Source organism: Ursus maritimus, unplaced genomic scaffold, assembly GCF_017311325.1.
Source record: "Ursus maritimus isolate PB19 unplaced genomic scaffold, ASM1731132v1 scaffold_3, whole genome shotgun sequence".
In the NCBI taxonomy this organism is placed as follows: domain Eukaryota; kingdom Metazoa; phylum Chordata; class Mammalia; order Carnivora; family Ursidae; genus Ursus; species Ursus maritimus.
The window spans coordinates 29193605-29337783 of record NW_024425563.1 but is presented as its reverse complement, the minus strand read 5'-3'; the positions used below and the strand labels follow the sequence as shown (position 1 = coordinate 29337783).

Here is a 144179-nt window from a genome sequence, read left to right as displayed (position 1 = left end):
GTGAAACTTGCAAATGTATTGAGGATCTGTGCCTTTTAGGTTACTTTTAAGTAAAGCAAAGATAGGTTTCCTTAAAATTTAATCCATTTCTTAGCTAAATTTGTTTTAAATTTGAAGATAATTATATCTGATAGTGGGATTGTGAAAAACTATTGGATTTTATTGCCATGAAATGTAAAAGGACACCAAGAACTTGAAATTCCTGTTTTTAAAATGCATCCGTGGGCTTCTATTCCCTTTTCCTCCCTGCTTTTTAAGTGGCTAAACCACTTTCTTTGGGTTCCATAATTTGTAAGGGTCACAGAGTATACACGTGCCCGTGGTCTCTGGTCCACGGTAATCATTGCATGTGACACTTCGTGGAGAACTGGGGACACACCAAGGGGAAGGAAGCAAGTCCTTTGATTCAGGGGGGCTGTTAATGCACCCTGAATATTAAACAGTGTTGGTTGCAACTCCAGAAAGTTGTCTTAAGCTCCCTGAATTGGCAGTATAATAATGCCTGCAGCTTAAAATTAAACAAATGTCAAGAGATCTAACGAGAGATTTTTTTTAAAGAAATGATCTTGCATTAAACTTCAGCTATGACAAAAACAGTACTGCAAGGGGGGCACAATGAAGCTCGATCTATGGAGGTCGCCATTCTACTCATTCGCTTTCTGGGTGAGCACATTGTATGTTCCAGGCACTGTGCTGGGTGCTGAGCTAAAGGGATAACAAGGTCCTGCCCTTGTTGGTATTGTAGGGGAGGAAAAATCATTTTCCCTCTACCCTTCTGAGTTCTTGGCTGAGACGCCCTGAGACATGTTCATTCACGTGGATACCTCACATACACATGGGAGATACACAGAGCAAGTGAATAAGCGTCTGAGGTAGCCTAGAATTCGGGATTAGTTACCACGTCAGTAGGGAAAGAGGAAGGATAATGTAGGCCTTTTAGCGGACGACAGTAAATGATATTGAGGAAGGAAGAATAGATAGAAGGTAGGATCATTTGTGATGAAGTTAGTCTGGGTGTGGGAGGCAGATAAGGGGAGTTCAGAAAAGGCTCTTCTGCATTTGCTATTGTTCAAATGCCTGCAGCTCAAAGTCATCGATATACCAAAGTGGCATGCGCTGGGGTTACAAGTCCTGAACTCCTACAGTCAGATTTTGGGGTGGTGGGTTCTGCTACCCTTTAGGATTCATAGTCTACTTGTTGACTTGGACCCCAAACAGGTAGAAATGTAATTAAGCAAACTATGTTCATAGTGAGACGTATTCTAGGAAAAAACATATAGGGTGTTCAGCTCAGCAAAGATGCAGTGTTGGGGGGGGGGGTGAGCAGAGGGAATGGTTACTATGGTGTTCAAGGAAAGGCCCCTAGGAAGAGATGCGTGAGACCTGCGGAAGGAAGAGCCAGCCCATGAGGAGTGCTCCAGGCCTGGGAAGCACACGTAGCTTTGCCATGGGAACATGAAGAACCAATCTGTTCGATTTCAGTGAAATTCATGGGTTTTAATTTTTCCCTTCCATTTCCTGTTATTTCAGGCCTCTGTCTGATTTGGGGCCAAATTTTCCTAGATATTTTAAAGGAATCAACAGTTTATCATTCTTCATTCCTATTTCTTTCCCTTTCACAGTTAAGTGCCAAAACACAGGTCTTTCAGTGAAAATGACAGCTAACAATCAACCTGAGCTGAGCCTTTCACTTCCTTTCAATTCCTCTGTAATAACTTTGGAGCTGGTATGAGGATAACCATTTGCCAAGTGAGGAATCTTAGGTCAAAGGAAGTTAAACTTGCCCATGGCCACAGGACTCCTAAATGATTAAGATGGAATTCAGCCCCAGCTTTGACTGCAAAGCCCATGCATTTCCACCTCTGACAGTCTCCCATTTTGTCAACAGTAGCATTAAATAGTACTAAATCTGAGTATAGCACACAACTCTGGATTTCATCACTTAAATGCAAGAAGTTTAGGAACACCTTGTGACTTGCTTGTATTTCTATTCTTGTGTTTTCCTCACGGAAGTGACAAATATAATCCGTGTCATGGCAGTGTTTGCATCTAGTTGAGAAGACTACCATTAGGCAAATAGACACACGAAGACTGTATCCCTGTGGTAAGTGCCACAACGGGAACTAACGGGGTACTGCAAAAGGGATCACAGAGAGGTCCTCAGTTATGATTCAAAGTTCTGAAAAGTCCTCTGTGAGGAAGTGACATTTAGGGGGGCCCAAAGGAGAAGTGGGGATTACCTAAAAGGAGGAGACACACATTCCTGGAAGCAAAATTGCAATCCACAAGATAGAAAAGCTCTTGTAACATCTGAAAACCTGTGAGGAGGCCCACGCACCTGGGCCTGGTGAGTGAGGGGTGGGGTGGCTGCAGATGTCAGAGACACAGGGCCAGATGTGTTCGAATTCACAGACCCTGAGCACTGTAGTTGCTTTATGCCAAAGAATGGGTTGGGGAAAAGAGGCACGAAAGGAAGCTGGGAGACCAACTAGAAAACCTTTTCAGTAACTCAAGTAAGTGACAAGGTATAGCTGAGGTAGGCACCTGAGAGGAGTGGATGACTTAGGGGACATTTTAGAGTTAAAGTCTGGGAGACTTGGTAATGATCGCGAGCAGCAGGGGGAAACTCTAGGAAAGCTGTCAATTTCTGATTCGAGTCAGTGAGCGGAGGGAAGTGTCATTTGCCGAGATGATCGGGAGCTCTGCTGGAACATGTCCACGCATCGTCCAAGAGGAGGGGGAAAATAGTAACAAAACGAAAAAGCATTAGTAAATATTTATTAAATGCTGACTATATGCCAGACACAGTTTTTAAGTGCTTTAACTGTATTACTTCATTTATCATCGGACCCTATAAAATGTATACTCTGCTTCTCTAGTTTATAAAGAAGTGGAGGCACAGAAATGTTACATCACATACACAGGGTCTTTGAGCAAATAAATCGTAAAATTGGAATTGAACCCTAGGATTGACTCCAAAGCCTGAAAGCTTAACATCCAGGGACCTCTGGCTTTGGTCTCTAAGTAAGCAGTTAGAGGAGGACACAGCACTCTGTCCACAGCACAGTCCCCTGGGTTTCCTTCCCTGAGCCCCTTCCACGCATTCCTATCTCTGATTGTTGTCAGGCTGTGTGAGGAGGAGCAGGGTCTAATTGCAATAACTCTCAGGAAGATACAGATGATGGATGCAACTCCCAGGGTATTTGCAATTGAGAAGAGACCACTTAAACTTAATGAATCTCTGGAGAAATATTCTCATTGAGAGAGAACATATCTGTGGCCCCTGAGTATTCTGAAGGAAGCTGTTTTGCCCAATCTGCTTATCAATCAGGATGGCCCTGCTTACACAGAGACATACCATGACACACACACAAGCCCGCACCCACAGACACACACGTGCGTACACTCAGGTACACACTAACACAATGTACTTTATACACACCCACACAGCATACACACACACACACACACACTCAAAATGCAGATACACATGCACACCCAGTATGTGTTAATATACCCAAGTACTGTGTATTCTTTTGCATGGGATAGACCTGTATTCATAGCACGTATATTACCATCTCTATTTATCAGCCTATCATTCACTAAATTAGAGCTTCCTACTTACTGGTGTGCCTGGCTTATTGATTCCAATCCTCCTCATCAGGTTTGGTTTGGTTTGGTTTTCGGGGGGCTTTTTTGGTAGAACACGCACAAATAGAAAATCTGCTTCACTTTTACAGTGAAACTCCTAACTTCGGGTCTTCTGTTCAATTGTTTCCCATAATTACTACTCTAACTATTCTAACTTTTTGTTACAATTGAAATACGGTTTAAATTCCAGTTAAGCTTCCCCTCCCCAAATTGTGTAATATGTATGTGTGTGAGAGAGAGAGACAGAGTGTGTGTGTGTGTGTGTGTGTGTGTGTGTGTGTGTGTGTGTATGATTAGAATGGCTGGCTAGTGGGCAGGGATAAGGATCTGTACAAAATTCTATATCAGAGCAAAGAGTTTAGGTTTATTATTCTAAGTGAAATAGAAAGCCACAAGGAGTTTTGAACGGAGGAGTAACAGAAACTGATTTCTTTTCCAAAGTGCCACCATGGCTGTCCTATGGTGAATACTTACAAGGACCAGAGAAGAAGTAAAAAACAAAACAGAACAAAGCAACCATTAGGAGGCAACTGTAGCAGTCCAGATGGGAAGACACGTAGCTTGAACTCGAACAATAACAGCAGGGATGAAGAAAGTTTGGTAGATTCAGGAAAGATCACGAAGGAAGTGCTGACAGGACCTGCTGGGGTAGACATAAGACAAGGAAGAGCTTAGACAGCTGGGTGGACTTACTAAGAAAGAGGAAGCCAGGAGAGAAGCAGCGGCTCAGCGTCCTCCTGGCCATGGTCCATCTCCGTGCGTGCGATCTACAGGGAGACGTCGAGGAGCAGCCACGTACTCAAGGCCGGAGTTGCGAGGAGAGGTCAAGGCTGCGGACAAGTCGGAGAACTGTGAGAATAAAGGTGGTGTACAAAGCCCGACACTAGAGGACATCAGCAGGTGAGCCAGTACATAAAGGAGCAGCTGGGAACAGCTGGGGCGCTCCAGCATCTTCAGGCAAACAGAGGAGGCGGGACAGCAAGAAAATAGAAGAAACTCTCACTGAAGGATGAGAAATAGTAAGAGAGTTTTTATCAGTTTTACTAGCATCTGAACCAGCCGAAAAGAAATAAATCTATTTTACGTGCTTTCTCCTGCAAAAGCTAAGAATCAGGGCGAGGCATTGTGGTGATTTTGAAGATAGGTCCGTGAATTCTTTTATATTCCTTCCTCCAAAAAGTGGGGCTGACTTTTCCTCCCCTTGTGTGTGGGCTGCAATTAATGAATCACTTCTAATTAATTGAATCTGGCGACGCAATGCACTATCACTTCAAGATGAGGTTATAGAAAGCCTGCAGCTTTTCTCCCGGATGCTCTCTCTGGCTTGTTCTCACTTTCTCTTGGGTCACCAGCGCTGAGGCCAGCTGGGGGCTATGTGGTGAGGTGATCCATGACAAGAGGACCCGAGAGCCCCGATCCACAGCTGACATCAACTTGCCCGACGTGTGAGTGAACCAAGTAGATCCTTGATCCCCAGTCAAACTCCCAGAAGACTGCAGCCTCACCCCCTGTCTTTACAAGAGACCCTGAACCAGAGCCACCCCGCCAAGCAGCTCTCAGAAACTGTGAGAGAATCGTTGTCTGTTGTTTTAAGCCACCAAGTTTGGGGGTGATATGTGAAGAAGCAATAGGTAACTAATTCGTCAGTATATTGGAGACAACAAATGCTCTGTAACTACGTCTACTAAGGTTCCCCTTTAATATTATTGTTCCTTTACTCCTAAGGCAGAAAAAAATCAAACATGTTAAATGTGTTTGAGAGATAGAGAATTGACATCTTTTCTCCACAAAGAAGTGAGACCTAGTGGCATGGACTCTTGTTTGGCGAACATCTTCCATATTCAGCCATTTTGGTCAAAGAACTGCCTAACTCCATCAGTATTCCTGGTAATGAAACACAATCTCTAGAGGTTAGTGTCAACACACTATGAGTTTTGTGAAGTGTTCCCGAAAAGAATTACTTTAAAGCCTCCCAATCTCCTTGAAATTGGAAGGTCAAGACCAGGAGAACATACAAAGCGTAAGGAGAATGAAGAGTCGGTGAGATATAAACAGAAGCACAGAAGCCCAGGCTCTCCCTGCAACTGTCAGTGAGGACTTGGAAATGTATCCAGCCTTTTTTTTTTTTTTAAAGATCTTATTTATTTATTTGGGAGAGACAGAAAGAGAGAACACGCGTGCATACGAGCAGGGGGGGGGGCAGAAGGAGAAGCAGAAGGCAGACTTCCCACTGAGCAGGAAGCCTCACTCATGGGGGGCTTGATCCCAGGACCCTGGGATCGTGACCCGAGGGGAAGGCAGACGCTCACCCTACTGCGTCACCCAGGCGCCCTGTATCCAGCCTTTTGTGCCTCAATGTCTGTATCTCTAAAATGAAGTTCTGCCCACTTCACAGACGGATGAAAGGGTTAAATAAAATAACACGTGAAAAGCCCTTTTAATGACAAGGTGTTAGGTTGATCACACCAGCCATCCTGCCTACTCCCTCTGCTATTGGTGTATTGATGGGAATAGCTGGATAGAGGTCACTGGTTTGTTTGAGGATAGAATATATTTATACAGGTGACCCTGAATGTTCCTCTTTCCAACTGTTCATATGTTGTACGAGCTCAGCACATTTTACTCCGAAGCACACATTTCTACCTAAGTGTCCCCATATAGCCCTAAACACCTGATTCAGCTATTCTTCTGCTTTACTTTTCTAAGTGATTATTAGGAATTTGTTCCTTCTCCTCTTTGATAATTCTTGATATGAGCTATTTTATCTGTATTAAAGACACAGAAAATCTCAGGGAAGAGCTGTAGATTCCAAGTCAGGTTGGCTAGCAATTTTAGCACCGGGTTCCACTCTCATTTCTCTGAGCTGAAATCATTAAAAGGAACCATACTAATCATGGCAGTCAACTTTAAGCAGATAACCCTATTAAAGTTCATTTACAAATAAAACCCACTCTTCGAAAAATCCTTACAGATGAAATGTGTATAAACAAAATGTATATGCTTTTAGTTGAGTATTATGAGAACTGAAGCAGCATCAGACTTAATTTTTTCTTTCTTTCTTTCTTTTCTTTTCTGTTCTTTTAGCTTTTTCCTTTCCTGACATTTCGTATAAAGGAGAACAGCATTTGTAGGGGAACTGTTGGTCTCCAGGAGTGAAGGAATACAGCCATCCTAATGATAAGACTGATCTGCATAACTCGTCAAACGTGCAGAATTGGCATCTCTTCATGAAACATTTCAAATTAGAACATAAATTTCATCTATTTTTGTCTCTGTCATCTTAGAAGTTAATTTGTTTGTAGTCAATTCTTTTTAAGGGCCTTTATTTTAAGAATCACTTTTCTGAACTTTAGCAAATGTTTTGCAATGTGATCTGTGCTACAAACATATTTGCTCACAACTGTTGGCTTTGTCTCAATTGTTTGAGATGTAAAAATATTTTTAATATCAAATATTTTGAAAATACTGAAAAGCAGGGAAAATAAACACTACATTCTCACCACTAAGATGCAACAAATGTTAATGTTTTGACTTGTTTATTTCAGATATTTCTCTTACTTTTTATGATTATTAATATATTTTTAAATACTTTAAAACAGTACAACAGAACAAAGAGAACATTTTAAAACACAGTAAGACAAGGAGATGCTGGGTGGATTTTTAAGCCAGTAAATTGTACGTAGTGAGTCTTCTCTTTCTTGTATTAACTTATAAGCTGTAGGTCTGAATGAACTTCATACTTACTGCTTGACTAAGTCAAATATTATACATAATCCAAAGTTTCTCCAAACAGCAATGAAACTGGTCAAAACAAAACAAACAAAAAGGTGGACAGGATCAAGATGACCATTCTTCTTGGTTTAACAATACAATTTTTTAACGTTAAGGGGGAGAAAAGAGGGGCACCTGGGCGGCTCAGTCGGCCAAGTGTTGGCCCTTGGTTCAGGCCACGATCCTGGGATTGAGCCCCACGTGCGGTGAGGCCGCTTCTCCCTCTTCCTCCACCCCTCCGCCTGCCCTGCAGCTCTCTCCGTCTCTCTCAAATAAGCAATAATCCACCCTCCCCCAAAGTAAAGTTAAGGGGGTAAAAGGCCACATGCAAACCGTAGCCCCTCGGGAAGGTGGCCTCCTACAGTAGAAAGAGCAGAGTCTTACAGTCTGAGGTCACAGACAGGCCCACCGGCTAGCGGGGCTACAGAGTTCCCGCTAACCTCTCCACATTTCTGTTTCCTCCCCCTGAGAATCCGGGTACCAAATTCTGCATCATCATCGAGGGGAAGAAACAAACTTCGCGTAGGAACTGGAAAAGCAGCACAGCCACAGTGGGCGGCAGAGCGCCCTGGAGAGTGAGCCCCGGAAGCTCGCTCAGACGGTCCGCTGTGAGGTCACAGGTCCCGGGCTCCCTGCAGTGCCGCCTCTAGTCACCTCCCCACCAACAAGTCTTCCTCTTCTCATGACAAAATTAGATAGAATAGTAAAGCACTTGATCCGGTATTCTTGCATTTGTTTATTGTTTTAAGATTTTATTTAGTTGAGAGAGAGAGCATGAGGAGAGAGCACAAGCAAGGGGAAGGAGGGTGGGGGGGAGAAGGAGAAGCAGACTTCCCACTGGACGGGGAGCCCGCCTCAGCCTCAATGCCAGGACCCCCAGATCACCTCCCTACCGGAGGGCAGACCCTCAACCGACACGGAGACACCCAGGAGCCCTTCATTTGTTTATTTTAGCCAGATCTTTTTATTACCATTTACAAGTCAATCCTCTGTAAACTACGATTTTTTTTCTTCCTAATTTCCTCTTGAAATTGTTTCATAGTGCTTAATGAGTGCAGAGTTTCTGTTTGGGTTGATGAAAATGTTAGAAATAGATACTGGTCGTGGTGGCACAACACTGTGAATGTAATTTATGCCACTGACTTGTTAAAACTGCAATATTATATTAGACATATCTTACCACACCTTTTTCTTAAAGTTAAAAAAAATTAAATAGAGGGGCACCTGGCAGGCTTTGTCCATGGAGCATGTGACTCTTGATGTTGGGGTCGTGAATTTAAGCCCGACCTTGGGTGTAGAGATTATTTTTAAGAAATGAAGAATGAAGATAACAGGTGAAACATTCCAGATTCCAATTCCCTTCTTTCTTTTCCGCACACAAACCTTACCTACACTGTTCATTTATGTTTTAATAATTGTTCTATATATGTGAGTATGCGAATTAAATGAAGCCGAGATACCAGAATGTCTTTGGTGTGTTGTAGATGAAGGGATTCAAAGGCTGGGAGACAGGCATTTCCAATGTTTTTATCATATGTGACCCACTCACCCACCCAATAACTCTTCTCAAGGAAGTACCTGGAAAACACTACCTTTACCAATGCATTGAGAAATACACTGGTAAAGAGTGGTCCCACATCCTGAAAAGCTCAGGGTGCTTAAAGCCCATGATGATGTCGAGAGATGCTCCCTCTGAAATGGGCTCCCTGACTCTCAGCCTTACGGGACACCTGAGGTGACGATCAGAATGGTCAGCAGGACTTGAGCAGTAAGCAAACGAGTTTAACCCGCAGAGATCTTCGATAGCAGCTAATTGATTATGGTGTTCCTCGGAAAATATATTTGGACAGTCTACACTCTAAGAAAAAAAATATAATCTTTATTTCTTGTGAACAGTCTTGACTTTAATCAACTCAGGAGTCACGACTTGTCACACAAGCCCCATTTCTGAGCCTGATTGTAAATATGGGCTCTTTCAGTGAAGCAAGGGCCAGATCCCTTCAACGATGTGCCTGCCACACTACCCAAGAAGGTTGTGTAAATCTTTGAGTTGCCCAAAGGCACCTGCAGTCTTTTACAGTGTGAGTGTGTATGGCGGTAAGACAAGTACTTAGACTTCTCAGAGATTACTGGACTGGCTAGGAGCGAACACTAATTCAGGGAATTCTGCAAGCCAGCGTGGCCCAGTAGTCAGAATAAGGACATAAGAAGTCAGTGACCTACACTAAATGGAGTTAAGAAGCCAGATTCTTTATTACAATGCAGAGAAAGGAATACAAAATTGGAATCCATCTCACAGTGGACTCAGTGGGTCTATGAACTCACTTATGCTTAACTCTGTAGTTTCTGAATGCAAATCATACATTCAACAACAAGTATGCCCACTTCAGCTCTTTGGTCTATGGAGTAAGAACAGCAAGGCAGGAAGGATCCAATGAAAGGGGCTGGAATAACCTCTCCCTTCAAAAATAGAAAATCACTGATAATATTTCAGAAATTGGTGCCTCTATCAAATTTCAAAGATAGGGGATAGGTGTTTCTGTCCCCTCTTCCAATTAGTTCACCTATGTAGTCCATGCCAAGGACAGATGGATCTTGTAGAATGATTGTCATAAATGTAATCAGGTAGCATTGCCATTTGCACAGTTGTTCAAATAGTATGCCATCATCAGAGCTGGCAAATGCTTTTCCTCTAGACTAGTTAGTAATGATCAGAGAAGCAATTTGCTTTTATGTTCCAGGGACAGTACTATACATTCCCAGTATTAACCCTGTGCTTTGAACACTCTGTGGCTCTTGTGACAACCACGCGCTAGGGGCCTTGATCATCTCACCGTCCCACCAAACACCGTGTTGGCAGCATAATTCCAACTGACCCTGGAATGAAATGTGTGGGAATACTACTACACTGAGTGTGAATTTCTGCACATCATCCCCCACCTTGGCAGACATTACATCTTTTCCTCAGTGTCTTTGTTTTGTCCTTTCACCGGATTAAAAAAATCACGTCTCAATTTTTCCCTGAAGTGACTTCTCTTACAAGATGTGCTCATTTTTTTCTCGATTTTCTGACCGTTTCTTCTCTGTGTCTTTTTACTGGCTCGGTTTCTTCAGCACACGCACAACTAAAGCTCCATCTAGTCAGTGCCCATAATCTCTTTAACAAAATATGCTTTGTGTCAGGATTCACGGGGAAACAGGGAAATATTGGGAATATATTTCCCGGCTCTAGAGCTGTAGGAAGCAAAAGTAAACCCAGCAGGTGGCCAGAAATCGGGAAGTGATTGCTCCCTGGTGTGAGGCCACCAATGAGAAGCCAGACCACAGCTGCCACAGAAGTGAGGACTGAGCCTCGGAACTTCAGGAAAGTGGCCCTTAATGGAATGATCTACCCTCAAACCACATAAGAAGGAAATGCTGAGGAATGAGTTCCAGACTTTTTTCCTATGAAACATGGGACAACGAGGAACCAGAAGGCTGCTGAGTTGACAGAAGGGAATCCAGTTGTTTTCAAACATCTATCTCAAACCAGAGTTTTCCTTGAGAGACCTGTATTGTCCTGACTCTGTCATGATAATCTCAAACTTGAATCCAAAGCAAAATCTTCTTTACAACATTTCCGCTTTCTAGTTTTCTCTTCTGTCTCTGGGGCTGTATATTGTGAATCTCTCTGATTTATAAATCAGAGAGTCAAATTTTATTTCCTCTTCATAATCTGGGAGCCTCATTGTTTTCTACCTTCCAATGATTGGTTTCTTTCTTCCCAGCCCTGCTGCAACATGGTGCTTCAAGTTGTCATTACCCAGTTCCTTAGGTTGCCACATTCAGTCCTCTCTGCTTGCAAGTGTTTGCTTTGCACTCTCTTCTGCATGCTATGCAAATGTAGACTTCAAAACTACAGCCCTGCTGATAAAAACCCACGTGGGGCTCTCCATGGCCTCAGAATAAAGTCCAAAATTCATATGAGGCCCTCCGCTATCTGACCCTGTCCTACCTTCTCCAGTCAGAACGGGCTCCTTCCTGCTGGGAACACACACGCCGCTAATGCTCGTCTCTTCTGGCTTATTTATAATGACCCTAACCTGAAATATGCTTCTCATTTTTTTTCTCCTTAAAATCTGTCCCACCGTGAGCACAATTTTCCCATGATGTGCCAAAACGTCAGCCTGCTTTGATGTCTTGCTTTCTCTGCAATCCTATATCTGCACCACAGACTTTTGCATTTAGCCTTATACAAATTTTCAGTGTCGTTGATTCATTTCACACATTAATGAGCACCTTCAGCGGCCGGAAACTGTACCGGGCACGGGTTAACTAGTCCATATCCATTTGTCTGATCTCTCCAATTACACCGTGAGTCTCTGGAAGCAAGGATCATAGTTTATTTTTTTTTCTGATCTTCCCAGTGTCCAGCCCAACCTATTCTACATAGCAGATGTTCAGTGAATCTCACTAAATTGAATTGAATTGGTCTCAAACTTGGCAAGAGAAAGTAAGACGAATTCCAAGGAAAACTAGGAAAAGTAGAAGGGAATTAGGAACCATGATTAGAAATCTGATTGTCAGATTGATTCATAATGAACCGTAAGCAGAATAATAGCACATTATACCTTCATCACAGCAATTTTCTTCTCCAATTTTGTCAGAGCCCAGCTTTCCAGAGGGGAATAGATTTTTAAGCTATGCATGTGTGAAGAACTTAACAACACAAGCGCAGTTAAATTCTCACATACTTCATGCATAATATATAAAAGGTAATAGTCCAAGGCTTAGTTTTTAGTTCTGGAAAATACAATTTTTTCCCACTTTAACTGTTCTAGCTTCAGGGTCCTGCCCTTTGACAAGCATTTGAACAATGAATTAGAAAACAAAGGGAACTTTCTCCTGCGCCAGTAGGTAACAGATGCCTTCCATCTTCCTCACTAGAGCAATCGAAGATCATTATTTATTGGCCTACTTTGTTAAAACTTTTAAGAAGAGGAAAAAAGTATGTCCTGAGAGCCCAGTAGAGATGCCCTGGTAGGAGCAGAATGAAATCCCTGAGAAATGAATGAGACGCTGCATCTGATTGCCTCGCTCGCCGAACCATCGCGAGGCTCTGATGGATCAGCTGTAAGAGCAGGCTCGGCATTTGATGTGTTCAGCTCTGTTCAGGTGAGATCTCCTCACACTAAACAGGAGAAATTTAGTCAAGCCCTAATGATGTATTAACTACTAGACACTGAGATTAGGAAGTTGCTCAAATGGTTAATGACGAACTGATACCAGCAAAGCTCAGGCCAGCAAACCTCCCCTTCAAGTAGAAGCAAGGCAAGAGGGGACGAAAGCCCGGACAGGCAAGTAGGGACCTACCCTCGCCTCTACATGGTAAGAGTTTGAGACACATCATCCCCATGATCATTTAATTTTTTCTCCCTCCCTTTCCTTCTTGAGGCAACCACTGATCTGCTTTTGTCACTATCGATTAGTTTGAATTTTCTGGAGTTTTATATAAATGGAATCATGCAATGTGCATTATTTATTGTTTGACTTCTCTCACTCAGCATAATTCTTTCGATTTTTACCCATGTTGTTGTATACATCCATAGGTCATTTCCTGTTGTTGCTGAACTGCTTTCTCTAGGCGTAATTGCTTTGAGACGTATCCATGTAGTTGCGTGTGTCAATAGGCCATTCTTTTTTTTTTTTCTTATGGAGTAATATTCCATTATATGGATTTAATGTAATTTGTCCATTCACCTGTTCATGGACATTTGGCTTGTTTCTAGTTTGGGGCTATTCCTGATAAAGCCTCCAAAAGCATTCATGTATAAGACTTTGTACAGAAATATGCCTTGCTCTTTCTTTAGTAAATAAGTATCTAGGAGAGGAACAGCTGAATCGTAGGCTAGGTGTATGTTTAGCAATATAAGAAACTATCAAACGGTTTTCTAAAGTGATTGGGCCCTTTTTCCGTTTGCACCTGCGGTGTACGAGAGTTCCAGTCCCTTGACATCTTCATCAACACTTAGTATTGTCAAACTTTCTAATTTTAGCCTTTCTAGAAAGTGATACATTGTGATTTTAACTAACATTTTCCTAAGGAATAATGAGATTTAGCATTTTTTTCAAGTGCTTATTCTCCATATGCACATCCTCTTGGTGAATATTTTTACCCATTTTTAAATGGGATTTGTTTTCATAGTATAGAGTTATGAGAGTTTTTATAGATTCAGGATACAAGATCTTTATGAAATATATGTTTTGTAAATATTTTCTCCCAGTCAGTGCTTTGTCTTTTTATTCTGTTAATGGTGTCTTTCAATGAGCAGTGTTTTTAATTTTAATAAAATTCAATTTATTATTTTGTTATTTTATAGATTATGTGCTGGTATCATATCTAAGAAATCTTTGTCTATTCTGAGGTCATGAAGATTTCCTATGTTTCCTTCTAGAAATATTATTGTTTTAGTTCTACATTTAGGCCTGTGACTCATTTTGGATTACACCATTTTATCTTCATGTAATGGTCTCACACCTTTTTTTAGTGGTGCTATGAATGGAACAAATTTTGGGCTTTTATTTTGTTTTGTTGTTTTGGTTTTGTTTATGGATATCTAATTGGTCCAGTACTATTTGTTGAAGGGACTATCCTTTTGCCACTGAATTGCCTTTGCATCTTTGTCAGAAATCTGTTGCCCATATACGTAACGTTTATTTCTGGACTCTTCTGTTTCAGTTCTCTGTTTGTCTATCTTGACATCAGTGCCACACGATCGTGAGATCCAGTAGTATTAGCCCTCCAACTTTGCTCCTCTTTTTCAACTTTTTAAATATACTTTAGGTCTTTGCATTTTCATATATATTTTAGAATAAGCTTGCCAATTTCTACAAAAACACCTGCTGGGATTTTGATTGGAATTTGAACCCAAAGATCAATTTGGGATGAATTGTCATCTTTAGACTATTAGGCCTTCTGCTCCATGAGCATGCTCTAAAACTTCATTTACTTAGGTATCCTTTAAGTTCTCTCAGTCATATTTTATAATTTTCAATGCACATGTCTTGCACATCTTTCTTCCCAGCTACATCCTTAAGTTTAGTATTTTTAATGTAATTGTAAATTGTGCTGTTTAATTTCATTTTCTGATTGTTAGTTGCTAGTGTATAGAAAATAATTTATTTTTTCATATTGACTTTCTATTATTCATTTTTACCAAAAATCACTTACTAGTTCTAGTAGTGCTTTTGTAAATTCTATTGCATTTTCTACATAGACAATAATATGGTCTTCAAATAAAGACAGACTACATGTTTTTTTTTTTAATTTCTTTTGCTTCTCTTGTATGAGAAAAAGAAAGTCTTATATAATACCCATGTGGTAGCCCTTCCATTATCTTTCAACACTTCTTGTAGTATAGTCTGCTGGTGATGAATGCTTTTCAGCTTTGGTATGTCTGAACAATCTTTGTATTACCTTCATTGGAAAGCTATTTTCACCAGATAGAAAATTCTAACTTGACAATTTTTGGTCCCCTTGCCATCTTTCATGCATTGCTTTTTCCAGGAAGTTGGCTGTTACCTTGGTGCTTGTTCCTCTGTATGACAGGACTCTTCTGGCTGCTTTAAAGATTTCCTATGTATCACTGGTTGTGAGCAAAGTGATCATACTGTGCCTTGGTGTAGTTTTCTTCATGTTTTTGTGGTTGAAGTCCTTTTATGTTCCTGAACCTTTTACAATCAAGCTTGGAAAATTTTCTAACATTATTTCTCCTAGTCTTTCTTTTGCTCCTCTCACTTGAGGACTCTGGTTACATGTGTATTAGACCACTTGATGTCATAGCTCAGTGATGCTTTTTCACTGGTTCTAATTTATTTTTCTGTCTCAGGTTTCTTTCATATACTTTATATAGCTATGTCTTGAAACTTGTTAATCTTTTCTTCTGCAATGGCTTATTTGCTCTTAATTATATGCAGTGTATTTTTTATTTTTCATGTCATGCTTTGTCGTTTTTATCTCTAAATGTTTGATTTGATTGTTTTAAAAATATCTTTCCTATCTCCACTTAATTTTTTTAACACATAGAATACCACAATAATTACTCTTTTAATATCTTCATCTGCTAATGTATCTGTGCCAGTTCTGGATGTATTCCAAGTGATGTTTTTTCTCATTATGGTCATATTTTCTTGCTTTGTATGCATGACTGGTAATCTTTGATTGGATGTCAGACATTGTGAATTTTCCCTTGTTAGGGGTTGGTTATTTTTGTATTTCATGCAGTTATATTACATGGAAGGAGTCTTGCTTTTATTATTTGTTTGGGTGCCAGTAGAGCCATATATATTCTAGGGCTGTTATTCCTCACTACTGACGTGGGACTTTCTGTACTCCACGCGCTGACCTATGAATTATGGGGTTTCTAGCCTGGCTGGTGAGAATAGCATTATTTCCAGTCTGCTGTGGGAACTAGGTACCATTTGCTCCAATCCTTTTGAATGTGTTACTCAGTACTCTTCTGAATACTCAAAGGGAATATTTTACGTATCTGTCGAGCTCTTTATCCATGTATTTCTCTTCTCCATTACTCTCAAACTCAACTGCCTTGGTCTCCCTATATTCTGAGATTCATCTCTTCTAAATATTGAATCCAGGATCTACTTAGATTCTCTCTACTTTTACCATATTCTGGAAGTTCTCTCAAGGAAATAAGTTGGGGAAACCACAGGGCTCACTTCCTTCCTTACCAGCTTCTTAAAGATCACTCTCTTTATTGCCTAATGTTCAGTGTCTTAAAAAAAAATCACTGTTTCAAACTGTTGTTATTGTATATTTCAAGCTGAAAGATACATTTGACCTCTATTATTCCTTCTTGGCTGGAAATGGAAGTCCTATTTTTACATTCTTAATGTTGATAATAAACAGATTTTTAAAAAATTTTAACTCATAGAATTAAAAACAGGATGTACACCTTCTAAATTCTCAGACTAAAATGAAATTGAAAATAAATATATTTATAGGACCCTAGCTTGTCTTTGATACAATATCAAAGATAAATGAGTTCACACACAAAATAAATGAATATAACGTTTGAATATATACAAAAAAATCCTAAAGAAATAGGAATTAGCAGAATTCAGCAATATATTAAAATAACATGTCATGACCAAGAAATTGAGAATAATTTGAGAAATCTGATAAAATAGTAGCTCTCTTGTAAAGTAGTTAAGAGCATGGACTTTGAATTTAGACAAACCTGGTTAAAATCACACTTGGTGTGTAATTTTGGGTATGTTCCTTGAGATCTCTGACCCATAAGTACCTTTTCTTTATTCTAAAACTTACCTCATTGGTACTATGAGAAGAGTAAACGAAATACTGTATTGATGCACTCAACACACAAGTTTTGAATGCCACATATTTTTAAAGTTACTTTCTAGAATTGCATGAAAATTGCAAAATTAGTGGTAATCTGCTACAGTCCTTAACTCTCCACAGAGATTTTTTTCCAGTGATGTGAACTCAGCTTTTACTCTGTACATTCCCAGTTTAACAAATGTAGATTCAAAAGTTAAGGGGTTTGGGGTTAGGCATAAAAGTATTTTATAAATCTAAGACACTATTATATTATTAGACCACAAGTACAATCTGATAGTTCACTCAGACATTTATAAGACATGACTGAGCTCTGACTGCATTCTGCAGATCCAATCTATATCCACTTATAGCTAAATCAGTACTTAGCCCATGATACCCCAGTGTCTTCTATCCCAGCCAAGAACAGATGGACTCCTTTAGAGTAGTTTCTTATTGGGATCATTTTGGACAATAGCTTTTGATCCATTTAACTAACTCATAATTCACGCATGTATTAATTCATACACATAGTGAATAGATATGCACCGATACCCAAGAAACACAACCCAGCCCTACGCAAAGTGTTGAGTGGGATAAAAAATAGCATCTTTGTTCTCAAGAAAGACCAAACATACAAAGAGAAAATAATAATATAAATGAAAAATAGGCTCAAACTAGACATCACGACAACTAATAAATGCTGAGCTTGGAGGAGGAAGGTTTGCTGTGGCCGGAGCAGTCAGGAGAAGCTGCACATAGGAAGTGGCCGCTGAGCTGGGATTTAAAGGCTGAGTGTAGGGGAGCCTGCGTGACTCAGTCGGTTAAGGTTAAGCACCTGACTCTTGATTTCGGCTCAGGTCATGATCTCAGGGTCCTAGGTTCCTGGGATGGAGCCCCACGTGGGCTCCACGCTAAGCAGGGATTCTTCTTAAAGATTTTCTTTCCCCCTCTCCCTTTGCCCTTCCCCTGCTTGTGTTCTCTGTCTCTCTCTCTCTCTGAAATAAATAAATAAATCTCTAAAAAAATAAAATAAAAAAGGCTGAGTGCAAGGTGAGCCTGTGGATATGAAGGTATGTCAGAGGAGCACCATGATGTGAGCAAAATCAAGGGGGCCCAAGATGCATTCCCCAATGTTAGAGGCAATGAGTAGACCGTGGTTGGCCCATGTGGCTGGCATATACTAACTTGTGGCAAAGTACGAGGGGATAGGTCTGGAAAAATAAGTTCAAGTGGGAGATTTTATTCTGCAAGCATTGAGGAATGTGGTAGAGTTTGTTCACTGACACCTATAACTACTTCCCCTCCTTTTATGGTCATAGAACTTTCTGATTCAACTGGATACATGGGTTTCTGGAACAAAGACTCTCCCCTCTCCCCCTTAGAGCTGTGAGATGTGAATGGACCCAATGTGTGTTTCTGGGTATGCCCGTAAAGGGAAGAAGCGTGTTTCCTCCCATTCCACTCTCTCCTTTCTTCAGCCTGCGTGTGCAAGTGGAGTGTGCCATGTGGGACCACGTGAGCCAGGGAAATGCCTTAGCACAGCGGAGCAGCAGGAGAGAAGGGCCTGGCTCCTTGGAGATACTGACCGACGACGTTGAGGAGGATTCGGCTTTTCTACCTAAGGCAGCAGCAGAGCTTTACCGCAGGCTGAGGGGGATCCCGTGTCACAAAGGCAGGAGGTAGAGGGGCGCCTGGTGGCTCTGTCATTAAGCCTCTGCCTTCGGCTCAGGGCGTGATCCCAGAGTGCTGGGATCCAGCCCCGCATGGGGCTCCCTGCTCCGCTGGAAGCCTGCTTCTTCCTCTCCCACTCCCCCTGCTTGTGTTCCCTCTCTTGCTGGCTGTCTCTCTCTCTGTCAAATAAATAAATAAAATCTTTTTTAAAAAGGGGGGGAGAGGTAGAGCATTGCCCCTTATGAGTGAAAAGCACCTCCTCAGTCTCTCTGAGTCCCTCTTCTTCATTTGTAAAATGGGGATCACGATGCCTACAGATTGCAAAAAAGTTGTAGGGAGCCCAGAAAGTCTGTGTAATACACCTAGCACCCTGGGGCCTGGCCCCTGGTAGGCACCCATGAACGCGCGAGATGAAGAATGATTGCAATGACGTGTTCTAAGGGAGAATAAAGGAGTTTTCAGGATGGTGTAACAGACCCTCCCATACATGCTTCTAAGAGATGCTTGGAGGTGAGGAAATAAGAACTCAGTTAATAGGAAAGATGAATCTGCTTGTAAATCACAGGAGGATAATAAGAAGTGGGGTTGGATAAGCAACATAGCGCTTGGCAGTATTTTTTTTAAAGGGGCGGCTCCTTTTGCCACGGAAGATTCAGTGGTATATTCATTTCTCTTTTCTTTACCTCACTTGACTCGTTCACAAGAGTGGGAGTTCAGACAAAAGGAAGCTCTCGGAGCATCCTGCTTAAGATTCTCCTCATATTAGATTTGGTTCTCAGCCCATTTTCTGTCAGGCTTCCTGAGATCAGAAAGCAATGCATACAAATTCTCAGGCTCGACAGCGAACTCTCTGGTCTCCAGACTGGAATTTACAGCTGCCTGTAGACATCTCCATCTGCATGTCCTGCGGGCATGTCCAACTCAGTCTGTCCCAAACCAAATTAATTACCCTCCCACACACCCGCTCCCCCTCCAGTCTTCTATCTAGGTTAATGCCATTGCCAATTTACCAGCCACAAAATCTAGAAATTTCGGGTCTTTAACTTCTCATTCCACAATCTGCTGCCAATTTTTGTGGATTCACCCTGTTGTAAACTGTTGCATGCATTCCATTTTTTTTTTTTTTTTACTTCCATTGTCCGGGTGAGGATCCTTCTCTCTCCAGGACCACAGCAACAGCAATCTAGCCAGCCCCCCTCCAGAGTCTGGAGTGTTCTAGAATTCCAGAGTGGCCAGTACATAAACACAGGTAAAGAATGCCCGCCCCATGGGGTTGCATAATAACTGCACCTGTCTCACTGCCGTCAGTTTCTCGTGGTTAAGTTTCTGAAACGCAAATCACTTCTTCTGAAAATACTTCAATGACTCCCCATTTAGCTTATGAAATGAAGTCCCCAAACCTAAATTTCACCCATTTCCTTTCCCAGGGTAGCTCTTCAAGCATCCTGTGCTCTGTCTAACCACATCAAAGGACAAGCTCTGCCCCCCAAATAATACATACTTTCTAACTTCAGTCATGGAATGTTCTCCATGGGTTAGCTAAACACTGCTCTTCCTTCCTGACTCAGCTGGAAGGCCGCCTTTTTGGTGTAGATGCCTTACTTCCCCTCTTCTCAGTCTCCTCTTCCTCACCACGACCCCACTCCCTGTGTCTTCTCCTGTGAATTTTGTCTGTGACCAGCGCAAGGGTCTCGCAACCAGATTTCACAGTGCTTGAGAACAGACACCGTCTCCTAGGGTCATTTCTGAATCTCCAGGGCACTCTGAACGGACTCTTAACTGGCCTGCAAATAATCTTAAGTTTTTACTTCAAAAATGTGGTGATTTTTAGGAAAGAAAGCTTTTGAAAACTCCCAAAGAAATACTTGGCAATTTTGTTTGCAGCATACCCAGTGAACTCCCTCAGCGCTCCCATAATCAATACACTTTCTAAAGTCTCTTGCGGTTTTATTTAATTTTTTATAATTTTATGATTTTTTAAAATATCTGTTATTTATTTGACAGCGAGAGAGAGGGAGAGAGCACAGACAGGAGGAGCAGCAGGCAGAGGGAGAAGCAGGCTCCCCACTGAGCAGGGAACCCGACATAGGGCTGGATCCCACGACCCTGGGATCATGATCTGAGCCGAAGGCAGTTGCCTAACCACCTAACCGACTGAGTGACCCAGGCGCCGCTCTCTTGCAGTTTTATGATTCCAGGCGCAGGGCGCGCGAGAGGCCTGTGTGGACCGCGGCGGGAAAGGCCGTCGGTTCCCGTTAAGCCAGTGCCGGCTCTGGTAGGTGGCGGCCTGAATCTATGCTGGCTGACCTAGAGTACCGAACCAGGCGCTAGAGCAAAATGTCTGAAGTCTAAAAATGTAGAAATTGACTTTTATTCATAATGTGAGGATTTTTTAAACTGCGGTCCATACATGTTTGTTCTTTCTGTGCCTGAGACACGTCAACAAATAACGCAGGCCGCCAAGGGGCGCCGGGGTGGCTGCCTTCAGCTCCCATCGTGATCTCCGGGATCCTGATCTCCGGGGTCCTGGGATCAAGCCCTGCTCAGCGGGGAGCCTGTTTCTCCCCCTCCCTCTGCCTGCCGCTCCCCCTGCTTGTGTTCGCTCACTCTCTGTCAAATAAGTAAATAAAATCTAAAAAAAAAAAAAAAAAGAAGCAGGCATTTGGAGAATTTGACCATTTTCCAAATAATTCAAATACTACTCATGGCTGTCTCAATTTTAGGTGAAGTTATGGGGAAGTGGGTGTTGAGGAAATTATAAAAAGGGATGCTTTTGGTTCTGATTGAGGAAAGGATTTACTCAGTTTTCAATTCAATCTATGGAAGAGATAAAATCTGGCAGTTGATTTCAAATATTGCATTTTTTAGACTCATTTTCTTTTTTTTTTAAAGATTTTATTTATTTATTCGACAGAGATAGAGACAGCCAGCGAGAGAGGGAACACAAGCAGGGGGAGTGGGAGAGGAAGAAGCAGGCTCCCAGTGGAGGAGCCTGACATGGGGCTCGATCCCAGGACTCTGGGATCACACCCTGAGCCGAAGGCAGACGCTTAACGACTGAGCCACCCAGGCGCCCCTCGACTCATTTTCTTCTAAAAATTACTTTAAGAGACTGGGATGTGAAAACATTGAGAAGATAAACTAGCATGAATGTGCATATTTTTATAGTATAGCAAATAGCCGCATTATTTATCATTCAGCTCAAAAACAAACCTGAAAAGTAAATGGGCATCTTTTCGTCTTTTCTCACTGAGGATACATCCTCTTACAGATTAGTTCCAGAGTTTGGAAATCATTATTGTTACTTTACTCGGTCATTTCTTCCCCTTGCTAATCCTGTTGAGTGGTAAAAGTGCTTATAATGTATAAAAATTGGACACAAATTATTACTCTCTAGAAAATATTTATTGACACATTTTAATTTTCTTTCCATTTTCTGAGAAATAAAAGTAATACACAAAATACAGTAAAATGCACTCTCCCCATTTCAAATAAATATATTTTACTCTTGTAAAAAATTTAATAATCTGTGTAATTCACCACAGTATCTTAATCAGTGAAATAGAGCGAAGACTATCTCTGGTTAAATTGTCACTTATTTTAATGATTCTCATGGCATTTTGTTGGAGAAAAGGAACACTATTCTCTGTAGAATTATATTCAGACTTGCGGACTATTGCTCTTGTTTGGAGAAGACAAAGGTAAGCTCATTTTAAAAAGTGTTGAGTGTCAAAAAGAGCCTTAGTTTAGGAGAAAGGTAGCATCCAAGATTTTGCTGAATGAACTACATTATGTGTAAGCTTTCTTGTTAATACTTCCTAGAGACCTGACTGCGTTCTGAATTATAATGATTCCTATGCATCACACAGGCAATTTTTCAAAATTAGTGGTTAAGTATTTAAATTAACAGTTATGTACGTAATATAAGCCCAAGATGGAATTTTAAAGCTCTATTAACAGGAAAGGTTAAAAATAATGGTGCTATACAGGACAAATTTATCCTTTTCACTCACAATTGTTATTCATAACATTATAAGAACTGAAATCTACTGAATTATACAGACTCAACACAGACTGTTATATACACATAGATCCCTGATCAGTTTAAGACAATGTGTTAAACTTGCTCTTGTAAGTAATAAGAATATTTTAGTAACCAGAAAAAAATCACATTTAGGTAGTCACCAGTCTTCAGAGTTTTCTTATGTATAATCTACCCACTCTCAAAAGAATATGTCACCAAGGAACACAGTTCATTAATAGTGCCTAATGTCCTGTGTTCGGAGTTCATTGGTACGTGACACACTAGCAAGCTGATGGAAGGAGATCAAACTTTACTGCGGCTCCAAACCCACCGTAGCAGAACGTGTTTGCATGGATTCAGAGACGCTGGTCAGACTATGCCAAAGCATAAGCCTCAAAGCATAATCATGTTCAGTAAAAATCTTATACAGGCTATAAAGTGGGTATTAGATCTGTCCTCCGCATTATAAAGGGCATCGACCCTTGTCCAGGTGGTGACTTATAAAATGGAACTTTTCCCTCTTTATTTTCAAGGGCAGAAAATTATATGCTTAGTCATTCCTTTATGGCAACATTTTTATTTCTACCCATTTCTGAAACAGATAAGTGTGTGCTCAAAAATTCACAAGTCCAATAAAATAAATTTGTGGTTTCCTCCTTTGACATTCTCTATAATTCCTCCATCTCAAAGTGTGTAGTAAAGCTGTTTGCCATAGACGTGTGTTCAAAGATCCTCGAGAGGCTTGGTTTCAACAGTTCTACTGAGTGACATGACAGGTGCTGCGTCGTGTCATTCTTCAGGGACATCATTTGGTCTGTCCCAGGCTCCCTTCTATCATAATAGAGAGCCCAGAGCAGAGTAATGGTGAGAATCATGGCCAAGATTTGTGTCACTCCAATGGAGATTCCCAGAAACCTTAGCACCTGCAGTTGTTTGGTTCCTCTCAAGAAGGAATACATTTTCTTCCCACAACCCTGGAAAAGAAATAACACAGTATTACTTTGGAGGTGTTACAGAAGGTCAAAATAATGAAAACAAACAATCCATATCAGTTAATGGAACCAAACGATTTGAATCATAAAAGTTGAACACAGTGACTCTCAGCCAGGAACGCCCATGAGGAACTAGAGGGCAGATGGAGGTGAACCCTTTTTGAAAAGCCTGCCCAGGTGATTCTGATGAGCTTTCTCCTTCTTCTGTCTTCCTCACAACCGGAAATTGAGAGCCACTGGCATAAAACACAACTAGAGCAGGGGTTGGTAAACTTTTTTTGTAAAGGGCCAGACAGTCCATCTTTTAGGCTTTGCTGGCCATATGGTCTCAATGGCAACTGCTCATCTCTGCCGTTGTAACCAGAAAGCTGCCATAGACAGACTGATCCAAATTTTCAAAAATAATGTTTCCTTATTTATTATTTGTATTCACTGTGAGATGATAGCTCATTTGGTCAGAGATTTTTCCCCAAGGACCAGGAATGTTTGCCCAGTCTACTGCTGAAATATGCTGGTGGGTGGAAGTCCATCTCTTCCCTTTCCCCAACCCCACATACACACACTTCTGCCCACTGTCTGTAGAAGAAATACACATGGGGGGTTTCTGCCATGACATCAAGTTCTAGTTCCACCAGGTAAGCATTTGAAAGAATCTTTAGCTCCCCTACATGCTAAAGACACCTGACTTTGAATGAAAAGTTAGGTTTTTGTTAGTTTAGTTTTAAGTATAAAAAGCTAAGGAGTGCCTGTGATAGAAGAGAATTCTGAAAGAAGGGGGGGGAGAAGAAAGGAAGAAAAACTATAACCAAGGATCATGGGAGGAGTGGGGCAAAGGGGGGGAGAGAGAATGTGACTAACAGTTGTCGTAAGTCACTTCTCCAGTGAACAAAGCCTGGAGAACATTCCATGTCTCCATTGAATCCACAACAAAGAAATGATAATTCACTCTTCTAAAGGAAAGCTAATTCTAAATGAAGGTGAAAATCTAGGAAAGAATTTTATAATAATAAATTTCAAGAACTTAGAAGATTTTGAGATTTTACTCTATTTGGAAGCAAACAAATTAGCCTGTCACAGTTGCATGGACTTCTGGCAGAAGACAGAGACCAGACGTTATTACTCATAGCAACAGCAATGGCCAGAGTACGAGCCAGCTCCTCGAGATCCAAGGGCAACACGGAGACAGCGGATCATGCCTGCGGATACAGTGGGTTGCATTATGGAAGAGAAACCTCAAGTTTAGGGAACCCTAATCTTTCATAATGGACAGTAAACATACTTGTCTTTGCTTTGGAGAAAGACATTATCTTATTATACTGGACAGTAAATAAACCCATCCTTTCCTCTGGAGGGAGACACTAGCTCTACCTTCAAGGCTGTTTTCTGTGCAAAAACCCTTGAAAAGAGGGGCACCTGAGTGGCTCAGTCAGTTAAGCGTCTCACTCTTGATTTTGGCTCAGGTCATGATCTCAGGGTCATGAGATCAAGATCCCTCTCTGACTCCAAGTTCAGCATGTCCCTCTCCCTCTGCTCCTCCTCCCCCTCGTTCTCTCTCTCTCAAATAAATAAATAAATAAAATCTTTAACAATAAAAAAAAAAAAGCCTTGAAAAGATAGTCCAAAACAAAAGCATCCAGTGCTTCCACTCACAGGGCATGCAGAAATGCAAGAGACCCATGGAAAATGAACTCCCAACAAGAAGAACTTGACTTTTCAACACTTTTCTTCTGAGTTTTTGGTAACAGTGACTCGGTCTGCTTACCCTATTGAGGCAGCTACTTGAATAAAAGGAAATCGATAATTACTTAGGAAATTGCTTCCTTGTTTTCTTCTCCAGATTCCACAAAGAACTCAACTAAATCAAGGAAAGCAAGACTACCGAATCACTTGTTAATATGTGTGTTATATTGGAGGAGAAGAATGAATAATGAATAATACATAATTCTTAGATTTTCAAAGATACTGATCAGTAACTTTACTCCAGTAAGTCATTATTCTCAAGAAACAAAAAATCATGTAAAACTAATCATAGATATATTTAAGAGCTTTTTCTGGTCAACCACGTAATGCTAATTAACAGCAAAAGATTAGCAAAATGTCATTGATTTCACCAAAAGCAAAATTAAAATATTTAAAATGTAATACTAATTAACACTGGTTTAATAAAATCACTTCTCTGGCCATCTGGCTTTTTTAGTACACACACAAATATGCACGTACATGCGTGCATACACATACACGCACACACATATTTTGTGTGTCACAAGGAAAATTCACCGAAGTTCAGATCCTTTTCAAAGAGTTTCACTCAGCTAGTCCATCAGAGCCAACTCACTCTTATGTTTATGTGTAATTCTAACAAGCATCCTTGCATGACACAGGATAGAATAATAGTTAAACCACAGAGCCAGAATTCTGAATTTTAAATCCCTGCTCTCCTACTTATAAGCTATGTGACTTTGGGCAAGTTACTCTCTCTGTGCTTCAGTTTTCCCATCTGAAAAAGATAATAATAGTGCCTACCTACCTGGGATATTGGGAAAATTAAATGAATAAGCACACTTAATACTTAAAGTGGGGTCTAGTACATGGTAAGAGTCCAATGGGTGTCAGTTCTGATCTGATGTGCTGGCCACTGGGCATTGACGCGACAGCCCTTGCTCATAAGAGCCACGGTGGCTGATGTGTGCTTCAGGATAGTGAAGTAACAATCTAAAAGGATTATTTGCTACTGAGACATTGATCACTAGCCTTCTCACGAAGCAGAGAGGTATTTAATATAGTTTGGAAAGGGTCACATTCAAGACAGTGAAATTTAAAAGGTTTAGCTCCAAACATTTGGAAAATTAATCTATATGGATACATTATTTCACCTCATTGCCGGTACCAGATCACCACATCCATCTTTAGAAAAAAGAAATTGATGTAAAATGGCTGTAGATTATGTTTAGTTAATTCCTTACTGATATTCTCAGTACTAAGAATAAAAATGGATGTTTAATAAGTAAATAAATGATCAGTTAGAATGGACATATCAATAATCTGGCAATAATAAAATGAACTTCCGAATTAAATGTAAACCATTCAAGAAATACAAATAGTGATGTTTCAATCCTATGAAATGCTTTAAGTCAATTATCATTTGATTTTTACCTTTTCAGTAGTCACTGCTACTTAAATTTTACCTAGACAGTTCTTCTTCTTCTTTTGTGATACCATATTATGAATGAGGCAGTGTATTCATGATATATAATTCTTCTTATTGGCATAGATCTCCTACCCCTTTTGACTAATTCATTCTAACTTAAAAACATACAGGAAAGGTAATGTTTCTTTTTCAAATCTGTGAGTAAATTCAAGCAGAGACTGATAACTAAACTACAGTCTATAGTGTTTCGTATTTTGGCTTTGGGGAAAGTCAGTTCTAATTATATTTTAAACAACCACATTTATAAAGAAAGGTATAGTAAATTATACCATCCAGGATGGTTTGGGGGATGGGATATACTCACTGACTGTTCTAGAGTGGGAGGGGACTTTGGAAATTAATGAGTTCAACTTTTTAACCTTTAAAAATAAGGCTAAAAAGCACTTCCAGGACATCAGCAAAACTGGCAGAGACAGGACCTCTAATAACCAAAGCTTGTAGCAATCTGAGGAGCATGAATCCAGAAAAGTACCTAAGTCTCCGTCAGAACAGCGCTCTCTGCCACATTTTAATTACCCCTCTCCCATCCCCTCTCCCCAGCTCTGCAGTAGCCTAGAAAATCCCATACAGCCCATAATTACGGTGAAAACCAGTGGCCTGGAAGCCAGAGGCAACAGAATAGGATTGGAGCTCCTTCAAAGCCCCATTCTCAGAGAATCTTCATTATTTGTCCTATCTCGGGGTGCCCTGGAAGACCTCATTTGCAAGGCTGTTTTTCTTTGAACCTGAATTGGACCTCCACCAGCCCAACAGCCTTTTCCCTGAGGGTGTTTGTCAAAAGCAACCAGAGGAACACTGAGGTTGCCTGAGGCAGTGCATAATAATTGCACACAATGAGCTAGTCAAAAAGCTTAAAAAGAAAATCTGGGGGAATGAGAAGTCCACAGGGGCCTTGGCAGAGCTCTGGGATACTTGTGGGGTCTGCCCAGGGCTGGGTACATGCTAGGGAAAGACCCAGGAAGGCACTAAGCGCTTACCTCTGGGTGACTTTGAGGCTCTGTGCCCCCTTGACAGAGACTGCGAGGCTTACTGGTTCCAGGCATCTTAAGGAAATCTCTGTTCATTCATTAACTGACCCCTAAGTTAACTGAGCAGACTTCAGTGGCCACACGTGACAAAGAACACAGAGTTTACAGAATCCGTTCAGGAAAGTTATTAAGGAACAAGCAAGCAATAACCACAGCAAACTTTGGGGAGGGAGGAGAATCTGATTTCCAGGGCTGCCACACTGTATTATTTAAAATGTCTGGTTCTCAACAACAATAACAAAAGTTACAAGATGTGCAAAGAAACAAGAAAGGATGGCTCATAAACACACAAGAAGAGCCTTCAAGGAAAATGCACTTCTAATGAAAGGATTTCCCTGCCTCACTAGACAATCCTGTCCACACTTGAAAACACGAATTCTTCAACTTTTCCTTATTGGAACGTGTCTTCTTAATAAGATGTGTTGGTCCGGGTTCTGCTTTCAGGTGATCTCTTTTCCATAAGGCGGAGAGCGTATCTGAAACCATGAACTATTCTCTTCTCCTAACTAAATATTCCTAATTCCCTCAACTTTTCTAAATATATACACTGCATCAGCCTACTGAGCTCTTTCTGGATTGTGCTGATTTGGTCAATGTTTCTCTGAAAATAACACTGATTTTTAACTTAAAAAAACTAGAAAATGCAGTAAAATATTAAGACAACCAGGGCTGTTCTGAAGGTTTGGATTCCGGCCAAAAAGCTTTTCAGGTTCCCTGGAAGTGTGGACATGCGGTTGTAGCCTGTGACACATAGTCAGGACCTGGCCTCCTTCCGGATCTCGGGAATGATCCCTAAAGTTTATCTCTGCGTTGAGATGGGCAAGGGTTGTTTATTCAAAGCAAAGATCTTAGAATCTTTGTTTTTTATAACAATATGTCAGCCCTATCACTACCTCATTTCGTTTACAAAGTACATAGATAACCCCTCAAACAAGACAGAGTTTTAGGACTTCGGTTTGTCATTAGAATTCATTAAATACAGGGGCGCCTGGGTGGCTCAGTCAGTTAGTGGCTGGCTACCTACCTTAGGCTCGGGTCATGAGCCCAGGGTCCTGGGATGGAGCCCTGCGCAGTGGGGAGCCTGCTTCTCCCTCTCCCTTTGCCCCTCCCCCTGCTCCCGCTCTCTCTCACTCCCGCTTTCTCTCTCTCAAATAGATAAATAAAATCTTAAAAAAAAATGAATTCATTAAATACAAATCTTTCTATACTGCACATAATTTAATATTTTTTGATGCTGACCCAGAAGGCATTGTAGCAACTTGTAACATATCAAGCATCATGCCGAATATCGGTGAATCATTTACACCATTACTTAAAGTTAGGGATTAAGTTTCCAACAGAACATTCCTCTTCTTGAGGGTACTATTTTCCCAGATTCCTGTGTAAGCACTGTATAGAAGCCCTGTCCTCCTCAGCCACTCTCAACTCTTCACAGAAACAGCTCCCGGGCTGAGGGTTCATTCCACAGCATCCTCATTGAAGGAATTCAATCTGAACACAAGTTGGGAGCTTATTTTCAGACAGTCAGATAATCATGCATGAGGTTTACACTTTCCAGCGAAACTTGGAAACTTTTGTTGAAAAACAAGACACCAGGTCTAGAGAAAAAAATACAGATGTGTCTCTATCTACCCTATTGTACTATTCATAGAGACTCGGTTGCATAAACAAACATTTCTGTTGAGTGAGTCAAAGAGGAAACAGAAATGTTAAAGTTCAAAACTGCATTCCATTTCACAATGGGGGTTTTATGCAGAAGTGGAAAGAACTGAATTATACTTATTTGCTTTCTCAAAATAAAGTACTCTAAGTTGATTTATCTTGAATATTTTTCTTCCTAAATAAAGCTATGTTAGTCCTACATTAATAACTTCAGAAAATTCAAAGGTCTGAATAAGCATAATGGCTAACCTAGTTTACTCACTGAAATATTAAAATTCTGGTCAACTATTAACTGTAAATAATAACTACTTTTTTATCAGAGAAAAAAATCACTAATCCCTACATTTCCTAGAATCTATTGGAAGGCATGTCAGGATTCCTCATTTCACTTGAGGAAATGATATACTTGAACTTATGCTCTGATCTATCTCCAAAATGATTTTCTAACATTGGAAGAACCCGTCGGCTTTTCAGTATTCAATATTCACAGACCACATAAAAAAATTAGGCAGACTTCTAATCAGCTTATGAAGATAAAGTATAAATAAAACCTAGGTGCCAATACACGCCAGTATTCATATTTTTCTAATGGATGTTTGGTAATAAACATGACTCTCAAGTTTGAAATGACTGTGTTAATTATCAGGTACAGATATATCATCTTCAGCCTTATTTCTTCTAAAATAAAAAAACCTGAATGCAGTTAATGGGTCCATGAGCTTTACACAGGTTGCATCAAATGTTCTCCACCGATAATCATAAATGCTGCCAGGAAAGAAATGTTTCTTTTAAAAAAACATTAAATAGCAAGTAATAAAATTCACTATAGGACTTTTTGTTCTCTTAAGACTAAGGCTAACCAAACCCATGCATAGGAAATTCAGTAGAAAAAGTCTTCCTATTTCTTTTTTAAAAGATTTTATATTTATTTATTTATTCATTCATTCATTCATTCATTTTTGAGAGAAAGAGACAGCAGAGAGAGAGCAAGAGCAGTGGGGAGGGGCAAAGAGAGAGCGAGAAGCAGATGACGGGCTCGACCCCAGGACCCTGAGATCGTGACCTGAGCCGAAGGCAGACACTTAACTGATAAGCCACCCAGGTGCCCCAAGTCTTCCTATTTCCTAATGACAGTCCCTTATATCTTGTTTAATTCTCACAATATCCCCATCGGAGAGACAGAATCACCAATTTAAAAGACTGCATCTACGGAACATCTTTCATTTTTCAAAAAGATGTGGTTGTAAAGAGACTCTAGAGTCAGAAAACGCAGCCAGTGCTGCTCTGGTGTGTGGGGCGAGCTCCAGCAGTGGGCGCTCCCAGACCCAGGGAGCAGAAGCAAGTTTACAAGCTGCTCCTTCAAACTGTCTCTCATTGGGCCCTTTGGCCACCTAAATTTCGTCTGTAAGAAGCAGGAAGGTGTTAAAACAAGCGAAGTGGGAAACCACGTGAAGTTCCCAAACCTTGACCTAAAAATCTACTTTCAGCCAGCACAAACGTATATAACTAGAAAATGCATACTTTTCCTGTATTGACTCGCAAAACTGGGTGCAATTTGGCTAGTTAAAAATCTAATCATAGATCGTTAATTGTTCTATTTACTTTAATAAATACATTAATATATCACAATTATTGTCATTGCTGTCATCAGCTACCACCATACATTGAAGATTAATGTTGATTATGTGCCAAGTGGTTTGCTAAGTGTTTCTCATTAAGAAGCCCGATGTATCTTTGTACTACTAGAATGAGGTAGGTACTCTTATTATCTCATTACACAAATAAAGACATTGAGGTTCACAAGTGAAAAAGAAGCTGCAAACACTCAGCTTGTTCCTCACCGTGTTATTCCACATCTCAAAATCTTTGTGTCTAAAAATATGGGCTTTGGAATCAAATAGGTCTGAACTCAGTCATTGACAAGCTATTACACGGGGTTAGATCACTTAGCCTCTTTGTGCCTCACTTTTCTTACCTGTAAAATGGAGATAACAATACTGTGCCTTAGTAGAAATAGTTTAGGACTTCAATAAGGTCATGCATGTTTACAGAGCTGTACCAACGTGTATCTTATTTGAAAAATCCAAGGTGTACTTTCCAGTCCCTAATTTACTTTACTTCTCAGCTATGACTCCCCTCCACTCCTGGGATTTACTGTAAACAGGCCCTGTTCTAAGGGCTTTACAGATGTTAACTCACTTTCCAAAGGAGGCTGACAGGGGTAATTTGGTTATACGCATTTTGCAGCTGAGAAAAATGAAACAGAGACGTGAAAACCTTGACCAAGGTCACACAGCTAGTAAGGGGCAGGGCGAAGATTTAACCTCCAGAGTCTGGCTTTGGAGCCTAGTCTTAACCTCTGAACCATGCTTCCTCACTAAGGAAACTCATTCCTAAAGACCTCTCCTTCCTTGACTTCTAGGACACTGCTTTCCATTTCTCCTCTGTCTCCAATAGGTGGGTCTCCCCTCTGTCCTTCCGTGGCGCTGTCCCCTGACTTTGTCCTCTGCCGCAGACATCACACCATCTCTTTGTGTGACCTCGTCTCCCCCCATGCATTCATTGCCTCATCTACACTGACAATACCTGTAAACTGCTAGTCCCCCCACCTGCTCCAGTCTGTTCTCCACTTCTGCACAGTAATCAGTGTTGTCTGTGGGAACACAGCCTCCCAGCCAGAGACCACACTTCCCAGCCTCCCTTGCAGCTAAGCAGGGCCAAGTGAGCCCTTGCTGATGGAATGGGAGCAGAGGTGATGAATGTAGCGCTGAACACGTTGGGTGTTCTTCCTATGCCCTTCTTCTTCCCACTGACTGGAACTGGAGCAAAACAGGGGCAAGTTTGGAAGACTATTAAAAAAAGACGAAGCTGTCTCACTATCCTGGGTCCCTGGAGGAACCCATGCAGCACAGGTGCCCGGCAGCCTGGCCCCTCTACCTCTTCATGAGAGAAAAATAGACTCCCACCTTATTCAAGTCACTGCGTTTGGAACGAGTGCTTTCCCTGTGCAGTCCACACAAAATCCACCTGTCTAACTGAATGAGGTCTACGGAGTGTCGTCTGATGGCTCACATGGCTCACCTGCAGCAGTTTCCCACCCCTGCTCCCTGCCTGGAGACCCAGCCTTCACCTGCGCTCTGCTTCACAATGCCCACATAACGATTTTGAAGCACACACCTGAAACTGTTACTTCGTGCAGGGCTTCTTTCGGGCCAAAATATTGTAATGGCTTTCTTCTGTGTAAAAACTCTAAAGGCAACATTTGCAAGTCTTCCTTAACAGAGGACGAGAAGAGATGTGGAACCGTGAATAGGTAACAGGAAACCTACAATGGAGCGATGTCAGAAAGAGAGGGAAAGAAAAGAATACACTTGTATACCTGCAGCAAAACTGGCAGAACGTTCGGAGCCCGATTAGATCAAGCAAAGCCCGAAGATGAAAGGTATTTTCCCCCTACCAAGCACAAACTGGTCCTGCAGGGCTCTGGGTGATAAAACAGACATCACCCCAGTCAGAGTCGACCCGACCCCCACTGGCAGTTGCTGAGGAGATAATGGAGTCTGCCGAGAGGCAGGAGGGAGTGTCTTTGACTTCATATAAAAGAACCCCGAGAAGGGAACTTCTTGGGGATATTCCATCTAAATAACCACTGAGCCTGAAAGCTGCTGACCGATTACTATCCGGGCAGGAGGCTCTGTGTGCATATCTGAGAACGGAGTTTCATTATGAATAAATCAGAATCCCGCGACTACTCAGTGCTAAGCCTTCCTTTCATAATCATGCCTCAAATTTGTGAACGTGCTTGCCTTTCTGTTTGGAGAACTACTCACAGACGTTAGCATAAAATGCATGCGGTAGCAGGACAGTCAGGCTCTTCCTAACGCAGTGCCTGCCCTGTCCAGCCCCGTCCAGCCCCGTCCAGCCCTGCCAGGAGGCCCTCCTCGCGCCCCCTGCTCCGCTGAGCTTCCAGCTCCAACTTTGCACCACGGCCCTTTTGCTTGCAGTGCCCTTTTCGGCCCCATGCCACCCAAATATTTGCTGCGTGTGTCTACCCCGGTTCATCTCAACGAATGACAAGCCCCTCTAAGTTCCCACATTGCGCATGTCAAACATAAACGCAATGGTAATTAAAGATTGCCTACCTTGTGTCTGGCTCCTTCTTGTGCCCAATTTAGGTTCATCTAATTCCTATCTCTTATGCTAGCCACTGATGTGCAGATCCTTTATGCAGACTTGCCTAACTTTATGTTAATGCAACTGGCCAGCACCTGGCCAGGGGCCTAAACTGTGACCTCTTGAGTCCTGCCCTGCACTTCCCCTTCAACACTCTCCCCTCATTTGTGTGTGTGTGTGTGTGTGTGTGTGTGTGTGTGTGTGTGGTGATTTACTTGGTCATAAGAAGAATCCTACTAGTAATTTAAGAGCCGGGTAACCTGGGAGAAAAATAATCAATCTCTTGGGGCACCTGGGTGGCTCAGTCGTTAAGCGTCACCTTCAGCTCTGGTCATGATCCCATTGTTCGGGGATCGAGCCCCGCATCGGGCTCCCTGCACAGCGGGAAGCCTGCATCTCCCTCTCCCACTCCCCCTGCTTGTGTTCCCTCTCTTGATGCCTCTCTCCCTCTGTCAAATAAATAAATAAATAAAATCTTTGAAAAAAAAAATCAATCTCATCACTATGTAGAACTTGCCAGAAAGCCATACCCCTATCTCCCACCAACTTCTTTTGTATCTACAACCTTCTGTCATGCATCTACCGCAGAGAATTGCTAAGGAAATATTTATGTTTAGGATGTCGTGTGTCAAAATTATAAAAATCAAAGTTGTTTCTATTAGTCGAAACAGATATATAGTATTGACTCAGCTCTCTAACTGTTAACAGGAGAAGAGTGTTAACAGAAAGTGTTGAGGGCTGAGATGTTGCCCAGGAAAAAAAAGGGGCGTAGACTATAAAGCCAGTACCATTTGCCAACAACAGCAGGGTACCAAGGAGATAAGGAGGAACAGACCTCCAACCTGTGAGGGAGGACAGCATGAATTCATGACCCTCAGCTCGCATAGTAGATAACACACAACAGAGAGAACAAAAACTTAAAACGGACCATCCGAGGGGCACCTGCATGGTGCAGTCCGGTAAGCGTCTGACTCTTGGTTTGGGGGGGGGGGGGGGGGGGGGGGGGGGGGGGGGGGGGGGCTCTGCACTCAGTGCAGGGAGTTGGCCTGAGATTCTCTCTCTCTCTCCCTCTGCCCCTTCTGCTTGTGCTCTTGGACGCGCCCGCACAAAAAATGAACCGTCCCACATGGTTCACTGTGAGCTGCCCCACCTCTAACTGGGATGAGGCGGGGGAGCCTCCCTATATGTCCACGTACCTCCTGTGAGCACTGCAGACCTATACATACTTGTCACCATCTGGGTCCCTCCTCCTGTAAACCAAGGCTCAGAGAGATCTCATCCCTTCACTTCCAGCCCCTGCCCTTCCCTATCACGCTGTTTGTAGATGTTTTCTGTTACTCAGAGAAGAAACAAAGAACCACTTTAAAGAGGCAGAAATGGTTTGGGGCAAAATTACTTGTCACCAAGGGAATCCTAAAGACTATTTGCTATTCAAACCCAACACCACATGGAACCTATAAAGACTAAGGGTCTGAAAGGAAAGTGTTCCGAAGGCACTCAGCTGTGTGGAAACCGTCTCTCTGTCCAGCCCTCGTATGAACTGCTGTGACTACTACCTTTCTGAAGGAGCAGTCAATATCTTTTCATAGCAGTCTTTCTTCTAACTACAAAACAAAGAAATTTGTCTATGGGGGTACACTTTACTATACTCTCTGTTCCTCTTTGTTTTACATTTTGACTTGGTCTATTTGAAGTAGGGCCTGTCGTGCACCTGTTTACTTCCATGTACTTTCCTTGAAGTGGCATACAGAGGAGGAAAATGGCATTTCAGTCCCTCTGAGGAGATGTTTATGCTTCATTTCATACCTGGGGTAGCAAACACTCAACTATCTCTACAACTGTGGTTCTTCACACTTTTAGGTATGAAACCCCCAGAAAAGCTGATGAAAGCTATGGACGCTAGTCACGGAAAAAAACGCATATAAAATATTGAAAACAATTTCAGCAATATCACCTTTCCCTTGAAGCCCGTCCCACAAGAGCATAGGTCCACGGGCAAGAGACTGGGAGTCCCTCTCTGCAAAGCCTTTTTCTCTGCTAGCCTTTCTTTATTTTTCTGTCTCTCTGTTTTGTTTTGTTTTGTTTCTCCAGATCAGGTCTAGACAGAGAACTTTAGTAACGATATGGTAGAAAACTCAGCAAGTGAGAGAAGAAAGAGACGCATCCCAGTCCTGTATTCTACCAACTTCAACTTGGAGTCTGATGTTTTGCTGAGGTCAGGTCATGCACCTAGTATTTCGAGAGTGTCGTTACACAAACAATCCCAAAGAACTAGGTAGTAAGCAGTCAGTAATCACTGGTCTCGACTAGCCCTGGGTGGGTTGTGGACTTATAGTTTCTTAGGGTAAAAAAAAAAGTCTTCAGCGGATCTTTGCATGGCTGCATCCTTCCCATCAATCGCTCTCAGTTCAAATGTCACTTCCTCAAAGAGTGGGTTCCTAACCACTCCTAACCATCCTAAGTAGCTCCCTCGCCAATAAAGCCATTCTCCAGCACACGACCCTATTTAGAGTCTTCAAAATGCTTTTACCACTTCCTGGAATTATTCTTTATTGCGGCTTTTATCTTGCTAAATGTCTATAGTCCTAACTAGAATATAAGTTATACAGGAGAGATTTTTGCCGGCAACATTCTCTGCTATATGCTCAGCATTAACGAAAGCACCCAGAGCCCAGGAGGCACTCACATCACATTTTGACTTAATAAATGTGATGGAACCAAACTGATGATCAGCAATACTTTCATCTGTGATTCTTACATCTATGCTTTATCCAAGTGTGTAGTTCATTACAGGCACTGGAGAACATGTGTACCACATCCGACAGTACCTCTGATGGGAAGGTTTCTAAAATGTGCAATTGTCGCTATATTTTTGCTCTGTCATTTTTCACAGGTTTCAAGTGTGTCATAAAATATTATTGGGTCAGGGACCATGCAGGCCACCAGATGGTTGCGAATGATTTATTTCCTTGATTTCAGACTACTGAAGAAAGATTGCAGGAAGAAAGCCAGTTCTTATCTCTGAGCTTACAGAATATGAAAGATAGAAGGGACCTTGGAGTTCATCTAGTCCAGATCCACTCTTAATTTAAAAACCCATCCTACCCGCCAATGACATGGTTATCTGACCTTGACTTTCATATTTTTAGTGATGAGACACTCATTATTTTACAAGAGAACCTGTGTCACAATTGGACGGATTTTGATGAGCAAGGTCTTCCTTGTATTGATTCAAAATTTCCTTCCTGTAATGTCTGGCCCTTGGAGCAACAATGAGTAAGTCTAGTTCCTGTTCTGAATGAGGAACTTTGAAATATTTGAAGACATCTAAAATTTCTCCCCTTAGTATTTGCTACTTCGGAACAAGCAAAGTAAATACCTTCTGCTGTCCCTCTCTTGTTCCTCCCTGTTAGACCCCTCATCTTCCAGGTGCATGGTGTCTGCTGTCCCTCTCTTGGGGACCCTGTTAGACCCCTCATCTTCCAGGTGCATGGTGTGTGGGCACTCTTCAATTAGGAAACATATGTTCTCCAGGGCAAAGTGGAACTAAGTCCTATTTTTAATGATGGATTTAATTGTACTTGTGCCATAAAGCTACTAAGTGATCCACTTTTGTAAGTCAACTATGCATATAATTATGCACTATATCATTACCAATACCAGCATCTGTTATTAATTATAAAATGTAAGAGCAGATTTAGTCTGATATAATGAACCTCTATCTCTGCAGGAAGTCTGTCTAAAGAACATCTCGTAACTGACAATGCCAGCTTGCTACTGAAAGTCTTTTGATGAAAATATGAAAAAGCCTTTCAAGTAATCTGGTTCCTCAACTTGCACTTGCACAATCGTGTGGCTACTTTCAATCTCAAAATTCATGCAACAAGATTTTATAGACAGCCTGAAAGTAAGGCATTCCATGATAAATACTACTAGTGGAAATAATCTAAGACAAACTAGTAAAAATGGATTGCATTTTTACAGCAAGAAAATTTTATCAAATGTTCAACTGAACGCTTTTCAACTAAACAAAGTTCAATTGAAGTGACTCTGCCCATATTCAGACTTTATGGGAAGATCTGATAAATGGATTCATGTTTTGCCATTCTTATGATCAATGTTGGTTATAATCATATTAACAGTATTAATCGCTAAAGAAGGTAGAGATTATTATATATGGTGGTGTAGCCCAGTGATTTCCCATATTGACTTGCCACTCCTAAAAACTAACAGAAGTTCGCACTAGGAAAGTTGGAAAGGTTTCAATTCACGTCTATACTTACATCTATGCCGTAATCATCTGTGTCTTTAAAACCTAGTAGTGAGTTATAATGTATTTGAAAATCCACAATTATGTTTGCATTTAATGATATCTTGGAAATGTTCGGTACTGTTTTCTGTTTTATGGAATGAACAGCTTTAACTGTTAAACTTGTTAGTTAACCATCCTTACTTCAAACTTTCACCCAGAAAGAAAGATGTAGCATAATCACGGAGAGTTCCGAGACATTGACCCAATAATTCTTTGATTATCTTTTCAAATAAACAACCTGAGTAATTGAGTTGTTTCAACAATTTTTGTTGAGTTGTGTTCCCTCCAAATGTATGTCCTCCAAATGTCCTAATCCCCAGAACCTCAAAATGTGATCTTATTTGAAAATAGACTCATTGCAGATATAATTGGTTAAGATGAAGTCGTCCTGAAGAAGGGTGGGTCCCTAAAGCACTTTGGTGTCCTTATGAACAAGGTGAAATCTGGAGATACACACGAACAGGGAGAATTCCATGTGAAGATGAGGCAGAGATTGGGTGATGCTTCTCCAACCAAGGAACACCCAAGATTGCCATGAAGCCACGAGAAGCGGAGAGATGGGCTCAGAGTCTCCCTCACCCCCCTCAGAAGGAGCCAAGCTTGCTGACACCTTGATCTCAAGCCTTTGAGCCTTCAGAACCATGAAGCAATAAATACCTGCTGTTTAAGTCACTCACTCTGTGGTACTTTGTTACAGCAGAGCCCTAGGAAAGTAATACAGCTCTGAGTCTCAAAAAAAATCCTTGGCGCACTTCTCTGTGGCATGTCTGCAGAGCCCAAAGCACTTTATTTTGGATCTGCTTCATGTGGCATAGTCTTGTCCTCTGAGATGAATTTTTTAACAGCCAAAATCTACTCATATCTAAGATATAAAGATGATGGATCATTCGTGTACGTAATCTACCATCTTTTCCCAATAGTTCACACCATAAATTAATGAACCTGATTTTTGTGCATCTCTATAACTGACTTTGGCAGCCTAAAAGATGTTTTGAACAATAATAGTATTTCTAGGGAAAAATGTATAACCTTCTAAGGTAACCATCTTGAAATATATATATATAAATGTGTGTTTTATAAATCATGACATTCTGTTTTAAAGTTTCACTCCTTATAGAGCTGTATTATGTACGTGTGTGTGTGTACGCACACGTATGAATGATATATTATGAATAATATGAGTCGCTACTTTATGGTAAGCCAGAGGTTTTCAATAGCGTTGTCGGATACCCAGATGCTTGACTAGATGTTTCTGGGAAATGATCCCAGCCCCTCAGCCCGAGCAGCTCCCCCTCCATCTGATTTACATTTTGAGCTTCCATTCTAGATCAAGACTGCAATAAAATTTTCTGCAATGTGGAAATGTCTTATATCTGCATTGTCTAATACAGAAGCTGCTAGTCTCAAGTGGCCTTTAAGCGTCTGAAATGTAGCTATTTCAACTAAGGAAATGACATTTTAATTTTAATTTTAATAGCCACATGTAGCTATTGGCCACTCTACTGGATGGTGTAGTTCTAGATTTTAATTTGAATTAAGATTCCGCTGCTAACAAAGTTCGAAAACCACCACCAAAAATGAAGGAATAGGAAAACTTCTGCTAATAAAGGAATAACTGATGATTCGGATAAATTCTCCCAGAAAACACAGACATGCAACTTTCTTGGGCATGTGATGATTGATTTTAAACCCAGTGAGCATTCAACTCCATTAAACCTGCCAACTAAAACTAACATCGCTGATCATTAGCCAGTAGGGGGAACTGAAGAGTAGAGGACAGCGTTTTCCCTGGAGAGTGGGATTTATTATTTTTTTTCCTACATATGTTTTAGTCTACGTGGAGGCCCTAAAATACATATCCTGTTTGGGAACTCCAAACCCTGTCTTCCCGAATATCCAGAGTTCTTTCCACACCCTGGGTGGATCTGTTTTTAAAGGATCCCTAGGACGCAACAGAAATTGGTTCTAGACGATACGGTTTAAAAGCCAACTGATTCTAAACCTAGTCTTTCCCAATTTGCTTTGTTAACATGTGATAAGGGTCAGATTTTTATATTGATTTTTAGCTTTCTCCTGTTTCTCCACATACCAGAGAAAAACTTTAAGGGCCTTTATATTTAGAAGAGGAAAATTTCATTGCCAAGTTGTTGATTCTTTACTTAAAAGTCATTATAAGAAAACTCGTATGCATGATACGTTCACCACGTATGGCCATACCTCTTGATAAAGGTCGCTGAGATCTTCCTGGTGGGCCTGTTTGGAACATCCTGGGAATTCCCTAACACAACAGGAATCCGGGGGCCAGTCCATCTCTGTCATTTCCAGCCAGTCAGTGAAGTACACCACTCCACAGCACTTAAACTGCAAAAGAATGACTGGTCAGGCTCAGAAACTACACAAATATTTTCTTAACTTACAGAAGATTAAGCGTTAGATTTCTTAAATTTTTGTACCCAGAGCTAAACTCACTTCTGTCATCACCTAACGATACGTGTACATTCTATATTGACAAAGAAATGCAGTGAAGGACTCCATCACGGAACAATTCTGAACAATAATGCTCATAACCCGAGAAACCGGATGAGGCATGACCAAGTCTCTCCCCAACTGTGCAGTCCTCTACAAGTGATCAGATAGCAACAGACTCAATATGCACAGTAACGAAACAATTAACTAGAAGACTATAGTTATCATTAAACTTCTAGCCACGAAAGAATAGTTGACCAATCTATTTGTGTATCATCTCATTACCAATTTAGCTGCTTAAAAAATTCAAAAATTAAATGAAAAGTTTTAGTAATCTCTGGAGAAAGAGTTGTTGACCAAAAGCACACATCACAAAAATTACCCAACTTGACTTCATTAACCAGTAAATTTTCAAAAAATGTTTGAGATATAGGGGCGCCTGGGTGGCTCAGTCGTTAAGCGTCTGTCTTCGGCTCAGGGAGTGATCCCAGAGTGCTGGGATCGAGCCCCACATCGGGCTCCTCCACTGGGAGCCTGCTTCTTCCTCTCCCACTCCCCCTGCGTGTGTTCCCTCTCTCGCTGGCTGTCTCTCTCTATCAAATAAATAAATAAAAATCTTTTTTAAAAATGTTTGAGATATAAACACAGGTTTGGCCAACACATTTTTATTTAGTTGAATGGGAGTCTTGAAATAAAGTATCATATTCTCTCACCACAATCTCAGAAGAAATGATGTGCCTTTAGCTTGAATAAAATTGGATTTAAGAAAAACTATGCTGTCTTTTCTTGTTTTTGTTTTTTTTTTGTCTCATTCCACCAAGTTTTAGCAAAAACTTTCTCTGGTCAAAGTTTAGAAACACTGCTTAAGGACATATGTAGATTAGATTCAGAATAATTAACTATGATAATTTTCTGCGCTTGGGTAGAGGGAGTTACTCTTCCATATAGTCAAAAACAAGGACTCTGGGCAATCACCGAGAAGAACTTTGCCAAGAGTGACTGGCTCTGCAAATTATGTAGCCCAACAGACCAATCTGTGTCCAGGATTAACACCGTATCATAAAATATCACAATCCACCATTTCAAAATCCAACTAAAATCAACTACGGAGCATTCTGAACTTCTCGTGTAAAATGAAACAAAGAAAATACTAAAAATGATTTTACATTTGTCATTTCCCTAAATATCTAATTTTTAAAAAGAAAAACCCATCTTAAGAGTATTATAAATGATGAATTACTGATGTTATGAGTAATACTAAAATTTTCGGAGAAACATTTTTTGTATTTTTAGTATTTTCCTTTTGTAAACTTGTTCTAAAAGCTACAGATATGCCATAAACATCACACATTAACTCACATATAATTTGACATCATGCATTTTACATAAGTCATTGAATATCCATAGAAAACATATGTAGTAAAAAAGACTTCACTTTCTAAAAATCATAAACTACTACATTTCCAAACCAGGCTTTTCAAGTCCTTGCACTCAGAGAAAACCTACTTCTCTCATTTCCTAAGGACATGTGTTTTTCTATGTTGATGACAAAAGTACAGTTCTTGGAACTCAAACTTCATCCACAATAGAACAGCCCATTTATCTGGCCTTGTCAGGAAATGAGGTGCTCCACAGAAATGACTTTTCCAAATAACTTAAGCATACCATGTTCAGTGCCAAATATTTTTTTTATTTTAATAAGTCGCTGAACTATTTCTCTCTTTTTACATAGTTGTTTTTCTTTGTCAACAGAAGATACTAGATTGGTAGTGAAATTTTCCCTAAAACTCCCCTACACGAACCCACCATTATGCCTCACACATAACTGTGGTCTAGACCTCCTTGCAGGTTTCCCACCTCCTTTAAAATCACATTATGAGATAAAGCCACTCTTGCTAGCGTCGTGTGAAATTGGAAAATACCACCACCATTTTACCTACAAAGCAAGTGAAGTTTTCACAGGTCAAATAACTTGTGGAGCCCATAGACTAGCGTGTGGCACGGCCTATTTATTCCAAAGCTTGTTCTCCAACTGTGAAGTTAAAATAAGTAAGGAAATACATTTTTAAAAATCAGTTTTTTAAAAAGATATTAAAGAAAGATCCCTAGGGCTTATGTGAGAGTCCTCTACACTGAGGTTCGTGCCCAGAACTACACTGAAGGAGTCGTCAGGACAACGGGGGCCTGATGATGTCACTTTTAGCTCTACAATTTATTTTGGGAGCAGGGTGTTGTGGGATGAACTCTGTTTTCGCCCTCCCAAAATGCATGTTGAAATTCTAACCCCCAGAATGTGACCATGTTTGGAGATAGGATCTTTACAGAGGTAATTAAATTAAAACAAGGTCGCAAGGGCGGGCTCTAATTCCATATGACGGATGTCCTTATAAAAAGAAAAAATTTGAACATAGACACATATAAAAGGAAGACGATGTGAAGACACAGGGAGAAGACTGCTGTCTATAAGCCAGGAGAAAGGCCTCTGAAGAAACCAACCCTGCACACCTTGATCTCAGACGTCTAGCTTCCCAAATTGTGAGCCGATGTTTTGTTTCAGCCACCCAGTTTGTAGTTTATTATGGCCACAGCCCTGACAAACTAACACAGGGGGCTTTTAAAAACTCTTTCAGGTGCCCAGAGGTCTTCCCCCTCCTTGTGTAATGAAATAGGCTTATGATATGGAGGAGGGAACTTACCATGCAATAAAGCTAAAAACATATGTACTACCATCTGCAACGCTATACATTGTCTATCAAGATGGAGCCCCTCGAAAAATTTGCTTTGTTTTTTTAACGTGGATTATCATGGTCTACTACAGAAATCCCAGAAAATAAAGAGGCAGCTTCCACCCAGGACAGTAGCTGACCACAGCTTACTATAAATTCCCTAACATCTCACCTATTTTCCCTTCATGTTGTTTTTAGTACAAATGAACAGTAAACAAACAAAGCCAGGAAGCATTTAAATAAATAGGAAATCTGTGTCACAATGATAATTTTCACCATCTCAACAACTGTAACACAAAGAGCCAGATTTGGAGATTATCTTCTGCCCATATCCCAGACAGAGTCACTGAGCAGAGGGGCGGATATCCATCCCGTAAGACACCGGCTCTCACAGGCCTTGTGGCCCAGCTCAAAACAAAAGGAAAGGAAATAGGTATACTTGGTCACCCAGGAATCTCCACTCACAAGGAAACTGCTTGGGAGAGGAGCTTGATTTGAAGCAAGACCAGAGGTGAACTGTAAGTCACCAGATCTTAAACATCTACATAGAGTCCGTGTTTGAGAAGATGAGTGGGCTATATGCAAGTTAGGTAAGAAAATCAAAAAGCACCTACGCTTTAGAACGCTACAGTCAATAACCACAAGCTAGATGAGATCAAACTCATGGTCCCATTTAATCTTCTCAACAACCCGAGGAGGCAAGTACTTGCATTATCCCTGTTTTACAGATGAGCAGACTGAGGCTGAAGGAAGCTAAGTAAATTATAGAAGCTCGTGGAATAGTAAGCAGCAGAGCCAGGATTTGAACCAAGATCTTTCTGACTAGAAAGCTCATACTTTTAATGATAGACTGATGTTTAATTCCCAAACAAGAGCCAGTATTAAAAAAAAATGTTTTAACTGTTTAAAATAAAGACAGCTCTAAAAGTCACGAAAAATTATCTATTCAAATAAAACTTGGATATTTATCAAGAAACACTCATAAAAAAGGAAATTTCATAGGAGTTGAGCAAAATGGCTTTTAAGAAATTCTTCAAATGTACGTGAACCACGTGAGATGAGGGGGAAATGGTGTACACAGGAAGACAAGCAGGGCACGGAGTCACCTAAGGAATTTCTCCATAAAGAATTATACCAGCGGTAACCGAAACACAGGCTTAACTTTTCAGCACAGAGAGAATGACCAAAGGCAAAGCTTTGAACATTTGTTTTGAAAGTGTGCCATTTATTCCATACCCTCTACCTCAGAAATTGTAGCACTTACCTCTCTCTGGAAAAAATTCCAAGCGTGAGTAAGCCATCGGTATCTAGGTAAGCCATAATTTGTCATTCTGGCTTTCAAAGTGACCATGTCTGACCACTGAACTGGGACCTGGAGATAACAAACAAAATATCAACAACTGGAACATACAAACACACACATTCAGACACACACACATTCCCACATTCTCAATATAATCACTCACACTCGCACGCATAGTTGGAATGTATTGCCATTAACAAGCACTGTTTTAAATTTATATTTGTTTGCGGCCTAAATTAAGCTCAAGGTTATTAGCTACTCATTGAACAATCTCCATATGTAGATGTTTGCAGTAAACGAGGAAGTTCTTTACATTAAGCAAAGAAAAAAGATTAGATCATTAAATGCCAATGTCAAGCTGAAGGAAATCACACAACAAGCAGTTTACTGTCTATCCTACAGGCCCAGCTGAAGAGCTCCTCCTAACAAATGATCCCTGCCCAGAAATGCCCTTGGAGTTGATTTCCTAATGCTATGGAGTCAGTCTTTGAAGGGACTGCAGGGGCGCCTGGGGGGCTCAGTCAGTTAAGCGTCTGCCTTTGGCTCAGGTCATGATCCTGGGGTCCTGGGATGGTCCTGGCATGGTCCAGGGATGGTCCGGGATCGAGCCCTACATCAGGCTCCCTGCTCAGGGGGGAGTCTGCTTCTCCCTCTCCCTTTGCCTCTCTCCCTGCTTGTGCTCTCTCTCTCTCTCAAATAAATAAATGAAATCTTTCTATAAAAATGAAGTGACTGCAGATTGTAGTACCAAAATAAAGGGAAAAGAATTAAGAAGGGAAAGAATTCAGTTCAAGTCATGCCTCACTCTGGAATAAGTGTGTAAACATCTTTCCAAAAACTGGATTTTGGACACATGCTAGAGATTTAGGAAGAATGCCTCTCAAATTAAAGCACTTTTTGTGCTTCTAGTCTCAAGTCACCTAGCACCGTGTCGTGTCCCTTAATAGAGTGTTTAATCATGACAGACCTTAAGGTATACAACACAGCGGCCCGCTGGAAATCTCGTCAGCCCATCACGCAGTGCTTTATCTGCAGCGCCCCGGGGGGAAATGGACACATACGCATCCTAGTCTCACCACACATGTGCTATTATGTTTAGAATACGTAACTGGGAAACGGGACAGATATCCATATCTGATGTGTGTAGTAATACAGACGAGGCTTAGCCAAGCAAGCTTCACACTAACTCAAGATTAGGACTATTTTGCAATCTTATTTTAAAAATAGCAGTATCAATAGAAGTAGTTTAAAAATTCCTGACCACTAAAGTTCTTTGTTGTTTTCCTTTGTTAATTTTCTTTTTTATTACTTGGAAATGTACATACAAAAGAAAATATACCAACACCTGGGCACACAACTTTTTCCCCCAAAAATGGTCTGACTGAGTGTACTTCACATGGTTTCAACAAAGTTCAGGGAACTAAACCAAAATTCAAGCTACTCACTATCAGTTATTATTTCATATCCCTTTGAGTATGAAATAAATGGAAATGAAGTAAATCTCTAGAAATTTATAATCTGAAACAGTTAATATTATTGACAGATTTTTCTGAAGAAGGAATAATGAATAGGAGGTGGCCATGCATAAACAACAGAAATAACGGGGAAACAGACTGATTTCAAATCTCTTGATTTGGTTATTAGAACAGTCTTATTTTAAATTTTATTTTACAAAATAAATATAAGTCGTTTCCCTCTTGTAAACCACAATCGATGTGAGACCAAATATGGCAAGAAACAGAGGAGATCATTGAGGTTCTGGCACAAAATACTGTGATTTGGCCATAAAGGAAAACACACACTTAACTGGCTTCTTGCAAGGAACAGCTAAGAGCACAAAGCCCATTCTATGCAAAGGCTGGGTTCTGCAAAATTTACCAGCTAATAAACTTTAATGGCACTTTTCATTCACACTGCTATTAGTGCAAAAGCAATAAAAAAATTCTGACAAACTTTTTTTCCAAAGGACTATTTTCCACATTTCACTTCAAAACAGCCCCAACAGCCCTTGCTTTATCCTGGTGACTTAATGGGGAAGGTTTACATAAGCTAACAGTGATGTATGCATTCAACTGAAATGGCAGCATGTACCCATTTAGTACCGCTATGATACCCGGAAGATATTTGCAGATGGCCCCCAACAAAAGAGAAGAAAGTATCTTCTAGAATTAGATTATATTAGAATCAAAACATTTCCTTTCAAATCCCTTCAATTAATTCATTTCATATTTGTTATAAGTTGGGAGATTTATCATATAGTAGTACATATAACATAAAAGCGATTCAAACTGTTTCAAAATCCATAGAAAGTAAACTCATTTCTAAAACCCTTTTAATGGTCAAAAAGAACATAATCAAAAGCTGTGGTGAAGGGATCAGGGATTAATTCTACGACTACTGTCTATTGCTTGAATGTCAAGGAGATACATGTACTTTCTGAAAACAAAAAATTTGAAGCGACCATCTTTTTATCAATAAAATCCAGAAACTGAGTCTGGAACCAACTACTCTTTCACTCTCCGAAATACGCGAAGTTTCTAGGGATGGCGTGAAAATACGATTCTCAAAGACAGCAAGAACATTCCTATTTTAACAGGAGATTTCATTTTGAAGAGAGTTTTTAACCTGTATTAAACAAGTCAGAATCTGCCCTGACTTTTCAATTTTTAATAGAGAAGAACCCATAAATTCTCTCTTCTTACTAAGAGCTGTCAGACATGGGAAGCATGAGTGTTTTCAGCCAGGTTCAGATGTGTGGCAGCACCAAAGCATCGTTTACATGCAAATTAGAGTATGCAAAGCACCCATTAGTCTGTAATTACTGCTTAGTATTCAAAACAGTCTCACAGTACAGTAACACATTCCCCACAGAATCTTTAATAACTGTATCGGTACCGAAAGGACTTCACTTTTAGCACACAACTGCTAAAATGCCTCTGAAACAAATACAAAAGAATCTCCCTCTCTTCTTCAAAGTTCCTACACATTAAAATGTCAAAGGGTTACGTGGGGAACTTGTCTCAAATGCGAGTGCCCCGTCTCTACCCCTTCTTCCTCTGCCTTTCCCTCTATTCTGATTTAGCAGATCTGGCCTCTATTGTGCCTTTTTAAGAACTGCCCTGGGTGACTCCTCCTGTAGACAGTCCAAGGACTACTTGTTGAAAAACATCATCTTCCCGAAACAGAATTTCTCTATGATGCCTGGAGTGGAAAAATCTGGCCGGCCATCATGAGAGCAGCCAGCAACCAGACATGTAAAGGGGCTCAGCGTCACCGGTGATAAATGCACCAACTGTCACCAATGAAGTGGACAAACATTAAGAAAGTAATAACGCCCTGTGTGAGCAAGGCTGAAGCTTGACAAACCCAATATGACTGGTAAAATCTTCAGACTGAGAAACCCTTATCCGTGTTCATTCTCACATAGCTCTAAAAGTTGATTTCAACTGATAAAATGAAAGAGAAAAAATGCTTAAGAGCTGTTTTCATGTAGCCAAGTTTCAAACAGTGTTTCTAGGCTGAAATGAACACACAGCAACTCTTCAAATATACTTCTTAAAGAAAGATGGCTCAGCCTGTTGGGAACCGAAGATTCCTGCTTCCTCGTCATCAGGGTACAGCTGAGGTGGGCATTTTATGAGGCTTACATGCAGATTTCCAAGCTTTCCCAGATCTTGTTGTAAATGCGAATTTTTCCTATTATACATTCAGAAGTTGGCAAAATTATTTTTTGGACGCATATTATTTCTAGTCTATTATATCCATGTTTAAGCAACCTGTGGAATTCAAGACATATAGTACAGCAAATAAAATATTACAAATTATGATTTGGAACTATGCTTTAGACACAGACAAGAAAATGTTAATTTTCAGAAGTATTGGGACCATCATTGTTATCATACAGTATAAACATTCAAATCAGGGGAGCTGGGTGGCTCAGTGGATTGAGCCTCTGACTTGTGATCTAGGCTCAGGACTTGATCTCATGGTCATGAATTCGAGCCTCACATCGGGTTCCACGCTGGGCGTGGAACCTACTTAAACAAACAAACAAAAAACATTCAAAATCATAACCATGTGCCTAAACAACTCCAAAGTATATGGTTCAGAAGGCTGAACTGGATATTGTTCCAGATCATGACTATTTCCCACTTTGGACTCACCATAATTTCCTGCTCATATGTCCAAACACCACAAGCCAGTTCTACACAGAAAATGACAAGCAAACTTCCAAAGTACTGTAGAAGAACAAAAAATTAATGCTGTTAGGATAGAATACAAAAAAATATGGTCATCAGAGACAAGCTAAATATTATTCAGCATCGTTCACTCAATGGACAAGAAAACAGAGGCACATATTTAATAAGCTCCCTTGGGAGGTGTTGAGAAAAGTGTCCACAAATTTAGAAAAATGTACAGACAACATTCGATACTCACCTAAATGGGCCATTTGACTAGTGCTCTATTTATCAAGCACTTTCCTAATTCACTCACTCAAGGATCTTGTGAAAGGGATAGGACTACCTCATTTTACAAATGACAAAACTAATGCAAAAAGTAGACAATGTGAGCTGCTCAAAAATGTGCATAGTAAATTTGGGGGGGCTAGAGCCTTGCGGCTGTGTTCCTTGTGTCGCACCTCCACACCCCTCCAGCTGTGGGGGTACCTTTGCAGAAATAAACAGTAAAAGCGGAAGAAAGAATGGGCTCCCTGAAAGTTCTCTTCACTAATTCCGGCAGAAATAATGGCGTCATGGATCTTCCACTCCTTCTGTGTCACTAGGTCAGGGTGGGGGTACCTGGTAGTGATGATTATTGACTAACCCCCTGTACTGGAATGACATCTCCCTTGAGGGCAGGAACTTTATTGTGACAAAGTGGGTGCTAAGTAAATATTTGTTACATGAAAGGATAAATGAAAACAAAGCAGAGCGATATCCTAGTAGAAGACTGGGAGCTGCCTTGGGCTGGGTGATCTTTACGAAGGTAATTTTTAAGATGAGTCAGTAATGACAAGGAGAAGGCAATGCTGGTAAGATTTGTGGAAAAGCAATCCAGGAACAGGAAATACCAAATGCAAGGCCACGTTTTGGGTCAAGCCAGTTAGTTAAGAACTCAAGGTAACTGGAGCACAGGAGGGGGCGGGGTGGGCACAACCAGTGTAAGTAGATGACGATGAGAAGATAAAGAGCCAGATCTCCAAGGGCAGTAGAAAGGATTTTGGCTTTTATTCTAAGTGTAATCAAAATCCAGCAGCATGTGACGGTCTGACATACATTATAAAAAACATAATTCTGGCTGTTTTGTAAAGAAACAACCTGTAGGAAAGCAAAGATGTGGTCAGGGCAACTAAATAAAAAATTGCTGAACTAGGATGGTAGCAGGGAAATGGGGGGGGGGTGGAAGGATAATAGGATTGTGAGCCGTCAAAATGTGAACGCTGAGTTTCTTTGCTCATGATTTTTGCCAAAAAAGGGGAGGAGGAAATAAAAGATCTAGAAAATTGAGCTTATTTGCTACTACTTTTAGGATATATCCCTATGATTTAAAAATATAAATCACTGCTATTAGTTTTAATTTGCTTCTTTCATATAAAGACATAAATTATATATATATATATATGGCTGCATAATATCTTAGATAAGAACACAGTTTGAAAATCAAAATTGGTTCAAAAGATAAAGTAATATTTCCTTAAGGGTATCCCATTCTAGAAGCACTTTTATTTTCAGTATATGCAGTACTCTTGGTCAGCTTCCATCTACTCAAATCTCATTGCCTTACTTTAAAGATTTTAGCCTTAAAATGATGATTAGAAGAAATTTTGTGAACACAAGTACTCTCAAGTCAGTTTTCCTCCAAACTATCATGGTTTATGTAAGAGATTTTTAAACATGAACAATACCACATGTGCACCTTATGTTACAAAGAGACCAAATATTCAATAACTGTACGCTAGATCCATTTTTTCTACCTTTGATAAGACCCTACAAGACAGTAAGACTTCAGAGAAAAATTACACCATGGGATATTTTTGTTTTCCCAAATCCCTACCCTATTTTTTTTTCAAAATTGATGTTTGCTTATGATGAAAACCAAAGCAGCCCTGAAAAGGCAACACATCCCTAAAATAAAACATGAACATGGCCGCTAGTGCTGGTCAGGAGATAACTTTACCGTGCCTTGGGGATCACCATGCAGATTTCTGCATTGATTTTATACCCTTTTAGGTCCCTCTTGAGTCACTTCTCTTGTTTCTCGCCTCCTGGAGTCACCGGCCAGTTTACGACCTCTGTGCTGTAGGAGCAGAAGGGCCCCGAGCACAGAAGCGAGGGCAAAGTGCCCGGATGTAAGCAATACTCGCAATACCTGAGTAACTCTACCAGGCCTTCGGATCCAAACCGTGTAGTAACCACGTGCACGACAGCACCTCCGATTTCTTACAGCGAGCTTTGCCATGGGTTAGCAACACCGTAACTTAAGCGTCCCCAGGCATGCATAAAGTATATATAACAAAACAATCTCTCATTAAAAACTCAAAACGAGGGGTGCCTGGATGGCGCAGTCGGGCTCCACGCTCAGGGCAGAGTCTGTTTGAGATTCTCTCTTCCTCTTTCCCTCCCCTCGTGCACTCACGCGTGTGCGGGCTCTCTCTTGCTCTCTCTCTCTCTCTTTCAAATAAATAAATAAGTCTGAAAACAAAAACAAAAACAAAAAACCAAAAACTCAAAACTGAAATTACCCTTCATGGGGAGGAGGGTGTCTCCATAAGCTGGAAACTCCTTTAACTCTGGGAAAACTCCAAAATGATTTTATCTTTCAGATTTCCAATGATGTCATTTGATGCAAGCTCTTCCGTATGAAACAGTTCTCCTGTCTTTAGTCTACTTATACGCAGGAGCACAGATTATTTGATCTTCAGATTGAAAATACAAGTTCCAACCACGCTGTAAAACTTTCTTGGACCAAATTAAATCTAAACTTTAATTCAAATCATATATATGAATATGAATATATATTATTTTGCAAACGATGCTACAGCTTCACGGTCAGCTGCCCTTGCTCTGCTGTCATTGTGTTGGCCTCACACATCCAGTCTTCTAATTCCAAGGAAAACATTACCCCAACTTTTTCTTTTCCAGTGAGCTCCGAGGCCTCGATGGTCATCCTCCTATTGACTAGCCCAGAGAATCACTCTGCCACGATTTCGTTTAGGGCTGGATCTGAGTGAGGCATTGATTAATCCGTAGTTTGAACAGAACAAAGCTAGCAAAGAACAAAGCAACAGCTCCCGCTGCCCTCTGCTATGGTACCACGCGCACATCCATATCGTGTTCCATGGCGAAGCCATCCGTCGTCCTCGGCAGTACTGGGAACATGGACGTGTCTGCCCTGACAGTGTCAGCCTGTGTCTCTGGCGCTGCTCCTTTCCCCGTGCACACGCCTGGGTGAGATGGTCTGTGCCAATCTGGTGTGCAGACCAATCTGCCCCTTTCACCTCCTTGGGTGCTGTCCTTCCTGAGTGGTGGGAAGAGCTCAGAATTTGGAGTCGGAAGACTGAAGTTCAAACCCAGCTCTAAACACGCTCTGTGACCTCTGGCAAATCATTCAGCTGGCCTGGCTTCAGTTTGCCCGTCTGTGTCACAAAGATAAAAATAAAGCCCTCTTCGCTATTATGATCAAAGCTGATGTGAAACATGGGAAAGTGGTTTGAAATTTTTTTAATTTTAAATTTGTAAAACATATACAAATGCTGTCCTGAACCATTCTGTGCAATCCAATCCAATATCGACTTGTCCTCTCTGCTCGTACAGACAGGGCCTGCATTCCCCACAAAGCGACGCGGTTTCTTCCTCATCATCGTTCTCCAGCGATTGCCCTCTCGTTCTTTACCACTTGATTTTTCTCCATCCCTCTGTGTATAGCAGGGCTCCCCTGCCTGCTGTGCACCAGGCCTCAGAGGCTTTGGCTTTTAAACCAGTTGGCTGCCTCACACACAGGCCACAGAGCTCACTTAACTGCCAGACCATCGGTTCTGGCTGGCAGGGCTCTTGTTCTTAAGCACTATTTTATCCCCAGTAAGTACCTATCTCTAAGCAGCACCTGTCACACAGCAAGTCGTCAATAAATGTTTGGTGGAAATAATGATTAGTTTACCAACTAAAAAGATTTCCTTGAGATTCTCTAATTTGAACGGAGTTTCCTGCAAACATTTGATTCCCTTTGACCTCTGCTTACACATTTAACGAAGTTTTAAATATTGCCTTTTCTGTTTTACTGTTGTCCTCCTGGCGGATTATTCTATGACAATCCAGTGTGCCTTTAAACATTTGGGACAATTTAATGAAGCTAAAGAAAAGGGGCCGTGTGCGGACTCCCCTGTCTTTCCTCAGCTACTAAGGACTAAACATTTCAAACAAATGAAGGATGAGAAACTGGTGTTTATACAAGGAAATTAGAATGCGATCATTTGCATGACAAACTATTTTATTTGCTTGAAAAATTATTCAATACAGAGTTCCTTAAAATAGCTAAGTTCCTCTACTGTAATTAAACTAAAATTTGTGTTCAACGAGTAAGTTTTTTCTTTAACTATTTGTTCATGAAAATAAAACTGCATCAAATGAGGCAAGCAGACAATAGGACATACCCCCCAAATGATGCAATTAATTAGTGATTTTTTCCCCCACCAAATCTCTCACGCTGAGACTAATTACCTTCAGTTAAAAAATGAGAACCCTCTAGAGGCACCTGGGCGGCTCAGTTGGTTAAGTGGCTGCCTGCAGCTCTGGTTATGATCCCAAGGTCTTGGGATGGAGCGCCCCCCCCCCCACACACACACGGGACTCCCTGCTCAGCGGGGAGCCTGCTTCTGCCCCTCCCTTCTGCTCCTGCACCCGGCAGGTGTGCTCTCTCACTCTCAATCTCTCTCTTAAATAAATAAAATCTTTAAAAAAAAATGAGAGCTCTCACTGTGTTGGATAAAAGAAGATCAAATAAAACATTGTCTGTGAAATTGCTTTGTTGACTCTTTTTAAACTAGACAGATGAGAAGAACATGGGCTCTGACATAAAATAGACTTGGCTTTAGATTCTGGCTCCTGTACATATCAGTTGGATGAACTCAGGCAAACCACTAAGCCTCAGTTTCCTGATTTGTAAGATGAGAACACTAAGAATTACCTTGCGGTGTGGTGCTAAGGATTCAGTCGGGTAGAGTGCTGTTGCGTGGTAAGCACTCCCTAAATAGTAGCTCTTATAACCACATCACAGCATCTGTTAGAATACAAACTCAATGAGGACAAGAGGTACCATTTTGGCTTAAATACGTAGCATGCTGACTGGCGTAGAGCAGGTCCTCGAGGCCCGATCTTGAATCGGTGCGCTGTGATCAGCGGGTGGTGCTAACACTGTTTATCTCCTTTGACCAGGATCAGTGACACTCCCGCTAAGGGACATTTAATCCCACAAGCTATTTGACAAAATCTTTACAAAAATCCCTATCCAGTGAGAATATAGCTGGCATTTTTCCAAACATCTTTATTAGGAAGCCAAGCAGGAAGTGGTGGGTGGGGAGCCTAACTTCTTTTTATAAAGGACTGAAACCAATTTGTATTTTTAAACTAAGACTGGCCAAGAAATGATAAGAAAGGCACAGGTTAACCACTCCGTTTGTCCACTGGAAGTATTTGAGGAGGAAGAGAAGGACATGAAATCCCACCTTCCTCTTTAAGCCCTTGGTGACTTGCAGGTAAATGCATCCCCAATAGAAACAGAGAGGATTTATTCCTCACTATTAAAGGTTATTTCGTCTGATTATATGTATACAGACAAAACAGTAAAATCTCAAGAGGTCCTTTCTTAAATAAACATTTACTTATAAAAATGATTTGGTTCCCTGATACCACCCACCCCAGGATTTCCTCCTAAAGAAAGCAGATTAATAAACATATGCCCCTATTCCTTCACCCTCCTGAAATTTCGATAAAATTAAAATAAAGGATCTTTTTTTTTTAAGGCATAAGCCCAGGGATAAAGGAAAAGGAGACAGCAAGTATAGTTTGGAACGTGCAGATTTCTCAGCAGTCCCCCAAAAGCTGAAGGCTTAACCCGTAGTGCGGAAAGTTGAAAACAACAGAATCCCGCAAATGCTCAGACATTGGCAGCTAGGATACCTCTGGACGTGGACGAAGGTGGGGCTAAAAATAGAATGACTTGTTGCAAACCTTTTCAGGAAGAAATTAGACCCCAGGTCCCTTTCCCCACATGAGGTAGCTGGGTGACTACCCAGACCCATCAGTACAGAAGGTGAGGGTATTTATTCTGTGGAGACAGGAAAACACAGTCGCAGGACGGGGGACCCTAGATACAGTGGAGGGTAAAGCATAGAACTGGAAAAGAGAATTGAAGTTCAAATTTACATACCTTTTCCACAAAGGTTCAAAACTCCAATCAAACCAAAATATGCATTGGATTTCTAGTAGAATACTAGAAGTGAAAGGGCAATGGAGGAACGGCTTCAACATTCTGAGGGAAAAAAACTGATTTCTAACCTATAATTCCATCGCAATTAAAATTATCATGAGAAAGCAAACAAAACCATTTTTAGCCATATAGGCTTTTAAAAATTTATCTCCTCTGCGTGCTTCGTTAGGAAACTACTGGAAGATGTGCTCCCTAAAATGTGAGACTGAACAGAAGAGGACAATGACTTGGAATCTAAAAAACAAGGAATCTAAACCGAGAGACAAGCAAAGGAAATCCCAGAATGGTAGTAATGGGATAGCCCATGATGGCAAGGGTTTCAGCAGGCCTAGACTGGAGCAGGTCTAGAATGTTCTGAGACAGATTTCTTTAAAAAAAAAAAATCAATATATATTCGAATATGTAAAGAGAACAGTTACACCAGCGTGAGTTCAGAGTTGAATTACACAGAAATACACAGAAAATAGAGTTATGCTAATTCCAAGAAAAACAAAGTATTATTCCAGAAAGAAAAATTAAACGCAGTACTTTCCTTGGCCCAGCTGAGAATAGCATTTACATAGTTATAATCTTAAAGACTGATCTATCCAGAGTTATAACATATCTGTGTTGAGGTGTGATAGGAAGTTTGCACGAGAAGTTGGGGCACGGGGGCAGGAAAGGGTGCCAGATCTCCATCTTAAGAAGTTCTTCATCGTAAGAAGTCAATGGGTAGTGCTTAAAGCTAAACGCTCAAAGAATGAGAAGAATTACATAAATATGAGATTTAGAGATGGGGAAGTAAATTCTAAGGGCATCTGCTAAAACAAAATTGAACGTGGCTGCCTCTTGGAGTGGAAAATCGGAGGGTGGAAGACTACTATTTCTCATAATAAGGCTTTGAGAATTAAATTAACTGTAAATGATGAAGCACTTCGGTAAAAGTAAAAGCAAAATTAGAACAAACAATAGTCCCCCTGAAGCCTTGACACCAAAGAGAAGGAGGTTGGAGGCGGAAGGATTATCTGTGTTTTACACAGAAAAAGTTATTCAAAAGGCTGAGAATGATAAGCGGCGCAATTATACTTCATGGTTACTGGAACTAAAGGGGGTGGGTGGCAACTGGAAACTCTATGCTCAGGCGCTGTCATCCTTTCGCTAAATGTACCTTCCGTAGCTCAAAATAGGAGTGCTGTAATAAAATACAAAAAGTGTATACTTAAATGTGACTTGGAGACCCAACCCGGCGGTATCTCTCGTTCACTCGACCCTCTTTGGCAGTTTGGATCTCTCCTGCAATACTGCTCATTGAAACCACACATGCGGTCTGCTTAAATCAGTGTGGGTTGGATTATTTTCCACGACAGTTCATTTCAGTCACAAAATGATGAAGCTTAGAACTCTATGTTATGGACAATTTCATTCGATGAAGGAGGCCTGGATTTAGTTCATTTTCTGGAAAGAGATATATATGTTCGTATATTCAAGTATGGTGATTATAGAGCAGTAAAAGTATATAAAGTGTATTGAAAGTATGTGAAAATATACTTCTATAACTATATGCTTGAATCTACTATATGTGCAAATATGTGTGAGTGCACAGATGCACATACATGCATGCACAAATAATTTATTGTGCCACAGATTTACATGCACTATATAATGTACTCCTTAAAAAATGTTACAAAAACATCATTATCTCTATTTTTTAGAAAGAGAAAATGGAGTTATAGGCACATTCATCCACAACGGAGAGGCAACAGACCACTAAGTCTTTCAGAGCACAGGCTCTGAAGTCGAGCATCCTAGATTCAGATCCCAGCTTTACCTCTTAATAGTTGGGCAGACCACTTAACTTTTCTGCGTTTCAATGTCCTTATCTGTAAAATGGGGATAACAATAGTGCCAAGCCCACAGTCTGGTTAGCAGAATTTAATGAGCCAATACATGTAAAACGCACAACAGTGGCGGGCCCATTGCACGTGTTCTGTTAGGGATGGGGGGGGTAGCAATACCTCATGAGCCACCATCTCTAGACCCCCAACTTCTGAATATGTTCACGCGTGTTTATACAAAACCTCTCTTACCTTTGAACTAATGGGGAATGACTTAAAACCTTATGTTCCCATCTTTGATCTCTCCTAGTTGGAAAAAAAAAAAAAGAATGCCAATAATATCACAATTTTAAGGATAGCAAAAAAATCTCCTTTTTCTTTCCACCTCTGATGACTAGTTAAAGGCACAAATGCTGCTTTAATTGCTATGTAAAATCCTTGACAAGTTATATCAAAAATTCCATCTTTTCTTTTTATGTTTTGAACTTATATTAAGTCAGTCAGACCAGCTTCTTCCCCGTAGTAAAATTAATTTTTCTTCTTATTCACATTTTACAATTTTATAATAAAGTCTGGAGCTATGTAGCCAATGAGGGCTTAACTGTTCATTAAATGGAACTTTCATAAAAGTTCTAATAAATGAAAGTGATTTATTTTCTTTTTACACCTTTAATTCTTCACTGTTAATAACCAATAATGATAAAATTTCTAAGAAAGTAATATTTATTTTGTATAAAATATCAAATAATTTTCACTTTTGGGAAAATAGATTAATTTTTAAATTTTCATTTGTAACTCTTCTCAGTCTAATAAAAACATTTAAAAGCAATCTGTCCTAACAAACAAAGCCAATCAATGTTTGAGTGCTGAAATTCGGAGAGTATTAAATTTTATAAGCAGTTGAGAAATATAGGAAAAATATTTTTGATTACTAAGAGCATTTGTATAAAAAATACATTCTATTAATACAAAACTTCTATATTCATTCTATGCAGCTTTATTGAGAGTGAAAGCATAAAAAACCCCTATATCCAACCTACCACAAATAGACCAGGCACTTATTTTCCAAACTGCTTTTCTATGTAAATGCCAAGTGGAAATTAATTTTTGCACTAAAACAAAATTGTCATGTTTTCCTTGAATACGTTTACCTAAGTCTCTCTGTGCAAGCAAGCAGATAATCAACCAAGCATCGCAGATTACCTTCAGTGAGAACATGTTTCCCTGAGAAAAAAGTAAAAATTATAAACACTGTGGAAGTTATTTTAACCTGCTACTTTATTAATTTATAAGTAAAAACTCAGGTCATTTTATCTTAAATAACATTCAAAACAATTTGAAACCAGAAAGTCAGATTTGCTTATCTTGGAAAATTAGTACAACCTGAGATTCACCTCCCTCCAAATAAAAACGATTTCAAAATATAACGTCCTTTACTGGACATTTTAATATTTTTAAAACACGGTGCCTTTTGACTCCTATCTACATGCCACATACTCAGCACTTTTAATAAACAAAAAGCTTGATTAAAAGCCTGCTTCATGAAATGATAAATGATAAATTCCAGTCTCTACCCTGTCAAATAGTAAACTCTGCAAGCCTTCAGGGCTAAGTACCTCTATGTCAGTTGTTTATTTTTCCTTTCCTGGTGATTGGAGGTTTAAAAATATTATATTACTTATAGTTAGTAAATAAGAGAATTCCAGTGCCAAATATTTGTACAAGATAATGGAACAGCCGACATTCTGTTAAGAATCCGCTGGGACAAAACTACTAACAGTCCAAGAGTACTTGCTGCTTAAAATATACACCCACACAAAGCCTCTGTTTAAGCCTGGTCTCAAAACGATGTCATAGGCTTGGTACTTTCTGACGGCCAATTAATTATTCACCGTGTCCTATGCCTTTCTACAAATTCTTCAAAGAAAAGGCAACATTAAATATTCTTTCTTCTCAGAATCATAAATAGACTGAGAGCAGTCTAACTTAGGAAAAAGCCAGAACTATAAACCCATTTTTGAAGAAACACAGTCTTGTAACTCCTGAGCCCATACAGAAATTCAAGGTAAGGTATAAAAATACGGGCATGCTATGGTTCTTTTTCCTCCTTAGGATTGAATAAATATAGAAGAATATTTCTAATAACACCTTAGTTTATGCTCCCTTTCAATTTCATTTACACTGGTAATTGCTGATCTAATTTCTTTATCAAGGATGTTGCTGAAGTTCAAATTAGTACGTGTTTGTCTCATGCACTATTCAAACTAATTGAGAAAAATGTGTTATACCGCAGTCTGAGGGACTTAGCCAAGGGCTACGAGCTCCCAGGGTCAATGACCTGTATCATGGGAGGTAAAGCCTGAAGGGTGAGGCAGTAAAGGAGTTGGGTATGATGGACAGGTTACCATGTACACAGTTTCTATTGCTTCGTAAGCTAGGTCAGCTCAAGTGCGCATGCTCAGCCCTCACTCCAAAGACTTACAGGGTGTTACTGGTCTCTGAAGTCAGGGCTCTCTTAACATAGTAAGGGGCCATTCCTCAGAATTTGAGACAGGACTTCCCATCACCAGACCCTGGGCAGGAAAGTGCAAACGGGAAGGAGCTTTAGAAATATCCTGATCAACAATTGCCAAATGAACACCAGACTTAATTCTTATCCAGACTGTGCTTCTCACTCAGACGGGTCCAAATGTGGCTAGACCCCTCCCCAAAACAAGAGAGGCAGGAGCTCCTCATCGCAGGCACCTTTGGGACAATACCTTTTACAAGACAACAGGTTAGGAAATTTGCAATTTTAAAAGATGATGTTTTATTGGGCAGAAAGAGAGTTTATACTTTAATATCAGCCAGTAACTTTTGAACCTATCTGTAATTCTATGTCTGTGAAAGTATCTTCTTCTAAATCACAGTCTTTTAATTATTTGACCTTTATTTTCAGACAAGATAGGTACTTTAACTTATTTTTGTATATTCTCCAGAATAACCACAAACCCTATTTGTTAAAAAGGGTATTAAAATAAAATGTTCCCTTTAAATTGTACAAATCCATGTATATAAATATTTATTATAAGTACAGAGGTTTGCTTGTTTCTTGTTTTGATAAATCTATTCAAGTAAAAATACTTTCTTCCTAAACCAAAAATATATTTTCTTCCTTAAAAGAAGAAAGTATATGAGCATAACTCAATTCACAATCATGCTTAATGTTCGGGGAAAGACCATGTGTGAATAATGATAAAATCTTTAAACTCTCATCAAAGTTGTTCAAACATCAATAATTCAGTCTAATTGATAGAAGGAATAGTTGAAGTTAAATTGCATGAATTACAGAACGATTTTAAAGAAATGCACCCTTGTCACAACAAATATTTGAGCTATACCAATGTTGAAAAGTAGAGACCCTCCAAGACCTGCTTTTATAAACAGACCAACGATTATTTGAAGGGAGCGTATCCATTATCTGTGGGTAAATGATTCACACGCTTGAGAAGTTTGTTCTCGAACAAGTGAAGCAGTTCTACAACAATCCTCTGATATCAGTCAGTTGTTTATGTAACTTTTTCCCCCCGAGGCTGGCAAATTGCTGCAGCCCTCCAAAGAACTCCTGTTCTAACCCTTCCCCAGGAGTCCTTGAACCTGGCTTGTCTCCCTAAGGGCATCTTAACCCAGCACCCAGTTTCCTGGTATTTACTTCAGCTTGATAACCATATTTTTGCTATGACCCCTGAACTAAACACATCTAGATTAACATAACTTTTTTAATAACATATATCTGAAAAAAAATTCTAAGACCATAAGATAGACTTCCCCACCTGAGTACCTTTATTTCTTCATCAGTAAAGGCACACTGTTAGAATAAAGCATGTCTTCCATTCTCTCTCCTATCGTTAAAAAAAGGTTTCCTAAGGGGTGTCTGGGTGGCTCAGTTGGTTCAGCATCTGACTCTTGATTTCAGCTCAGAGTCCTGAGATCGAGCCCCATGGTGGGCTCTGCGCTCAGCACAGGGTCCAGCTCGAGATTCTTTGTCTCCATCTGCCCCTCCTCTCCCCTCACCGTGCGCACGTAGGTGCTCTCTCTAAATAAATAAATAAATAAATTTTTAAAACAAACAAACAAAAAAGTTCTCTAAATGCGAAGCTCCTTTAGCCCAGAGTGACAAAACCATGCAGCTATTTTCTCCCAGGTAGATGAGCAGAAGGCTCAGAAACAAGCAAGAACAGACGCTGTTACCAGCATTAAGTAGCCAAAGATAGATCACAGGACTCTTAGGCTCACGGAACTTTCAACTGCAGAGTAGGAATGCGTGACATTCAACACTCTCCATAATTTGGCCCAAGCTCACATAGCCAACTCTCTGCCTCGCATATCTGGCACACATTTACCATATGACTGACAGATGCCTTCTCCAAACACATCAGGAGCTCCCAAGTCTTACCACAATTGCTCTCTCCACCAGCCTTTCAGTTCTTCCAAAGTATCTTCTCCCCCCGCAGGGACCCTTTGTAAACCACTGCCCGCCTCTGCCCCCCAATTCACCCATCATCCGCCCCCCTGAAGAAAATTCAGGGATGACCACTTATTTTAGAATAACTCAAATGCATTGCTCCACAAGTACTAAGTGACACAGTGTTTATACATTTCAAATACATTTCAAATAAAATTTAAATCCGTGTTTCTGTCCTGTGAGCTGAGAAGCTCCATTTTAATCTGAGCACCTGACCAGGGCCTGGTATCTGGTTATAAGGGATATTTTATCTGATAAAAGGGGAAAACATGTGGATCACAATCCTGGAAAAGTGTTTTAAATTTACGAAATTTCATGAAAAAAAACCTTAACTTTAATTCATAAGCTATTATGTCGTCGACTTCATGAGACACTGCATAGAAAGTAAATATTAAACATCATTTTTCTAAGAAGTGTATCTGAAAGCTACTTTCCTCATTGGTTGAAACGACACTTCTCTCACCTTTTACCTGCATTCATCTGCCCTCTTGTTTTAGCTCTGTACTTTTCGAGAACCGTCTCCTGACTCATCTCAACCCATAGGATTTAAATGAATGTCCACTGTTTTACATTTGCCAAAGGAGGTCAACCGACTGACAACGTGGAGGCAGATGACAAAGCAAACCCACGGCTGAATTTGCCTCCGAGGTTCGGTTTGCGGCGCCCGCGCTCACAGCGCTCACAGCTAGGACGGACCGTTGAGCGGCCTGTGTTGCCACAGAGACACCTGCCCTGAAGCGCTGTGCAGACTGAAGCCATTCACCAAATTAACGCATGTACACGTACGTGGCTTATACGTAACGGAGGCTATCTCAAATGTATATCTTAAGCAACAACAAAATGTTTACCACGACAGAGTATGCCTACATCATGCCCGGGTCAGAGATATAAAAGCTTGAACCCCGGGGCACCTGGGTGGCACAGCGGTTAAGCATCTGCCTTCGGCTCAGGGCGTGATCCCGGCGTTATGGGATCGAGCCCCACATCAGGCTCCTCTGCTATGAGCCTGCTTCTTCCTCTCCCACTCCCCCTGCTTGTGTTCCCTCTCTCGCTGGCTGTCTCTCTCTCTGTCAAATAAATAAATAAAATCTTTAAAAAAAAAGGGGGGGAGCTTTAAAAAAAAAAAAGCTTGAACCCCAAAGTAAGCAAAGACTCCAACAAGCACTCAAAATCCTGTCACAAAGACCCAATGCCAAGGGCATGAGTATCACACAGTTGTCCAGGGTCCCCATCTCAGACACATGACTCATTTACTTTTAAAGACATCTGCTTCTGTGCTTTTCTGGGGCATAATTAGAGGCAGTCAAACCAACATGACTGAAGAAACCCAAGAGGTCGCGGAACACTGGGCTGGGGTTCTGTGCATACAGAAGCAAGTTGTGAAAACAGAAAGGCCTGCATCATCTTCAGTTTCCTCTGCCTGAGACCTCTTGTGAGTTTAACAACTAAATTGGAAAACTATAGCTTTTAAAGAATTCTGGTTGAAATGTCACAATAATCTGCATGTGCTGAAGAGATGTGTTTTGATCATATGAAAAGCACCTACGCGTGGAGTAATACCATCATTTCCTGATGCCAAGTAATACAAGTATTACTAGCACGTGCAATTAAATGTATCCGAAATTCTAGTTCAGCAGGGGCTACTGGATTCAGCCACCTTCCATCCAGTCCCCAACATCTTAGTTCAGACCCCAGCCATGGCTTTGAAGACTACTGTGTAACCACTAACAGGGCTTCTCTGGGTCTCCAGCCCTAAATGCTAGAAAAACCCATCGGCTCTTCATTGCCCAAGGGACAACATCAGACTCTCTCCCACGAAGATCTTCACAACTGGACTACTCATGTGCTTCTCGCCACGCACTGACACTATAGCCACTCGGAATCTCTAAGTTTTGCCTAAACTTGCCATGTTCCTTTATTCCTCTGTGGCCTGCACACTCTTCGTGTTGTTCTAAAGTCCCTTGCCTCCCCCTCTCCGCCAGAAACCTCTGACACACTTTCAGTATCTTTTCAAAGTAGTTCAAATAAAGACCTTCCTTCAAAACCTGCCAGAAGTCTCCAATCCCTCCTTAATCTGTGTTCCCACACTGACTTATTTATAACTTTAATACTGTATTTCGCTTTGTTATTATTATTTTTTTGTATTCTCCCCTTTGACCTTCTATCTCCAGTGTTGACCGCAGACTGGGTACTTGATATCTGTTTAAGGAGGGAAAAGGAAAGGGATGGGGATGAAGAGGGAAGAAGGGGAGAGAGGAAAGGAGAAACGGTTGGATCCTTTGATAAAAGAAGAAGGAACTCTGGCAGAATTTTTAGAGTTCCTTTTATGATAAGGACATTAAAAGATTATATTTTTAAAGGTTAATTGACTACTGAATGCCTTGGAATTATAAATGAAGCATATTTAAGTCTTACAGAAATAATGCTGTTAATTAATTAAATGCATTGTAACAGTAGCTGGTGGAGAGAAACAGGCATGGGCTCCTAGCAAGGGGGCTGTATTTGAATGCTAATGATGGCAACTAGCGGCTGTGTATCTTTGGGCATCCTTCTTTCCCTCCTCTGCAAAATAAGTCTAACCATATAAAGTTGCTGTATTTTCTGAGAAAATAGGGTAAAACACTGAGCAAATGCTAACTATGCAGTCAATAATATGATGGACCTTGACCGAGGAACATAGTTGCTAGGTTATCAACCAAAATCATAAACAGAAAATAATAAAGATATTGAACTTAATAGTTTAATTTTAACTTAATTGCATATGACTAGCTATATAATTATAAAATGTATAACTACTTGTAAGAAGGCCTTAAACAGAGAATCTGTAGAAAATTACTATTTCAAGATATTCCAGTTTTACATTATGATTTCAACCAACAAAAGAATTTAGGATGGTTAATTTCCTCAGGGCCATTAAAAATTTACTTGATTTCCATTAAGAGAATCATTTCAAATCTGATTCAGTCACTGTATATTTTAAGAAAGCTTTACAAGTGCTTCCATATAATCACTAGCCATATGCGAATGTTCTGGAATAATAACTGGGGAAAAAAAACACCTTCCCTTTGAAACACAAGGTCCTTGGTCTTAAACCTATGAGGTGCTTCCAAGGTTAAGTTCTGACCAGCGCTTGACTAACTGTGGTTTGCTGGACGTGGAACGTATATCAGCATCACACCCTGACAAGTGACGATCTCCTGATGGGGACATTCAGCTGTTGTCGATATTGTAAACATGTCTGCTCAATCTGTTTACATTCCCCTGAGCTGGCACTGCTTTCCTAATGCCTACGTTAATAGCAAGGTAGGACTGCAGTAACAAATGAATTTCATTTAGTCTCCAGCTAAAAGCCTTGGGAGTACCCAACTAAGGCTTAAAACCAATTTCCATTTAGCTTCAATTTCTCTTTTAAAAAGAGAAGGAATTTCTGCTACGAAAATCACTTTGAAAGTCATGGCATATTCAGGTTTATTTTCTTAGTCATGTTTGGCTTGTTTTCCTAATGTAATTAGAATTTAATTACTCTTACAAATACAAAAAATATATTCTTACAAATACATAAAAGTTTCTCTTCTATGACAATTTCATATTCATTAAGAACAAATGTAGTTAGAGTAGGGTTGCCAGATTTAGCAAACAAAATTCCTGGATGCCCATTTAAATCTGAGTTTCAGATAAGCAATATATAATGTTTTGTAGATGTTTATCCCAAATAGTGCCTGGAACATGCTTCTGCTAAAATATTATTTGTTGTTTATCTGAATTCCAAATTTAATTGGATGTCCTGCTTCCAATATGGGTACCTTATATGGGAATCTTGAATTAAGATATTTTAACAACTTGCATCTATAATTCAATAGAAGGGTCAAAGTTCATGACCAAAGTTCACCAGAAATGTTTTCCTACAGGTGGCCTCTTAGCCTGTCCAGTTGTTGGTATTTTGGGGAGTGGTGTGAGGGGAGGGCAGGTTGGTTATAAAGACCTGTTTTGAGAGTCTCCCACTTTGTCTTGATCAGCCAGTGAATAATGTTGTTCTGACTGTTGCATGAGCAGCGCCATGGCCCAACTGCCAGCTCTTTTTTTGGTAATCATTCAAAAGATATGGCAACCCTCAGTGATACCGGTTGTCTTTTTGTTTTGTCTTGTTTTGTTTTGTTTTGTTTGTTTTGTTTTGTTTTGTTTTGTTTTGTTTTGTTTGAGATACTGGTTGTATTAAACAAAACAAAACAAAACAAAAAGCTTCTTCCCACTAGTCTTATTTACACGTCTTAAAAGTGAAACAAGACTTAGAATACAGGAAAATGAATGAGTTGGAATGAATGCATCGGATTTCTTTAAATATTAATTAGAATAATAAGCTAAAGGGCACAAAGGAAGAAAACATAAGAGTTGCCTTGCAAATATTTGCCAAAGACCTAACATCCTGTCGTATTTTGCATTAATGCCCCTCTGCTCCTTTAAGAAGCCATTTCCCTTTAAGGATAGAGAACAAACTGAGGGTAAATGGAGAGAGGTGGCCGGGGGAGGGGCTAAATGGATGGTGGGGATTAAGGAGGGCACTTTTTATGATGAGCACTGGGTGTTATACATAATGAATCACTAAATTCTATTCCCGACACCAATATTACACTATATGTTAACTAACTAGAATTTAAATAAAAATTTGGGGAAAAAAAATAAAGAAGTCATTCCCCTTGAAGTGGAGCCCTATCTAAGTGTCAGGCTCATCCTTTATTTCATTTTATTTTATTATTTTATTCTATTTTATTTCTTTTAAAGATGATCATTTCCTATGGGGTTTTAACAATTACACTATAAAGTCAATCAACCCTGGTGTTCAAATAACATCCAAAGATAAGGTGACGAGGCAGCAGTTTATTTCTTGCACTAAAATGAAGATCTGCTTCGATTCCAGTGTAATTCCAGTCTAGTGGGTCAGTCTCCTCCTTGCAAATCTCAGTCTGTTCATGCCTTCCTAGCTCCATCTTCCCTCTGAGATGCTGGCTGCTCCTACTCGCACGGTTCTAATGTCTTGTCCATTATTCAAATTGATAAACATTTATTAAAGCTACAGGCAAAGTGGATAGTTCATATTATCAAGTTGTTTGTAGTCCGATAGTTTGAGCTGGTTATAAAAAATATTTATAACTAGGGAAATGCACAGGGCTTCAAAGGTTGAGAAGAAGCATCTACTAGAGACAGCAGTAAAGGCCCAGTGAAAACGGGCTTGACAATTAGAAACATTGAGGTTTGAATCAAAGCTCCACCCATTATTGCTGAGTGACTTTGGACAAATTACTGAACCTCTCTGAACCTCATTTATAATTATCTACCTTAGATGATTGTTGTCAGGTTGAAGAAATGAAAGATCACAGGGAAAATGTTTTATATAATGTGAGAAACATTTACAAGCACTTAGGAAAAGGCAGCAGCTGTAAAGTAAAATAGCGAAGCTGTTAAAAATAGATTGTACTGGACTGCCATGGTTTGAATAGCACATTCTCCATTTACTAGCTAACTCAGACAGCTCAGCCAATCTGTGCCTCATTTCCTCATCTATATTATGGGAATAACAATACCTATCTCATTAGAATTGTGGAGGAGACAAGACTGATTAATTCATATAAAACTCTTCATATAAACTACTTTATCATCATCATCTGTGTCATTATTATGGTTTCAGTCCCCATGTCACCTTTGCAACATCAGGTTCTTTCCAGCCTCACAAACTAGACTCTCATCACAGGTATCTATGACTCTTCCTGCCTCAAGCAGAGACCAAATTACTTGGTTCTTCATCAACTTGCTTTACTAGCATTCAAGCAGCCTAACGGAATGCATAAATGGTCCTCAAAATGTGTTCTTAAAAGTCTTTGAGGTTCCATGAAATATGCTATCCCACCCCACCCAAACCCACAGTCCAGGGGCCATCCAGAATCGCACAAGTTGGAGACAGGAAAAGACGAGTTATTCTTAAATTGTTGTGTAAATGGGACAGCATTTTAAGATTGTAGGTGTTGTTGTTGTTTTTTAAGATTTTATTTATTTATGTGACAGAGAGAGAGAGGACACAAGTAGGTGCAGTGGCAGGCAGAGGGAGAACTTAAAGCAGGCTCCCCACTGAGCAGAGAGCCCGATGCAGGGCTCCATCCCAGGACCCTGGGATCGTGACCTAAACTGAAGGCAGACACTTAACTGACTGAGCCACACAGGCGCCCCTATGATGGTGGTTTTAAGAATGGGTTCTGAGAGTGGGGCGTCTGGGTGGCTCAGTCAGTTGAGCATCTTGGCTCTGGCTCAAACTGTGATCTCGGGGTCATGGGATCAAACCCCAAGCGAGGCTCCATGCTGAGTAGAGTCTGCTGGGATTCTTTCCCTCTCCCTCTGCCCCTTCTGCTCTCTCAATCTCTCTCTCTCTCTAAAATAAATATATAAATAAAATCTCAAGGGAAAAAAAAGGATTCTGAGATTTTTTTTTAAGTTCAAAATACCTTCTCTGTCCTTTAAACTACAAGTTTCATATAAAGTAAGTCCTTGAGTTTATGTTTAAATTATTGTGCAAACATATTAAACGGCAAAATAAGGTTCCAAACCCTTCTGCCATTCTCCTCACTGTATAACGAAGTGGAGAGAAGTAAGGTCACGGGCATGCTCCCCTTCTCTGAGTGTGGTTTCTTTTCTGCAGCACTTTCTGTTTCCCACTCATGGACTTGAAGAGACCACGAAGCCAAGACTTATCCTCCAAAAAGCCAACTAATACATTCACACAGGTTGTTCCTGTGAAAGTCAAAGCTTTAGTTCAGCTTCACACTAAGATTCGGTTTTAATTGGCTGGGGGTGGGAGCCAGTCAAGCGCTGGTGTGCAGGAGCGGACTCCTGAGAGCCAATTTGTGCGCCTCTCTCCCCAGCTCTGCGTTCAGGGATACCACTTCGGGAGCCGGAAATCGACCATGCTGCAAGTATTTGCCCCACGGAAATCTCCAAATGCTACAAATCAGGATTTTTTTCTGCTCAGATATCCAGCATATTAGCACCCCATTAAAATGTGTTTTTATGTTCCCTACAAGAAATTCATGCACAGCTAGCATTGAGAACTACTGCAAAGAAAGGAATATATCCAATGAATTAATTCTTCCAGAATCTGAGATGTCTGCTATTACATGGTAGCAGCCTCACTGTCTCGTGCCACTAACAGGCAATGTTTTATACACTCAGTGTGCATCAGAAAAAAAAAAATATATATATATATATACGCACACAGACACATATATATACATATGCATATATATGTGTGTGTATATATATGTATATATAAGCTGTAATTTAAATGGACTTAAATGCTTAATGTTAAAAAGATTTTACTAATTTTTGAAATAGAAGTCAAATCATAGATTTTAGAATCATAGAATTTGAGTGCTGAAAGGAACTTAAGAAGCAATTTGGTCCAACTCTTTCAGAATCAAAACAAAACACAAGAAAAACCACTAAGATTATGGAAACCAAGACTCACTTTTACCCACTAACCTATGTAAAGGCAGTGCTGGGATTTTAACACCTATCTCTCCTTCACCACCTGAATTTCCACATAGATTTTATGGCAGGTTTGTTAAAAAAGAAGAGAGAGAGAAAACACGAGTGCTGTTGTAACTTCTTTGTTCTAGTCCCGAGGGGCCCATCTGGGTGGTAATAAGGCCCATGACACAAGGAAACAACTCATACTTTCAAATGAAAATGTCAACACGTAGCCTGAGTGAAATAATTAAATAGCGTACATATTTCCATACCTCATCGTTCGAGTACAACAAATACTTGTACTGAAATCATCTCTCATGGAAAGAACGCTTCCCTTCTCACAGGATGTTGAACAATTGCCACAGATTAGAGACCTGCCATCACGGTTCCCTAAGCACGTAATCCTGTGCACTGATGAAAAAATAATACAGTACTGGTTGATCTTTTCACCCATAATAAAGAGAAGATGTAAACACCATACCCATGCAAGAAGCAACAGATTTCTTTTCACTGTTCCACAGTATCCTAACATCCCCACAATGATAAGGAAACAGCAAACAGCAATCATGACTGGATGAACGACGGGAAAATAAGTCAAGATGACAGCCTCCTCTACCCTGAAAGAAGAACAATGATGTCATATTATACATAAAATATAACCAAAATGCACCGAAGACACAGTACAAGACATAACTGAGATTCGTGTTCATAATCCTTTAAATCATCATGCCTCAAAGCTGACGACTGCGTAGCTATTTTCAAAATCACTGATTTGCTTGCTTATTTTTGTTTTGTTTACTTTTTTATACAAGTGGTAGCATTTCTACCTCAACTCATTTAAAATCTCTTACAAGATAGGGGTCCCCAATAAGAAGCCCATCTACGATTAGCTCTGAAACCCTAGCCTGAGGGAAAGTAACAGGCCCCGCTGTGTCCCAGCTGAGAAGAGTCTCCCTCCTCTTCTCTGACCCGGCCAGCGCCTTTTCTGCACTCTGACCGATCCTGCCCCAAAATGCAAAAGACTGCTGTGTAAAAGGAAATCGGTCTCTATTAAAAGAAAGAGGAAGGGAGGTGATTTCTGCTGGAAAACTATGAAAAAATCATTAACTAGAACCATACTAGTAAGAGTAATAACAAAAATGAGCCATTACTGTTTACTAAGCTCCACCGTGTTAAGAACTTTACAAACATGTTCCTCGTTCATTCTCCAGACATTTTAGAGAGATAGATGTGGGGTCCCCATTCAGAGATGAAGAAATGGAGGCTGGGAGCAGTTAAGTAATTTGCCCCTTGTGATATTAGTGGGCCAACCTTCTGACATTTGAGAAGAATATGGCAATGTTGAGTTTGGTCTTCCTTAGCTGAGGGATATGAAGGGAAGAAGGCTGGCAGTAATTTTCTTATAGAAAAGTAGCTATGCTGTCCTTTACGCATACATATGACACGGCTGACACACTGTCCAGAGGACAGTGGACTACGGACAACTGGTGTTACCATACCCAGGAATGTTCGCTAGGACAAGTGGCATACCTTAAAGAGAGGGATAGCAAATGCAAATGTCTGTCACAAAGTTATCGATTGTGGAGAAGCACTACCATCTCAACAGCCCAGGGCAAAGCTACGTAGAAACTAGGGTCTAAGGAAACCTGATGAAAGAAAGCAATCGTTAATTATAGAGCCTACCTTGTTTCTGCAGTTAAAGTCAGAACATTATTTAGGTAATCCCTCATCCAAGCAGAAACGGCCAACACACTGATGGACATTAACTGCAATGGAAAAAGATGCAAATGGTGATCAAGGATTTATGCAACATTCTCTGCACGATTAATCATTAAAGCAATTAAGGATTTTTTTTGTTACATAATCATTATGCCTTTTCCCAATTACCATTTAGAAATTCACTATTACTATAAATAGCTGTCTTTCATTTCGTAATCCTGTCATAGCCACTAACCAGAATGTCATCAAATAGGACACAGGTAGCTAAACTGTTAAATGACTGATTCCAGGTTCAAGACAGGAATTGCACAAGACGAAGAGGCCACAGAATGGCTAAATTATCAGATGTACAAGATGAGCCTAAAACATGTCATATACAGTAGCAAGGAAGCAATCAAATCCATACTACTGATGTTGCCAAGAAAGTCACAGGAGAACTTGAAAAGGCTTCCATTGGCTAACGGTCAAACAGTTTGAACATCAAAATAATAATAATAATAATAATAATAATAATAATAATAATAATAAAGCAATTATTTGAAATATCAAATATGCTAAAATCTATGAATGCATAATACTTAAAACTCTCTTGTCACCTTTGTAGGATGGTGGATACTCAACTCATTATTCAGAAAACTGGTAAGAATCCAATTTTTATCCTACCTTTCCTATACAAACTAAAGAAAAAGCCAAATACTTTATAAACGTTTTTATAGAATTTCTGCTAATGCATGCAGAAAACATAAAAGAGTATCACTATTTAACAGCCCCTACTGAAATAATGGATCTCTAGGCAAAGATCCTCAACGATCCTCAACGACTACCCAAACTATGAGGTCAGTAGTTCTTAGTCCTGCCTGTGCATCAAAATCACCTAGGACTCCTTAAAAAAAAAAAAAAAAAAAAAAAACAACCCAGAACCACTCTGGATGAGCCTAGAACCACCCTGGATGAATTCTTGAAAGTAGGACTGACGCATGAGAAATGAGTAAAGGCTCCGCAGATGTTCTAAAATGTAGTCAGGGCTGAGAACCGCATAACGTGCAAGGCTAACTTCTAGAATGGAGAGATCAGGCTGAAGTAAAAGCCCAGCCCCCACTGATGCGTTTTAGTATCACAAGAAGAGACAGTGTGTCTCCCAACGGGCTGCAATCAGAAGTACACAGAGATACCTTTGAAGCATTTTTACCAAACAGTCCAACCTGGATCTAACCAAGCCCCCGCTCTAATGATCTGTTTATAGGAGATACAGGGAATAGATCTGAACTTGTTAGATGCCACCATGGGGACGCGATCAGCAAAATCGAGAATATGAAAAATATCACAGGACAAACGATCTGGTTTCCTTAATTAAAAAAACTGGCCAAGTGGAAAAACAGAGGGAAGGAGAAACTATTATAAATTAAAAGAAATTTAAAAGATTACCCAAATGCAATATATTGACCTTGTTTGGATCCTGATTCAAACAAAACAGCCACAGGGAGACCTTTATGAGATGACAGGGGATATTTTCACATGACTGGAAACTTGAAAATGTTAAGAAGTTACTGTTTTAGATATGACAATAGTATGAAGATTTTTTTAAAGGATCCTTATGTATATGTTTTAAATTGTCCATAGTTATTTAAAAAAAAAAAAACACCTTTTTTTAAAGCAACAGCGTAAAACATGTTCAAATAAGTCTTCCTGGGAAGCTTTTCCAAAAGTTGAAGGTTAACCCCTAAGTTCTGAAGGTCTTTCCTATTTAGATGGAAATTTTTCTAAAGTGTGCCTTATACTTATCTTAAGAACTTAATTTGAATTTAATTTGATTTTTAATAACTTCTGGCATCTTAATGAACATCAATTACCATTATATATTATAGATTTAGCTTTAAATACTGAAATAACGAATATACAAGGTAGGAATTGGTCTATACTAACTCAAGCAGTGCTCATGAAAATGCCTTTTTTTTTAAAGATTCTATTCATTTATTTGACAGAGAGAAAGACAGCCAGCGAGAGAGGGAACACAAGCAGGGGGAGTGGGAGAGGAAGAAGCAGGCTCCCAGCGGAGCAGGGAGCCTGATGTGGGGCTCGATCCCAGAACTCTGGGATCACGCCCTGAGCCGAAGGCAGACAATTAACGACTGAGCCACCCATGCGCCCCATGAAAATACTTTCTGGATAAAGGCTTTCTGGATAAAGGCTCCAAGGCAAAGAGAACAGGCAGATCTCTGTGACCTCTTGTACAGTGAAATATGACTACCTGCTTGGAAAACCAGGTAGTGAATTCGCTCATTCTTCATTGAGATGCAAAAAGGTATTCGATACCTGCTATCTGTCTCATACTGTGGTACTAGATTTGGAGACCCAACAATGAACACGGGATGCTAGATCTCAGCCTTGGTGAAGCTTCTTGTGGGACACAAGGAATAAATAGATAAGGCAGATAAGTACGGACCATAAAAAGTACCATGAAGCACCGAAAAGTGAAATAATCTGTTCAGGTTTTATAGACTCTAAATGGCAGAGTGGAGATTCAAATCCAAGCCTTTTGTCCTTGGAGCTTTAGGCTTAGTCACTAACTACCTTCCAAGTTCAGAAATGAGCAGATTAATTTCCACAGGGAAGAGACTAGCCTGCACAGCATGCAGGGTTCTTTTTTCTAAAAGGGGAGGATGGGGGGTGGTCAGTAGTGTCCAGGCAAAGTCTGAATGTCTTAACTATATTCTTTGGTGAACAGAGTCTCAGAGGTCAATGGCCTAAAACAAGTTGGTTTGTTTTTTTAACAGCTTTCTGAACCACAGTTCAGAGAAGAGTAAGACCAATTATTCCTATCCTCATTGCTGGTGGGAATAAAAACAGATTGTAAACCTAATACAAGTTACCCAGTGGGTCAGCCAGTTTGTGAATCATGCTTCTAGCTCCTGTGCATTGACGCTCTAACATCTGTTCTGCATGTTCCAGCTGGACACACCTTGGTTTGAACAAACTGATAATGTGCCTGAGCCACCTTGCCTTGGCCACCTGCCCTCTACCACCCTTGGGAGGAGTCCTTCTCCCAGGTTCACACTTTTCATTTTCAAATACAAACCAATCATTCCAGACCCCACATCCGAACCACCTCTTTTATTACTCGCTCTCACTCTGGGCCCTTCTACACCTGCCATAATCACCCCAAGGTCCAGGTGCCAGACAACCAAGGATAACCCCTGTACTCCAGAGGCTGCTGAACTCATTTAAACTAGCCAATCCAAAACCTACTTACTTTGGCCTGTTCCTTGTTGATGTAGCCACAATAAAATTACATGCCCAGTCCCTTTCTTTCTGCCTTGAGATGGACCCCAGTGCTTCCCCTCTTGGTGATGAGACATGTACTCTCTCTCTCTTGCGATCTGTGATTGGAATAAACTATCTTTTCAATGGCAGTCCGATCTGTTGGCTTCTCCATACCCAAATAATAATAGAACCTATTAAAACACACAGGGTTAGCAGGGGACCCTGGACCACATGATTAAATCTGAGCCTACATGTTCTCCCTCTGCTTGGCTGTATGTGGACCTTTAAATACCTTGCGGATCTCATGGGGGGACAGGAAAGTCTATTAATGTGACATTTTATTTACCTCAAATTCTTGTGCAATTACAAATAATTCTCTCCTTTCTTTATCATTCTTTAAAGTAATAACTGATCTTGGTTTCTCTATCCTCTAATTTCTTAACAGGCTGATTTTCAATATCATTGCTCTGAGACAGGTATCGGTAAATTATCAGACTCTTCATTTTGGTATCGTCTATTATCAGTGGTCATTATACACTGTTCTTTCATTTATAACAAAAAATGTGGAATTCTTTTAAGTGGTATACTCCAAAACATTTCTAGTAGCATAGAATCGTTAAGTGCATGGGTTTTGAAGTAATTCTTTCATTCAAGAAATATATACTGATCAACTGCTCTTGGCCAGGTCCTTTGTGATGTGCTGGAGATACACGGGTAACAGTATGACAGTAACAAGCACCATCTCAAGTCTGTGGTGAAATTGACTAAGAGGACACACATTAATCAAGCCATCAGTTACATAAACGTGTAACCGCAAACTGTAGTGAGCACTGGGAAGGAATAATACATGTTGCTCTAAGCCTCCTTTTTGTGGTGCCTGACCTATTCCATGGAGTCAAAGGGACTTCTCTCAGAGAGGAAGATCTGAAGGATAATTATCAAGTTCATTAGGGAAAGGGCGGTTGAAAAAGTACATTCCAGTCAGAAAGAAAAGCAAAAATCCCAGGATGGAAGCAACATGACATGTTCAAGGAAGGGAGACTGGCACGTGGTGAGAATGAAAAGCCAAGCAGGGACCAGATAACACAGTCCTGGAGGCCATTTAAGGCAAATGGGTTGGCCATAATGACTGTAAGAAACCACCAAATCCAAAAGCCTTGATTGGAATTCCACCTCTGCCCCTTTTAGCTATGTGACTTTGGGTATCACTGAATCTGTCCTAAGCCTGTTTCCTCACATCCAAACTGTTCTGATAATAAGCCTGACTTCACAGAGGATTTATGTGATGAAAAGACAGAGCGGGATTCTTCTATATATTACCTACTACTACCTCCAGTCACTTTTGACCTCAGGGCTTTCTCTTAATCTTTCTCAGTCAGCTTAAGAGACAAGATGACTCCTAAATCAGTTCAGAAATGGAATCTTCAGATATTTGAAGGTCTAGCAAATGGATAAGGGATAAAGCTCTGTGATACAGCTGCCTATTGGACTTGCATGGCCATTCTCAATTTTGACATCTCTGGAGCTGAACTCATTTCCATTCCTCTCAAAACCTGTGTGTCCCTCCCACTGTGTTTCCTATCTCAGTAAATGGTATAATCAACGCTTCAATCGCAGAAACTGGCAACTTGGCAGACAGCCTGAACCTCTCCCTCTTCCTCAGTCCTACGTCTAATTACTTTCAAGTTCTACAGACTGTTCCCGCACCATGGCTGGTGAAGGCCTCCCCGCTTCCTGCCGCTTCTGGCTAGTTCAGGCCCTCAATCTCTTGCCAGGTAATTACAATCACCTTCTGATGAACTCCCTGGCTCACAGATTCCACCTCAAATTCACTCTTCAGTAGCTTTCAGAAACGCAGATGGCGTTCTTCTGCTCACACAGCTCCCACAGCTGCCCCAAGGGCACCTTCCCGGCTCTCACTTCCAGTACCCTCAACACTTGCCTAGATACTCAAGTTTAAACATTTCAGCAGGGCACAGAGGCCCTCTTCAATCAACTTGAAACTGTCTCTTCAATCTGTTCCCTGCCGGCTCCTTCCCACATGCATCCGGTACTCAGATGACAAAGAGCTACTTGCACTTCTCCAACACGCACCATGCAGATCCCCGCAGGCCTCTGTGTCTCTCCCCATGCCGTTCCCTCTGCCTGGAATGCATCCTGCCCCCGCCTCTCCATCTTCAGCAGCAGAGCAGAGCAACCTTACCCTCTGAGACCAGCTCAGATAGCTAGCACGGATAGATCTTCTCCCATCTCCCTCCTTACCTACAGCCCATGTTCTCGGACAGACTTCACAGAGCAATTATCGATTTCTATTTTCACCAACCCATCTCACTCCACAGACCACTGCTTACAGCCCCATCACATAGCAGAGTACCAGGCCCAACAGTGAGGCCCGCGAGATATTCAATGAACAAATGAGAAAATAATTAAATTAAAGGGCAATGATTTCAACTTGCTAGAAGAGCTCTAGAAGAACATTAACAAAATTAGGAGATGCTTTCAGAAGAGCTAAGGTTTGTACCACTGGAAGTTTTCCAGGAGAGAGGTGCTTGCTGAATTACAAGATCAAAGATTTATAGATCGGGTCAGAAGCTGGTTTAAGTGTTCTCCAGTGTCCTTTAAACTACAAACTTCTACTGGACTCTACTGTTCTTTTGCACGGTAGTCACCCAAGCATTGTAGCCGTGCCCGGAACATTAGTCCAAATAAAGAACGTCAACCCAAAGCCTTATCTTATGGCGAACAAGCAACTCTGAGACTAAACTGTTTTTTATTATGACATTATTTCCAGCTGCATTAAATGAGAACAGTTTCATTCTCAAGGAGTGATGTTACTCACTGGGGTTGAGAAAATCAGAGCAGTAACAACATACAGACTGCAGGCCACAGCAAGAAACTAAGCTAACATGAGATGAGGTCACTTCAATACTAACCTTGAAGTTATTAAATCTAGAAGCACAAATTATGCAAGCCATTCCGGACTCCTTACTAGTAATGGTATTTCTTACTAATTTCCAAATTAAAGTAAAATAACTCTTCAACTGTCATTCATCGTGATTAAATAATCAGGAACACTGGGCTACTATATGTAACTAGGCATATAACTCCTTATTATGTTTTCTCCAGTATTGCAAAATATTGTTTGTAGTTCAAGAAAATGCTTCGAAAATAACACAAATGTTACTTTAGAGAAATATATTTAATATACTGCTTAGCGGGACATTTGCCACATTCTGTTTTGCAAAACATTTAGAAAATGTTCAACAAATATTTATACATATGAAATTTGCCATGTTGGAGACATATTCTGGTTTTGCTCAAATCTAATTATGTAAAAATAAGGATTGAATCAAGTTGTTTTCTAAATAAGAATTTTATGTGTGTGCACATTCCCTAAACTTATTATGAAATGTATGCTATGCCTATAGTTTCCACCAAATAGCAAGGGCTTAGTCACAAAACAGACTTTTAAGTCCTTCAACTGTCTCCCATCCATAATATATAGTCTTATATAAGGTAACAGTGACACCAACAATTTCTATTCAAGGCTGACTGATGTTTAAAACCACCTACCTGAACTTTCCTTTTTATGTCCAATCTGGTAGCAAAGAGCAGAATGCAGAAGAGAGATGGGGAACTTAGTTACAGTTCTATCTCTACGGAGACTGTGGACAAGTAATTCAAACTTCTGGAACCTCTGCTCATCCTGAAAATGGAGAATTGGACTAGATGCTTTTAAAATTCCTTTTTGTCTTAAAAAAAAAGGATTCAAATTGTAATTTATTGAAATATAAAGGTAAATCAGTTCTTAATTATTTGGAGGCTGGCAGCCCAATGCTGGTACTGCTCAGGTCTGCAGCAGGGATGTGTGCAGAAGAACCCCCTGTGCCCTTCTCCGAAGGCTGGTCCTTATGAGCCACGTGATGGCTCATCTTTGCTCAGCTGGGGCCACATTGTATACAAAGCACATATCAGCTTTGCCCCTGAGACTCAAGTTTATTTAAAGTTTATTTTTAAAAAGCACTAACATTTGGGGCACCTGGGTGGTGCCGTAGGTTGAGCACCTGACTCTTGCTTTCAGCTCAGGCCGTGATCTCAGAGTTGTGGGATGGAGCCGTGTTGGGCTCTCTGCTCAGCGTAGAGTCTGCTTGAGATTCTCTCTCCTTCTCCCTCTGCCCCTCCTGCTCCTGCACACACTCTCTCTCTCGATAAAATAAATAAATCTCAAAAAAAAAAAAAAAGCAGTAACATTTGTGGGAAGGCTCTCCCCTATTGCTTAGAATTAAAGAAAACTTCAATGACTTTCAGGGTATAAAGTTAAGGGCATCAATTTAAAAAGTTGTATTTTTAATGACTAAATAAATGCCACGTGAACACAAACGTCCACTTGCCAAGATCTCCTCAGGGTCTGCCATGAGTCAAACAGCTAAGGTTCACTACCTATGGCCAAGGAAAAAGAAACAGAACATTGACTTTCTGCTGTTTCATTTGCCCCGCATTTATACCAAAGTGTGAACTAGATTCCCTGTCCACTTCTTAGGTTTCCCTCTATACGTTTCTTTTTCTAGCTCATTGAGAAGTTTATCTCTATTGCTACTATCCTTAGTAATGGTAGGTGAAAAGCAATGGCTCTTATTGGACTTAAAAACTAAAGATGGGATATTATATTTTTAGAAAATAGTAAGCAAACATATTTGGTAAATGTTAAGTGTTCATCCACTGCAGGAACTTCCAAAAACAACCATATTTATCCATATTTGTACTAGCAGAACATTACCATCTATGAATGGCAAGGATTCGTATCAGAAAGCCACAGAAGCTGTCTCTCAAATGGAGGAAAGCTTTTATTTACTTAAAATATGCCATTTAAACTGTAAAAATGGGATGCATCTGAAGTAAAAATAACTCATTTCCTTGCTTCTTTGTGGCCAGAATGTGAATCATGGTTTCAAAAGCATTCTCGGGGCGGTTTACTCACGTGCAGCATGTCCCCAGTGACTTCTCCCGTGACAAACCCACAACAGTCATGAGAAACCTAGAAGGTCCAGTATCTGTGTGCCAACTCCCAGTTCAGCTGTACTGGGATTATGCTTCTTCAAAACATGGGAAAGCCACTCAACAGAGGGCAAATCAAGCTGACCGGAACCATGGCAATAGAGAGAAAGCAGTGCATTTGTGATCTGCTTGCGTCCTCTTAGACGGGTCTATGCCTCATATTTAAAAACATACTCAAAAAACAAAACAACACCCACTCTGTTTAATTTTCAGCTCTCAGAACAGCAAAACAAAACTGTATAGGTCCTCAGTTAAGATTTAATTTTCTTTTCCCTAACATTCTTTTGGGTAGAGAAGGGGAGATGGTAGCAATACAGTAGAAAATAGACAGGGAAAAAAGAATTTCAAAAAGCCGAGTGAAGAGTAAAAGCCTACAGCTTTTGATCCCATGTTATGAGGGCAGGTTTCTCAGTCTTGCAAAACTAGAGGCAAGAACAATCCCTCTCCACACTCCGAATGTGGTCTATTTACGTAGTTGGGCTTATACGTTATACTGGTTTATTCTGCCTCTGATTCCAGGGAGAGCTCATAGCAAGGACCGCAGCCTTGTTCTTCAACACGTGGCACTCAGACCCACAATATCACAGAGGAGCTTTTTAGAAAAGCGGAACTCCAGGCCCTACTCCCGAGGTCCTGAATCAGAATCTGCCTTCTAACCAGATGCCCAGGTGATTGGTTGGAGAAGCACTGCTCTAGCGGACTTGGAATGAGGAGGTGGACAGCTAACCTTCCACGGAGGGTGTCTGCCTCTCCGCTGCGAGTACATTCACCACCGTGTCCAGCAGGACAACTTCTATCAAAACTTGGAGAAAAAAATTGAACCTTGAGTCCCTGTTCTGCCACTTACTAGCAAGTTACTGAACTTGCTGAGTAACCTCTCTTTACCCAAAAAACGAAGAAACAATTTTCCAGGACTGTTGTGAGAATTAGATGCGTGAGTAGTGTAAGAACGCCCAGGAATGCGCCTGGCACAAGGTTGAAAACTACATCTGACTCAGTAAGGAAATACAGCATCAGCAAACACTGTCTTTACACTGAAAGAATAATGCCAATTCCCCCAAAGTTAGATATATAGTTCATACAATTCCAGTAAAAATCCCAGAAACATTTTTAATTATATAAAATAAGCTTAAAGTCCACAGGGAAAAAGAAACCCTAATGAAAACAAGAAAGGTGGGTGCCTTGAAAGAACAGAGAGTATGAAAGAATATTTAAAATCCTAGAGAAAAATTCTATTAAAAACAGCAAAATTTGTTTAACTACTGTATAGTAACAGCATAAATGAAATCAACAGGCAAACAATAAGGCAAACCTATATGGTAAATAGGAAATATTTAGTGAACATGAATTATGAAATGAAAGAATATATATGAAATATATATAGGGCTAAAGAAAATTATGCTTATGCTCAACTGGGAGGGGAGGAAAAAAAATAAGCAACAGTGAAATAATACTTTAAACCTTTCCAACTGACAAAAATTAAAAGGTGCCGTAACACCAACGAGGTGGCAACAAACATTTGTGCGCATATAATGGGGTGTATTTGTGTTCTTTCTAGGGAATAGATTCCCAAGACCGGATTTCTGGGTCAAAGAAATGTAGCAGTGGCAGGGGTATTAATCACAACAGTAGCAATTGCTGCTATTACGAACACAGGGGCTCCTTTGAGCAATCCACCTCCTGATGATCTCCTTGAGGGTCTTTACTGTCGTAAGAGTGGTCGCGAATACTCCTACCTACCGTTACTACTGCCACAGAGCGACCACCATTACCTGCAACTGTTCCAAGCACTTTGCAGACAGTAACTCTCATCCGCACAACAACTCTAATAAGGAGGAACTTTCATCCCTGTTACACAGACTAGGAAGCTGAAGCACTAACTGTGCCCGGCCAGCGTAAGAAGAACTATATAAAGATGAGCTATTTTGCTATTGTCGCTATCACCTATCCTCCAATGTAGCAATCCCACTCCTGTGACTACATGAAAAAAAAAATTTAACAAAAAAATATTGTGAATGTACATATAAATGCCCATGAATGGGTATATGTGGACAGGTATGAGTAAATACATCTTTGTATGAAATAAAGAAAAATACAGAGGGATCCACATGAGGCGGTTAACGTGGATTATTCTGTTGGAGGGGGAGTTGGTAGAAGAGGGCTGGAGAAAGGGGGAAGGGATCTTAACAAATAAATATGTCAGAACATGCACACAGAAAGTACAGGATAACAACAAAGACATAACATTTTACATTCTTTGGGGATAGAACGAGCCCTGAAGGAATTTAAGGAATAAGTTTTTTAAAGCAAATTCATTACTCAGAAGGGCAATATTTTTTGTTAAATGATCGGGGTTTCCCCCACACACACACATAATACAGATTATTAAGAAAATCCAAATCATTATTCTTTGGACAGCAACAAAAATCCTAGGAATTCCAAGATTGAGAACTCAGTAATTATCCACGTAAAGGCATTATCTAGGAGCAAGAAAACTGAGTGGGGCTCTTGATTCTGTCACCATTGGGCCATTTAACCTCTGGCCAGTCACTAACCTGCACTTAGTTTTCTCATTCACAAAGTAAAGAAGTTCAACCAGGTCATCTTTAAATCCCCTTTTAGTTATAAAAATGTGATGATTCTAGAATTAAAAAGCATAAAGTCAAAAAGTGAAATACTAGTAAACAGAAGTGATATTATACATTTAAAAAAATTCAAAATCTTAACCTTATAGCTAAGCAGGTGATTTAATGACCCATTGAAAAAGGTACGTATTTAGAATCAAAAACTGCAACAAGATCGGTTAGTGATTTTACATTTCCAAGTGGTGAATTTAACTATTCGATGCTTTTTAATTTTCATGTAGAGAAAAAAGTGTTGCCGGTTTAGGCATCTTTCAGATTACTCGCTGAAGTAAGGCTTAATTTGTCACTTTAAAATGGAACCACCCATAGACCCTAGTTCAAACCAAAATGTCATCCTCTAGAGACCACATGTACCCACCTTACGAAAAGAGGCTGGCAAATGCCAGCCAGTCAGCCAGATAAATAAATCACACATTAAAATTTCTAATAGAAAATGATGAATATAAGTATTAACAGAATACAAAATTTGCAAAAAAAATGATCCTCTTAAGCATGACAGTTTCTTGAAGCAACAGTTTGAATTTTTATATTTCCTCGTAAGTTTTATAAATAATAATGTGATTATAAATAACACTTAAAGAAAATTTATGTCTGGGTGCAAAGCATAGAAAGTCACTAGCTCATACAGCATACAGATTTCCATGAGCTTGTTAAATTTTATGTATTTTATTTCCTTAAATGGTTACGGGATTTTCCAAAAGCATACACAAAATTCCTTAAAACTTCGCCAACTTAGAAATAGTTACATGAAAACCACCTTTTCAGGCTGTATGGAATCTCATAGAAAAATTTACCCAGTCTTTTGATAGGATATCTGTGTATGAATTCCTACAAAAACACAGTAAGACTGCTTGCCCCAACCCGATTTTATAGGCTAGTATGAGGTAAGGAAACAATTTATGGCTTGGACGGTTATCTGAAATTCCTGAAAACAAGCAGTTCCCTAAGTAGCATGTCATAATTTTCTTATCTACAAGCACAAGCACGTGCATTTATTTATATCCCTAGATTAACTTCAAGTCTAATTTTACTGCCACCGGTATCCAGGCGTCGATTTCTTTTTTTCTAATTACGAATGGCACTTGAGCTAGATCAAAGGCATTTTAAGGTCAAAATTTACTTCTCTGAAAAATACAGGGTGCGATCTTATGTAATTAATTAATGCTTAGCCATGCCCTTTGGCGCATTAAGTGGTGGCTGTAGGAAACCGAGTCCAGCCGTCCCCACCTGTTGGTGCAGTGGAACTGTTCGACTTACCCAAAAGAGCAGATTGAGGGCGTAGAGAAGGCAGCGCAGGCACTTCACGGAATCCTCTCTGGCCATTGTGAGCCCCGAAAGGGAAAAGCCCCATCCTTTCACCACATCCTACTCCCGCCGGCAAAGTAGCAACGATCTGCAGGGGCAGAGAGAACAGGGGACTTATCACCGCTCTCCGCACCCCCAGCCCATCCCTCCCTCCTCTGCCGGCCCTCAGCTGGGTCTCGGGTCTGGTCCGAAGCCTAGGTCATTCGAGACATCGATTCATCCAAGATCATTTGTTAAAGTTGTCATTGTAACCTCAACTCCCCTAAAGTTCCAGACCGGCTTCAGATAACACCTGCTGAGAAGAGAAAAGATTGACTCCCGGATGAATGAAGGCACACAGTAAACTCCCGTTCTCAGGGGACGTGCGGCGGTGTCCTCTGCATTCTGATGAGACGCTCTTTAAAACCTCCCTCAGTCCACGCCCCTCCTCGGGGTCAGCTCAGCTCGGAACTGTCCCGAAGGTTGGAAACCACACTACCCCCGGGAGACGTCACAGGCGCCGCCGGCGAGTCCGCGGGTGCAAGTGTCCCTCTCATTAGGACAGCTCCTGGGCCCCCCTACTCCGCATCCCCCACCCCATTCGCTGTTCGAGTGTGAACACGGGGCACTGGGGGGCGCGGCGCTGAGCTGGGATTCCGCCCGGCGACTAGGGTTTCTTTGGGAGAACGTGAGAAATGGTGCTTCGGCCCGGAATGATGGATTAGCCCGGGGCGGGGGCGGGGAGGGGCGCAGGGGAATTAGGGCCGGTGCAGCTGTGCAGACGCCGGGTTAGTTACTCACATCCCCCTCCCCCGGCCCCGGCCGCTGCCGCGACCCCGCGCTCCCGGCCGCCGGAGCAGCACAAAGCCGAGCGCGGTCCCCCGCCCCACCACCGCGGCCGCGCGCCCCCGGCAGGGCGCGGGGGGAAGCGCCGGCGGCGGGGAGCCCCACCGCCAGCCTCTAAGTAGTTTAGCACACAGCGCCGAGGACAGCCGCCGGCGGGCTGGCGGGACAGCTGGCTGGAAAGACAGGAGACGTGCGGCCACTCACCGTCGGCGCTGGGCTCCGTGCCCCACTCCCGCCGGGGGACGGCCGGGGACGCACTGCGGGGGCTCATCAGGGCAGGGACGCTCCTCCCGGAGAGCCGATCGGCTGCATGGGCTCGAGCAGGAGACGTTTCCTTCTCTTCCTCTCCCCCCGCCGCCGCCGCCGTCGTCGCCGCCTCCTGGGAAAAAGAAAAAAAAAAAAAAAAAAGAGTCCTGGGCAGCAGTTGCTGGAAAGTCTCTGCTAAGCCACCTCCCAGCGCCGCTGTCCCTCCCAAGTTCTCGCCAAGTCCGGACGAGGCAGCGGCGGCAGCCAGGGCCAGCTGCACAAACTCTCAGCGCATGCTCCGGCCGCTGGCTGCCCGGGTTGGATCCGAGTGGGTGTTTCTTGTCCCTTCACCCGGCGTGAGCCCCCGAAGGGACGCCTCACCTCTGCAAGACACGGTCCAGAAAGAGAGAACGCCTGTGGACTTTGGGAAGGTCCGCGCAGTAAACCCCTTTAAAATGGTGGTGTCCGAGGAGGGGAGGCTGGGTTATAACCATAGGGAAACAGGCTTTTATTATATGAAAATATTTGTGTTTGAGAAGGGGGGGTGAAGGAGTGGCCCAACCCAATTCCTGCAATGAGAAACTAGTTTTCACAACCTTTCTGGAACCACCTCCTGTGATTTGTCACTAACATGGTGCCCTATGATCCTTCTTACTGCTTTGTTGCCCTCCTGACTTAAAAAAACAAAAACAGTTCTTTCCCACTTCTATGGTGCACTGATAGAATTTATGTAAACACCAGACTAAACGTGTCTGGGTCTGATATCCAGAATAGAAAGAAAGAACGTTTTTTCACTCTTTCACAAGTAACCCAAAGTTTCCAAAATTTTCTCCCAATAAGGTTGTCTGAGTTTTAACTGGATGACTTAACTTGAATTGTGTACAGAGTAATGGGTCTTTGAATTTGTTTTTACACCGGAAATTCAGGAAGCACTAAAGTAATAATAGAAGACTACCCTTCCAAAAATACCTTCCCTTTTGGAAGGAAGAAGTTTCACACTTTAAAAAAATCACTCAATCATAGTCCTCATAAAAAATTTTGATGTTCTATGCCTCATGATAGTCCACATTTCTATGATTACTTCTGTGCACGATGTGTGGCAAATAGAACTATACTAACAAATACAAATTCCATGAAATACAAGCAACATCTTTGAGAAAACCTAATAATGGGAGGCCTCCCTAAATTTCTTAAGGGGAAAAAAGAAAACTGGAGTTCTGTATCCTTCATCGCCTGAATGGAGTCGGTTGTTGCATGACCAGAGTGGCAGTGAGACACACACTCTCATTTGGGTAGAAGTAAAATCAAGACTAAAAGAGAACCTGAGAGTTCTGGGTTAGGGTTAGGAAAAATCTTGGTAAGCAAGTCCCTAAGCTGAGTGTAAGGCAGCAAGCCCAAAAGAACACAAGATAGACATCCACACAGAAGACCAAGAAAAACCTGCAGTAATTCATCAGATGACTCTAACTCTGGCAATAAAGTATCTTCTGGAATCATGGAGAAGAGTAAAGAAACCCATTTTTTGTCCTCTATCAGTGTGTGCTCAAATTAGGCTGTACACCAGCTCTCAGCAGAGGACTGCTGGGAAACCTGCCGTCTGAACACTGTTGGTGCGACACGTTCCTCTGAGAGGTAGAACCATGCCCCTTTGAGGGGAGTCTATGACTGCCATTAGAACTGACCAAAAGAGTGCAAAGAATTCCCACGTCACTGAACAGAGATCGTCCTCTACTTTGAGAAAGTAGTCAAGTTGCCTTTTCATAATTCATTAACATTAAAAAATATATTTCATTTATTTATTTGAGAGAAAGAGTGCGACTGGGGAGGAGGGCAAAGGGAGAAGGGGGAGAATCTCAAGCAGACTAGGTCCTGAGCTCAGAGCTCGATCCCGTGACCCTGAGATTATGACCTGAGCCGAAATTAAGAGTTGGTCACTCAACCGACTGAGCCACCAGGTGCCTCATAATTCATAAACTTTTAAGGGCCCCAGAATAATAAAATTTTGGAGGACAGTGCTTTAGAAATATGTATATCCTACCTCCTTTTAATAAATAAGAAATATGGAGCCAAGAGAAAGAAGGGAAAGAAGTTGCTCAATGTTACATCTCTGGTTAAATCAGATTCCAAACTAAAATCCAGAGTCCTAATTCTCTACTATGCTAGTGCAGTGATTCTCAACGTTTCTGTACATTCGAATCACTTGGAGAGCTTTGAAAAAATCCTAATACATAAGCCATACCCCATACCAATTAAATCAAAATCTCTGCAGATGTGGCCTAGGTATCTAGATTTTTCCAAGTTCCCAAGTTAATTTTACTCTGCTGTGAAGTTTGGAGACCATTGAGTTTTACAGATGATGGAAAACCAGCACAGGAGTCTGCTCAGGCTTGGCTGGATCAAATCCTTCCCCTCTGAGCTGATAAATTGGGATTAATATCTCCATTTTACAAGTTCAGAAGAACAAAGCTGCTATAATATTCCTGCTACATGGTCATCAGAGTTCATGTCCACACTCCTATAGAGGAGTCCTCCCCACATTGGAGGCATTGCCCTCCTGGGCAGTTCTGATTGTTCAAACCTGACCACGCCTCCTCCGCTTATCTTCTCCCCTTCAACTCTAGCTCTGCCTTTTGGAGTCCACAGCATGAGCAATCGTCCCATCTGACAGCCCTTCAACTCCTTAAGGGCAGCTGCTATTCCCTCCTTCTCCAATTCTTTTCTTCACCAGGATTATAAAAGCAAGGTAAGATTCTCTGTGAGAATAACTTCTTTTGTGCACAAAGGGAAGATAGAAAAAATACCAAAAGGGGCATGACAATCTGAATATAGAGGAACACATTAGAAAGATTGCACGGTCTATGCATTGCCCATGAGGTAGGAGCCCAATCTGCTGGTCCTGTATGCTTCGTTATGTATGTTTTGAGTGTGTGGCACTACTGTGCCCCATGCTGGAGATCCTAGGGAAGAGATGGGTCTCTATCCTCCAGGAAAAGGAAAAACTGTTCTTTTCAGTTAAAGTACTACTAACAGCTACTGTTTACGAGCAATCTCATATGTGCCAATCCCAGAGTTAGGAGTAAAACTCAGCTATGCAAATAAATACATACATACGTAAATGAAAAAGAAAAAAGAGTAAAACTCAGCTATGCAGTAGGGTGATACAAGGTTCTCACCCCACAAAGCAACTCATTTGTCCACATCTATCACGCTCACTCTGCTCACGTTGTGCAGAGGGAAGGAGCAGCATAGGTACTTGGTAGGAAGCATGAACTTCTAGTATCAGATTCTTCCAAGTGCAGCTCAGAGAGCTCTTTACAATCAATACAAGAGGGAGACTTAATGCGTTTTAAGTAATATGTGCCTGACATAAATGGGGCTTCTCAAAATGTATCTTATTAATTCTTCATAACTACATAGTGAGATACTGAGACTCAGATGGTTGATTTCTCCAGCCCCATACAGGGAGTAAGTAAAGAAACTGAGATTTTAGGATCTGATTCTTTCCTCAGTTAATCTGCATTTCAGTAATATTTCAAATTGGGGTAAGGATTCATTGACAAGTCTCATGAAGAAAAAGATTTTAGACATTCTGTTAGCTCTTGAGAATATGAGGTTGAATTCTATAAATATGTATGCTCAAACTATAATTGGTAACTCTACTTTCACCTCTAAAAGAATGTACCCAAATGGACTGAGAAAAGCCTTTCGTTACTGAATTAAGTAAATTCACTATTAGGTAAATTGTTCTCAACTACAAGCCTAATGTTGGCAAATAAAATACAAGGTGCCCAGTGAGACTAGAATTTCAGAGAGACAACAAAGAATGTTTTGGTGTAAGGGTGTCCCAAATACTGCATGGGACAAATACCGCACTGAGCATACATATACTAAAAAACTATTCATTGTTTATCTGAAATTCAAATTTAGCTGTGCATCCTACATTTTTATTTGCTAACTCTGGCAGCCCTATGCAAACTAGAGAATTCAGCTGAAAGTGCCGCAGCAGTAAGGATGTAAGTAAATATATTACTCCACATAACAGGAAGTCCGAAAAGAGCAACTCATCCACTTGATAATGACATCAAGGAATCAGTTCTTTTTCTACCTTACTCTTCTGATATACACAAGGTATAAACTAGCGTCCTTGGGCTTCCTCTTCTCATGACTGCAAGATGGCGGTGCAATTCCAGACGTTGCATTGAGTTATTACTTCTTCTAGAGGAGGAGGAAACTGTTCCCTTCTATGGGTCTCCCTTGGGATCAAAGAAACCTTCCCAAAGTTTTGTAGCAGGTCATCCCTTGTGATTCATTAGCTAGAGCCCTGTCTCATACTCATGAATGCGTCAATTATTGGCAAAGAGTGTGAGCCTGCCGTGACTGATTTAAAACAATCAGAATGCATTCTCCGTGTCTCGGGTAACACTTCTCTGGAGCACATGGCCAGACAGAGGAGGAGAGATAACTGAACAGAGGCAGAATTCTGGTTGAACTTCAGAGTGGAGAAAAGAATGGATGCTGCCATCTTCTTTCCTATTCACTGCTGAAACAACCCAGCTCTCAGCCAACTATTTCTTGGCAGTACTCAGCAAAGGCCTTTAGTTACTGAGAGAACCACTGAAGCAGGAACTTACTGGCAACAGCACAAGATCCTAAGAGAACCCCATCACATCATTTCCATCTTATGACATATGCCTGCATCTCGCACCTGTATTTGCCTTTGTACACCATACTATTGATTAAAGGATTGCCCAAATCAGCACCCTCATAAAAGCCCCTGGAAGACTTTCCTCTTGAAGTTTATCCAAACCCAACATCTGTACAAAGTTCAGAGATTTGGACTAATTTCATCAGTTGACATTGGTACAAATAAGCTCGTCTTATTTGATAAATATTTATTGAATTGTTACTACAAACTCAGAATTGTGGTAGGAGATACCAAAACTTCTTACATAGTTTTGACTGTCAAAGAATTTATAACTTCATTAGCATACCTCTCTTCAGAAAGCAAAATTTGTAGAATGTGAGAACTCTTTCCCTTTGTAAGAAGTCTTAATTTACAGTTCTTTGAAACAAACTGTACGGGTTGCATTTACAAACAGCTGCTAAAGCCTACCTTTCTGACAAAGGTCCCTCAGGAATTATTCCATTATCCCACCACATCAAGTTCTTGTCATGCCCATAACAACGAGGACGAAGCTAGCAACCATGGATATTAGACAGTTGTCTTCATCTGCTGTCCCTTCCAATCCACTGGCTGTGCTTTAAAGCCGTCCAGTGTCTCCAAAGGTGCATTAATTAAACATTTAGTTATTTACGCTAGATTAAAATATTTAATTTTAGAACCTATTTTCAGTTAGCTAATTGAAACTCACTAGTGTCCTCACCCTACCATGTACAAACCAACCATTTTCTATGACAAAAACAATTGTGGGGGTGCCTGGGGGGCTCAGTCCCTTAAGTGTCTGCCTTAGGCTCAGGTCATGATCCCAGGATTCTGGGATCCAGCCCCTGCATTGGAGTCCTTGCTCAGCGGGGAGCCTGCTTCTCCCTCTCCCTCTGTGCTCTCTTTCTCCCTCTGCCTGCCACTCCCACTGCTTGTACACGCTCTCTCTCTCTCTGTCAAGTACATAAATACATTTTTTTTTAAATTGTGATTTTATGCTGATAATTCAGCTTTTACAAAAGTTTTACCATTGCAACTTGGACTTTCTGTTCTTATGTTATTATTCGTATGCATGTGTATTCGCTACAGCAGGATATGGCAAGCTAGAGGTGTAGTAAATTCTCATTTCATATTTCATAGTATGAACGAAGAAATGACCAATGAATAAGAAAAAAAGCTAGTGTCTCTGCTTTCTTTGATGACGATCCATTTTGTTCTTTGTAAAGAATTAACAACGGCCATTATGTTTTACTGTATTTGTATTGTCAGTATTCTTTCTTAGAAGGCAGCATTAAATGACTACTATTCATGGTAATAAAGGAAGAGATACCATGTCAGGGACATAAAATATCCATATATAACGTATACAAGTTTTAAAAACTTACAAACATTTCTATCATTTTAGTGCCTTTCCTAGCTTTGTCATTGCTGTAACTGACTAGAAAAAAGACTTGGAAGGTAATAGGTTTGATTTAGAAAACTTACACACATTTTCCCAAATGACTAGTAGAAATTAAATTATATGTTTTTTGGTGTGAGTTTCATACTGATGGTGTTTCATGAACCCCTTGTTGCATTAGCACTGGGTCACAGAGGGATCTCTCCGACCTGCCAATGTGAAGATGAGTTGGTTCTCTCTTCGGGGAAGGTGGTCTAAAATGTAACGGCAGCCAACATGGGCTGCAAGGCTGACCATATGTTAACTTAACTAACTAAGTCCCGACAGCCATTCCTCGGATCAGACGTAAAAGCTGAGCCTGTAGCAGCCAAAACCTTACGTTACTTAGGTGTACTCTGTTTCTCGATCTTTTCTTCCTTTTACTGTTCCCAACTTGCACATAGACTGAGAGCATGACAAATCATGTCCCCTCTTCCCTCCCTTCCACAACCTCCCTTTCAGGCTAGTGTTGCCAACTATCCCATGAACTCACCACGTTTGCTACACATGCAAAGTTTCACAAACGTGCCTCATTCGGTTATGGGAGTGGGCAGGGATGGCCAGAACCTAGAAACTAGACCAATCGATTAGGGTGTGACTGGAACGTGAGTGAAGACCCATCAAAAGGCGATGTAAATTCAAGCAGCCGAGCGGAACTAAGTATGAGGGGAATGTGTTGGCAAGCGGGAGGTGGGAATCTAGCAGGAAGACAGATGGCGGCATCGGAGAGGCCCAGCAAATGGGAACAGGCAGGCGCCCTGGCAGACTAGCAGAAGTCAGGGGCACAGGAGGTGGGCAGCAGAAAACAGGAAAAGGTTCACGAAATCAAGGAAAGCTGCCCACCTTCATCAAGGTGATTCAGTCCTTCTCTGCCAAGACGCAGTCGGGAAGGCTGGTCCAGGCAGATGCATACAGGTCCTTAGAAAGGCAGGATTCGAGAACAAGAACCCCGGTCCCGGAGCAATTCCTCTAGTCCCTAGTTTGAAGAGTTATAATATTAAGATTAGAAAAGTTTGTGGTGTCCAGATTGAGGAAGATCTTAAATTCTGGGCCAAGGAGTTTGCACCTCATTCAGAAGCAATGACAGCCACAAAAGGGTTTTCACACGAGCAGAAGGATAACAGAAGAAATCTATCTGCTGGGTTTTGAAGTCGACCTGGGTTTGAATGCTGGCTTCACCGACTTGCTAGTAACGTGATAATGAGCAAATGACCTTACCTCCATAAGCCTCACTTTCCTTATCTGTATACTTCCCTCTTAAGTGGTCACGAGTATTACCTAAGGCGTGAGCGGCCTAAATTTAGCTGGGGTCACACTGTCCTTTGAGGTTTGAATAGAATAGGTGGAACCTCTTTCCGGCAAGCAGTGGGCAAAGTCGTTCTGTTCTCCCCCTTGCAATCCCTCTGGGTATCATTTCGATGAAAAATAAGGGGAAACCCTTCTCCTAGAGTTCTGAATCAGTCCATGGATCATCCTGTCATCCCACACGGGCTATTCTTTCCTCTGAAAGGTGACAGCCCTCAAGGAAAGATTCCTTCCCTCTCAGAGCATGGCCAGCACAAGCCTACATTCGTAGCTGCCTTCAGCTGAAATCTCAGAGACCCCGAAGGGATTTCCGTAGCAGCACTACAGACAACTCGAAAACGAGTATCAGAAATTCTCTGGCTACTCCGGCACCACTTACTGCTTCCTTGTCGCCTTTCTCTGAAGTTTCTACGTTGACTGACCCTCCTCGTCTCACTGCTTATACTCCAACGTCAAATTCCTGGTAACTTCTCATGCGGACGACTAGCTATCTATTTTGTTTTATGGCCAACGTTGAAACTACGCCCCAGGGGTCTCGGCTTTCACACAATTCTCTCCCCAAGCGACATTCTGGTGCAAGGCAAGTGAGAAGAGATCCACGGATCTAATGAAGATAGAGTCTAGACAATAGACAGCTAGTTTTCGGAAAAGAGCCTCGGATTAAGACAGTTTGGGGGAGTCATTCTGGAATCGAAACAAAGAGCAAACACGGACCCCAGAAGCTATTCCTTTCAAGAAAAGGCATTTCGATGGGATGACTTTGTAGAGGAACAGAAGCCCAGGGGCATGGTTGGAAACAATACCAAAACTGGTAGGCAATTAGTGGAATCGACCAGCTGGCTGCGGTCAGGGGAAGAGAGGGCGCCAGCCCTACCAGGACCACGGTCACCCCAGCGTGGCTGCGGTACACCCCCCGCTGAGCCTCCTGAGGGGCAACAGCAGACACTTACCACCAAGAAGGGGGGAAACGCACGTCACTAAAATAATCCAGCCAATCGCTAAACAAATAAACGAGCAAATAACAATAACAAGCCCCAAAGTGGGAGGGAGCAGCCAGGACCTAGAGTTGCTATAATGTATTATCTAAAATGTCTGGTTCCCAACGAAAAAAATTTGAGGCCTGAAAAGAAACAGGAAAGTATGACTCATCCACCAGAAAAATAAGCAGACAACAGAAACTGCCTGTGACAGTGACCTGATGGCAGATCTAACAGAAAAAGATTCCAAAGTAGCCATTTTAAATATGTTCACAGTACAAAAGGAAGTGTGGCTGAAGAAGGAAAGGAAGGTGTGATGGCAACGTCACATCACACAGAGAATATCAGTAAAAAGCTAACAATTATTGAAAAATAACAAAAATAACCAAATGTGGCTGTATGTTCTAGACCCAATAGCACACTTTATAAGAACATTTTATATAAACAACTATGTGTGTGTGTATGTGTGTGTATCAATACATTATATATAGTTACACATGTGTGTGTATGAAATGTGTTGTTAAGCCTAGAACACATAGAAATATAATATAATTGTAATACACTTGCCAGTAACAGCACAAAGGATGTGGGGGGTAGGAGCAAAGCTGTAATGGTCTTAGGAAATGACTGTGATAAAAAGGTGATAAAGCAATAATTACATAAAATAGATAAAGACGAAAAGAAGGAAGGAAGGAAAGAAGGAAGGAGGGAAGGAAGGAGGGAGGGAGGGAAGGGGAGAGGAAAGGGAAGGGAAGGGAAGGGAAGGGAAGGGAAGGGAAGGGAAGGGAAGGGAAGGGAAGGGAAGGAGGAAAAGAGAGAGAATTCCTCCATCTGCCTCTTCCAAGATAAAGATACGAACCCCTATCTTCCTTAGCACTTGCTGGCTAAATTGCCGCTGGCCTTCTTCGGCTTGCTCACCCCCACTCCGATGCTGAAACAAGCCCGATGTTGCAATGCAGATGCTATAACAGGAAAGGCAAGCTTATTTGCTGCCAGGGCTTCCGAGAATGCCTTTGTCCTCCAGTTGCAGCCTATCCTTATTGGCCCCATTGGTCCGGTACTAATTATGGGCTCTTGCTTCTGCTTTTCCTACCTGACATTCCAATTTAGAATTATATTTAGAATCAGAAATGCTTCCCCAAACCCCTTCTTGGTTAGGCCTCAGTACTAATCTTAATCTCTCCCTCCAGAGGCTAGATCTTGTTCCCTATGTTTCACCTGCTTTCTTACTTTTCTGAGACCTAATGGGATTAGACCCTTAAACCATCACAATGTTACCGCCTGCTTAACTTGGAGTTTTCTTGATGTTGTGTACCATAAGCCCCACCCCCACCCCCACCAACAGCACTCCACACACACACACACACACACACACACACACACACACGTGCACACACAGTGTTGGACCTCCTTAATTACGAAAACCAGCACAGCACGAAGCAAGTCTAGGTCTGCCTGACCCTTCCAACGTGTCCCTCAAGCCCTTGGGACAGTGTCCAGCCCTTTTCTACACTGACCTGTAGGGATTGTTATGGTTTTTGTGTCTTTGTATTGGTTTTGCCTAAACATGGTCAAGTTTTAACAGTGAATGCACCAGCAGTGTGATCTCACAGCTTTGGGAAGTAAGCATGTTGTTAGCTTTTCTACTGGGTTTGTAATATTACTTTCTGTCTCCTCACTGTCAGGCTGGTCTTTGCTGGCTTGTTTGTTATTTTTGCTGGTCAAAGTGCGCCTGCAACAAGCTACACAGCTCTCCCCTTCCCTGTTTCCTGCTCTCCTATCAAAAGCAAAGGAACACATTTTCTAATTTACTTTCCGGGAGAAACAAGATGATGGAACAGAACTCAAAATCATGGAATTATACTCTAATGAAAGTCTAGAAAAGTCCCTGAGCTTTAGTGTAAGGATTTTGTGATGTCTGTTTTTTCATAAGGATTTAATGTAAGGATCGTCTGTATAGGTGTGTATGTTTATGTGTTTTTTACTCATCTGTGTTCTGTGCATTTAAGGTTCTAAGATCGGAGGCCTCTGGTCATGAAAGTATTACTACATTAATCTTTTGAAAAAAAGACTCTGAGAAAATATTTGAAGGTAATTTTACTTGTCACAGATCATAACAATATTACCAAGTCTAATTTTGTATCCGAGCTACTTCAGACCTATGTAGTGAGTGAAATGACCACTGAACTGGGAAGCAGAAGACTGAGGCTCTAATCCGGATTTTTCCTGAGCCAGGAAACCTAGAGTTGTTTAATGGCTTTCCATCTGGAGGGATAAGAAAGAATTTAACTTAGGGGTGCTTGGGTGGCTCAGTCGGTTAAGCAGCTGCCTTAGGCTCAGGTCATGGACCTAGGGTCCTGGGCTCAGGTCATGATCCCAGGGTCCTGGGATCGAGCCCCGCATGGAGAAGCCAAACCTGGCTTCTCCCTGCCACTCTGCCTACTTGTGCTCTCTCTCCATCCCTCTGTCAAATAAATAAATAAAATATTTTTTAAAAAGAATTTAACTTAGTTAATTTTAATAACATAGTTCCAACTTTGAACAATTCAATCACATTTAAAATTCTGTCCTTCATAGTTCTAACAAAAGTTACTACCCATAGTAATTTTTTTAGAGGCAAAACATTCATGACTTCACATCCTTTTCTTAAATCTAAATACTACATGCTGATAAGGGGTGGGGGGGGATGTCCTTCAATTTTATTGATAACAATAGTTCAGTGATTTGATATTATTATGACAGATCACATCCCAATTGTTAAGGTTCAAAGTTTGGTTTACAATATTAGTTTATATATTGTCTCTAATTTAAAAAGGAAAAACAATCTCCTGTTTCTAAAAGAGCTTTAGAAATGGTCCTTGTGTTATATAAACCAAATACTCATCTCCCTTCTAGGCGTACTTAGGCATTATAGATGTTAGATCCGCTTTCTTTCTTATTCTTCTTTTGTGTTTCAACTTGGAAGATGGCTGTGATTGAAACATACAGTTGTATTATGCACCTACATTCATACTTAGTCCTGTAATTTTTTTGTTCATTGGACGGTCATGGTAGGCATAATTGTACTTTATAAATCTGTGCTAATTGGTAGTTACTAATTTCCTCTGTTAATTCAGATTCAAGACCATAAATCATGATGCGTTTAACCTACTATTCTTTCATTTACAGGATAAAAATGACAATGTGATATGATTTTTATGACTTGACAGTCATCACAAAATAATTAGTATGTTAGTAATCAGTAATAGCTCAGTATAAGTACGTTTGAGATTCTCAATTGAATAGAATGGGGGAAGGTGGTTTTCAAAAGACATGTTTTCGGCTGAAACTAACAGTACTGCCAAATGTTTTAGAAATTTTTGCAATGCAGATAATAAAACTGCAGTGAATTGGACTAGAAATATCAAACTCATTTCAAACAACTGGCTCATTCCTCAGCCAGACCCCCCACTTTGCACTAAGCGCCCTCTACATGAATACTGACGAAGAAACACTTAACTCGCCCTGATGAATGCAACAATTATAACACAAAAGAAATCATTAATGCATCAGAACAGAAGAGTATGGCCTGTTAGCATCTAATTAGGCTCCTGCTGTAATTATCCTCCATTTGAGAAATTTTCTTAATGTAAAAATGATAAAACAAATCATAAGTATTCACTTAGTTTAATTAGCAGCTCTAAGGCACATTTTTAAAATCTGTATCCTTTTTCCATATTTTGTTGTAATGATCTCAACTATAGAAAAGCTGAATATTTTACCACTTTAAACTTTTGACAATACCCACATCATAAGCTCTTTCTTACACACTCTTGTCTCCCCCACAAAACTTACTAGACAAATGTCCAACAGTGCGCCTGGTTATTTGTGCTGAGGTGCTAAAGGAGGAGGGAAAGGGTAAGGAAGCATTGTGTGGCTTGAGTTCCAGCAGAAAGGGAATGAGGGAGGGAAGGAACAGGAAAGGGAAGGGACGAGGGCAGGGGAGACATATTGAGAGAGGGAGGACGAGAAGGAGAAGGGAGGGAAGGAGAAGACTGAAATAAAGAAGGAAGGATGAACCAAAAAAGGAAGCGTTAAACAAGCTGGCTGAGATAGAAGCAAGAACACAAAGACTGCGTTCATGTTTCATTGGTGATCCAACTGTGATTTGAAAAATTATCTGTTTAGGGGTGTCTGGGTGGCTCAGTCGATTGAACATCCAGCTCTTGATTTCAGCCCAGGTTATGATCTCAGGGTCCTGGGATTGAACCCCATGTGGCGTTCCTCGCTCAGCACTGAGTCTGCTTGAGATTCTCTCCTTCTCCCTCTCCCCTGCTCCTGCTCTCTCTCTCCTCCTAAAATAAATAAATAAATAAAATCTTTAAAAAAGGATAAAAAAAATGTTTATCTTTTTTTTAAGATTTTATTTTTAAGTAATCTCTATACTCAATGTGGGGCTCAAACCCATAAACTGAGATCAAGAGTTGCATACTTTACCAACTGAGCCAGCCAGAGGCCCCTGCTTATCCCCCCCCCCCATCTATCATCTTTCTCTATCTATTATCTATGTACTTGGCAATGGTTTTTTTTTAAGTTATCCTTCTTTCTCTGGGAAAAAGCACATGAAGAGAAGACTAAATTCTGCCTATGATTCTCAAAAAAAAAAAAATCTCCAACTTCCCCAATAACGTTTTTTCCATTTCTTCCATAACTAAGAAAACTTTTAGCCACCCAGCTGGACCAAGTCAGTCTTGATTCTTGGGATCACAAGTTCTTACTGTCTCCTGGAAAATACGGCCCTTGGTCAACAAACAGAGGGCTCTTAAGAGGGTAGGAACAAATTTCATCTCAGCACCGGAAAGTCACTTAAGGCGCATGCTCTATTTTGGATAGGCAGGACAACAGTCCATCTAGACATGCTGGCTGAATTGAGCTGTAGCCAAGTCAGTTTTGTCCCCTGTTTGTATCAGTGGAAGAAAAAAAAAATCAATCTTTCCTACTAGTAATTTTTTTTTATAATTATGATCAGCAAAGTTTATTTGCTATTCTGATTACATTTTTAAAAACCATGCTTGGAAAGGCTGTGCTAAATGAGTTCTTCCCAAATCTTTATGTGTAATGGTCCTGAGATATTTCAAATGCATATATACATTAAAAGATTTCAATACATGAATGAAATCTTAATTTGAACATATCAAAGCCATTTGATAATAATTCAATTTTGATTATAGAGCTGAGGTATAAAGAAAGTTTCAAAATAAGGAGTTCTAAAATTCTTTCTATCATCAAAATTAATGTCTAGTAAAATAAATACTTGATGAATAATCAAGGAAGCATGCTCAGACTCATTGATTAAAGGAAAACATAAAAAATATGCTGCACACCATTGATTCAAGTTTGTAAGACGGAAGAAGCATTTGAGAGCTGTTATTTAACTTCGTCAGTTGATATTCATCTGGCAAGCATTGATACTGGTCATTAAAATACTAAATGCTCTGAACTACTTGGTCAATAGTGGCTGCTCTGAGCCCTTGACTCCCAGCCACTCAGTTCACTCTCCCATTATCTTTGCACCATCTAGAAAATAAAGCATTAAGATTGGGACAGCATGTGCTCTCCAGAATCTGTCCCAAGGCTTTGGAACATTCATGCTAACTTGTTGCCATCTGAACCACAATGGTATTAGATGTTTTAAATATAACCTCTGAATGGGATTTGTGCCACCAGCTTTCACCTCATGAGAGAATATGTTTGTGGGGGGAAGGAGTGATATAATTACCATAGTTTTTTGTTTGTTTTTAAACTGCAAGCTGTGTACCCTTCTTTCCTTTAAAATGGTCCAGCCTCTTTCATCGAGTGTCTGGATATCATTAGAATTTTGTTGTACAGACACAGGTGCCATTATAGTGCCATTATAGTGACTCAACTTCCGTGGCCACTCTTGAGCTCCGTTTCAGTACCCTGTTGCTCCTGGTCCTGGGCGCAGTCATGGCAGGACCACCTTGCGATTGTGCCTCCTTTCTTCCCACCGTCTTTTCCACTCTTCCCTTGGGTGAAGAGGGAGAGGATATGTATGTGGAGGAGTGAGCTGATCCTTCTCCCACCAGCATACTAGTTCTTTTAATAGGTTCATGATCAGAGTGGTTTGGGGCCCCAGTATTTTCCTGTATAAATTGTTTAACATGAGTTCTTGATTTATCTTCCCCGGGGCAAGCTTCCTTTGGAGGTGGGTTAGAGGTGCCACAGCCAATGGAAATCAACCCTTCTCACTAATAATTACATTCTCAGGTCTCAAATGAAACACCTTTACTTTCTCCTTTTCAAATTGAGCTCCCCGGGACTAGGACCACTGTGGAGAGAAATCCATCTCTGCTCCGGAGGCTCATCCCCAAAGCCTGTTTTCAGCTCTGGCATGTCCAGACATCACATCTCCTCCAGGTGGTAAATAAAACCTTCGGGGCGCCATCTAGGTGTGAGATGATGCTTGCGAGATAAAACGCCATCTGGATCTCCACTCCGTGACATAGACACAATGCAGTGGGCTACAAGAATGTACTTCCTCTCTCCATCTTCCTTACTACATTTAGCATCTTCTTTTTAGCTCCTGTCCTTAATATTCCATCCTAGTCACAGAGATGTCCAAAATAATTGGGGGGGCTTCTATTTCACATGAAACGCGACAGAGGCACTGAATAAAATAACACCATCTCTTCTTTCCGCATTTGGTGAGAAGAAAATATTTTGCTGATGTAAACTCTCCTCATTTCAGTTTCATTATTTTGTTTTCTCCCTTTTCTCTGAGTTAAAAGGGCCTCAGGTGAGAAGTGATCGAACGTTGATGTGTCACATGAAACTTTCTCTTTTCCACTCAGCACTAATGAAAATATTTGCCTTCTACTTAACTAACAGGCCTTTTCTTTAAAACTTGCTAAACTTGTTTTTTAACTAGGTAACTTCAGCACAGACCATGAGAGGGATGCTTTAGATTTTCATCTCTTTCTTCCCTCAGGAAAAGAAAAAGAAAGGGGGGGGGGGAGTCCCGAATTTTACAAGCTGAATAAGAAAAACAAAGAAAAGCTTCTTAGTCTTTAAAATAGTAATTTTAAACTCTCATTGGCTTATTAAATTATTGCTTTCCATTAAATACCAACCAAAAATCACTTACTATCCCCAGCATAATATATGTAAATTGTCGATGTACTTTAATTGTATATAATAACAATGTGGAAAGCACAAATAGAAATGAGCATTCATCATTAACAGGTATATATAGTGCTTTAGAATTTTAACAGTGATGTTTGTTCATTGAGCTAACTCAGACTTAACATATGGCATAACTGTTTTACACCTTAAAAACATCTCCATTCTACCTAGAAATGTCCTTCTGTAAGTCCGCCCATGCAATAAAGGTATATACAATCAGCATAAGAATATTTTAAACTGTTTTATCTACTCAACAAAATTATTCCACTAAAGCTAAATAAATAGTCATCAAATTACTACCCAGAAGACTCAGCAGCTGCTTCTATTTAAGGCTTTCATATATGTCTTTACTGTCCCCTCCCTACTCAGCCAAATTAACCAGAGAAAGAGACAGTCGGATTAATTTCAAGAGCTCTTTCTCCCTGCAGGGCACTGGAGATGATGGAATGGGGAGCAGCTGCATTTCCTGAGCCATTTTGTCCCTTCTAGTTATTTTTCTTCCTTTTCTTGCCCAGCACAGTCTCTCCCTTCCCTTATACAATCTCAATGAGTTCTCAAGCTTTAAATTACATTTCTATTTTGATGACAACTGTAAGTCCTCTGGCCCAGGCTCCCTCTACTGGGAACTCCAGATTCTAGTATTCAACCAACTACAGAATATCTCAAACTTCATGTGTGCAAAATGGGGCCCGCGGAGAGGGAACACCACACCACTTCTCGATTAGTAAGTGGAATCACCGTTCATTCATTTTTCAACCAGAAATACAAATTTTATCCTTGATTCAAATTTCTCTCTTATACCTGTTCTTAATTCACTCTGATGGAAAGTTCTATTAATTCTACTGCGAAATACACCCCAAATCCAGTTCGTTCTCTGTCTCCATTGCCAACAAACTATGCAAGAAAATGGCAATCTCTCAATTGGACTCCTTTGTCAGCTTTTGTCACATCAATATTTGCTCTTCTCAATTCATTCTCCATAAAAAAAATAAGAATTATTTTCCTCTTGTTACAAATAAGAAAACTGAGGACCCTAACGGTAAATGAATTAGCCCAAGTTTACATGGCAGTAAAGGGTAGCACTAGAATTTTAAGCCAGGTGAACCAGCTCAAGGTTCAACAAATTATTCAATTTCATGCAACTATAAAATGGATCTAGCTAGTTCCAATTTTGAGTTCTTTTTACGAAGCTATAATGATCCTCTATATGTAATAGAGTAGTGACCAGAGGAATACTTTTTATGTCTCTCAAATTAAAATGGACCAGGAAACTCACGTGTGTGTGTGTGTATGTGTGTGTGTGTGTGTGTGTATACATATATTGTAGAAAATGTCAAAATGCTAAGAGACATTAAGAAGGGAGTAAGAGAGAGGTCCAATTATGATTAATTTATTTTCTGCTTCATAATTTTCTATTTCTGTATTTTCCTGAATTTTCTACTAATAACATATACCAGTTATAATCAGAAAATCACAATGAAGTTTAATATAGGTCTGGATATAACTAAAATATATATTTTAAGTAAACTAAATTAAACTGAAACACTTGACATTTTATATTGACTTTAGGACCAAATTTTCATTACTTTCATAATTTTTATGACAATTTTTATTAATTTTATAAATTGTGTTATAGGGATTAGTCAAAATGTTCTTTGCAAGTGAGATTAGAAATAATAATTTCTTAAGACTTTGCTTCCTTTCTGTATTTTCCTGACCAAATCTATCATCAAAAATCTTTGTTAATTCTTAAGCCACTCTAAATAATACCTATGCTTGAATGGCATTTTCACGTGCGCTTGAAGGTAATCATAAGGAATAGCATAGCATTTACATATGAGTGACAAATGCTTCTTAGAGGCCTTTGGCTTTTTCATGATTGTAAATAGTCCCTAGAGTTCCATCTAGAACCTTTGCTTGCTCCAAAATTGCAACACCACCCTTCCAGCTTCTATTGACAACTTGCTCGCATTTTCAACACAGTACACCCAAAGCTGAACACTTTGACAGCCCCAGGCTGAATTAAGTGTCCCTCATTGACGATCCCATAACACCCTATGTAACCTCTTACATAACACCCTATGTAACACACAAATTGTGTGTCATAATTACCTGTTACTTTACATTCTCCACTAGATTGTAACCTGCTTAAGAGCAGTTTCGATCATTCATTCCCTCAGTGTCTAAAACTCATCTATAGGGATGCTGTAAACCTGTTTTTCAAATTAAAAACTTAACTTCTCTAAAATAGTGTAATAAAAATAGTTCTACTCAACCGAAATCTACATCATGACAAGAAGCACAATGAGCTCTTGAAGGCAATTTAAAGTTAGTCAATCAACATATATTTCAGTGCCTAAAAGATTCAGTTTCCTCTAGGGCAGACTGGGAAGGGTTTAAGGAAACGTTTTATCTGCTGGAAAATTTTGGCTTTTGGCATACTAAGGAGAAGATAACAACAAACTGTATTTGGGACGATGGGAACGTATTTGATTTCAATGTTCTTTAGTTCACGGAATTGGTCCTCAGTTTTCCTCTCTATTTCATTAGATCCCATCTCTGTGATTCCATTTAGGTGTCTGTAGATTTACAAAGACTTCATTGAAGAATAATGAATTTCAGTAAGGCTGTAATAGAGGGGATTGTTTCCCTTTCATACAGCTCTCTACAAAGCCTCGTTTTTCTCTTTTTGTTATCCAAATATTGCCAACATCTTTGCAAGCTCTCTCTCTCTCTCTGAATTCTAGGTCATTGTATTCTATTCTTTTAATGTTGTTTGGCATTAGCCCCTGATATAAAATCCCACTTTCAGAATTTCATCAACCACAACTGTGTATAGAAGCCAACCATTTTTTACAGTTTCTACAAGAGTTTCAAAGTCTTATATTTTACATCAAATAATAATTTTTTTTTTTTTATGAAAAAGGACCCAAGCATCCACTGGCTATCCGAACAAAACTAACACCAGGGCATTTGGCTGGTGAATGAAGGAGATCTTAAGGAATTAAGTAGGCAGCCCCAAATCTAGTATCTGGTAATTGTTGGGCCTAGAGATTCTTCTCACTCCGATGAATATAGGATATGTGATCTCTGGGAAATTGTATGAGGCCAGAGTTTCAACCCCATGAAGTCTGAAGTTAGAGTTCTTGCAGGGTATCATTTACACTATGCAGATCATTGCCTAACATTGTACAAGGGTCTTTGGAGCCTCTGTTTGGCAGCCAGCCATGATTCACTGCTGCAGCATATTGTCCAAGCAGCTGGTCCTCTGTGTGTACACACACACACACACACACACACACACACACACACACATGACCCACTGCAGAAATTAACCCTTTCTCACCTAACAACACATTCATACCCTTGACTTCACACTGCCCACAAGAATCATATCTTACTCATTGAGGGCCAGTCGTGTACCAACTCTTTTCATATGATTCCTCTAAGCTTTACAACCCTATAAGGTAGGTATTACTGTCCCCAGCGTACAGATGAGAAACTCAGAGGTTGAATATCTGCGCAAGTTTTCGGAACTAGTATAAGGCTTAAGTTATTTCAAGCCAAGATCTGTCTGGTTCCCAAACTCTCTTTCCATTGAAAACTAGTGATCTATTCCTATGTCACAACCAGACCTAGAGAAGGGGCAAAAGCTTTTTTGAAGTGCCAACTCATGAAAAGCCATTAGGAAGGTAGGTAAATTCTATTATTAAACTTACACGCCTACCTTCATTATTATCAGAGCTGACTTGCTTGAGAACCGTAAGAAACTATGATTACTTAAAGTGTGTGCTTTAATCTTAATGATATGTTGTATTTTAAATACTAAAGAAATAACTAATTTTAATAAAGCCCTGAAAAAGTTGTAGAAGTTCCAAAAAAGGAAGGGACTTGCCAATAATGTGGTCAGAATGCAGTATGGTAAAAGTCATTGACCGTCTCCCAAAGGGCCATCAGAGGTTGGCATTCTCTAGTGAATTTCCCATGGCCTAACTGAGGCACTAGCTTCAACTTTATGCTATCAGGAGCTTGATTTGTGTCTGATACTAAAAGTTATTTCTATTAAATAAGATTTTGTTTCCTCCAGACTGGTTTTTATGTGGGGGGGAAAATCATTAATAGGCTGTTAGTTTTTTAAATATTCAATTTATTATAGTTACAAGGAAAAAAGGATTAGTTCTTCTTTACTGTTGTCAGTTCGTTTTATAAACCTTATTATCCCATGTAGAAAGCTAGCAAATTTTCACACTTTAAAGGAAGCCTTTAATTACTATCTAAAATGAGTTATAAACCTTGTTAATTAAACTACTTTTAACATTTTAAACTGCATTAATACATTTAACATACTCAATTTCTTCCAATACATAAATAAATCATCTAACAAACTTTCTCAAGTATTTAAGCAATACTTATAAAATTAACAAATGAAACTTTAAAAATGGTTTCCTGTAAGTTTTCTTAAATGTTCAAGTACTGCATATAAAATTAATTATATTCTATATTCGGTCTAGATGTGCAATTATAAATCAGTTTTTAATCAGCCATTTTTAAATGGTGTACAGGTTAAAGTCTCATACATTACAATATTTAATATCACAAGTATGCACACTTTAATTAATGTGAAAATAATAATCTTAGGTTTGGATCTTTAAAACATTTCTACAATTAATTCTAAATCTTCCTAGATATGTACCATTCTTTTCCACGAAGGAAACATACCATCTCACAAAATTTTAGGGGTTAAATCCCCACATAACTTTTGGAGCTGCCTTCTCGCCATCTCAATGAACTGAGGCTAGTCCTGTGATAAGACTGGATCCTGTCTGGGACAGGGATGGAACATAATGAACCCTGTAGAATATAGCAGACTATAATAAGGACTTTAAAAGTGAAAGAAGAAAACATCCTGTGGTTCATAACCATTAGAAGTGAATCACATCATTATCTAATTTTCAAGTCAGGTTAGAGTCTATAAGTCCCACCCAGGTGGCCATGCCTCTTAATTGGATTTCGCTTTCCTTGGTTCTTAAGACAAGTAAAATGTGTTCACATCTAGGTGTAAAGAGATTTGAATGTAAGGCATTCCTGCATTTTCTCACGTTAATCAAACCACCCAACTCTTCCTGGTATTAAAACCATATTGGATCGAATCCTGAAATGTCTTGGAGCTTTCTTCGTCTGACTATTTTGCTCGCAATATCCAAGGTCGTTCTATTGACAGACTCATCTCTTAAGGGCAGACGCGCAGTAACTGGGCTCACAAAAGTGAAGCAGCAAAACAACATGCCAGTGTATCAATTTACAAGGAGAAGTAGGACTGGCCAGGAAGCCAGACACTTAAAATCCTCTGGGGTACACATTATCTTCCTTTAATCAGGCCTCACAAAGAGGTGAGTTATTACCTGAAAGTTGCCTGGTGAGTATGAATCAGAACAAGAGAAATTAAATATATGATTTGGATGATTAATGACATCAGCATGAGAAAATCTCATCTACCTGCCAGGGTTTAGAGGAGCCTAATAGATAACATCCCTTCTTACCCCAAAAGTTTGGTACCAATTATAAGGCAAATATGGAGTCAAACAGATGGAGTTCAAAACGCAAACTTTATTACTGATGAAGGCTAGAGACACGGCTTTAGCTATGCAACTAAGTGCATTTGGTGATATTTCTTCATTGAATTAGACCCGCTAGCCCTGTCATTAGTCCCACTGCTTGATCCCTGTTACCCCCATAGCCAGGCCCCTGACTACAGGGAAGTAGAGAGACCAAAATGCATGCATCCTGTGGGAAGGCTGGTTTCCAAAGAGGGAAGAGATTGAGAGAGAGAGAGAGAGAGAGAGAGAGAGAAAGGCAGTGTACCATTTCTCTCTTTCACATTCCATTTACTAGATAAGATGTTTCTTCTGCTGGAAGGGGTGGGTACACAGGGGAAAGAAGAGCCAGGAGTGCTCCTCTTAGGGAATCCTTCCACAGAAAGATTGGGGAATAAACGCTCCCCAAGCCTTGGTGACATCCATCTCCCCAGGAAGGAGTGATCTGAAATGCCACAGGACCAGGAAAGGATTGTTTGTATACATGGACCAGGACTACTTCTGCCCCTGATGGAGTCAGGCTAAGCACTGCGAGCACATACCTCTGGGATTCTCATCTTCCCATGCTTCTATTGCAGATCAGTCCCTTTTCGCATTTGCAGGTGGTTGGGTTTTATTTTGTTTTTGTTTTTTATTTTTCCTGTTAATATATTAAATCAGGTTGATGTCAAGTTCCATGGGGCCTGGAAGTTATTCTGCCTTTCTAAACGCTCTTTGCATGTCTCTGCTGTGATCCATTATAACTCGATCTTAATCCTCTCAATTCCAAATTCATGAAGGGTGACCTAGTCCCCAGGAAAATCATAATAGATTCTGTGGAGCTAAAACTGCTCTGTGAGATGGAGAGCTTCTTCTCTGTTTATATCCTCCTGGGAACTTTCATTTAATGGCAGTAATTGCTTTCTTTTTACAGATACATCTGCTTTGCTGCTCAGTTTTTCAAAACTGAAAAATAATTGCTTAGGAATAAAGACATAGGTGCTGAATCTATTTTTTTAAGCGAAGGAAGATTTGTATAAAAGTAAAAGAAATGTGGTTACTAATGGGAGAAGAGGAAGGGAAATGCAATTGGGAAGGGGCACAGGGGACTTTCTAAATACTGTGAACGTTCGATTCCTTAATCTGAGTGGTGGGTACGCAGATGTTTATTATTGTCATGTATACATGAGTTATGTGTCTTAATATTTTTGTATATGACCATACATTTCAAAGAAAAGGTCACTTATGCATGATAAAAGTGGCAAGCGTATGATTCTATTTATGTAAAATTTTATGTGCGTGCATATATGTATAAAAGGAGAGATGTGTGAAATGACAATCATTAAAACGTTAATGGAGGATTTCTTGAGATAATGAGATTTCACACGGTTTTTGGTTTGTTTGTGTTTTTTTTTTCTGAGTTAATGTTCTTAGGTTATGAATATAATTGGAAAAGTCAATAAAGCTATTTTCATTGAGAGCCAAAAAGAAACAGAACTGCTGCTCGCAAAAAGTTATTGAATGAAGTTTTGTATGTAGCTGTGTGTTTTGGATTCAATTATTTAATTGCATTTCTAGGCACGTGTTTTTCTCTAATTAATGAAAAGGTGATACTTGGTATACTGTGCGCTGCATGGGTTCAAGCCTTGCTCCTGGTACCCAAATCTGCATGATTTTCCCATTGTTGCTGTCACAAGTTACCGCAAACGAAGTGGCTTAAAACGGCAGCGATTTATTACAGCCCTGGAGCTCAGAAGTCCAACACGGTCTCACCAGATGCTTGAAATCCAGATGCTTGCAGGACTGCATTCCTTTCTGGAGGCTCTGAAGATGGCGTATTTCTTTATCTTTCGTTGCTTCTAGAGACCATCCATACTTGCTTATGGCCCCCTTCTTCCGTCTCTCTCCCCATTCTTCCCTCTGGTTCTCTCTTCAGCCTGCAAAGTCCTTGTAAGGACTCAAGTAATCAGGTTGCGCCCACCTATATAATCCAGGATAATTTCCCCATTTCAAGGTCTTTAAGATTAATCATATCTTCAAAGTCTCCTTATTCATGTCAGGTAATATAGTCAGAGGTTCTAGGAATTAGAACCAAAACATCTTTGGGTGGCTATTATTCTGTCTACCATATCTGTCTTACAGATACAGAAATATAATTCTGTGTTTATCTTTATATAATTTTTCTCTAATTAAAACATCGAGAGAGAAATTTATTTTAATATTCAAGAAACATATCATCAAATATGGACATAATTTATTTATTCAAAATAACTTCTAAACAAAAAATGGAAAACATTGCTTATGGTAATGACTCAGTTGAAAAGTAGATACATTTTTAAATTATCAAATAAAAATGCAGTCATGTAAATACTGAAAGCCCAAACCTTATAAATAATTTAGGGTTGCAAAAAAATAAGGTTTCTTCAACAAACTTTTAAGAAGACTATAAAATCAGACTGCCGCAAAACAGGAGTAGGAATTATCATACATATTATGTATATCCCTCATCCAGGGTCATCTTCCCACACATGTGGTAAGACTGCCAGTGGGAGGGGCACCTGGCTGGCTCAGTCTGTACGGTGCGTGACTCTTGATCTACAGGTTGTGAGTTCGAGCCTGACATGGGGTGTAGAGATCACTTAAGGGGAAAAAAAAAAAAAAGAATGCTGGTGGGAGCCACTTGCTGCGCACGATCCAGGCCTCTTTTGCACCTCATCTATTGCCTGTATTGAAAATTCTTCCAATAAGGATTTATTCCTTCAGGCTCAAATCCTCTATTATAATGCCAGCTCTCAGAATATAAGCTAAATATTGGCAAAAACCTTGGCCTGAATTTGTTAAAAACTAGGATAAAACTTGACATTTGAGGAAGGAAGTGCACCAGAAATCTACCTGAAGCTAGGAACGGGTCATTGAAATGGAAAATACAACAATCTAACTTTCCCTATTTTCTATTTTTTAAATGCACCATCCTGTACCAATAATGACAAGTCATATCAGCCAGCCAGGGACGATAAAATATAAGAATATAGAGGCATTTTGATTAAATTTAAAAAATTTGATGCCCTGCCCAGGGAGGACAGTGACATGGGATTCTTGATGAAATAATATGAAAGGTATATGTAATTTTCAAGAAATGGAAACAGATAGAAACAGCCTATCATAAATCACTGATCATATTTATGCCTAATATTTTATAACATTTTCCTTGCAGTGCCCATTGTTGATTCATATTAATCAAAAATAACCTGAAATTAATGCCGAATGCCCGAGGAAAATATTGCAAAGAAAGGATATCACTTACAAGATTACTTCTGCTTCTGCTCAAAAGAGTTTGAAAGCTTTATATCACTCGGTGGCATATTTCATTTTAAGCAGGCTTGTCTACTTTCATCTCTGTGCTATGTATAGCATGCTGAACTATCTTCATAAGATCAAAGGGAAACTCAGTGTACTTTATTTACAAAGGCAAATTTAATGGGTAACCAAGGTACTTATTTCACTAAACTGACTAGTCCCTTTGAACTAATATCTTCACTGATCCATAGACCATGTTCAAATGTGGAGAAGGCTTCCTTGAATATGGAAAATGTTCTTAGCCTAATTGGTGCACTTTCTTTGAACTGCATGCCATGGATTTCACTATGCTGTAAGTGCACGAGAGAGGTTTCTTCTGGACACCTGAGGGCGAAAACCCTCTGGAAAACAAAAAACAAAGCAACAAAAAAATGCACCGACACTGCAAAGTTGAAAATATTTTATTTCATTATCAACGGGTAAAAATACCTCCCTCCAAAATACATGAGGATGTTATTAGGAGTTGTTATAATAATGATTGCTGTTATTTGCATGTGGCCAGCTCTGGAATAGCTTACAATGCTGCATTGATTTAAGTGGAGAATGTGTTCTGTGTGTCACATTAATGTAAATATGAAAGGGAATGTATGTGAGGTAAAGTCATGCGACGGAGAGAGTAGAGATTGAGGAGTCTGACATTCCAATACCACCATTCTAAGAACACAGTGGTTTTGCCAAAGTTGTTAATATCGCTGATTCTCAAATTCCTCATCTTCAAAATAAGAAGCCCTCTTTCTTGATAGACATCAACGCTCTGCACCAGAACTTCTGGGTCTTGTGCTTTGGGGCACAGAAGAGAATTGCATTCTCTTGCCTGTTGAGGTGATGCAGGGTGTTGTAACTTGCTTTGGCCAAAGAAATATGAGGAGAAGTAACATGTCATTTCTGGGAAGAAGTATTAATTGGCATTGTGAAACTTTACAGAAGAATATTTCTTTTCTGGGGCCATCTTGGAAACATGTATTGAGAGGATATGGGGTCCCAAGTCTGAGCCACCACAGGGAGAGGAGCTGCCTTTGAGAATTACGTGGATCTAAAATCTTGCTGTTTTAAGCCACTGAGTTGTTACCCCAGGAAAACTCACCCTATTCTGGGATTAATGAAAGGATTAAGTAAAATCATATAAATAAGGCACCTCGCTGAGTGCTTAGCACATAGTAGTTGATTCATAAATGCTGGTTCTTTTTTTTCCCCCCTTTTCCCTAATTTTGTCTACTTTTTTAAACAAGTGAGCCTGCTGTCACAAGCTTACAATAATATAGAGTGAATCAAGTTTCCCCCTCACCCTTTCCATCCTTTCTTATTATCTCTTCACTACTCCTGCCTCTTTTCCTGGCTCATAGCAACCAGCTTCTACAGGCAGAAGTGAAAACAAAAACAAGAACAAACACAAAACAACAACTTTATAACCATTTCCACACTTCTCATAGTGGCAATCTCGAAAAAGAGACTTTAGAGATTGGTTAAAATCACCTGAAATTACTGTTTTTGTCCTGCGAAGGTAATCTTCTCTGGATTACCTTCCTCTGATGCTATCACCTTTGCCTACTTTCCAAGCACCATGGAAGTTCTGGAGAATATTTTCCATTACATTTCCTTTAATATCACAGTTTCCCTTGGTCTAATTGGTTTGGAAACTAGCTGTATTTCTGTTTAGCTTATCCTGGTCTTACGTTGAGTGTTTTGTTTTGTTTTTTTAATTTACTGCAGGACCTGGAAAATGGAAGCACACTGAAGTCCATCAAAACAAATTTTCTAGTTCAGTGAATGCAAGAAATGGCCCAGAACCTAATATCATCAAGGGCTAACATATATAGACCACTTTGCTAAGCACTTAAAGGCAACCCTTTATGCAATGCTCATGGCCCTACGAAGTAGGCACTGCCATCGCGAATGATAAAACTGAGTTTAGAGAAACTAAATCACCACCATCCCTAGCTACTAAAGAGCAGAACAGGACAGGTGTCCAAGTGGTTTGACAGCAAAGTTCATACCCTTAACCAATTCCCAGTACCCGTATCATAATATCGGTGTTGCCCATAAGGTCATTCTGTAATTTACTAAGTCATGTGGTTATAGAGGTATATAAGCAGATCATTCTAAATTGATTTCTTACGTACCAAGCGCCATCCTTCAATCCCCCGAAAACTGACCACATCCCACATTCCTCCACAATAAATGCATTGCCTGCATATACATACAAGAATATCACATAGAGACTGTATGTATCTGTAAATTTTCTGGAAATCAGAGGACAAAGAGGGGAATACTTTTATTTTCTCTTTGTCATCCAGAGCTCAAGTAGTAACTATTTGTTTATTACACTCTTCGATTATTTACAGAAGACATTCATAAGGAGATATTTTAACCCATATTTATCTAATTATTGAATATGGTAGTCTAGAAGACCCCATACTAGGAATATTTATGAACTACAGAGATCTGATTCTTGCCTCCCCGAGCTCAGTTTTGGAAGAGGAAATGGTTGAAAGTTTCACTAGATTTTGTTGTTGTGCAGCTGTGGTCCCTTGGTGTAATGGGGAAGAAAATAACACAGCTCTAGGTTTCTTTGTATAATTTTTTAATTTTGTTCCATATTTAAGTTAATTAAAACTGTTATGGAAAATTACCTCTAGTGCCTTCTGTTCTCACTCCTTTCTGAGAGGAAAGAAAGAGAAAGCATTCATTACTTTACCCGCTAATTTCCTCAATGTTAATTTTTTAGTATAAGGAAGCTGCTTAGAATCCTTTAGAAGTTCTGAGGTAGAAAGGAAATATTACATATAATATAACAACTGAAAGAATAGAGGGATAAAATCAAGGAGCAATTGAATAGTTAAAAATATGGTTTGCTAGATTAGCAAACAATACTGCTTTAAAACGGTAACTAGCTGCAATATTTTCTCACATCATCTTTATTTCTATCTCAATTTGCACATATATGTTCCGACTATCTGTACATACATGTAGGAAGAATGAAGGATTCTCAATTTGTGCATATATATTAATTAATGAGAGCTTTCTAATTGAAACTTCCTGAAAGTCTGTCATTCACTTGACTCCATTGTAAATTTCTAATTCTACAGAGACAGAGTTATATGGGAGAACAATATTTGGGGCCAAAATGTGTCATGTAGTTTCATATAATTTAATGTGGATGAGTAAATATATGAATATACGTGTATGCGCAGAGACAAAAAGAATGTGAGAGGACATCTAGTTCATACCATGCATCTAAGTAGAGGAGTCCTTACATTATCAAAGGCAGACAGCTATTAAAAACTTTGCTTGATCAACCATGAATTTGCTACAGGGAGAAGAGCTACAGATGGAGGGATAAGTAAGCTGACACTTCCTCAGACAGCAATTTAAAATCTTAATTTTTATAAATGCCTATAAATTATAACACTAACATATGCTAATTATAGCACCTGAATGAAGCAAAAGGTACACAAAGATAAAGGAAGATTCCCGACCCCATGCTTTAAATACCCTTCCGCCCGCCTAACAGAAATAACTGCATTTCCACGTGGTGGTGCAAACCAGTGCACACACACGCTCACCCTCTCTCCATCTTTCCTCTCTCTCTCTCTCACATGCACACCCTCACTGGTTTTATCTATCATTTTACAAAAATGAAGTAATATGTTCATCAACATATATGCAATCTGTTTTTCCCTCTAAAAATACATCATATGCATCCTTTTGGGTCAATAGAGTTCATACTTTTGAATAGCTGCATATGGAAATATATGAAATTTATTTACCTATCCTTCTATTAATAACATTCAAACCTTTTGTAGTTTTTAATCATGAAGAAAGTTTCAGTAGAGGTGCTTGGGTAGCTCAGTTAATCGTCTGCATTCCGCTGGGCTCATGATTTCAGGGTCCTGGAATCAAGCCCCACATCCCAGTCCATGGGCTTCCTGCTTGCCAGGGACCCTGCTTCTCCCTCTCTTTCTCTGCCACTCACCCCCCCCCCCGCGCTTGTGCTTGCTCGCTCTCTTACTCTCTCTCTCTTTGCCAAATAAATAAATAAAATATTTTTTAAAAGTTTCAATAAATATTCTGATGCGCAAATACTTACAAAGTGATTATTTTATATTTATTTATTTCTATATAATACGTTCCTTGAGGTGATTTCAGCTTAATAACAATTTTGTGTAATAAATACTCCCAGTATTAGTCGCAGCTCTGTGGACCATGGCTCTCTAAATAGTTCACCTAATGCTAGCTTACCTGTAAGTATTTCCCTTAATGATCAATTTGTCTGAAAGTCAGAATGAGGCACATGGTTTACCATGTAAGCTCATCATTTGTTTCCCCTTCTTTAAATATTTGTTCAATATTAACTTCGTGGGAGAAAATAATTGTCAGTTAATGAAAGTTAAATGCCAACTTTAGGATCAAAAGAAAGATTTAGTGTACATCTTACATATCACAAAGCATCCTAATTTTTTGTAAATGTCTTTCATTTCCAAATTCCTTTCCCATTATTCTTTTAATTGTATTTTTCTTTCACTGTGAATGAATTTCTCCAAAATAATCAACTTCCCAGGAGGTATTGTAAAGGTTTTTAAGCTTACATAATAAAATAAATCACGTGTTCCTGGGCATATGATGTGTCTGAAGAATTAGGGCATGGAGAATTAAAATGGAAAGAAGATAGAAAAATATTTAGTAAGTAAGAATGTGTGACTTATTAATGTGGGAAATGAAGCATAATATGGTACACTGATGTTTCTTTCTTGGGCTCTTGCTGTATATATCTATCTATCTATATCTATATATATACACATATATGCATATTGATGCATTATTTTTTTATTTTATTTTTCATCAGATAAGTGTATGATGTATCATTTTTTTAAAAAACTGTTTATTGAAACCATTATTCATGGCGCACTATTCTACATGACATCAAGTGCATGTAGCTTAAAAGATACAGACGCAGTCTCACATTACTCATCTGGGCAAAACTCTCTGCATTGCCTCACATAATGCTAACTTATTTTCATCTTGGTCAGCTGTTCTTGGAAAAAGAATATACTAGCCTTCTTTTATGTGTCTCTGATCACTTTACCCTTAAATGCTATTTCTCTTAGGTAAGGGTCCTCTGATTCCTATCATTTTGTTTGACTGTTTTTAAAGAGCAAGCATGGAATTATTTTAATAGTTTATATTCATGATATGTAATCTGAGGACAACTGCGTCCCAAATGGGTGAGGATTACACTCTAGGCCTAACCCACAATAGTGGAGAATTCCTAGATGACAAAGATACCAGACAAGAAATACTTACCTATACCTTGATCATAGGTGATATATTACTTTTTCAGGAAAATACCGCCAAAAAACTGTATTGTAATGCTTTGATAGGAGGGAATTGTTACAACCATTCCCATCCTCACTTTATTATTTTTTTTAAGATTTTATTTATTTATTTGACAGAGAGAGAGACAGCCAGCGAGAGAGGGAACACAAGCAGGGGGAGTGGGAGAGGAAGAAGCAGGCTCCCAGCAAAGGAGCCTGACGTGGGGCTCGATTCCAGAACACTGGGATCACGCCCTGAGCCGAAGGCAGACACTTAACGACTGAGCCACCCAGGCGCCCCCCATCCTCACTTTAAATGGGGATTTAAGAATACAGTAAGAATAAACTAAATGCTTACAGCAGTTTTATCTACTTGTCAACAATTGGAAACAAGCTACATGACCTTCAGATGTACATCTGTCAATGGAATACTACTTAGTCGTTCAAGGGAATACATTTCTGATACACGCAGAAACATGGGGGAATCTCAAATGCATTATGCTAAGTAAGAAGAGGTTGCTTAGTTGTCTCAAAGAGTTACATAGTATCTGATTCTGTTTATATGACTTTCTGAAAGCGGCAAACTGTAAGAATGGAAAACAATTCAGTGAAGAGTTTTGTACACCAGCCACTGAGTATGGGGAGTAAGGATAATGACAAAAGGGACATAAATGAACTTCGGAGAAGGATGGAACTGTATTATATCTTGACTGTGGTGCGTCTTTCAAAATGCAAAACTAATGACTTGCCTTTGATGTAAATTATACCTCAATAAAAAACAAATACCACCACCACCAAAAAGGAACATATTTTCTCTTAACTACAAAATGTACTATGGTTAAGTGAACATATAATCTAATGAAACCGGATGTATTAATTTTTATGGATTTCCCGAATGTGAAAGAGGTAACCATAGTTTGGGACGGAACTTTTTTCGGCATTTAATTCACAAATGCCTATGTGTACGTGATATAAAGCTCATATGTCTGCTTCTTTAAAATGTGTGTTTTGTGTGGCTTCAGCAGGAAGTTGATGGCTTTGCAGCTGTTGGTGCTTGTTCGGTTGTCCTTACTTGATGCACGTGGGAAATCAATCTATTCTTTTGTCAGAAGTTGCAAAGTTTCCAGTTTTATTAAATAATTAGTTTAAATAATATTTTTCAAACTGGAAAGACCAAGAAAAGTTGTGTCATGGTTTTTAAAATAAGGGAATTGATTAAACATTGTTTTTAAACGAAGCATGCATGTACATGTACGTTTTGGTGACATAAAAATTGAATCTTTCAGGACAAATTATTATAAAATGCAAATAATTGCTACAAGATACAAAAGATAGAGACATAAAAGGCCGTCATTTGAGAAATTTATTAGGAAAGTAGAAGGATCACTTTAGAAAGATGAGATAATGTGGAACGAGGCTATCAAGAGTAGACATTCATGGGGAGCCTGGGTGGCTCAGTCGGTTAAGTGTCTGACTCTTGATTTTGGCTCAGGTCATGATCTCAGAGTCCTGAGATCGAGCCCCGATTGGGCTCTGCGCTCAGCGGGGAGTCTGCTTGAGATTCACTTTCTTCCTCTCCCTCTGCCTCCTACCCCCTGCGCTTGTGGGCTCTCTCTCTCTCTAAAATAAAGAAATACATCTTTAACAATTAAAAAGAAATCATCAGATTTCTGGAATTTCTGACCCCTTTCTCTCCTTCTTGAACTGATTGTGTGATCCATTGTTAGCCAGAGCCTCAATCCATACAAATACAGAGCAGTGAATATCGAATTCTATCCTGCGTAATTTTTTCTAGCAAAGCACCCTTAAGAATACTTTAATGACTTCTCACAGTGATATTCAGAATTATACCTAGGCATGCATTTATCTTTTTTTTCTTTTCTGAGTATGTTCTTAAGAAATTTATCAATGAATTAACTTGCTTAAATGAAATAAAATATTGCTAGCATGTAGCTTCATTTATTATTTATTTCTGATTGTGATTTTCAAAAATTTTATAATCCATTTCAAATAAATATAGATCAAGTAAATTATTATGAATCTGTCCATTAGCAAGTTGATTCCAAGGGAACTGCACCAAATCCCAAAGTATGTGATAAATGAAATTTCTTATGTAAATTGAGCTCATTCATTAGATTTTCAATTTCTTTAAAAATAAATTCATAAAGAATGTTAATTCTCATTTTATGACTTCTTAAGCCTACATTTAGTTATCTTTGTTTGGTAATAATCTTTTCAGAAAAGAGAGGATGGTATATAAAATATAAGGAAATGATTCTTAAGGAGACAGTGGAGAGAACGTGGTGATCCAGATAGCCTTTTCTGTGCAACTGTTTTAAATTTAACAACATAGTGAAAACAGGATATATGTAAGTGACTCAGCAATGCCACGTTAATCACAGAAAAGATGGTTAGTCAGTGGTTACTCAGTGGTGACTGAAATTTAGACCTGAGTAATTCATGGTTCACTTAAGGAGGGAGAATCTGTGGAATGTCTCAGTCTCTCAGTGTTTGCAAGTCCTAATACAGCAGAGAAAGTCTGAAGGTCTGCACACAGGAGGTGCAGGGAAGGTGCCCATCGGCAGATTTGGCCCCACTCCACTTAAGTAGAATGCATGGTCTCAGATCCTTGTACCAGTTGGAAAATACTGATGTCGGCCAGCAAAATTCAGTGTAAGATAACACTATGAACTTCTGAGTGGCATGGCTCCCTTCTGGATAGAGGTATGGAAGCCATAGTTAAATATCATGGTGGCATTTACTTTTCTTCCCCGAAATATCACATACACAAGGAAATGAGAAATGGGGGGAAATGAGAAGGCTGAGGGAAAGGTAAGGTGGCCTTGGGAAGCAAAGCTAGACACACACACATTCATTAGAAGACTGACCAAAGAATCAGAGATTATGCTTCTAGGACAAAGGTGCCCACAATCCAACAAGTGTTTTTTGGGAGAAACAAAAGCCTCTGGGGTTTGAACTGCATACTCTCAGGAGGGAAGGGGAGAATCATTTGTGATACTATATCTCTCCCTCATCAAAGGTTTCAAAGCTGCGCCAGTGCTAGAGTGGTCCTTTAAGCGCAATACAGGGGTCAGTCCCATGCTTCTGTCCAAGGCTGAGAAAAAACAACTAGAACCCTATCTAAAGCTATTCCACTAGTCCCGAATTCTCAAGATAGAATATCATCTGCCTGAAAGTGACTTTTAATTACAATTAAGGCTGAGGCAAAAGATTGTATTCTTGAGGGTGTGTGATGAGTAAAACTGATCTGAGCTTGTAGAGTTTCCTCAAGGAGGTTCTGATAGAGGCCACTATGGGACTTCCCAGGGACAGGTAGGAATTTCAGTGTAAAGAAAGGCACTTGCCAGGGGGAGTAAAGAGTTAATCTTGGTTAACTAGTTTTCACTTGTGGCAAAGCAAAAACTCCAGGGAATAGGTCTTCCTGGGACTTCTCACAGTGCAGATCAATGAGTCTCACTATCTTCAGGAAGTTTCCATTGCCTTAGAGGATTGAAAAAAGCAAGGATTTCCAACAGCAAATTCTATGTTCATAAAATACACTAGAGATGGAAATTCAGTTAAGTTTTATATCTATTATCAAAAGCTAAAAATAAAAACTTTATCAAGGTTGACATCATGTTTGGGACTAATGGAGAGGGCAAGCTCTGAAGCTGCCCTTGATATTGACCCCTTTTGAACCACATCCTTGAGTCACAGAATATGGATGCAGATACAGATGACTCATCCAGTCTCTACTGACAAGGATTCTGTCCACGTCTAAACTTGAATCAGACTCTTCTGAGCCCTTTTTCAACTAAACCTTGACTTTGGGGTTTCTGGGTTCATCTCTGCTTTGTCCAATTTTAGCAACATTCTTGTTAAGTTGGTTTAGCCAGAATCACCTCCCCCCATCCCTGATATCTGATCACCCTCAGTATCTAATCAGGCTCCTCATCCTCCCCGACCCCCCCAGGTGATGTCTGATCACCCTGGCCTGCCATCCCCAAGAGTCCTGCTAGGTCAGTTTAGCCAGAATTCCCTCTTACTCCTGCTCTTTCCCCTTAGTAATTTTCCTTCCACCAAACCCCAGCCCGCTCCTTGGGTAAAAATTCCCACTTTCTCTTGTTATCTTCAGAATTGAGCCCAGTTCTGTACTGAGGTCCCTTTCCCCTATTGCAATAGTTTTTCTGAATAAAATCTGTTTTTGCTGCTCTATGTACTGTCCAGCTCTGGTTTTTCTTCAACAATACGACCTCTGATAAGACCACCTAGTTCATGAGAAGGCTGCTCTACGCTAGGTGTTGTTATTGTGGAACAGACCTTGTTAATAACTCCGGGTTGAACCTGATCAGGCGCCTCCAAATGGTTGCCTCTCTGGTAGGGCTCAGCCAATGCCAGCTCAATGCTGAGATTCCCCTGCAACATTTTATGGCGTGCAGAGTCTTTATAGATTTGAGATCCAAGTAGCCACAAATAGAGCCTCCGGAAGCTAGGCTCTTTAGCTATAGCTAGGTCTCTTACCAAGTTTACTCAACTCAGATTGCAACAATATTCAGGTCGGTTCTTGCCAGGACATCTAGGCCTTTACTAATTATATTTTAAACCACAGGATCCTTTTTATAATTGCTAAAACCATGAGGCTCACAGAACTGCTATCAATTATTTGACTTTGGCCAAAGGACATGCATTATTAATCTGTCTTATTGCCACCTTTTTAGCTGTGCCAATAAATAAGTAAAGTGTGTGTGTGTGTGTGTGTGTGTGTGTGTGTAGGAGAGAGTTACAGAGAGGGAGAGAGAAAAGGAGAGACTGGGGTGTAAAGGCATATCTGTATATATGTCTATTTGTATGTTGATGGTGTGTCTGAAATTTATGTGTGGAAGGAGAGACAAAACTGTATGGTTGGGGCAAGCAATAACATTTATGGAAAATAAAAGTTTTGCAACTCTAATAGTAGTTCCCTAATTGTAGACGTTACGTCTTTGAAAATTCCTGTGTAGGATTATTTAGTTGAGAAAAATAGACTAGAGTAACTGAAGCCAGGAATTAACCGATTAAAGTTGTTACACTTTTATGTTCATTACACAAAACAGAAAATAAACTCTTACCGCTAAGGATAAGATCAATAACGATTAATGAAAGCAAATTACAATTTGTTCTCTACTATTATTTTTGATTTACCACCTAAATCACTACCAAGTCTCCTCTTCATTGCACCTTCAACAAGATATATGCACAGCTGTTCGACGTTTATGGAATCATAGCCCATGAAGTCCAGGCTCAGATCAGCAATGCAGTCAGAATGCAACCAAAGAGATAATTTTAAAATAATTTAAGCCTTTCACATGTATTTCTTAAACTCCACGAAGGAGGCATAATTCTAATGCAATATTTAAAATTCCTCCCTCACTCATCAGCTCCTCTCTCATATTCTGTGCTACTATTCAAAATTCCTCTGAAAAACTTCTGTGAGAGTTTTAATCCTCAAACCAGTTTATACTCAAATTCAGCCCACATTCCTTCTTCTCATAGTTCATCATGAAAACCCCAAAGACAAGTGGAATAAGACAGGACCTTTTTTGGAGATCAGTGGGGGTGGGGAAGCGAGGAAGTGACTAGTTGAAGCCAGAATTTATTTTAGTAGATAGGGGGAGGAGAAAAGCCAGCATCATTCATTGTTTAATAAATTTGCCATCTCACACAGAGAAGACTGTTCCTAGACCCTTCTGATTGGATGACTTAGAGATGCGGACATCTATGTGCCAGCCCCTCCCCCAGCTTCCCTGCCCCCAGAGCCCCAGTACATCCCCACCAGCTTTATTTTGTATGTGACCCAGCTCACACAGGCCTCCTCTCAGAACTAAGTTTTCTTCCTTTTCACAGTCTTTCTCTTTTCCAAGGCTTAACCGCAAAAAAAAACCCTTCTCCCCTTTGCATGATTTACCTCCTTTTCCTACTCCTAACTCTAGTTCTTTCTTCTTTAATCAGCAAGAGTGATTTGAAAAATCACATCCGCGAAAATCCTGAGTTGGGTACTTGACACAAATGTATACATACATAAATTAACAAATTTTCTAATTTCACCAAGGAGAAACTTTGACTGAGAAATGGCTACTGTATTTCCAGGTCTGCTTTGGCTTACTCAGTCAATTGTTACCCAAGAAGATTATGTTTTGTTCAAGGCATTATTGCACGACTTGAACTTGGTTTGTACAATTTGCTGTGTGTTTCTTCTGTTCAACGATGGCAAAGACCCCCTTGCAGCCACCGTAACAGCTGCTTCAACATCCTGTTCACAGCGGTGTTGGGTTGCATGGCGGATCCCTGAAATGCCAGGGGACTGGCTGTGGTCCAGAGTCTTGGTAGTGGTGATATTATCTCATTGCGATGATATTATCTGGTCATTTTAGATAAACTATGGCTTCCATTGATGGTGACAAAATAAAATAAATAAGATAAAGTAATTATGACAGATGAGATCCCACAAATATGCAATAGGCCACAGTCGGCCACTGTTCTTTACGCCTTTAGTTGGATCAGGAGTCTGAAGCCAGTACCCTAGACGACCCTGCCTTTCAGCCCAGCAGATTGTGATTGACTATTTCAGTTAGCGCATTATTTCACAATGTGTGCTTAGGCATGTACGTAGTGATAGCCTTAATTTTCATGGGCTAATACAGATGTTCAATGCATGTAATGTATCTGTGTATCCAATGCATGCTACACTAACCCTTCGAAGTGGTTGGTTAGCATTCAATGATATTGCATGTGTCACATGCCTGAGGACACCTGGCCAAAGCCTAGTGGATGGTGAATAGATCATTGCCTGACCCAGAGAAGACCTGCCCAGCAACTTCTAAGAGCTCTGCTAATTAGAGAAGCTGTGATTTGGATAGGGACCAACTATGATTATATGACTCCCTCTTTGGAAATCTGAATGCAATGAAGAGGCTGCCGTAAGTAAAAAAAACAGTAAGAGCAGACATGTATGTAGTAGAAGTAATGGAGACATGAAACCATACAGCCAAGTTCAAAGAAAGACCTTGCGGTTTACTAAGACTGCAAGTAGGGAGGAATAAGGGGGCAGCCACGAATTGATGTTCCTTGACTGGCTTTCCCAGGGATTAAGATTTATATCCATCAAAAAGATACCGGATTTTATGTCACAAAGCATGTTGATCATGGCACCATCTATGATGTTGACATATGAAAAGTTTTTTCCAAAAATATAAAAAACTTCAGAAAACCTCTAAAGCTTTTTAAAATGAAATATTTATATGTTAATTATACATTTTTGTAGTAAATATACATAACCTAAAATCTGCTATTTTAACCACTTTTTTTTTTTTTTTTTAGACAAGGAGAGAAAGAAAGAGAAAGAGAGAAGAGAGGGGAGAGGTAGGGGCAAGGAGAGAAGGAAAGAGAGAGAATCTTAAGCAGGCTCTGCCCCTGGCACAGAGCCCAGTGGGGCTCCATCTCAAGACCCTGAGATCATGACCTGAGCCGAAATCAAGAGTTAGATCCTTAACCAACTGACCCACCCAGGTGCCCCACCATTTTCACCATTTTTAAGTGTACAGTTCAGGAGTATTAAGTGCATTCAAAATGTTGTGTAAAATGAAGAGGAGCAGGAGTGAGAGGTGTAAGGTTGGTTTGAGTAACCTCCAGCCCATAACTTTTATTGTTTTGTATCCAGAGCTTTTGCTATTAAGCAAGATTTGAAACTGCCACCTTTAAAAAAATACTTGTGTTAATTAAGCTACTTATTTATTATTTAGCCTGTGGCCTGTTTTTATCAAACCAAAAATTAAATTTATTTTTGAAGAAAGACTGTGCTGGAAGTTTTGATCAAAACTGTTTAATTCATATATATTTTAACTACATATAAATATATCCATATAGTCATTAAGGAGAAATAATTCAGACTCAAGTTTTTATGTTTTTACCAGTAGATGTTTCTTTTTTTTTTTTTTTAAGATTTATTTATTTATTTGAGAGAGAGAGTGAACGTGAAACTGAGGCGGGGGGGTAATGGGGAAGAGGGAGAAGCAGACTCCCCACTGAGCAGAGCCCAACTTGGGGCTGGATCCTAGAACCCTGAGATCAGGACCTGAGCTGATGGCAATGCTTCACAGACTGAGCCACTCTGGTGTCTCAGTAGGTGTTTCATTTTTAAAAATCAAGGGCTTTTTAATTGATTGGAGAATGCCTTTTCAAACAATTAATTACAATTAGAGAACTTGAGATTCCTGAACATTTTAATTTTAAAAACTATATTTTTATAAATCATAGTGCTAGAGGGCTCTTTTGAGACACCAAGGCCTGCGTCTATAAAATAAAGAGAGCTTCACATTAAAACAGAATGGCTAACATTTATACATATTCAAATTTCAGTGTCTGTTCAATATCCCTTAGACTAGTTGGGGTGGCACATACAGTTTGGAGGCCCCCTTTAAGAAAAATAACAGAAATATTAAATTCAACACAAAAATCAGTATTTATATAAAGTATGTAACTTCACACACTTACACTAATTGCTCACAGTATTACTAAAATTGGGTGCCCTAAACACAGGAATTCTGATAAGGAAAACTTAGCTTAATTTCCATATTGAACAAATATACATTGTGCATTTATAATTCTATCTGTTGTATTATTAGGTATATTCTGGATAAGAGAAAACAACAACTTCTTCTTCTTCTTCTTCTTCTTCATCTTCTTCTTCTTCTTTTTGACGAGGCATTGATGAGAACTAAATCTTTTGCTCATTGTTTCATACACCAAATAATTGGAAGAAGTTTCCACATATTAACTTCTTGTTTCACAAATTTAAGCCCTCACCTCTTTTATTTGACTTATATGCTTTCAGTGCTGGTTGCTGTCAGACACATTCATGTCATGGTATCCTTATGACCCTGCAACTTTGTATCCTGGCACTGTGCGAGTCACTCTGGTGGGCACAGAAGGATTTCTGCAAGCCATCCCTACACCTGGATGCCAGCAATAACTTAGCTGTACTTACAAGTGACTACAAATACATACATATATCCTTCTAGATACACATTAAACATTTGTCCAGCTCAAATTCCCATCAGATCCTCAAATTGCTTACAACTCCAAAGCCACCTAACACAAGAAAAAGTATGACAAAGGAAACATTGAAGTGGAAAGAGACATAAGCCTCAAACAAATGCATTTGAAACATCTTTTTTTGCAAATTTTGCAAAAACGTACAACCATATGTAGTGGCGCCCAAAAGATACAGCCATGTTCTAACCCCCAAACTTGTGAATATGACCTCATCTGGGGAAAAGAGTCTTTGCAGATGTAATTAAGTTAAAGCTCTTGAGATGAGATCATCCTAGATTCCCCAGGTGGGCCCTAAAACAAATGACAAGCATCCTTATCAGGAAGGGGAGACAGAGACACAGAGAAGAAGCCCATGTGAGGACAGAGGCAGAGACTGGAATGATGGAGCCACAAAAGATGCTGACAGCCACCAGAAGCCAGAGAGGCAAGGAAGGATTCTCCCCTAGAGGCTCCAGAGGGAGCGTTGTCCTGCCAACACCTAGATTTCAGACTTCTGGCCTCCAGAACTGCGAGACAATAAATTTCTCTTGTTTCAAGCCACCAAGATTTTGGTAATTTGTTATGGCACACCATTTCATCACTAGAGTCCTTTCTGCGGCCTTATAAGAGGTCCCATAAGACAAGAGATTTCCTCTGCCTTGAAAAAAAATAGGACAGCTGAACTTCTTGTGTATAACTATTTTGAAGTTTATCCTTCACTCAGATTCCCCAATTGTTAGTATCTGATGACATTTTACCATATATGTGTGTGTGTGTATATATATATATACTTGTGTGTATATATATAAATCTATATATTATATATATATATATATATATATATATATATATATATTTGAACAATTTAAGAGTAGCTATAGACATGAATCCCTCTGCCCCGAACACTTCAGCATGTACTTATTTCCTGAGAAAAAAAATCACTCTTACATGCCTATGGTACAATTATGAAAATCAGAAAATTAACAATGATTCAGTATCATTATATCAAGATCTTTTTCACTTTTCCCAATTCTCCTCGTAACATCTTAATTAAGGAAAAAATCCAGTGCAGACGTAATCAAAGATCATACGTGGCATGTAGCTCTCATGTATTAGTCTCTTTTAATCTGGAACAGTTCCTCTGCCATTTTTCTTTTGTCTGGCATGACCTTGACAATCGTTGAAGGCTATAAGCCAGTTATTTTGTAGAATATTCTTAATCTGGACTTGTCTGATATCCCCCGTGATTAGATTCGGGTTCTACATTTTTGGCAAGAATACTACAAAAGCAATTTTGGGTTCTTCCAAAGCATCATGTCAGGAGACACATGATACTGGTTTGCCTCATTTCTGTTGATATTAACATTAATCATGTGTGTTTAGGTAATGTCTGCAAGATTTCTCCATTGTAAAATTATATATTCCCCTTTTAACTAATAAGTACTTTGGGAGAGATTCTTTGAGACTACTTAAATATCTTAGTTCTCATCACACTCGTACCCACTTATTCCAGCATCCATTGATGATTGTTGCCTGAACTGATTGTTGTCGAATGGTTACTTTCAAACTCCATCATTACTTCAACATTTAATAGTTGACAGTTACTCAAGAGTCCTTCCTCCTCTGTCATGTATCTTCCCCAGCTTTGGCTAGGAATCTTTAAATTAGTTCCTAAAGAGACTTTAAACTTTTTATGGTGTCTAGTAGGAAAGATATGAGATAGGTAGGTGTGGCATAATAAAAAATACATTTGGTCTTTGTCCCTGGTTCCTGATCCAGAGCTCCTAAAACTCTTGGATTTCCTGAATGATAGGAGATTCTTTTGTTATTCATAACAAACTCCTTTTAACAATACCTGACTTTTACTAATGAGATGACTTGGCAGGCCCCTAGTCAGCTTCAGGATGAGGCTGATTACAAGAAAAATCAACCAGGTAATTAGAGGGTTAGAACTTTTAGCATCACGCCTCAACCCCTGGGCAGGGGAGAGAAGCTGGAGATTAAGTTCAATCACCAAGGCCAATGATTTAATCACTCAAATCTATGTAATGAAATCTCAATTTTAAAACAACTACAAAAAGCTAAACAATAAGGCAATCAAGGTGCTGGGAGGGCGATGTGCCCTGAGAAAGTACGGAAGCTCCCTGCTACCCCCAACACTTGTATCTTGACCCACGGATCACTACCATGTGGATGTCCTTGAGTTGTATCCCCTATAATAAACTTGTGAATGTAAGTAAAGGGTTTTCCTTTTAATTCTAGTGAATTCTTGAGGTGAGGTGGGTTGGGGAGTTGTGGGAATCCCATAATTTCTAACCAAGTCAGACAGAAGTGCAGCTAGCCCAGGGACTTGGGATTTGAGACTGGCCTCGGAAGTGAAGGGCAGTTTTGTGGGACTGAACCCTTAAATCTGTGGAGTCCGACGCTCACTTTGAGTAGTTAGTATGAGAATAAGATTACATTATAAGATGCTCAGTTGGTGTCAGAGATTGTAGAATTGCTTGGTGTCAGAAAGACCTCAGAGAGGAATTATCCAGTCTCCCAGGAGTTGGACACAGAATTAGTTTATAACTTTTTGCTAAAACAATGCCTTTGAATAAAAAACAGATCTAGGGTGAAAACAGCCTCAACAACCTAGGAGAGTAGAGGGGAAGCTAGGAGATTGAAAACAGCGGGGAGTTCTACCTTTCATAGCCAATCCTCAACCAGGTGTTCCCTCTGCTCTTTTCAGGACCTGACGATCCTCCCAAGTCTTCACCAAATGGTCGCGGAAAATAAGCTGACAGGCTCAAATTTTACAGCTGGATGTTGTCAACTACAAGGATGCCAGAATGGAGGAGATGCACACGATGCAACGTGACTGTCCACAAACCTCGGTTGCTGAGTTGGGCTTGCTGATGTGCAGCTTATACTCCAAAAAGAATCAAGGGATTTTCTTTAGGTACAGTAAGTCATAAAGCAAATTGATCATGGCATTTATGCTAACTTATGACGGTGTGGCCAACTTGGAGAGTTATCGAAAAGAGTGCTGATGAGGGCTGACTGTGCATTGAAAAGAGGCCACAGTATGCTTATCCAGGGAAAGTCACACACACGGATCTTATCAGTTCACTGAGCTCGTAACTACGTACATGCCTATGCAGTTTGTACCATTACAGAGATTGAATTCTTCCTCTAGAGAAGAGAAGAAAGGAGGCTGAGTCCCAGAATGAAGAAGCCATTACACAAAACAGAGCAACTTTTAAGGGTAAAATTACTGTGGTGGTTATTAAGACATAATGTCCGCTAGGGAAAGTGTCCTGGAATGATGTGGACAAGAGTTTTCCTGATAATCCCCGAGTCGCCTGCTTCCAGAGTCACAGCCACTAATTTTACCAAAGGAGAACTTTTGTTTAATTTGTTTAATTCTCTCAATTAAAGGGTTAATAATTTATTGTTAGTAATAAATTTATTAGTGTTACTAACAATAAATTACTAAAATAATGTATTCTCTAAATAAAAGGCTTAATTCTCTAAATTAAACCGACCTTTGTTTGGTTATAGGTTTATAACAAACTATTGGGTTAGCATAAGATTACATGATGCCACTTTGGTTGATCAATTTAAAGATATTTTATTGGTTGATGTAGCCTCCTTTTTTTCCACTCTATTCCATTCATACCAGGCTACTTGCTGTTTCTATAGCCTCCTTCGGGGCTTTTTACTATTTGTCTCCTCTGCCTAAAATATTCTTCCTTGACAGATCTGCCTACATCCGTCAGTTCAGGCTGTTATAACAAAAATACCACAGACTGGGGTCTTAAACAATAGGCTTTTATTTCTCACAGTTTTGGGGCCTGGCAAGTCCAAGATCAGGTGCTGACAGATTCGGTATCTGGTGAGAGCTCTGTTCTTAATATGCAGATGGCCACCTTCTAGCCGAGTCCTCATGTGCTGGAGAGAGAGAAGGCTCTGGTCCTATCATGGAGTCACCCTCTCATTACTTCATCTAATCTAAGTAACTCCCCAAAGCCCCACCTCCAAGTACGATCACATTGGGGAATAAAATGTCGACATATGAACTCTGAGGGGACACAAACTTTCAGTCCACAGCACAACTTCTGAACAGGTGCTAATTGCTCCAGGTGAGCCTCTTGCCTCCCCTTCTTCACTTCCGTTTCTTGTTTACCTCTTCATGTGATTTTGTTGTTGTTGTTTTCCCTTCCTAACTGTACAGGGCAAATGGTAAAAGACCAGCAGGATGCAGACCGAAAACTTAGGACTAGTGGAAGCGAAGGGAAAAGTATTTCAGTTCCTTTCCCCCAGCATTTTCAATTTCTAATTCTATGAGCTTCAAGAATATTTTCTAGAAATTACCAAAAGTTAACTCATAGAGCTTGCTCAGTGAGCTGTTTCAGGAATTTTTAATGGGAAATGCTATCTCCTGTGAATTTCACTGAGTCACTGATCTATAGTTTAATAATATCTCCTAAGGACACCAACTTTAAAGCAAGGACCTGCTTCTTAAAGAAATGTGTTTTGCTATGTTTTAATGTGTATTAATGGCTTTTAGTTGAAATTCCAGTAAATGAAATTAATTATAAGAATCAATTAATTTAGAATAGCTATCATACATTTATTCTAAAATATACATTTAGAAAAATTTTAGGCCATTAATTACTGCTTGGCCAGGTTTTAAAATTTAATGTCTGCTCAATAAATCTACAAATCTAAATCCAACATAATTAATTTACAGAACCTGCCTTGCGTTGTAATTTTTGCTTTTGAGAATTAAGCAAAACAAAACAAAATGAAGTGATGTTTTGTTTAAAGGTAGTGTAGGAGTTACCACTCTCTTTACTTATAGAATTCTATGCTTATAGGGGCGCCTGGGTGGCGCAGTCCTTAAGCATCTGCCTTTGGCTCAGGGCGTGATCCCAGTGTTCTGGGATCGAGCCCCACATCAGGTTTCTCCACTAGGAGCCTGCTTCTTCCTCTCCCACTCCTCCTGCTTGTGTTCCCTCTGTCACTGGCTGCCTCTCTCTGTCAAATAAATAAATAAAATCTTAAAAAAAAAAAAGAATTCTATGCTTATAGAATTCTATGTTAACAATGACACTCCTTGGTTAAATCAGTCATAGAATTATCAGTTTGCCACATTCTTGTATAAGTACCCTGCCTTATAGAGCTATGTGCCATTAATTGTTCCACAGTTAGGTAAAATTGCTTCTTATCAAGGGAAACTTACACTTGAATCAATGAGTACCAAAAAACTTAAATTTAGCAAAAGCAAACAATAATTTCCTCCATGAAAGGCTTGTTCTCTCAAGTAAACCTGAGATAGAGAGTCAAAACCTGTAACCCAAACAAATAATTTTAAGGAAAACAAGTGCAGGATTACAGTTTGGAAAAACAAAACGTTCCATATTTATGGCTAACCAGACAATATACATTTCAATGAAGTTAATACTCTTTCTCCGGTTTCCATACGTACTTTATCCAAGAGAAGGGAATTGTGTGAAACCCCAGATGACCAGAAAAAAAAAAAAAGGCTTACCCTGACTGGTGTAATGTTATGAAGCCTGAGAAGGGAACAAGATATCCAAAGCTTATTGGCTAATGATTCACTGGGAGTCACAATGGTTACTAATTCCTGGATAATTTCACTGAGAAGTGTATATCTAGTAGGACGTGGATTTCTTCGGTCCTACTTAAGTTGAATCGTGAAGACAGAAGTTAGGTAAAAGGCCCTGTGTTTCTGCGTGGCTCTCCTGGATTGCTTGTGCTGAGGGAAGCCAGCCCCTCTGCAGTGTGGACACTCGAGCAGCCCTATGGAAAGATCTATGTGGAGAGGAACGGAGGTTTGCTGCTAAAAGCTGCCACCAACTTACCAACGTTATGAAAGAGCCACCTGGGAAGCAGATATTCCAGTCCCACTCAGGCCTTCAGATGACTTGTCCTGGCGGGCATTTTGACTGCGACCTCTTGAGAGACCCTGAGCCACAATTGCTGCCCAGCCGTGCAGCTCCCTAATTTTGACACAGAAACCATGAGGGTTATACATGTTTCTCGGTGTTTTAAGTCACTGAGTTTTAATTTGTTGTGACACAATAGATAAGGAATGCCTACTGCAATCATTATGAAGACAATAAAGAGGCATGCAGTACAACAATAAATCAGGAGCATTCAATATTCAGAACACAAGGGTTACCACAACAATGACTCAGACCTGACAGGGGCAGAGTTCAATTAACAGCAAGAACTTGGAGAAAGAAATGCCTGAACATATCTTATATAAAATGTGCTACAACTAAGGCATTAGAGGGGAGGGAGCACACAGTTGAGAGGCTAGTGGGCCAATTTGTAGAAAGAGGTCTAATGCTCTGCATCAGTCTTAATACATCTAATATGTGCATAGTATAAATATAAATACAAATTATTCTTGCTTTTTCAGATGGAATGCTAATGTGATTTCTGTGAGTCATATTTGTACTGACCTCTAGTCCTGAATTTGGGCTTTTTTTTCCAGAGGTTATTTTTAACCATTGTAAAACAGGAACTATTTTAAAGTAATGATTTCTTGATCTATAAATTAACAAAAATTTACAATAATTCTAAGAGTGTGTTTACTGATTCCTTGCTGTGTATACAAAATATGAATTTTACAAAACTAACAATTTTATCTTGTATTTTAAGTTTAAAAAAAATTACATCTAACAGTCTTCAAAGGTTGTTGCTTTCTGAGCTTCCTAGGGCCTGCGAAACAGATCACACCCTCCAGGAAATCAGCTGGATTTTTAAAATACGCTTCATCATGTACCCCAGTCAAACTTTATTCTATAGTGCCCTACTCCTCACTTAGCTCTTAAGAGCTAATAACTAAGCCAATTCACAAAACAGACTCCTTTCTGACAACTCCCAAGGAATAGGCATATTTATAAAGAAGAGTATTTTCGATGGTGGTTTATCTGTGAAGAAGCTACTCTAGGGAAGTTGAGCCTCCCCACACAGACATTTGCCAATCCTGCAAGAACTCAGGATCAGCATGGAATTTGTATGTGGATAACTGAGGACAGACTAAACAGGCTTTGGACTACGAAATGAGAGACACAGATTTATGTTAACTTGAGTCAAAGGGATTTTCATTACTGTCTGCCTCCAAAGACTGGGACTTAAGGGAGTAATATACTTTATACACCTAAAAATACCATGGAATATAAGCTCCTTCCTTCCTTCCTTCCTTCCTTCCTTCCTTCCTTCCTTCCCCCTCCCTTCCTCCCTTCTCTCTTCCCTCCCTCCTTCTTTTCTTTCTTTCTTTCTCTTTCTTTCTTTCTTTCTTTCTTTCTTTCTTTCTTTCTTTCTTTCTTTCTCTTTCTTTCTTCCTTTCTTTCCTTTCTTTCCTTCTTCCTTTCTTTCCTTCTTTCTTTCTTCCTCTCTTCCTCCTTCCTGTCCCCTTTCTTTCTTTTTGTTGTTTTTGGCATCTCTTTACCTTACCATTAAAAGTTGCTCTTTGGTTTCTGTCAAAAAAAATATATTGAAGACTCGGGACACTGGAGTCCAACTCTTGGTTTTGGCCCAAGTCATGATGTCATGGGTCATGGGGTTAGGCTCCACGCTCAGTAGGGAGTCTGCCCCTCCCCCCTCAAATAAATAAATAAATAAATAAATAAATAAATAAATAAATCTTTTTAAACATATTTAGAAGATTTCTAAAACATATTGGGAGTTTCTGGGCCATTAATTGAGTTCTTATTGCATGGTAGGTATCATGTGAAGGTTTTCTTCTCATATGGCAAGATGTGTTATTTACCCTCACTTAACAGGGAAGAGTCAAGCTTGAAGGAGAGAACAGATAAATGCACCGCTAGTGCTACGCTGACATGTGGTCGAACTGGGATTGGTCCCCACGTTTTCCCAGTTCGGGTGTCCATGATTTGAATCACTACACTATATATTGGGGGAAAAATACAGCTAACATAATTGTGGCGCTTATAAATGTCAGGTCTTCCTTTAAGAACTTTATGTGTATCCACTCTTTCAATATTTACAACAGCCCTGTGAAGTAGGAACTGTTATTATCCCCATTTTACAGATAAGTAAACTGAGTAAGGAGAGTTTAAGTAACAGCCAGTGAGTTATGAAGAAGGCATTAATTCCACACTGTCCAACTCCCAAGCACATGCTACTAATCAATATACCAGCCATTTATTTTTGAAAAGCACAGTATATTTTGAAAACAGTGCAATATAAAAAATTTTAAGAAAAATTAAAGTCAAAATGTATTTCTAATATCGCCATAGCATTAAGAGCAATAAACCATTTCTAATCAACAACTTTGAAGAAGAGTCCGTCTTTGGAGATATTTCACTATTTTAATGATGTAAAAGCAAACTTTTAAAATTACGGTAGATCCTAACTCATATAAAACAATTGTAAAGATGGGTCTTCAGAACTTGTAGTTTTTACTGCGCACACACACAAAATGTTAAGTTAAAGATTTTTTTTCTAACTTTCATTTGTCTAAGAATTAATCACTTATTTATTTATTATTTATTTATTAAAGATTTTATTTATTTTTTAAAGATTTTATTTATTTATTTGACAGAGAGAGCTCCAGCCAGCGAGAGAGGGAACACAAGCAGGGGGAGTGGGAGAGGAAGAAGCAGGCTCCCAGCAGAGGAGCCTGATGTGGGGCTCGATCGCAGAACGCCAGGATCAGGCCCCAAGCCGAAGGCAGAGGCTTAACGACTGAGCCACCTAGGCGCCGCTAAGAATTAATCACTTTTAAAGATGTGAGATCTTTGTGCTAACAGGAGTAGATCGTGAGGACGTCAGTTAGTGCAAACAAATTCTTGATAAAATGGAAATAAAATGGTTAATAGCTGCTGATGTTTTTGCAGACTGTGAGGAAACTATGACTAATTCAGCCGTAAATGAAATGAACTAAAAAGAGAAGGTGTGTATTTGTCCAAATCTGGGCTAAAAGTCAAGTTTGAAGATACACGGAAATTCCATTTTCCTGTTGATGAATCAAGTAATTAATCATCTTGATCTGAAATAGATAAGTTACCACCCCAAATTTATTTTTTCAGTTGAAAATATACACATGGTTTAAAGTAAATTTTTTTTCTTAAAAAGTGAGATGTTCGCGGCAAAGCACTATTTATTCACTATTTATCATCATCAAATTGCATTTAGTGACACTGCTATCTCTAAGAGTTTACAATGAACATGGATAACACTCGTGCTTACTACTGAGAAAAGAATGCATGATTGCATAATCCTAAAACCAAGTTGTGTATGAGTGTGTGTTTATAATGTAGACTGGAAAGGGAATGTGGGAGGAGAAAAAAGAGTCACAGTCCCTATTAGAGGTAAGTTTATGAAAGTGGTAAGATTTAAGAGAAGTGAAGATTTTCCTAAATAATTCAATAAACCTTGACTTTAAAGCTCTGAGTGTTAAAAGAAAGGGAGGAAAGATCCATTTGAGCAAATAACTCTTTAAAAAACCTAGAAATATATAGCTCTAAAAACTTAGGGACACACATGGATCATCATGAACTCCTTTTCTAGCAAACTGCACTACGTGGTTTTAAAGTAGAAAATACTGCAAGTGAGAGAGAAAAGAAAGCAGTTTCTTCCCTGCAGGAAAGTTAGTTGGGAACACTCACAAGGAACATTATGCCTTACATGTGATATGTCAGCAGAAAAATACCTAAAATGCCTACTCAAAAGCTAGAGCTGGGAAGCCAGGAAGATTGTACATGACTGGGGATTTGACACTAAGAAAGACTCATGGTTACTGTCTTCCTTAATGTAGAAGAGAAAGCCAGAGTTAAGCAGTGATCATTGCAACTGATGGCTAGGGACAGAACGATTTTTCAATATTTCCATCTTTTAAATTATGTTCTAAATCATTCTTTCTTGGTAAATCATAGAAAACAAAGGAAACAATAAAAACAAAACAATATGCAATTAGAACTAGATCCCCGTATATTTGTCATATCGTAAGTGTAATAGAAAACATTAATCTGTTAGATTGGCTGTAAAATAATAACCAACCAGATGTGAGAGACTTATTTAAAATAAAGTGAGGCTGAAAGCAAAAGAGCAAACAAATACTAATCATGTTGGAAAAAGCAGGATTTGCAATATTAGTATTAGGTAATTATTAAGGCAAAGCAAAAGGCATTAAAAAATTGAACACTTTTAAACAACAAAGGATGCAATTCATAGTAAGTATCACTCAAGGATTTTTATGCATCAAATAACAGCTTCGAAATCCAAAAAACCAAAGCTGCAGAAACACACAAGTAGACATAGAAAGACAATAAGAGTACCTAGCTCAGCACATGATAGATCAAGTACATAGAAAACCAACTAAGGCTATAAAGGCCCTAAATAACTATACCGTAGAACACATAGGCAGATATTGAACTCAACATCCTCAAAACAAGAACAACTTTTCAAAAATCCCCTTTAAGCATTTACAAAAATTTATCGTGTATCAAGCCACAAAAATTCAATAAATTCTAAAATATAGAAACAACACAGAACACATTATCTGATCACAAGGCAGTCAAGTAAGAAGTCAACAAAAATACAAAACGACGACATAAAAAAAGTCAGAGAGTTTGAGATAAGCCATTTTTTTTATATTATCCTTCCCCTTGGTAATAATAACACTTACACTATTATTATCCTATTGATAATAATAACAAAACTCATAACAAGTAAGCTAGGCAACGACAGCTCTAAACATCGTGGACACGCGTAGAGCATCGTGAATCTTTCTACCAGATGACACTACGTGGCTGTGTAGAAAGTATTGTGAATGGGAGAGGAAATCCCCAGAACCACCTAGAACGCAGTTTCTTCCATGCAGAAAAGCTAGTTGGGAGCACTCACAGGGAACAGTATGTCTCATATTTGATATGTCAGCAGAAAAATATCCCAAACGCTAAATTAAAACCTAGAGCTATTGTTTAAGCCCCTCGGGCTATGGAGCTCTATCATAGCAACCCCAGCAAACCGATAACGGACGATTTCACTGCTTCTTTTTCCATTTTGTACCCAGTTACACGGGGTAAAGCCTCTATAATAACGTCATGGTTCCTGTACCTCTGGGAGTTGTATTTAAAAATTTTTAGTACATCTTTGCATAAAATGTGGTGATTTTTTTTTCTCAAGAAAGATACGAAATTATTTTCTTCAGCTTTATTCTGCTTCTGTCATTATTTTTGTTTTAGGGATTAGAGAAGTAGAAAAAAAGAAGAAAACCATTGGAGGACAAGTGATAACATAACATAAAAATTTGTTTATCACTGCCCCCTGCTGTACAATTTTCTTAGGCCGACACTACTCGGTATTAAGGGGGGCAATGTCACTAACAGGTAGGGAACGTTGACCCAAGAATGCTGCAGTACATTTCAACTAAGTCTGCCTGCAGCAGGTGTTCTCGACCTTGGCATTATTGGTATTTTAGACCCAATAACCATTTATTGCAGGGGCTCTGTCCTGTGTATTTCAGGATGCTTAGGAGCTGCCCTGACCTCTGCCCCTCAGATGCCAGTAGTACTTCCCCAACTCGTGACAACTAAAAGTGTCTCCAGACATTTCTGAATGTCCCCCCGGGGTGAGGGGGCAAAATCACTCCTGGTTGAGAACCACTGGTCTCTAGGTTAGCAGTCATATCTGTAACGTGGTCTCATTACGAATCAAGGCCCTAGGAATCTAATGATGAGTGTTACCTGTTCCCAAGGACCCACTTATAATCTGTGTCTGTATGATATACAGACTTACGTGTTTACCTCATTATTTCAGCCCTACAAACACACTCATGTGTTGAGCGATGGTGATGCCATGAGCTGCTGGTACGAGTGCTCTCAGTAGCATCCCCTCCAGCCTCAGCACAGCGTGAGTAGGTGCAGAAGCAGGACTTAGGCTGTCGCTCAGAGCAGACTCTTTTCTCTATTACTAATTAGTTCCACAACCTGAATTATGTTGTTTCTACTGCCTCCGCTGACCTTTAACTTGGTGTTTTGCATGTTGTCTTGTGTTCCGGGATTTAACTTGGCAAATAATTCTCTCCTCCTTGTATTCTTGACCTCATTTCCTATTTGTGTATCTGCTTCCCCCAGATCCTGACCTTTATGTGTCTGACCCAGGGCCGGCAATGGCACTAGGTAATGAGACTCCAAATCCTGACTGCTTCTTTTGCTTAATGACTTGCCTTGGTATTTTGAAACTTGGACGCCTCTTTGATCCTGGTAGCAGTATTAACTCAGCAGGAGTTAACTCAGAACAAAATTGGTTAGTCTGAGAAGAGTTAAGAGATACTGGCTCGGCGTTATAGAACTTGGAAACATTTTGGGCATAGACACAATTCGCTACATAAGTTACCAATCTGATTGCTTTGGTTTCTCATTCTCTCTCTTTCTCTCCCTATATATATTTCTGATTATAAAATAATTTTAAAGCTGGGAAAGATAGAAATTTGCAAAGAAAATGTAGTCATATATAAGTCCACTACTGCTCAGAAATAACTATTGTTAACTTTCTAATGTAGATAGTAGAAATGTTATCTGTATGTATTTAGCCATATACACATTATAAAAAAAAAAGTACTATCATATTTCACACAGTATTTGTAACCGTGTTTTTTTTTTACTTTATAATGTATTCAGGAGGGATATCTAATAATTAATAACCCAGAGCAGAGGCTGACATTACTAGAGCAGGGTCCTGGTGGCCATGTGTCAACTCTAGAGTGGCTACATGAGGGAGCCCCAGAGGGTCCCATAGAGAGAACCAAGGAAGCCAGGGTGGTATGGGACTCTATGGTTCCTCAGAGAAGCTACTCTACACCAACCAGTAGCAGTATCTCAGCTTTTTGTCTTATTTATTTTTTATTAAGACTTTATTTTTTAGAGCAGTTGTAAGTTCACAGCAAAATTGAGAGGAAGGTCAGAGATGCCCCATGATCCCATGCACAGCCTCTCCCACTATCAATACCCTCTTTTGTCACGGTAGAGGAACCCACATTGACACATCATAATCACCCAAAGTCCGTAGTTAAAATATGGTTCATCTTCGGTGTACATTCTGTGGGTTTGGGCAAATATATAATGACATGTATCCACCATTATAACATCATACAGATGGTTTTCACTGCTCCAAAATACCTCCAGTCCCCCTCCCTACCCCTGGCAACCACTGATCTTTCTACTGCCCCCAGTTTCAACTTTTCCAGAATGTCATTCAGTTGGAATTGACTATGCAGCCTTGTCAGAGTGGCTTCTTTCACTTAGTAATATGCATTTAAAGTTCCTCCATGTCTTTTCATGCTTTCATAGCTCATTTCTTTTTAGCACTTGTCCAAAGTGGCCGTACTTTTTTGTATTACCACCACCAATGAATGAAAGTTCTTGTTCCACATCCTTGCCAGCATTTACTGCTCTGAGTTCCAGATTGTGGCCCTTCTCATAGGCGTGTAGTGGTATCGCCTTTCAATTTGCATTTTCCTGATGACGTATGATGTATAACATCTTACCTAAACTTTTTAACAACTGGTTAGGGTTATATCAGTGTAAATCATCTGATTAGCATTCCTGAATATATTGTGTTTTAATATCTAGTTAGATAGTAATCAGAAACCTAATATTTAGGGGTGCCTGGGTGGCTCAGTCAGTTAAGCATCTGCCTTCGGCTCAGGTCATGATCCCAGTCCCAGGATCAAGCCCCATGTCCGTCTCCCTTCTCAGTGGGGAGTCTGCTTCTCCCTCTGACCCTTCCCACCTCATGCTCTCTCTCTCTCATTCACTCTCTCTCTCTCAAATAAATAACCAAAATCATAAAACAAAACCCAAAAAGCCCCAAATATTGAATGACTACAAAGTACTTAAATATGTGGGTATTTTATCCACTGTATCTTTATATTGGTCTCTAGCACTTGTCTTTTTGTTGAATCTATATGTTCACTATTGATCAAAGAAACCATCATTTCTTAATTAAATTTATATAAATTCCTCTTAGTTCCTTTCTCCAAATTTGATCATAGTATAGCACCTAACACATAGTATTTAAATGATTCTTCTAACCTTCTGCTTCGCTTAGCGAGCTGTGCATCCTGCAAGAATAGAGACTGTGTCTTGGTCATGTTTGTATCGGTGGTGTTTGCTGCTCAATAAATGTTTACTGAAATGAACTGTAGTCATATTCATTCTCATGTTCCCTAGGAGCCTTATTTATTGGCTCAATTAATATCTAGACTTCAATGGATTTTTAAAAATATAAACCATCATGAATTATCATATTACTTTCATTTTCCCTCTGTTTACTCCTCTAGGCAAGCCTAATTAAAAACCACTTTGGAAGTCAGTCTACTGTATTTGAGAATTTTTCAAAGCCTTCTGTTCAGGAAATTCTTCTCAGCATTCCAGTCCAGTTATTCGAATTACCACCGGAATCCTATTTTATTCACAGATCTCAGTAGTTAGCAATCAGGATAACTTCATCTGGCCCCCTCTGATCCGAACTTGGAAACTTATGAACTTGTCCTTGATGTTCATGCATTCGTTCATTCAATAATTCATTATATCTTTATTGAACTCATATTACCTGCCAGATCTGTGGATCAACAGATAAATAAAACATTGTCTCTACCTTTGAGGAATTCCAAATTAGAGGGGGAGGCAAATTCTATATCACAATGTAGTAAGTCTCATAAGATATTTATGCATGGTGTAAAAGTGCAATGTCCTGTCCTATTTTCACACTCTATTTCCTCAATGGGAGGAATACCCTAACCAAGTTCAGAAAAACACTTGATCCCTACTAGCAAAATAGGCTTCCTAAGCCATTCATTATTTGGATTTATTAAAAAAGAAGTTTTAAATAAAATTTTTTTCAAAAATTTTAAATAAAAAATTTTCCAAACACCACGTCTTGTCAATATCATAGAGCACATGACTGGTAAAGGAGAAAAGAAATAGAAAAGTAGAATCTTTAAATGTTTTCCAGCAATGTTAAAAATCTTCCCAGTCACTGAAATATTTTCATATCACATCACAAAGAGAAGATGCTGGATAATTTATCTTTACATTACCTGTCTCATGAAAATGATTATTTGAGAGACTAAGGCTTTCAAAAATCAAACACAGGAAATAGTTACAGACAATGATACCATTGTGTATAAATAAACTTAACACTTGCCTTCTGTGAGAAGCCTTTAATAAGCGTATCTAACATATCTGACACATGGAGCAAATCATTTTCTTAATATACCCCTTTTCTTTACAAGAAAATTATTTTCAAAAAAAATCATTAAATGAAATAAATAATGATAATGGCCAGAAAAGAAATTCAGAGTATAAAATTTCTTTTATTAAATTTCATTACATAATCTTGCTTGTAATGAATAATTAATTAATTTTACAGTGAAAAGGAAAAAAGTAATAGATTAATTTCTTTTAATTATATTTAAGCATTTTTTTGAAAAGGGAACAACATATGGGCTTGTTGCACTAATAACTACATTAAAATGTAGTAGCAATTAAATACCAATTAAACAAGAATAACAATTTTAAAAGAATGCATTTTTTATTTTCAAGATACTATTTAAATTCAGCAATATGTTTCATGTATGAACTAAATTTTGCATTTGATGAGCAAAAATATTATACCTAGTAGCTTATAGTCAGTTTCACGGTTTTAAATTTTAAATAGAAAGAGAAACTCCGAGTGATCATACAGCATTATGTAATTGAAATGACTCAAGTTCTGTGTCTTTGTCTTTCTAATCACTGTTTATGAATCACTGGTTTCCAATGTTTATTTCTGAGCCACTCTTTAACAGGAATATGTAATGCCATTTATTAAATTCAATCATGACTTCAGAGATAGTTTAGAACTTAGACCCACAAAATATTTTTTTCAGGGAGAAATATTTTATCACTGACATTATTTAGAATTGCTGGCATGTAGTAAAAATAAAAAGCAGACTGTAAAAGTCAGTTTTATTATTGTTTTTAAATTCTAAAGACAACGATTTCCTTTATTTGCCTGCTCGGAGGCAAACATTTCCATCGAAAGGCCCTCAGAATGGCACTTACTAGACCATTTACCTAATGGTGCTGTCACTTCTACAAATAATATTGTTTCATGATTACATTTCTGCACAGGTCACTGTACTAGGTACTCTCATACATTACTTCCTTTGAGGCTCCCCATGCTCCGACAGTGCAAGTACCCTTCCTTACTCTCATTTCACGGATGAGGAAACAATCTTCGGGATATTAGGTAACTTGGTTCAGGTCACATGAACAATAACAGAGACGGTGTTCAAGCTCAGGTCTGTCTGATTCCAATGCCCTAATCCAGCCAATCTTGCTTCTGTTTGTTCATGCAACAAGTAGGAATTGAGTGCCTTCTGCAAGCAATTAATAACAGTGCATAAGAAACAGTTCTTGTCAGCAAGGGTTCTAAGATTAGTCAAGCACCTGCTTTCCCCAGAAGTGCCACTCTCCTACGTCTATCACTATGGATTGGTTTTATCTATTCAGAAACGTCATCTCAATGTCGTCATACAGTGTACAGTCTTTAGTGTCTCCATTTATTTTCTGTTCTTTCTGGAACTCCTATTAATCAGGGAAGACTGACCCTCCAATTTTTATATCTTTTCTATTTTCTCTCTTCTTCTTTGTGCTACTTCCTGGACTCATTTCATCAATCATGACTTCTAATATTTGCATTTTTAGAATTCCTGTTTATTCCATCTGCTAGAGTCTCTCAGAGTTTTCATTTCCTTAAGTGATTTGTAATAATTGAATGTGAGCTCACTTCCAACAGAAGTTGTTCTTCTTTGTGTCCTAGCTTGAGGCACAACCCTAATGAATATTGTTGTATTTGTCTCCTATAGGACTCCCTCATGTTTCACTGGGCCAGGCCCATGTTCACGATCTTGGTAAAGGGTCCCTGCACCTTGTGAGGAGTATGAATTTGGTCTCCACACTCATGCAAGGTGCAGGTCTGAGGTCTAAATTCCTCTGGGCTGCCTTCTCTCCCATGATTTTAGGTGGATGGATGGCTTCTTTGATGTTTCCCCAGTCAGTTTCACAGAAGCAGTCCTTTGAGACTGCTGGCTTTTTGCAAGATGGTTATCTTTAGTTCCCTACAAGGATATGACCTGAGGCTTGTGTTTAAAAAAAGATTAAAGAAGACAATTTAGAGGATACAAAAAAAACTTTATTTAACACTTCATGAAGTGGACAGTCTCCATTCAGAGAATTGCAAAATGGGTCGGAAAGCAGGAAGCTTTTATAAGATAAAAAATAAAGACCAAGGAAGAAAAAATTAGAAAGTATCTGAGCACCTGGAGCCACGTAGTCAACCTTCTTTGGCATGAGAAGGAATAAGGAAATAAATATAGAGCCCAGAGTTAACTCGGCATCTGGGGATTGGCTGTTCGGGAGATACTTACATTTACAGGGACATGAAAATTATCATTTAAGTTTCAGTTTGCCAACATGGCACCCAGCTGGGCCTAGAAGTTCACTTCACATTGTAGTGTCTTCACTAGAGTCAGAACCCCAAGACCCAAAAGGTAAGGCCTATAAATCCTCTCCTCCTTCAGCTCCAGCTCTTGTTCACTACTGCGACCTTGAGTACTCTTCACATCTGGCACCTGGGGATTTCATTCTCTTCGTTTTAAGCTTTTTTTCTTATATTTTATCTAGAATTTCCCTTTGTTTTGAGGGAATGGTTTCGTAACAGTTTCATATCCATCTTTCCATTACCCTGCTCCTTAGCTTCCCTCTTCCATTCACTGAACATCCACTCTCCTCCCATGAATCCTGTGTTGTCTTCTTCCCTCTCCCTTCTTCTCCAGATTCTCCATTGCAAACACCCAGAGATGAGGTCAGGAGACTAGAACCTTCTTTAGAAGGGTCTTTTGTAGTGGGTACTTGGAGTAGAAAAGACTGGAAACATCCATAGATATGTAATGTGAAGGCTGTTATTCTGCTGCTTATAACTGATCCAGTGAGTGACTCAACGGATTTTAAAAGATGGAAAATCAGAGTCCTTCATGTAAAGACAGAATTTAGCTGTTTTCTTCCCATATTACAAAAGTCTTTCAGGGAGGATACACTACTTGGCACAAAGTTAAGAAAATATTTCATTTCAAAGTTTTACTAGCAAGGTTTCAGGATGGTGGTTTCTTTATAAGATAGGGAAGTAGCAGGATCTTAAGAAAAAAGGCAAAGGTCCACCTGAAAACATGCTATATGAAGGATTTAAACTTTCCTTGTTCTTAGACTCCTGGTAAGAGTCATATTTTGCATCCATTTTGAATCTTCTCCCTACATTCTAATTGCTTCCACTGAGCCGGCAGCCTTCAACGCAGTCCTCTTACATAACCCTCCCCACATCACTTCCCCTTTGAATTTCATATGACAGTGAGAGTACAAGAATTGGAGGTGAGATAATCATGGAGTTCAAGGTGGTGTCCAGCCACAAAATAAGCAGAGGCACAAGGCAAACATAAGAGAAGCACAAAGAAGCATCTGCAATATGAATCACTTAGGAGGGGACTTAAGAGTATTAATGATGATGGTAATAGAAGCTGGCATTTACTGCATCATATCATTTACCAGGCATTAACTTAAGCGCTTTGCATACATAGACAATATCATTTCAATCTAACACTAGCTACTATGGCTATTTCCAGTTTACAAATCAGGAAATGGAGACAGAGTGTTAAAATAACTTTCTCAAGGTCATACAACTGGCGACTAGTGAGAAAGTGACAGAGAAAGGGGGGAAAAGGCAAGGAGAACCCTAGCGTTGCTCAGGAATCCTGAGCAGCAGGAGCTTGGGGACCATATATTTATTGTGCTGCAGATCTGCCGCAATGGCTTTAGTCTCCAAGTCTCTTCATTCTCAATTTCAAATCCCAAAACAGTGCATCCAATAGGCCCAGCTTTGGTCTGTCCCTAGTAAATTACTGAGCGAGGATCAGAGAGCACAGTAATGTATTACAGATATGGACATCCCTGTATATGAGCCATGCTGCCTAGAAATGTGGTAGTGGGGGTAAATGGGCCACCCCAAGTCACATATACTATACAACCTAATGATGTAAGAAACTATCATAGTGTGAGCAATTTTCTGCAGCTGATACATGGTTCAAGAATAAGAACTACATTTATTAAAATATATAGCATGTAAGTTTTATTATTTGTTTGGTTTCTCTAAAGTGTGTATGTATATTAAATGAACTGGGATCCATCTATTATTTCGTTTTCCTTAATATGGAAAACTCCCTGAAGAAACTCAGTTTTCACTGAAATGATAAGACTTCAATTTCTGTTACTCTTATTTCTCACAGCATGCTATTTTCGCCACTCTGAATAACCACCTGCTGAAAACTGCTAGGTTGAAAAAAATCAAATACATTGATGAACTGGTTGGAAATGAAGGAATTCTCAGAGAGGAACAAAAGAAAGAAAGGAAGTAAAATAAGAGGATCCTAAGAAATAAGTGAGGGCTAAAGTGGGATGTTGCTGAGAGATGATCTGTTAAATTCTGGACACCTACAGCTCCTGCTCTGGTAGCTGTGCAGCATGCCAACGTCAGGAAAGAAAGCCAAGAACCCATCTAAAAGGAGGAATCTAATAGGGGGCAAAAATTTAAGTCCCCAAAAGGCTGCATTCCCAGTGTAAGGGTGAATGAGAAAGAAATCTGATGCACAAGTCAGTAAAGAAACATGGCTAACTTGACCTTGGAATCCAGGAAAGGAAGAAAAAGTCTCTTCTGAGAATGTCCTCTGAAAATCAAATCCAAGCCACTTGGATCTGAGACCAAATGAAATCTATCTGTGCAGTCCAAACACTTTAAGTGGAAAATTTCATCTGGTCGTATGGTTGATGGTGCCTCCATGCAACTTGCTGAAGCAGATTCTAATACTGTCTAGGAAAACTAAACTTTAACTCTGACCTCAAAGAATCCTGACAGTTACAACTCCAGAAACTTGAGTGCAGAATGCAAAATCATAACCCATAAGGAAATAGGCACCATGAGCAAAAGCTAGAAGAAACAACAAACAGCACAAAAGACCCATAAAACTTTCAGTTTTGGATATAACAGAAAACAGAACGTAGACCGTTTATGTTAATATTTCATTTAATTTGTATAAGAAATTAGAAAATGGCTCAGAACTAAGTAGAATTTGTAAAAATAAAAAGTTATTTGAAAATATTGGGATGGATCATATAAAAGAAAAAGCAGGGAAAAAAAAGGAGGATAAAGTGAGAAAGTCTTAGATGTGTCCCATAGATGTTCTAAGAGATAATGGAGAAAATAAAAAACAGGCAACACGGAAGGGATAATGGCTGAGAATTTTCTACAATTTTTCCAGGACACTAATCCTGAGATTCATCAATCCTTTAAAATTCTAAGCATGGTTTAGACATTTTTTGAATGGTAAGAAGGAAGGAAAGAAAGAAATGACTACATACCTAGATTCACCACTGAGATACCACAAAAACATCCAAGAGATCTTAAAGGAAGCCAGAAGAAAGGAAAGGAGGGAGGGAAGAAGGGAGGGAGGGAGGGAGTGTGGGAGGGAGTAAGACCGAAAGCACTAGCTTTTAGATAAAAGTACAGAAAGTAAACTAGGTAATTATTAGAACTGAGGTAAGTTTCTTTTGACATTCATCAATATGACAGGTAAGCATCCTGATTAAGAGCAGTGGAAAAAATCTTGAGTATAAGAAAACGTAAAGGAGGGGGAAAGGAGGAAACTCAAATGCATAGAATGTTTTAACTCCAATCTGAAAAATACAAAAGCAGAACATTAAATTAAGAACCAAAGACAACTTTTCCCGAAAAACGAATAGAGCTAAGACGGGTGGAAAAGAAAAATATCTAACCTTTATTGAGTGCAAACGTTTTTAAGAAAAAACTGAGCAGTGAAGAACTAAATATATCACGGGTGAGCACTTTCGGGGAGGAGTCAAATGAGGAAAAAGACACCGCCGAGGACTACAGACAGCCAAATACAGGGTATTTATTTAACATAATCCAAAATTATTGTTAGGATAGTTCAATAGATATTAAGTCTTCATCCGTTATTTCTGCCTGCTCACTATAATTTCTTCTTTTTTGTGGGTGCAGGCTCTATGTATAGCTCAATTACATTACGATGACGATGAGACGGACCGCAAAACAAAATATGTAAGAGGTTATCGAGGGCTATTTCTGTATCTTTTATTACGGGAAATTCATATTCACCCCATATTCTTAGTGACACTATTTTAGTTACAAGGAAGCCAACCAGACGTCCCATTTATATTTCTAGCAGTGGATATTAAGGATAAATTCCAACAAAGAGTTCTGTTTTAAACAATCCAAATCGCCCGAACTTTGCTGATTATTCTAGCGTCAGAACATTTTCTATTGGCTTAGCACTACTTGAAATCCATGACTCACAAACGCCAGGGCATGGAATCGTAGCAGTAAAGAACAGGTGAAAAGTTGTTCCTAGTTGTGTTCTGCAGGCGCATACAACTCCCGTAGTTCCCTGTGCAAAAATCAACAAATAAACAGAGGCACCGCATTTCAGATTCTCT

At 39.8% G+C, this 144179-nt stretch overlaps 2 protein-coding genes across 7 annotated transcripts in view; one reads left to right on the top strand and one right to left on the bottom strand.

Moving 5' to 3' along the window:
- Positions 1-23015: 23015 nt before the first annotated feature.
- On the bottom strand, positions 23016-83803 carry TSPAN12 (tetraspanin 12). 6 transcript variants are annotated; one of them, XM_040644067.1, is made up of 8 exons: positions 83654-83803; positions 82577-82712; positions 70323-70405; positions 69121-69256; positions 48488-48562; positions 44286-44393; positions 40047-40190; positions 23016-23428 (listed from the first exon to the last, which is right to left on the bottom strand). In XM_040644067.1, the coding sequence occupies exons 2-8, from the start codon at positions 82640-82642 to the stop codon at positions 23123-23125; spliced, it is 918 nt and encodes a 305-aa protein (XP_040500001.1). In that variant the 5' UTR covers positions 82643-82712; positions 83654-83803; the 3' UTR covers positions 23016-23122. The 6 variants fall into 6 exon arrangements, with proteins under 6 accessions (XP_040500001.1, XP_008704026.1, XP_008704025.1 ...); XM_008705804.2 differs by lacking the exon at positions 83654-83803 and adding an exon at positions 82887-83144; XM_008705803.2 differs by lacking the exon at positions 83654-83803 and adding an exon at positions 82917-83144.
- Positions 83804-143602: 59799 nt separating this feature from the next.
- ING3 (inhibitor of growth family member 3) overlaps positions 143603-144179 on the top strand; it is a 26130-nt gene continuing 25553 nt past the window's right edge. The window contains exon 1 of the transcript XR_572166.2: positions 143603-144179. This exon is cut by the window's right edge and continues 385 nt beyond it. The gene's annotated coding sequence lies outside the window, so the exon portion shown is untranslated.

Coding starts and splice junctions, on each gene's coding strand:
- TSPAN12 (XM_040644067.1), bottom strand. CDS start 82,642: ATGGCCAGAGAGGATTCCGTGAAGTGCCTGCGCTGCCTTCTCTACGCC. Junction 44,394..48,487: donor CATATGAGCAGGAAATTATG/GTGAGTCCAAAG, acceptor TGTTATCTCCAG/GTCCCAGTTCAGTGGTCAGA. Junction 23,429..40,046: donor TCAGCGACCTTTATCAAGAG/GTATGGCCATAC, acceptor TTTCTTTTCCAG/GGTTGTGGGAAGAAAATGTA.